Source organism: Cavia porcellus, unplaced genomic scaffold, assembly GCF_034190915.1.
Source record: "Cavia porcellus strain 051 isolate PalLab524CR breed Dunkin Hartley unplaced genomic scaffold, mCavPor4.1 scaffold_12, whole genome shotgun sequence".
In the NCBI taxonomy this organism is placed as follows: domain Eukaryota; kingdom Metazoa; phylum Chordata; class Mammalia; order Rodentia; family Caviidae; genus Cavia; species Cavia porcellus.
The window spans coordinates 61,394,241-61,506,720 of record NW_026947495.1 but is presented as its reverse complement, the minus strand read 5'-3'; the positions used below and the strand labels follow the sequence as shown (position 1 = coordinate 61,506,720).

The 112,480-nt window shown below is 39.8% G+C and overlaps 1 protein-coding gene and 2 long non-coding RNA genes across 4 annotated transcripts; 2 read left to right on the top strand and 1 right to left on the bottom strand.

Moving 5' to 3' along the window:
- Positions 1-9,382: 9,382 nt before the first annotated feature.
- Positions 9,383-20,920, bottom strand: LOC134478309 (uncharacterized). The gene is made up of 4 exons (XR_010050869.1): positions 20,832-20,920; positions 13,435-14,702; positions 11,290-11,389; positions 9,383-11,146 (listed from the first exon to the last, which is right to left on the bottom strand). It is a non-coding gene; the product is annotated as an uncharacterized LOC134478309 (long non-coding RNA).
- On the top strand, positions 19,502-77,400 carry Sp3 (Sp3 transcription factor). Of its 2 annotated transcripts, XM_063259309.1 has the most exons (7): positions 19,502-19,685; positions 20,256-20,404; positions 20,794-20,931; positions 29,585-30,944; positions 67,342-67,534; positions 72,968-73,164; positions 75,675-77,400. In XM_063259309.1, exons 1-7 carry the CDS (start codon positions 19,679-19,681, stop codon positions 75,989-75,991), a joined length of 2,361 nt encoding a protein of 786 aa, XP_063115379.1. In that variant the 5' UTR covers positions 19,502-19,678; the 3' UTR covers positions 75,992-77,400. The 2 variants fall into 2 exon arrangements, with proteins under 2 accessions (XP_063115379.1, XP_063115380.1); XM_063259310.1 differs by lacking the exon at positions 20,794-20,931 and having other exon boundaries at positions 19,503-19,685.
- Positions 77,401-97,528: 20,128 nt separating this feature from the next.
- LOC134478210 (uncharacterized) lies at positions 97,529-103,824 on the top strand. The gene is made up of 3 exons (XR_010050696.1): positions 97,529-97,823; positions 99,121-99,381; positions 99,638-103,824. It is a non-coding gene; the product is annotated as an uncharacterized LOC134478210 (long non-coding RNA).
- The last annotated feature ends 8,656 nt before the right edge of the window (positions 103,825-112,480 follow it).

The window sequence follows — 112,480 nt, the reverse complement described above, 5'->3', positions numbered from 1 at the left end:
ATTCCCAGTGTTCAGATATTCGGTCCTCTCTTATTATTCCAAGTGTGAGCACTTTCTGACCAAGTGGCTCTTCATTCTCTGGTTCTTTGGGCCTGTTGGATTCCACAGGGGGTGCCATTTGGTGGTTTGGTTTTGTGGGAAAAGAGTATAAGATAGAAAGGTGCTAGGCTGGCTGACAGGGCCAAAGTACACATGCAGACCCTTCCATGACAGTGGCAAGTCCATTGCTTTTCTGATCTGATTTTCCTCTTTGGGAGTAATGGATTGAGCTGGACCTGCACATACTTTCCCTCCTCTGCCCTGAGTCTCTGTGACCAGAGCTTGGAAAGCTGAGGCTAAAGAGAATGGTGCTGTCTCTAACAGTGGTGGTACATATACAAAGGCTTGGTATGGGTCTGGGGCCCACAAATGCGGATTCTCCAAAGACCCAGCGGTCTGAGAATATACCTTCTGACCCAAAGGTGTAAACACCAGGGACAAACAAGACTGATAACTTAAAAGAATGCAAACCTATAGAAAAGATGCAGAATTACTGCCAGGGCTGACAGATGACACACAGATGGGACTCTTTTTCTGTTAGGATGTAAACTTCCCAGGGTGGGATCTTTGTTCTGTGTCATGATGGATCCCACACGTAGGCACTCCATGTGAACTTGATGAATGGAACACTTTAAACTTGTGATAAGATAAATGAGCAGTGTGAGATTAATTTCTCTAAAACTGCATTCACTCTAAAATTACATCTGGGTTTTAGTGGTGCATTTAGAATCATTAGCTAAACTACTGCATGCAGCCATCAAATGGCTTAACCTTAATTTCTTCTTGTTGTTGTTTTTTTTTTTTTTTTTTTTTTCAAGACAAGACCTTACTATGTAGTTTAGGCTGATCTCAACTTGTGGAAGTCCTTCTGCTTCAGCCTCCCAAGTGCTGGCATTAATCTTAACTTCAGCAACTTTCACTCTCCCTACTGTGAGCCAGGCCTGTGGGACTGTTAAATCTCACACTGACACTCTACCTGTTAACAGTTAATCAATATCCCTAGATCATTCTTTAATGCATTTCAGTCATTAGGGTGTCATGGGCACTTACTTCAAGATAACACAATCAGATGGTGACTCGATTGTCCGGTTAACATGTGAGTGGATGTGTAAATAAGTAAAAACAGTATCCAACTGAGAAGACCGGAGAAAAAGTGGAGGAAGTCGCCAGGTCTCCAAGGTGCCCCTCTGTGACAATCAGGAATGTGCTCAGATCTGTTCACAAATACCCTGCCTGCGTTCTACTTTGAAAATGGACTATTGAAATCAATTTCATCAACATCGTTTTACATATAATAACTGCAGTCAGGGGTTTTTGAACACAGGAAGAGCCTGACACAAAAGTGGAACAGACCAAATACAAAAAAATGGGCAGCTCTTGCATGGTTTGCACTGGCCTGCTCCGGAGCTCTGAATGGTTCCGTTGGGCACGGCCTGGCTTTGCAGCCAGGCTGCCTTCTTGCCTCTATGGACAGGTTCAGGCGTCTCCCTTTCTGGCTCATCGCCTCTTTAGAATCTAATTCCATAACCTGATGATTTGACTCCTTTGCTTAATTCCTAATTTAAGAGCTGCTTTTCTTTTATTTCCCACTTCTACCGGCATCCAGGCTGTCTGTGCCTGTGTCTCATGAAATGTGTTTCCTGGCCTGTCTGTACTGCTGGGATCCACCGGACAGATGGATGTGCTGGAGGGCCCGGGACCCTTCCCGAGGGGCTTGGAGGGTTACATAAGTTGGGTTTGTAAGTGATCTTTGCCTCTGAGCAGTCTGATGAGACCAAGCAAACTGATGAGGCAGGCAAATGTTGGATAACTAAGTAAATCAAATGCCTGGACAATATAAGTTATGAGGAACATACTTAAAATGCAAACTGGGTTAGCAGAGAGGGTAAAAAAAGGTCTAGGAGATATAACGGACTTATGATTTGCTCATTCCCTCATCCAGTGGTAACTAAGGACATGGGCTGTGTTGGACACTGGGATGGGAGGAGGTGGAAGAGGGGTTGTGTGTGCATCTGAATACCAGGCACAGAGCGGCCGTTGCAGAAGAGGCAGCCGCAGTGCAGGTGGGGACTGTGGCCTTGGCTGGGGACAAGCTGGACTCGAGCGAGATGGGCTTGAGGCCTGGGTAGGACATTGATTCCACACAACCAGGGTTTGGCCAGGTCATTGATGCCTCAAGGTAAAATTAAGTCACATCAACTGAGAAAAAGAAAAACAAACAAAAGGGCTACATTTCCCTGGCTGGTACTTGGCGTAGCAGCGCTTCCACAATCTTACACAATCTGTTCCCACTCCAGTGTTTAGTTGGCAGTTACTCAGGACATTGCTCTTAACCTTTTGAGGATCACATCCTCTCTCGAGAACCTGATGAAACAGAACCTCTTTCCAGAAAAATCAACACATACTCTCTGTGAGTTGTGTGCACCTTCTGGGAGTACAAGAACTCTTTACCTATGGTTGGACTCCCAGGAGGCTGCAGCCCCTAGGCGAAGGGTTCCTAGTGGAGGGCTGTGGAGCTCACCAAAATCCTAGCACTTGGGAGGCTGAAACAATAGAACTGCTACAATTTGAGGCCAGCTTGGGCTACATAGTGCGTTCAACTCCAGCCTGAACTGCATAAGCAAGAACCTCTTGCAAAATCATCAGAGATGGGGGAGGGGGAGAATTCCTGATGTGGGCGGTCTCTGAAGTACAGAAACTGCTGGTGTTCAGAGCTACCTAGCAGGGTCGCAGAGGCAGAGCCCTGGGCAATGGGAAGCAGAAGTCATCTTGTTTTCTACAGTACAGTTGTGGGCTGATCTGCAGTGCTGTAAGGGCCAGCTTTTGTACTAATGCAGTGCATCTTGTGTTGTGCACTTGCATTTGCACACGCATATATACACACATGCATACACACATGCACAAACACAACCAGAGTGGTATATTTGTGCGGGGAGCCCATAGTTTTCAAATTTTTGCCAGTGACTTGCTGCCTGTGACTTGTCCCCGCTCCCAGTGCCTCCTGATGTCTTTTTCCCGAGTGCCCTTCGTCCTTCATGCAGAGATTCCTGCAGGCCCACTGGACGCGCCCAGACGGATCCATGGGCTGGCTGGGCGCCCAGCTTCAGTGCAAGCCAGGACAGCCCTGCCACTCCCCTGCACGCTGTGGCGATATCAAGACTGGCGTGCAGAACAGTTGCCCACAAGGGAACTCTAGAAAGCAGGCAGTGAGAGGTGCTGAAGGAAACATTTGCGGAGCACAGCTTCTCCAAGCCGAGTCAGAGCTGTGGCCTTGGCCCCGACTGAGTGGAGGATCGTTCTGGTGTTTGTGAGTGTTGGGTGGTTCTGATGTGTAGCTTTAGAAGTGGAGCAGCTTCTCGGCATAGTGACTGGGGTGGTAGGAAAACCAGTTCTCTCACTAGTTTTGACAGCTTTGAGCATCAAGAAGGCCTCTCCCTGAGGACCAAAGCTGGGTGACCAGGAGACACACTGAGCACAGCCCCTCTCTCAGCAGCTCCCACTTTACTCGAGGCCACTCAGGGTCCTTTTCCCAAGCAGCATGCTTTGCTCACCTCAAAGGCAGTTGGGCGGATCTGAAAATAGTCCTGCAAGGCTGAAGGAGAATCTGCATGTCAGACTCAGCACCAAGCCCCAGTTCACCAACCTCAGGACCTCCCAGACAGCACCTGACTGCTGACAGTTCCTTACTTTCTTTGTCTGGGTACTGGGTTAGGCACTTAGAAATAAACTGTGAAGTTGGGCAAGGTGGCACATTTGTGTAATCCCAGCACTCGGGAGGCTGAGGCAGGAGGATCATTGCAAGTTCAAGACCAGCCTGGACTGCAAAGTGAGCCCAAGGCCAGCCTGAAGTGCATAACGAGACCATGTCTCAAAAAGACAAACAAATAAAAAATAAAACAAAGGAAAAAAGAAATAAATCATGAATGGTGAGTTTGTGACAGAAATATCCCAGGGAATATCTTGGGAGGGGAGCCTCCCGATTCCCTTGATTCACTATACAAAATCAAATTATGCATATATCTGTTAAGATGGCTGTTATCAAAGAGATGGAAGACATGTCGGTGAGGATGTGCAGAAAAGAGAAGGCTGCTACACTATTGGTGGGATTGTAGATTAGTACAGCCCTTTTGGAAAAACGGTAGAGAGGATCCTTAGAAAATTAAAAATAGACCTGGGGATGGTGACAAATGCCTGTAATCCCAGAAGTCTGGAAGGCTGAGGCAGGAAGGTTGAAAGTTGGAACCCATTCTGGGCAATTTAGCAACCTAGTAAGACCCTGTCTCACAATAAAAAGTAAAAAGAGGGGCTGGGGATATAGTGAATTACGAAGGCCTTGGGTTCCATCTCCAGTACTGCAAAGAAACAAATAAAAAACTACCATGTTGCTTCTTGGGGGCATTTCCTGCTACTAAAATACAATACCAATACTACAGGCTGGATATTTTATAAATAATAAAGGTTTATTTGGTTTACAGTTCTGGAAGCTGGGAATTTCAAGATAATGGCATCAGCATCTACAGAGGTAAGAACTTTTTTTTGGTATTAGGAATCAAACTCATGATCTCATGCTTGCCAGGCAGGTGCTGTACCACTGAGTTACATTTCTGGCCTGAGAACTTTTTTTTTTTTTTGAGGCAGGGTCTGACTATGTGTTTTGGGCTGGTCTTGAACTGGTGACAATTCTCCTGCCTTAGCCTCCTGAATCCTGGGATTACAGCGAGATGCCACCACAGCTACGGTAGTGAGGACCTTCTTGTTATGTCATATCATGGCAGATGGATACCAAACCCTCAAGGATGGAGAAAATTAGGCCAAACTCACCCTTTGAATCAGAAACCCACTTTGGCGATAATAAATCTACTCCCACAGTAATGGCGTTAATCCCGATCACCTCTTAATCCCATTGCAATGGTAAATAATTTCCAACATGAGGTGACATTTGGGCCACAGCACATGAGATTCAGCAGTCTCACTATGGGGTGCACAGCCAGTGGTGGTGAAGCCAGTGTCAAAGAGACCCCAGCACTTCTGTGTTCACGCCAGCCAAGATACTGAAGCAACTTCAGTGTCCATGATCAAAGAAGGCGTAAAAAAAAGATGGTACATACATACATGATGGAAAGGCACTCAGCCTTAAATCACTTACCATACTTAGGACGTCACTGGGTATGGTGGTGCACACCAGCATTCAGGAGGCTGAGGCAGGAGGATCACTGCAAATTTGAGGCCAGTCTAAACTACAGAGTGATACCCTACCTCAAAAATCAAAACCAAACCAAACCAAACCAATCTTGGGCCTGAGGGTATAGCTCAGTAGGACAGCACTTGCCTATCAGGCATAACACCCTAGATTTGATCCTTAGCAATGTGCACAACAAAAGCACACCATACATCTGTATATACAATTTTGGTCAATTTAAAAAAGAAGCCAACTATGACTACCAAGAATGAACAAGGCCCAGCCAACCTCATGCCTCAAGCTCTCCTTTTTTATTTACTTACTTTTTTCTTCAATGTAAAGTCTTGTTGTCTAGTTAACTATGAAAATAGTTAATTTTCATTTAAAAAGCAAAGTGAGCTGGCATGGTGGTGCACACCTGTAATCCTAGCACTTGGGAAACTGAGGCAAGAGGATTAACATGAATTCAAGGCCAGCCTGGGCTACACAGTGAGACCCTGGCTCCAAAACACACACACACACACACACACACACACACACACACCAGAGATACTGAATATATAAAATAATATTAATGATGTAATGATTTCATTTATGAAAATAGTATATAATAGTAGTCCAATATCTACCAAAAAACATATATAGAGAAAAAACACTAAAGTCTCATGGCTGCAAAGGTACTTGGGCATGAGTGAGCTCTGTCATCTTTCAAGTTCAAAAAAAATTTTTTTTGGTCTTTTTCTTTTTTATCAGTACCAGGGATCGAATTCATGGCCGCACACTTGCAAGGCAGGCGCTTATGCCGCTGAGCTAAATCCCCAGCCCCCCAAGTTCAAAATTTTTTAAAAAAAATTTTGAAGCAATCGTGATTCTTTAAAATTTATTTTTTTGAGACAGAGTCTTATTATGTAGCCCAGGCTGGCCCTGAACTCCTGATGCTCCTGCTTCAGCCTGCAGAGGGCCTGGATTACAGGCATGCACTACTACGCTTGCCTTGCAATTTTGATTTTGACCTTTTTTTTTTCTTGTCACTGTCATAGCTACATCATCCACTTTTGACCTTTTTGCAACAGTAATGTGAGAACTACATTTAGAATCAGAAAATTCACTCTGACCTATAGTATGGTCTTGGTTGCATGATTTAATTTAGTCCCTTTTCTTAAATGATCTTCTGTGGAATTTGAAATCCATCATGGTGAATGTGACCATGAAAATAAGCACTGACATTTGGAGAGTTTAAAAATAAATTAGGGCCCCGAAGCCCATGATACAGTCTAAATATGAGGAAAACACCAAATGGACCCAAACTGCGGCACATTCCACAGAATACCAGAACTCCTAACAGAAGGAAGGGTGTGAGAAACGAGGAAAAGGGAGAAATAGACTGGAGAGCCCTAAGACATGAGGCCTAAACACAGTGAATGTGGGGTCCTCGGTGCGGCCCTGGAACAGAAAAATAACAGCCATGGAAAAACGGGCAAAACCTAGAGGAAGTCTGGAGTTTAGCAGAAATGCGCTGTTCGTTTTTTAGCTTCGACAAATGCGCCGGGCTAGTGGATGATGCTAACGGTGCAGGGTGACTGGCCATAAGAGCTGCCGTGGAGAGGGGTTCCTTTGGAAATGGGCCTTGCAGTGCTAAAATCAGGATGGTCCTGGCAAACTAATGAGTCCACACTGGAGGAACCTGGGTTAAATGTATATGGGAACTCTGTGTTGTCTTTCTTCTTACCATTTTAGGTTCTGGGAATTGAACCCAGGGCTTTTGTACTGAGCTACAGCCCAGTCCTTTTTCATTCCTTGTTTTGAGACAGGGTCTCACTAAGTTGCAGAATTTCCCAGGCTGACTTCCAACTTATCCTCCTGCCTCAGCCTTTCCAGAGTACTGGAGTTTTTAATCCATAATATCTTTGTTTTGTTTTGCTGTACTAGGGGTTGACTCTAGGACTTCAGCCATCAGCTTTACTGCTGAACTGCATCCCTAGATCCTATTTTTTTTTTTTTTTTAATTTTGAGACAAGATCTTGTTAAATTGCCTGGGCTTGGCCTTGAATTTTGTCTTGCCTCAGCCTCCTGAGTAGCTGAGATTGTAATTTTTTACAATTGCTGGATTTTTCGTAATTTTTTTCATAAATCTAAAACTATTCCAAAATAACAAAATTTATTAAAAATAAAATAAATAAATCTAAGACACAACAGAAAACAGGTTAGGAACAACTGATTAATAATAGGATAATAGGTTAAATAAAAGTTAAAGATAAGAGGTTAAGTATCTGGGGCTGGAGATTTAGCTCAGCGGCATAAGCGCCTGCCTTGCAAGCAGGCAGTCGTGCGTTCAATCCCTGGTACCGATAAAAAGGAAAAAGAAAAAGAAAAAAAAAAAAGAAGTTAAATATCTGTCAAATCAATAAATTCATTGAAGTTCTACTACCTGCAAAGTTTTCTGCTGCTTCTGGTTTTCAAGTGACCACATGGATGCATACAAATCCACCATGTTTATGCATCTTCTTGCAATTATATTGTCCTTCTATTTCCAGAGACACACTTGCGTGTTTGTGGGGAGTTCTGTAGGTTTATTGACTTGACCACTTCATGCATTTTCTTTTAGTAGACAGTAAATAAACTTTAAAAAGTGTGTACCTTTTTCCATTCCTCTGCTTTATCCAGGGTTTTACCTACTTTCAAACACTTACCTCTAGGCCCATGGTCTTATATTTTGTCTCCTCCTAAAAAAATTCCCACAATTAAAAGGTCAGTGTTAAAAGCCTTCAAACCAGGCATGGCTGCTCACACCCAACTCTCACTTTTGGGAGGTTGAGGCAGGAGAGCTAACCTGAGACCCTGTCTCATAAAACCAAAAATGAATAAATAAATAAAACCTTTAGAGACAGGATCTGCAGCATATCTTGGGACATTCTCATAGAATGTTCTACTGGGCTTTTTACGTGGAGAATATCTTTGTTTACTTCTTTCTCCCATTAAAAAAAGTTAAGGTGTAATTTATATATATAAAGCTCACCCATTTTGGGGGTACAGTTCTATGAATTTTGACCATGAGATTTTTCACTATTGCAATTAAAATTTTTTTCTTTCCATCCCACTCACAGCCTAGGACTGAATCCAAGGCCTTGGCACTGACCCCTTTCTGATATTTTTAATTTTGAAACAGGCTCTCACTAAGTTGCTAGATTGTCTAGGCTGGGCTCAAGCTTATGATCTTCTTGCCTCAGCCTCCCAGAATTCTGGGATTACAGGTATCTGGTATCATTTTATTCCTTTTTAAAATTTTATTTTATTTTTGACACAGCATCTATCTATGTACTTCAGGCTGGCCTTGAATTCTCTATGTGGCCTGGACTGGCTTCAAACTCATGATGATCCCCCTGCTTCAGCCTCCCACGTGTTGGGATTTTTTTGGTTAAAAACATAATGTTATAGTTTAATTGGCAGTTGTTTTACTTCTTAGTGGGTTATAAATTATAAACATATCATTTGATAATAATGCCTTAGATTCACGGATGCATGATATGGAGTGTTAGTTTAATTTAAATGGGATGACTTTTGACCTCGTGGAAATGTTATGAAAGTATGTTCGAGTCATGTTTAATTATATATTCTATTAAGGGCTACTTTTAAAGAAGAATTAAAATTATGACTTTTATTCAAATATAAAATGAATTAGTATCGCTTGACTCTTAATAAACATTTGGATTCATTGATAAAGACAAAGGAAATTTAAAATACTTTTATCTTTTACTGTGAGTTACAGAAAATAAAACCCTCATTGAGTTATTGTTCAGTCTATAAATATCCCTTTTCTCTTAAGCTCATGATTCAGAAATATCAAGTTTAACTTCTGTAGAGAAGATATTGGTAGGTTTTGTAGGAAATCAATGATTAGAAAAGGAGTCAGCATGAATTCTCATCCGCCTCACTGATGCGAAATAACTTCTGGATCTAATAAGAAATACCAGCTGAGGGAAGAATGAACCAATTACTTGGGTGCTGGGATAAAGGGCCATGAAAAGATGCTATACAGACAATGATTCCAGAAGTTAGGTTCCTATGACGTAGGGATGAACTGCTTAAGTCAATTAAACATCGATTTTGATATCAAAGTGTGGGATACTTTGGAATGGACAGGTTATAAAGCTCAAGTAATCAATATTAGGACCAATTTTATTCATTTTATATGTCAGTGACTTGGAAGAAGGAACATGCAGTAAGCTTGTTATACAGAACTAGAGGGAGTGTCAGTCGATACAAAGAAGGAACGAAATGACTTGAGTAGACTAGAAACATCAGCACATAAGTGGCTTATTCAGTTCAACGTGGAGGAAATATGAAGTAGAAAGATTATCTCCTGGGACTGTGAAGTGAGAGCATTCAAAATAAAGAAGGAAAAATTTAAGAGATGAGTAAATAAGCATGCTGGAAACAAGATCATTCAAATAAGTCAGGCAAAAATTCTGACTATAGAATTTAAATAAATTTATATACTAATGAACGAAAACAATTCACTGAAGTATATATAATTAGAGCCAAACTAAGCACACTTATTTTATTGGTTTTGGTACTGGGGATTGAACTCATGACCTCATACTTGCCCCCTGGTTCTTGTGCTGCTGAGCTACATCCCCCGCCCAAAGCATACTTGTTTTAAAGGGTAATAGAATACTTCAGTTATGGGTAATCTATCAATAAAAGAAATCTCTTAAACTTGGTGATTTATTATTTATTATGTTTTATAATTTACATATAGACCACACACTATATATATATATCTGAAATGGTAGGTAATAAGAATACTTAAAGATTGTCTTGTAAGTTTTTAAAAATTTGTTCAACTGTTGACCATTAGTTTTGTGGCCACTTTATAACCAATAGGTCATTAACTATTTCTCCATGAAAATAAGTAATCTGAAATTTCTCCATTAGAAGTCTGAAGAACAAATCGGGGTTTACTGAAATCAATGACTTGTTCAGTGGGTATTTGTTAACTATCTTCTATTTGATCATCACTAAAGAACTGTTTCCCAATCTTTCATTAAACAACGTTTCCTTTGATAAGGTAGTAAAACCTCCTACATTTTCCTCTAGTATTTGAAATTCAAGTGAATTAAAAGTCATAAATTTAAAAAAACGTGCCCCATGTGCCACAAAGATCTGTTTTGTTTTCAAAGTATACTTCTTTTTTTCTTTGAAAATCGTGGCTTGCAAACCACAAAAGGGTATGATGTTTGGCTGTGCACAAAGTGCTCGTGATCAAGCTGTGGATGTATCATGAATTCAGTGCACAACTGAGAGGTGCTCTGAGTGTAAGGGAAACTTAGGGCCCGGTCCTGCATGGACAGTGGGATGCAAGTGGGTGACAGGGGAGAAGGCGGGACTTGGAGGAAGCTGAAAGTCTTGTTGGGACTGGCAAGAGGGAAGGAGCAGGAAGGCAAATACTGGGTCTGCAGGAGCAATCAGCCCTCAGAGGTGAGAGATTAACAGGGAGGAGCTGGGAGATGCCCTTGTGTGGGAATCACTAACCATTTTTGAGCCAGAGGAAAGAACATGAATATGGTGGCAAACGTACTACACGAAGGGGCAGGGAGGTCTGGGGTCCCACCAGGGCTACAGAAGCCCACCCAGGACAGCTCCCTCCGCTGTGACCCAAAACATTTCTGAATGGGACTGGGGGATTTCTCTGGCAATAAACCCATTATTCCTATTATTTGAGTTTAGAACCGCTTCTGTTCTGTCTTTAATGGGGACTGCCGTCTTGAGAGTAGGAGCCAGAGTGTCCAGCTGAGTGGGATTTGATCAATTTTGTAGCTTCAGGCCACTGGTTGTAGTGGTGCACACCTGTAATCTCAGCTTCTTGGGAGGTGGAGACAGGAGGATCACAAAGTCGAGGCCAGTCTGGGTGACTTAGTGAGCTGCTTGCTGTCTCAAGAAAAAAAAATTATTTTTAAAAAAGTGCTGGGGATATAGCTCAGTGTGAGACCTTGGGTTCCATCCTCCATACCAAAGAAAGAAAAGAGCCCCCCCCCCCAAAAAACAAAACAAAACAAAACAAAAATACACACCAGATTTTGTAGTTCCAAGGAAGTGAACAAGTTTCTTTTGGTCATCTCAGGGTGTCCTTTGAGATTATGCAGAAAAACTTGCCAGCAGGTCATGGGCTGCCTAAGGGAGAGGTAGGGAGTGAGGGGTCAAAGGTGCCTTCAGGGCTGGCTTCTACAGCAGGGTGCTGTCGCCACCAGCCTCAGCAGGAGGTGGAGCTGGTTCAGCCGGGCAGGGCTGGGTCTAAGTGCAGCCGTGCACATCTGGAGTTGGCTGTGGAGTGAGACACTCTGGAAGAATGTAAGTTGCCTGAGGGTGAAGAACAGAACCCAGATAAGGCTGAGGCCTGAATTTAGAGGAGAGGGCTGGGGCTGCAGGCCTGTCAGGGCTCCACAAGAGCTCCGGAGGGGAGGCCCAGGAGTCAAAATCTAGTCTGGAGTCATTTTCATATTCAGGTGCTAGAGGGAGAAAAAGAGATTCTGAAGACTGCACTGTCCAACATAAAACTCCCTGCTCGCAGGTGGCGGTTTCAATTTACATTTATTAAACTTAAATAAAAATTTCAGTTCCTCAGCCCTTCTAGCCACACTGCAAGTGCCTAGGGGCCACCCAGGGTTAGCGGCAACTGTCATGGTCAGGAACAACAAAAGGTTTCCATTGCCACAGCTTTGCAAAGATACAGAGAAATACTGAGTGGAGAGAAAACCAGAAAGCAAATGATGATGAAGGCAGGAGAGTATTTCAAGGAGGAGGCCTTCATGGTGTCACAAGCTGAAATCCCATGAGGAATTAAATTATGAAGCCAGGGGGACCAGGATGCATTCTGGGGACTTTGGACAAGAAAAAGAGGAGAAGAAAACAAGTAGCAGAAGCAGCTGCAGAAGGGGGAGGATTTTTTAAAGACTTGATTGTGCTTAATGATAAAGTGACACAGGCCTGTAGGGATGGCGAGGGCCCCTGGTCTACACTTCAATCTTGCTTCTCTTATAGCTGTAGGTTCTTGGTTGGTCATCTCAGGGTGTCCCCGAAGCACCTCTGATGCAACACATCTAAAGCCACTCTTCTGATTGTCCACCTGTCCCCATCCCCAGTCTGTGTTCCCCATTTCAGTTCATCTTTTCATGTATGAAAGCTGGAACGCTTGGTCACACTGAATCGTTCTCTCCCTCAAGGGCCGACCAGCTGGTGGGGCACACTTGCTTCACTGAGCCCATCACTCATTTGGTCACTTGGCTGTTTACCAGTTGGTACTGGGGATTGAGCCCAGGGAGTACTGAGCTACATCCTCAGATATCTGCTGTCCCTGCCTTTAAATATACTTTTATTTTACTTTGAGATTGGGTCCTTCTAAGTTACCCAGGCTGTCCTTGAATTTGTGGTCCTCCTGCTTCAGTCTCCTAAATCGCTGGTATTATAGGCCTGTGTCACCAAGGTCAATTTTTTAAGAAAAATCTGTAATGTTTCAAAGAAGCAGTATTGAGAAGATGATTGTAAGAATAACATGACCATACTGGTTTAAGTGAAACTCACAGAGTTTCAGAGAAACCTACTAAAACATCATTGAGCCAAGCGCAGTGGCATATATTTGAAATACTAGAACTTGGGAGGCTGAAGCAAGATGATCACTGTGAATTCGAGTTTGAGCCTGAACTACATGGTGAGATCTTTAAAAAACATTTTTTTTTTTTTAAAGACAACCCTCTCCCTCAAAACACCATTCTGCTCTGTATATCAAGGGTATTCATTTATTTATGTTTGCAGTACTCATCATGAACTTCACACTGAAATCACCAGTCCATTTTTTATTTTGAGACAGGGTCTTACTAAATCACCAAACTGTCCAGGCATGTGCCATCGAGCTGGGCTTGATAATAGCCGTTTTATTTATTTATTTTTGAGATAGGGCTGTGGTAAATTAACTACGGTCAACTTGTAACATGCAGCTGACCTGACTCAGCGTGGTGCTGGGTGTGAAGGCCCACCTGAGGACTGTTGCCAACAGCATAAAAGGAGAACCTGGAGGGGAAGGTGGTGTGCTGTTGATTCTCCTGGAGAAGCTTGTCACACTGGCTTTCCTGATATGGACTCAGTTGTTCTTATCAGAGGAGCTCAGATCCTCTCTCACTGAGGATGGTTGTGATTGTTTTCTGGGGAGCTCTGGTCCTTACCTTGAGCATTGCTGCCTGGCTCCAGTGCAGATCCCTGTCTGTGGGCAAAGATCCTTCATCCTACTGGTGCACTTTCTATCGTCCACTACTGACTTTTGGGCCTTCCCAGTGCAGATCCTTGATGCAGACTTGCATGAGACATTGTCATGGCTCTAGGCCTCTAGCTGGACTTGTGCAGGACATTGCCATGGGATCCAGGCCCTCAGCTGGATTCTTTGGGTCTCTAGTGTACGGACAGGTCTTCTATACTCTTGCATTTGATCCTTTGGGTGAATATTTTTAAATAATCCTATAAATTGTATGTCCTGTATTAAATCTTTTCCTTTGTGAATCCTGACTAAAACAAGGTCTCACTGTATAATTCAGGCTGGCCTTGAACTCACTATGGAGCCCAGATGACTTTGGACTCACAGTGATCTTGCTTCAGTCTCCTGAGTGCTGGAATCATAGGCATGGGCCACCATGCAGGGCCCATCATGGCCATTTTAAATTTAGCATTTATCATTCTCTGGCAAGATACTGTAGTGTTACTATACACACTTGTATCCATATTTGGTGTGTGTTACCACTTCTGACGTGTGTATGTGTTTGGTTTGGATGTAGCTTGAGTGTTCCACAGTCACATGCGAGATGCATGATTTCCAGTATGGCGATGATGACGGGAACTTTTAAGGGGCAGGGTCCAGAGGGAGAGGATTAGGTCGGAGCATCACCCTTGGGTGAGATGAATCAGTTATTCAGGGACCCATTTAGTTTTCCTTAATGGCAACTATCACACAAAGTAGAGGCTGGACCTGAATCCGGCTTCTTGTCTTCCTACGTGTCCCTTGGGCAGCAGCTGATTCCTGCTGGTCTGCCAGGCTGTGGTGCAGCAGGGTAGAGTCCCTGGAGGAAAAGAGGAGGATGCCCAGTGCTGGCCTTCAGTCTCCCAAACTGTGAGCTACGTATACCTCTCTTTACAAAGCATCCGCTTCAGGAATATTATTGCACAACACAAAATCGACAGAGATATACGTGTGTGTAGAACTGTACTTCTTTAGTTCCTAGGTTGAAATAAGAGTGAAGAGACCATGTAGCATTGTAGCAATCTTAGAAGTTAGAGAAATTCTATTCCTTCAAAGCAGGTAAAAAAATGTCTTCAGTATTCTCGAAACTTTATCCGATCTCCCTGCCACCTCATTCTTTACTTACTGCTCCCCACAGTTCTCGGTGAGACTGGGCATGGCTGACTCTTTGGGGGCTTAGTTGAGGTACTGCCTGGTTTATGACTAGAGGAAAGAAGAAATTCTTTATAAATAACAGAGACTATAATTCTTTATAAATAACAGAGACTAACTCGTAAAATTGTGTGAATACACTGGAAGCTGAGGGGCGCTGGCCATCACATTTCAGTTAGTTTATTGTTATTTAAGTAAACCCATCTCTCAAATTTGCTAACTTACAAACCAAAGTGTTTTGTTTTTTGTTTTTTTTTTTGCTACCAGGAATCATACTGAGGACCTTGTGCTTGCCAGGCATGTGCTATGCAACTGGTCTATATCCTTGGTCCAAACAGAAGAGTTTCTAACCTTCTGTGTTCTTCTAAGACAGTTAATAACAAGGTAAAACTACATAAACTTTCCTCAGAAAATTGTCCTTAACTTACAAATCTAATGTCAGTGGGCTACACTACCAGGACTGACAGGGAGTTGACTTTAGGAGTGTTGCTGACGTTTAGAAATTTTAGAACACTAAGGAATCTCAATTGCCTGGGTAATTTTTCTCCCCAGTATAGCGGTTGAATCTAGGACCTAACCACTGAGCTTCATTCCAAGCCCTTTTTATTTTGAAACAGAATCTTGTCAAGCTGTCCTGGCCAGGTTTGAACTTGCTATGCTTTTGCCTCAGTCTCCCAATGCTGGAACTACAGGTACGCACCACAGCTGAGTGCTTTTTTGTTGTTGTTTGAGACAGCTTGCTCTGTAGCCAAGACTGGCCTCAAACTCGAGATCGTGCTTCTGTCTCAGCTGCCTGAATGCTGGCATTACAGAATATCACCATATCTTGTGATTTTAATTATAGTTTTTATTAGTACATAATGGGAGATTTCTTAAGGATATTAGTCCCTTTTGTAGGATAGTAATATTCTTGGTGTGGAGCTTGAATGAAAATTAGGGCCTAACTCATTCAGGGATCTTGATCTTGAAAGAGGTGAACTATTATAAGGTCAAATAAATTTTACCAGACACTATTCAGTTAAATTTTTTACTCATCACTCACTTTCCCACAAAATATATGTCTTAAAATCTAATATTAAACACTGACAACATTTAGACATGTTTAAAGCATTCAAGATACATGACCTCTGGCACCAGACACTCACATTCTAAGGAAGATCTGCTTTATGAATGATTTTGTTAACCTACTGTGCCCTTTTTTGGGTCCTGTGGTTTGAACTCAGGGCCTCACAAGTGCTAAGCTCTTGCTCTCCTACCCAGCTGCACTCCAAGCCCCTATTGTATCTTCCTTATCTTGTGTTTATTTTTCAAATAATGGCTGGGTGAATCATTTAAACTGATTGCTGGAGAAGCCTTGATGTTGACTGGTGTCTTGAAACTGACAGAAGAGGTTGAGGAAGCTGGGACTCTGAAGCGAAGGGCAGAGTCCTTCAGGTGTGGCTCAGTTACTCTGTACAACCCGCTTTTTAATACAGAAGGACCAGGCTCTCACAGAGGTTGAGTTTAGTGGCCATGTCTCTTGGGAGAGTATGCAGTTAGATTCAAGTCAGTTGGTGCCTACGTAACTTTAAGGACTTTCAAAGTTTATCAGATGTCCATAGCATTAAGAAAACTTACCAAAATATTAAAAAGGGTACTGAGGGAAAGGAAAAATAGTGGCACCCGATCTCTGTATGTGGGCTCCTTCAAATCATCTGGGAAAGGAGGAATATCAACAATACTCGGCACAGTGCCTCTTTGTTAACCACCCTGGAGATTCCTACAGAAATACAGAAGTATGTGCCATTGAGAGACAGCCTTCTACTAAGACAATAAGTATCTTACAGCTAAACTATATTTTATGATTTGACTACAGTATTGCAATAATTAAGGTTTTTCAAAAAACTACCTTCATTTCCAGCCATTTTAAGATACTCAATGGCAATAACTCTTTTGAGTGAGGTTTGGGAAGGTGTAATTTCCTCTTTTCTAGAAGGATTAGAAGTGGTTTGTTGTTTTTTGAGACAGGGTCTCACTTTGGGTTTAGGCTGAATTCATTATGTAGCCCAGACTGACCTCAAACTCAAGCGATTCTCCTGCTTCAGCCTCCCAAGTGCCCAAGTGCTGGGATTACAGGTGTACACCACTGTACCTGGACAATTTTTTTTTTTTATTGGTACCAGGGATCGAACTCACGAGCACACACTTGCAAGGCAGGTGCTTATGCCACTGAGCTAAATCCCAAGCCCCACCTCCCCCCCTTTTTTTTTCTTTTTTGAGACAGGGTCTCGCTATGCAGCTCAGGCTGGCCTTGAGCTCACTTTGTAGCCCAGGCTGGTCTCGAACTTGCAACAATCCTCCCACCTCAGCCTCCAGAGTGCTGGGACTATAGGTATGAGCCACCACGCCTGGCTCCAGAAGTGTTTTTGTATGTCAGTATTTGTGCATATTAGAAAGGTCTATAAAAAAAAAAGAAAATCTCGTCATTTTTCAATTGATATCAAAGAAGATGAATTCAATTCTTGTGGCTAAGTACTTTGCTCTTTATGGTGGTTAGACTAACCCTTTGCAAAAGGCACATAACAGTGTCTCACACCCATACAACATAACTTGCTCCTGGAAAACCACCTGAAATACCCTCTTTAGGGTAAAAGCTATCCTGTACCTAACACATTCAGGTAAACATAAAGAGTGACAACACTGAGTCTCTCTCTTCCCCTTGCTTTCATCTTTGCCCTGCTCTGGAGGACACCCATCCTTCTCTGTTCCACCCTAAGCTTGTCCTATGACTTTTATTTTCTCTTAAAAATGTGTCAGGTGTGGTGGTGTACACCCATAACCCCAGCACTTGGGAGGCTAAACAGGAGGATCACTGTTGAGTTCAAGGCCAGTTTATACTACATGATGAGACTCTTCAAAAAAAGAAAAAGTGTAAAACAGCACATCATTTGTACTATGCAAACTTTTAAGTGATTGTTCTAAATATGAGACCTACAGGAGTATTACATAAATTCTGGGGCTGGGGATTTAGCTCAGCGGCATAAGCGCCTGCCTTGCAAGTAGGCAGTCGTGAGTTCGATCCCTGGTACTGATAAAAAAACGAAAAAGAAAAAAAAAATTAAAAAAAAAAAGGAAGTTGAATTTCATTTTATTGGTAATTTTAGATATACAGTTGTAACACTCATTATAGGGATTTTGTACCTGTATATGATTATTATCTTGTTTTTCTCCCATTTCCCTCCTCTCACTTCAGCCCCTCTTTTGTATATGCACGGAATGTGGATTTTAAGTTAATTCTCTGGTAATCTGATCTTTCACACAAATAGGAGGCAAGCATACCCATGTGTTTCTCATTCTATAAGCATCAGTGGCAAATATATATTTATATATATATATATATATATATATTTTTTTTTTTTTTTTTTTCTTTGAAACAAGGTCTCAGTATGTAGTTCAGGCTTGCCTCAAACTTGTGGAGATCCTCCTACCTCAGCTTCATAGGTGTGTGCCAACATACCTGGCAAAGTGTAAGTGTTTTGAAACTGAGGTGCAAAAGAAAATCTTAAAGTTAGTGCACACAAAATCTAGTTCAAGTGCTTGGACTCCACAACCTCATTCTCCCAGCACAACCTCATTTATTACACAAAAGAATCATGACAATAATTGGACACTGATTTTCGAGGACACTGTTTCCATTTCCTGAATTTAACCTCTTCCTGGCAACCACACTTACAGGTAATACGAGATGTCTGGCATGGTACACACAAAAAAACCTAAGGATTTTCTCCCAGGATGACAAGAAGGTATCAAGGAAACCAAGGAGGAAAGGACCGTTAACCTAATGCAATGTTAAAAAAAAAATTAAATTTAGAACATAACTAAAAGTGGTTCAAGGATGGAGGGAACTTCAGTGTGATTCAGTTTGGAAATGGTGGTAACTGTTAATACCATTTTTTAGATGTAACACCTGATTTGATATTAAGATGATGAAGCAGGAAACAATGTGTAACAGCAAACTGACTTTTTAAATGAAGGGATTGTCTTTAACATGTCCCCACCACATATAAAATAAAACATATTTTAAGTCTCTGTCTTGGTGTCACTTTCCAGAACTAAAGGTCTCCTGCCATATGTAAGGTGATTAGTTTCTTTTTTAGGCTTTAAAATGCCTGCCTCCTGGGTAGGTGAAAGTGGGAGACGATGGAAACCCGGGGCTTAATAAGAGGGATGGGAACGAGATGGCTTCACAGAGAATCCGAGAGCCGAATGTGTTAGAGAAAACCTCCTCCAGCCTCGGAGGGGGTGTCTCCCCCAATACCAGCGCCCTCCCCTCGGGCCTGTGGGGCGGATCTGCTTTGCTCAGTAGCTGCAGCGGCCGTGGCAGAATCCCGGGGCTGAGCGGCGGCGGCCTCTTGGCAGCTCCGGGCAGCGGCGGCTCGGAACGCCCGAGGCCCTGGGGACAACCCGCCGAGGCTGCGCCGCGATGGAAGAACGTGGAGTGGCGCCGCAGCCACTGGGGACGGATTTCGTCCCCAGCTCAGCTCTTTTACAGCTTGGCGGGGCCTACTCCGAGTGTCAGCGAGGCGAAAGGGGTCTGCACCTAGGGTCTGGCATCGGCAGCCGACAAACGAGGCGGGCACAGCGGGGTAACGGACTAGCCCTAGCAGCTCTTCGGGAGCCTACGCCGTCTCGGATGCTCATTGTCTCTTCCCTTCCACCCGGGGGGCAAACAGGAAGCGAGCCGCCTGGCGAAGCGACAGACGGGAGCCCGGACCAATGAGCACAGCTGGCGGAGAGCTCGGCGGCGAATGAGAGCCAAGAAGAGGGGCGGGACTTCCGGGCAGGCTGTCACCCTCTTCCCCCCTTTTGGGCTGGAGGCTCCACCTTTTGTGTTTCCCGCACAGTCAATCAAAATAGGAAAAAAAATCCCCGGACCGCTCCGGCCGTGTCCGCCGCCGCTTCCCGCATCCTCTCTCGCCGCCGCCGCCTTCGCTCCTCACCATGTGTAAGGCGGCGGGGAGCCCCGCCTGAGGTGTCCTAAACACACTATGACCGGTACGTAAAGCCGAGAGAGAGAGCAACCCTTGCTGCTGCCGCCGACCACAGCCCGCCTGGGGCCGCTGCTGCCAGCCCCCGGCCCCGAGTGTGCGACCGAGTGTCTGTGAGAGGCAGAAAGCCGCATTCCCCTCCGCCTCCCCTCCCTCCCCGCCAGCCACCGTGCAGCTTCCCAGCCCCAGCCACGCCGTCTTTCCGCCGGGCCCGGGGCGGGCGGCCCGGCCCGCCGGGAGCACGTCCCCCTGTGTGCGGGCGCGGGTGTGTGAGTGACTGACGGTGCGAGAGGAGCGAGCGCGAGTGCGAGCGAGCGGCGCGAAGGGAAAGGGGAGGAGAGGAGAGGGGGCAGGGGCAGCGCGGGGAGGAGGAGGAGGGAGGAGGAGGAGGAGGGTTACAGCCGCGGCGGGCGGGGGCAGCAGCAGGAGGGAGGAGGGAGCCGCGCGCGCCACCGCCGCCGCCGCCGCCGGGGGGCGGGTGGGGGAGGGGAAGGGGCCAGGGCGGCGCGGGTGAGGCCGCCGGGCCCCCTCCCTCTCCCCACCCGCCGGCCTCCCCACCCCCGCGCTGTGCCCGCAGCTCCCGAAAAGCCCGTGAAGCAAGAGGAAATGGCTGCCTTGGACGTGGACAGCGGCGGCAGCGGCGGCGGCGGCCACGGAGAGTATCTGCAGCAGCAGCAACAGCAACAGCAGCAGCAGCAGCAGCACGGAAACGGCGCGGCGGCCCAGGTGAGGCGCGGCCGAGCCCGCCGGCTCCCCCCGCGCGCCGCTCTCTCCTCCCCTCGCCTCCCCTCCTCCGCCTCCCCTCCCCCCGCCCGGGAGCTGCCCGCCCGAGGCGCCAACGCTAGACCCCGCCCGCCTCCCTCGCCCGCGCTCCCGCCGCCGCGCCGCCGCCGCCGCCGCCTTTTTGTGCGTGTGCGAGTGCGAGGGGGCGCGCCCTCCCGCCAGGTTCCGGGCGGAAGGCGAGGCCGGCGCAGCCCTGCCAGCCGCGGACCGGAGAGCGGGAGAGCGGGAGGACCGGAGGCCGCGCGGGACCCGCCGCACTTCCGGTGCGCGCCGCCCGCCCTAACCGCCGCCCCCTCCCCTGTCTCCTCTCTGAACCCGCCCCTCGGGGGTAGGACACTCAGCCGTCACCGCTCGCTCTGCTGGCCGCTACCTGCAGCAAGATAGGGCCGCCATCGCCGGGCGACGACGACGAGGAGGCGGCCGCCGCCGCCGGGGCTCCCGCCGCCGCCGCCGCCGCGGCCGCCGGAGCGGTAAGTCTCGCGCGCGCCCTCCCGCCCGCCGCCCGCGACACGGCCCGGAGGCCTCCGCGCGCGGGCCGCCGGGGCCTGGGCCTCGCGTCCCCGCGTGGAGCCCCAGCCGGCCCGGGCTTTCTCGGAATTGTCACCGCGGGTCCGAGCTCCGAAAAGCTCTACAAAATGAAGTCGGGGGTGGGGGTGGGGGGTGCAGGGCTCCAAAATGGATGTTTGAGCAGTTCCAAGCCGAGCCGAGAACTCCTAGGCTGAACGCTACAGTTTTAAGCACAGCCTGTCGGCCATAGATAGGATCAACTGCAGGGCAGTGGCTTTAGCTTTCAGAATATCTGAATCTGGAGTTTTTTTCTGCAGGAAGTTAGTAGATCTTACTCGTGGGCTTGCGCTTGATGTCTTTGTGGGCAGGAATCAACGTTGGTAAGAGCTTTTTAAGTTCAGAATGTTGGATTTTACTTTTTGCGGACTCCTACAAATTTGCACTAGTTTTTCCATACAGTGCAAAAGTGAAACGTTTAATCACTGACCGTTAAAATTAGAGTTCAGTATTTAACCATTGAGATAGAGTATATCTGTTACAAACAAAAATACCTGTAAGGAATTTTATTTACATACATATTAATACGTCTCATAATTACAGTTGAATTTGGTTGCCAAAACTTTTAGTATGGCTGCTAGTCTGATAGGATGTGGAGGAATTCTTTTGGAAGTGTTTTTAGTGTAGGGGGAGGAGCTGCCAGTGGGTTATGAGAGCTTAATAGGAAATTAGTTAAGAACAGATTGCTGGCTATTATGCATTTTACACTTGTTTTGATCATTGCTGGTGCTTCAGTTTAACATGTAAATATGTTCACGTATTAAAGTTACTGAAATTATACTCAGGTCTAATTTTTTTGAGGGCTTAATGGGAATTGATTTTTGTGTGGTGATATTTTTAATAGTTACAGTGACCAAAAACTTTGGTATAGCGAATACATAGTATGCCCAGGCATGTAAGTTAAGCTAATGGTTACTTCTTGGTATGTTTGTAATTTAGTGCTTTATACTGTGGGGGATGTGAATAGTTTTTAATGTTTTAAGTTGTGCTTTTGTGAGCAGAGTAAGGTATAAAAACATAAATTTATGTTTGTGAGAGCGTTGTTAGAAATTTATAACTTTTATGTAAACTATAGTTTTCCAGTCCCAAAGTGCCAAAACAGATGGGATGTTTATCATAATAAACCATAGCAGGAGTTAAATTGAAAAACAGAGTTCTTCTAGAATTTTACATTTCAAATAGAACAAAAACTAATTTACAGGGTTTAGATATCAGTTTACATGTGGGGGAGGGGAAAGTGAAGAAAGCATTGGGTAAAAATGTGGTGGACTCAAACTCAGGATTGGAGTACAGTCTCTAGTTTAACCAACTGTGGGCCCTACACTGCTGTGGCCTTGTTTACATGTGTCTTTAGACCCTTTTTTAATTTAGCAAATCACTACTGACAACACGTTTCCCGCCAGGTGAATGTGAACTAGAGTCAGTCTCAGAAATCTGAGATTTATCAGCCAGATACCTCATAATTTGGCAGTTTTAATAAAATGAATATGTAATTTTTGAAGGAAAACTACAAAGTACAGGGATTTTTGGGTATATTTGGCACCTGCGCATAAAATTTTTCACTTTGATTAAAGTTGGCAAGACTCCCTTGTATGTCTTGGCTATAGGAATCAGAAAATGGAAGGCAATTTAGATGAGTTCATGAGCATTTTTCCCCCATTTAAAGATTTTAGATAATTTTAGTTGCTCAAATCATGAGAGATCAATAGAGCTTTTTTTTGTACTTGTGTTTTTAAAAAATGTCTTTTAGATAACCCAGTTTCTTGTCCCCTTCCAGCTCTCAGGAGCTCTCAATAAATTTTCCTACTCTTAAAAGTATTGTGGAATAATTTTAGATTTATAAGAAAGTTGAAGGTAACAACTGAAAGTTACCTTATACTCTTCATCCAGCTTTCCCTAATGTTAACATAGTTGTAATATGTTAGTTAAACTAGGAAATTATCATGACTGTGTTACTAACTAAAGTAACCACAAATTTACTGGGATTTGGCTAGTTTACCCACTAATGTCCATTTTCTGCTCCAGGATCCAGTGTACAGTATACATGTATATAGTGTTTAAAATCAAGTGGAAATAACGCATGTACAATTAGACTTTATGCCAGTTTAGCTTGATGTTTCAAGAGTAAAAGGACCTTGAACAGTCAGTCAGCTCTGCTAAAGATTTGCTTCAAGTAATATTGTGGATTTGGAAATTTTTACAAAAGAGGATCCTAATTAAGATCCTTTAAGATCGGTTAACCTTAGTAGTGCCTTGTTTAGGAATTTGATCACAGAGCAGTCTCACCTATAGTGTGCTACAACGTGGACCCCTGAAATGGTGTTATAGCAAGGCTCTTTTGGATTTTATTACTAAAAGTTGTGTGATTAACTTTAGTAATAAACTAGGAAATAGAAAAAAGAGACCTTTATGCAGGTATTAATTTGTTGAGATAGCATTTGTGTGAATTTGAGGTTTATTTGTTCTGGATTTGTGCTCCAGTGAAGCTGAACAAGTAAATATTATGAAAGTCATTGCCTGATCTTTGGTTTATGTTATAGTGTTTATTAGTTTACCACATACATGTTGGTAACTAAAAAAATGAGTAATAACTTTAAAGAAAAGTTTTTCTAGTATTGAAATAAAATCGATAGTGTTGTAACTCATTTATTGAAGACTGAGTTCTATTAATGTTCCTTAATGATTTTATGAAACTTAAGTACAGTTTGCTTTAAAATTATTCTTGGTGTGATCATTGCATGTTAGCTTCACACTTGTTTTCAGTTAACTTCTGGCTTTTACAAAGCCCCTTGTTGGGACTGAGAAGTTCATTATCCTTTCAAAGTGCAGTAGATGGTATGGATTTTTTCCTTCCTTTGCCACAGGTATCATCTAAGGAGGATATCTTGCTTCTCTCTCAGCCCCACCTCCTTCATTTTTTATGCCTAGGTGCAAAATACAGCCTTGTAGTGAATTGCTATAGCAACATCATGGTGCCACCCCATGGTGCCAACTCCTAGGGCTACTGTAGTTTGTGATCCTTTTTAATCTTGTGGTACTTTTTTTTTTTATCAGTACCGGGGATTGAACTCACGACCACCTGCTTTCATGGCAGCTAAATCCCCAGCCCCAAAGCACCAGGTTTTTAGTCTTTTTCTTTTTTTGGTAGCACCAGGGACCGAACTCACAACCTCGCACTTGCCAGGCAGGCGCTTAGGCTGCTGAGCTAAGTCCCTGGCCCTGCTTGTGGTATTTTTTACAATAATGCCAATTTTCATGTTAGATAATGTTTTGTTTTTATATTGTCCAATAAGAATATTAGAGTTGGTGAAAAAACACTGGTGAATTTTTCTATTAGTTTGTAATACTACTCCTTGATTGGATTGTGTTTTGATGTCTCCTTTTGTTTCTATAGTTTCCAGATACTCTTAGCATCCAACATTTTTATACCTTTTTTGGTGTCAAATGACTGTCTAGTTTATCCTTCCATTTGGTATTTTTTGTACTGTGATGCTGATGCAGGTTTTTTTTTTTAAACTAATGAATGGGCTTAGAAGGCTTTATATAGTTTTGAAATACATATATTTTGGGCTTATTTATTGTGGGGTTATGGAAATAGGCTTAAAGTTGGTTCATAGTTTTTTCTTTTAAAGAAGGCTCTAATGTTTCTAAGTCAGTTTTATCAATCCATTTCTAGCATTCTCTTTGCAGTGATTTTAAAATAAAATACTTTTATTCATTCAATAAATTATATATCCATGGCTGTGCCAGGAATTGTGCTAGTTAGTTATGGATGTTTTTAAAAGTCTGTTCTCATAACTTTAGTGATTATAAAGATACCTTGAAATTGTATAATTTTTTTTTGTCTTTTTCGTTTTTATTGGTACCAGGGTGTAATGTTTTATAGCTTAAAAATTTAAGACTTGATTCTTTTGTGCCTCCCTGGAAGGTAGTTATTATTTTTTGCATTGTTAACATGAGGAAATCTGGTGTTGTTCAAAATTATACAATTCTGTAATTCTGGTTAGGACTAGAACTGTTAGGAGTTTAAATCATTAAAAGTCTGATTTGGTCTGTATGTTTTCTATTCCATTCTATTGAAAGATTTTTACAGATTTTTTTTAAAGCTGCAGGGTTTTTTGTACTGCTGGGGATAGAACCCAGAACCTCATATGTACTAGGTGAGTGCTCCTCTATGGAGCTTCAGCCCCCACCCACAGCTGCAAATTTGTTACATAAAAAAATTGTCTTTCTTGCCTGTTTTTTGCCGCAATCCATCCATTGACTCCTGCCCCTCCATCTTTGAGGTTCATGACCTATTTTTTATATCTATCTTTCACTCTTGGTTTATTCATAGAAGTTCGGAAAATGTCATTTTGTCTTAGATTGAGATTTTTTTTTTCATTTAATGACTGTTATGGCTTGTGTACAGGTGTCCTCTTAAAGCCTCATGCAGTCATAGGTGAGGGTTTTTCACAGGTGGTTGAATCTAGAGTGCATGATTGATTTATAGTGCAATGCTAGAATTCAGGGTGCTAGGATGAAGGGTAATTACTAATTCAGTATACTGACTGATTTGGCACACCACCCCAATCCCAGTAGGTTGGTTATAATATACGGGACAGAAAGAGGTATATCTTGACCTTTGCTTGCTTTGCTACCTTCTGCCTGCCATGAATTGTTTCTCTTTTGCAATGCCTATCTGCCGTGTGCCACTCTGCCTTGTGGAGCCTGCTGATTATGGTCTAAAACCTCTACAAACTGCGAGCCAAATAAACTGCTTCCCCTTTAACTTCAGGTGTCCGGTGTTTGTCTCAGCAGTGAGAAAAAAGTAATTAAAGCAGTGGCCCTTATTACTTGGGAAAGTGGTCACTACAGTTTTATTTTTATTTAGCTCTGGAAAGGGAGTGACTTGGGCAATATTTACTTAGACTTGTCATTTGAATTAGTTGTATTTTCAGGGAATTTCTTGACTAGAAAGCTGTTTACTGATAGTTAATATCTGCCATTATAAGGTATGTACTGTGGTGTTGTAAGTTTGATTTTTTTTTTTAAAGGAAGGAAAAGGGATAAAACACCAGTATTGTAAATTTAAATTTACTGTGATATACAGTATTCTTTTACAAAAGGTTAAGATTTTAATGCTGGCCAGAAAAAGATTCTCCAGTTGAACTGTAGCTCAGTAGTGGAGTGCTTGCCTAACATGTGAGGCCCAAAGTTTGAGCCTTAACACTACAAAAGAAAAACAAGAATAAAGATTGCCCAGATACAGTGGCACACATCTGTAATCTTATCCCTGGGAGGTTGAGGCAGGAGAATTTTTAGTTTGAACCTGGCTTGGTGATTCAGCTATTGTGAAACTGTCTCAAAAAATAAAAAAGGGAGGCCGAGTGTGGTGGCACACACCGGTAATCCCAGCTCTTAGGAGGCTAAGGTAGGAGGATCTCTGTGAGTTCAAGGCCAGCCTGTACTACATAGTGAGACCAGTCTCAACCACTGAAAAACAAAAAATAAAAAAAAGGAGAGCCAGGTGTGGTTGCATATGACTGTAATTTTAGCACTTTGGGGGCTGAGATGGCAGGACTTCAGGCCAGCCTGGCCTACCTTGTGAGTTAAAGGCCAGGTATAACAAGTAAGACCGTTGGGGAACTATAGTTCAGTGTGAAGGTCCTGCATTCAATCCCTAGATCCTCGTACCTATACCCTGCTCCCAACATAAGATAAAGGTTGATTTTGTTGTTTTTGGAGATGGCACCTTGCTTTGTAGTTGAACAGTGAACTCACAGCGCAGTCTAAGCTAGCCTTGTACCTCTCATTCTCCTGCCTCAGCCTTCCAAGTGCTGGAATCACAGGTGTCTGTCACCATACTTGGTTTAGATTGAGCTTTAAACATAATGCATTCAATGTACTTAAGATGCCACAAAGACTGAAATGCAAAGTAAATTGTTACGGTAACGTAAAGAAAGGTGACATAAGCCTGTAGTACCCTTACCAAATTGAACAATCACCAGTGACTTTTAAGATTTGTTGCTTCATTTTAAAATTTAAGATTAGTAAGTTTCATTTAAATGCTTATATTTAAATGATCACCCTTTAAGCATAGAGCTTTGTACTTGGTCCAGTTTTCCCTCCCTCCCTTTCTTCTGGCATTCTTTGTCTTTTTCTCTGCCTTAGTTTTATTTTTTTAAAATACAGATATGATTGCACCATTTACTGGCTTGTAAGCCTTTTATAGCTTTTACTGTCTGCAGGGTAAAGTCCAAACAATTTAGTAAGCTTTGTGAGGCCATTTACAGACCTTGATAAAACTGTCTGGTCCTCTTTTCCATTACTTTTGTTTGTAGTAAGAGTTTTCTGGGTCCTCTTGAACTCTAAAAAGCGTATTATTTAGTGCTTTGTCGATAATTACTTCTGTAGTTTTATTAATGCTTCTATTACTAACTGACCACAGTGAAATCTTCTGTTTTAACATTACGTGGTCTTTTTTTTTCCTCCCCTGGACTCCTAGTTCTCACATACTGTTTGATTATATGCCATTTTTCATATTGTATGGTAATAGCATGTATATGTATGCTTGCTTGGACAGAGTATGAACCATTTGAAGGTAGAGATTATATTCAGTATCCTTATTTCATCTTGGAAGGTATGTTCAAATGTTTGATTGAGTCATTAAATGGTAGTATATCCTTTGAAATGTACATTTCACAACTAAATGAAAACTATGTAGTAAGTTTCCTTAAATATAAGATGCTTTGGTTTAATTTTCGCACTAAATTTTACAGAATGACTTAAATTAGGTGAACAATATTTGCTCTTTTTTTTATGATCACAGATTATCTGAGAATATAATGAAACTAAGATGATCTCCCTTCTACCCCAAATTGCTTTCTCAAAAGTTAATAAGCTGTTTTAGAGGATTTGAAGATCCCTTGAAGCTATCATGAATCCTATGTTGACAATCCTGGGTTAGGTATATTATACTTTTGTGCTTACTTCTACCTAGATGTAAGTGATACATGGTTGCCTTTTTTTTTTTAAACTGGGAATTGCATTCACAACCTCGAACATGCCAGGGAGGTGCTATGCCACTAAGCTGTATCATACCTGGCCCAGGGCTGGCTTTATTTTCGCAGTGAGTAAATCATACAAGGTCTTATTCCCAGTGTCTTTACCCTTGATCTTAGTGGAAGGCAAGCATGGCATACTACTTAAAGGGCCTGGTTCTAGAGCTAGGCTTAGCCTGGTTTTAAATCCTGTCTTGGCCATTTGATAACTATGTGACTTTGTTCTCAATTTTCTCACCTGTGAAATAGGGATAATAACTACTCCAGTGGGGTTGTTTTAAGGATACGTGATAATCTTACAAGCTTTATTATAGTACTTGGCATAGAAAAGAAAAGCCTACGTGTTGTATATTATGTCAGATGTGGTAGTGCAACCCTGTAATTCTAGTACTTGGGAGGCTGAGGCAGGAGAATCATAGGTTTGAGGCCAGTCTGAGTTACGTAGTGAGTTGAAGGGCAGCCTGGACTACATAGCAATACCTTGTCTCTTCCCCTTCCCCATATGTGTATATATATATATAAATTTTTTAAACAGTTAGCTATTAGTGTTATTAATCCCTTCAAAATAAACTACCATGTGACATTGATGTGTAGGATTGTACTGTTTTCTGCTTTCCTACCTTGGAATTTTTCCATTCTTGCCCAATCTATAAATCGAGATGATACCTGAGTTTCCAGAAATGTACAAAATATAAGACATTCATGCCTGCTATTCCGTTACAGTTTGTAGGTAAAATCACTATATATTCCAGCTTTTAAATTCTTTAAAAACTTTTCATGCTAAGTGATTTTACTAAGTAGTGCCTGTAATGATCTTTCTTCATTTTTTTTTTTTTAAAAGATCTCTTAGTTGCTTAGACAATAAAGAGTGGTGACTTGCTAATGGAATGAGCTAGCTATGAATTTATTGTAGAGTATATTTAATGCATACCATGAAAGAATAACCTTGTTTAAAGTTTATAGTAAGAGTATCCAACTCAAATGACTTGCTAACTGCACTGACATTTCTGTTCACAAATGCAATATGTCTGATTTAGTCATGTGTTTTTAGTGGATTCTGTATCTTATAAACTCTCCAATAGTTAAGGTAATGTTAGTTTCTTGTAGCTACTTCTATCTTTCAAAAAACTATACAACATTGCAACTGAGGAAACAATTTGTGTAGCCAGAGTCAGTGACACATAGCTATATACCCAGTTACTCAGGAGTCTTAAGGTGACAGTCTTAAGGTAGAACACACATGTTTAAGACCAGCCTGGGCATAGAGAGACACTCTCCAAAAGAAATAAAATGAAGAAAATTCTAGAATGTTCTGGTTAATATCCCCCTCCATTTAAATAGAACAGGCTGTCTTTGCAATAATTAACAAAATTAGAAAACCTAATTAAGAATTCAGTGTATTATTTAAAAATGACTTTCATTTTCATGTAGTAGAATTTGTACTAGAGAGTTTTTTTGAGTTATTGGCTTAAACATACTACAAATATATTACAACATTTTTGTTTTTTTCATCCAGACAGGTGATTTGGCTTCTGCACAGTTAGGAGGAGCACCAAACCGATGGGAGGTCTTGTCAGCCACACCTACAACTATAAAAGACGAAGCTGGTAATCTAGTACAGATTCCAAGTGCTGCTACTTCGAGTGGGCAGTATGTCCTTCCCCTTCAGAATTTGCAGAATCAACAAATATTTTCAGTTGCTCCAGGATCAGATTCATCAAATGGTACAGTGTCCAGTGTTCAATATCAAGTAATACCGCAAATTCAGTCAACAGATGGTCAGCAGGTTCAGATTGGTTTCACAGGCTCTTCAGATAATGGGGGTTTAAATCAAGAAAGCAGTCAAATTCAAATTATTCCTGGCTCTAATCAAACCTTACTTGCCTCTGGAACACCTCCTGCTAATATCCAGAATCTCATGCCACAGACTGGTCAAGTCCAGGTTCAGGGAGTTGCAATTGGTGGTTCATCTTTCCCTGGCCAAACCCAGGTAGTTGCTAATGTGCCTCTTGGTCTGCCAGGAAATATTACCTTTGTACCAATCAATAGTGTCGATCTAGATTCTTTGGGACTTTCGGGCAGTTCTCAGACAATGACTGCAGGCATTAATGCCGATGGACATTTGATAAACACAGGACAAGCGATGGATAGTTCAGACAATTCTGAAAGGACTGGTGAGAGGGTTTCTCCTGATATTAATGAAACTAATACTGATACAGATTTATTTGTGCCAACATCCTCGTCATCACAGTTGCCTGTTACAATAGACAGTACAGGTATACTACAGCAAAACACAAATAGCTTGACTACTTCTAGTGGGCAAGTTCATTCTTCAGATCTTCAGGGAAATTATATCCAGTCGCCTGTTTCTGAAGAGACACAGGCTCAGAATATTCAGGTTTCTACAGCACAGCCTGTTGTACAACATCTACAACTTCAAGAGTCTCAGCAGCCAACCAGTCAAGCCCAAATTGTGCAAGGTATTACACCACAGACAATCCATGGTGTGCAAGCTAGTGGTCAAAATATATCACAACAGGCTTTGCAAAATCTTCAGTTGCAGCTGAATCCGGGAACCTTTTTAATTCAGGCACAGACAGTGACCCCTTCTGGACAGATAACTTGGCAAACATTTCAAGTACAAGGGGTCCAGAACTTGCAGAATTTGCAAATACAGAACACTGCTGCCCAACAAATAACTTTGACGCCTGTTCAGACACTCACGCTTGGTCAAGTCGCTGCAGGTGGAGCCTTGACGTCAACTCCAGTTAGTCTAAGCACTGGTCAGTTGCCAAATCTACAGACAGTTACTGTAAACTCTATAGATTCTACTGGTATACAGCTACACCCAGGAGAGAATGCTGACAGTCCTGCAGGTGAGTCTTACATGATATGCTACGAAAAGTGCACTGATAATATATGGAAAAATTTTTAACTTTCGATGTTTATCAACACAGACTCCTTAAAAGTGATACATACCCCTGTATTTGTATGTGAAAGCAGATATTAAAGTATCTTTCAATTTGTTCCTTATTGAAAGTTCAGTTTTCGAAGTTAAGGACTCATTTTTCTAATATATCAGTTCACAATATTTTCTCACAACAGTTTAACGCTTGTTTTGAAATTGTATTGGTATTTTGAAGCATTACAGAATTTTTATTTGGTAGGTAGTATGTCATGGTATCTGATTTGGGTTGAGTATTTTATGTATTATATTTGGTTGGGCAGTCAAGTTGGCACAGTGAAAATCCAGCATTGGGAGTAAAGTGTACTTAGGTAGCTGTCTCATCTACTAGCTAGTATTTTTCTCCCACAAACTCAGGGTCCTAAGAAAATGAGGTATTGGAGTAGGTAACTATACCTAGGGTACCTTTTAGACTAAAAATTCTTTGAATCTGTGTTAGTGGGCATTATCACATTCCCAACAAAGGTAATTCATGTCGTTGCTGAGTGGCTCTGATTTGAATGCATTTTTCTCCCTGGCTTGAACCATGAGTGATACATGTACGACTTTCCCATTGATTGGCTTTTACTGTTTCTCATGGGATTTTTAATTACAATAATGCAAAAAAAAGTTGATTTAGTGGAACAGGTGTCCTAATATTACAATTCTTTCCAAAGGAAAACATCAAAAGGATATAAAAATAGTAATGCAAGTAATTTGTGGTACAGCAATGTTAAATGTACAATTACGTACATTAGCAGTGGGGTACTTGTTAAGAGTCCTATGTTAAAGTTTAGAGGATTAATTACTGATAAACTTCGTAAACATAATTTAAATTAGTATGAATAGTATTTATATTTAGGCAATAATTCTGAGTCAAGCAACTAACTAGATTTGGTTCATTTATAGGCTTATTTTTATTAGTAAAAAGATGATAAAAGTGATTAGATCCATTTGTACCACCAGTATCAAAGCCACCAGATAGGACAGTCATGCACATACCACTGGTGGTTCAAGCTGATGGAAAGGTGTTAAATTCTGCTATGCTAGAAATATTAGTGTTCTTTGGTTCTGTGATAGTGGGCATTAAATTTAGATGTGCTTAACTGGATGAGATGGCACAGGCCTGTAATCCTAGCATTTGAGAGACTGAGTCAGTAGGATCACCATGACTTTGAGGCCAGCCTGGGGTATATAGTTTGAGTCTGTCTTTAAAAAAACAAAACAAAACAAAAAACTACATTAGATTTGCTAGAAATAGCTATTGATAAGTATGGGCAGAAGTTTCTTAAATCTATTCTTTGAATATTATACAAGAATTAAAGTTTAAAAAAGATAGCATCCTTGTTACTCTGTTAATGTGAATTTTATTATTTAACTCCTTTTGTTTGGATTGCTGTAGAGATTATACTACCATAGTGTACTTTTCCACTAGGTAAGTGATTCCAAACTCAGTAGGGGAATTTGAATTAAATGGAAGTAGTAACTTCCATCCTCCATTTGATGATTTATCTTTCTTATTTTCTTCAAAGAATTTTTTGATATATGCGTAGAAAATTGAAATTGTTCTGAATTCTCAGATCTGTATTTGGAAATCCCTTTAATTGCATTTGAATCTTCTAAAGCTGGGTTTAGAGCAGCGGTGCTCATTGTGATCTGTGGATCCAGTTCTTCATGTTAAAGCATTTGTCATAGTAATGCTCAGGAGTTGCTTATTCCACTGTGTCTATTCACACTTTCACTGATGGTGGCTTCAAATGTACTATTAGTTGCTATATTCATGATCATATACTTGTAGCAAAATTCAGTTTTACCAAAGAAAGATCCATAATAGCCAATAAAAATGAATATTTTTACTAAATATTGGCCCTTAATTACTGTGTATCTTTTTTAAAAAAAGCTTTTGGGGGACATAATTCACATAGTATAAAATTTACCCTGTAAGGCATACAATTCAGTAGTTTTAAGTTATAGTCACTGATTTACACAACCATCATCACTAATTTGAGAACATTTTCAAAACCCTCAAAGAAACCTGTAACTATTAGCAGTCATTCATGATTCTCTCCCTTCAGCTCCCGACAATGTCTCATCTTTCTCTCTTGAATTTGCCTGCTGGTTCATATTAGTAGAATCATATAATATGAGACCTTTTGTGTTTGCCTTCTTTTTATGTATCATATTTTCAAGGTTCATCCATGTTGTAGCATATGTCAGTACTTCATTTCCTTTTATGACCAGTAATATTCCGTTGTATACTAATATTTATGTTTTTGTTGATAAACATTTGGATTGTTTCTACCTTTTGGCTGTTAGGACAAATATGAGATGAACATTTTTTTGTATCTTTTTTTGGGGAGGGTGGAGATATTATATAATTTCTTGAATGTACACCTAAAGATGGAATGTTTGGTTTTATGGTAATTCTGTGTTTTAAGTTTTTGAGGAACTGCCAAATATTTTTTGCTAAGACACTGCACCATTTTACGTTTTCACCAGCAGTATATAAGGGTTCCAGTTTCTTTCTTTTTTTTTTGTTCCAGTTTCTTGATATCCCCATCAATGTGTATTACGGACTTTTTTTTGGCTTTTGATGGTATTGAGGGTTGAACCTAGAGCACATTACTTAAGTACTCTACCACTGGGCTACATTTGATCCTTGACCGTTTTTAATTTATTAATTTTTATTTTATTATTCTGTTTTGTTTTGAGACAAGGTCTTACCATGTAATCCAGGCTGACCTTGAACTCACAGTGTAGCCCATGTTGACCTTGAGCTTGCAGTGGTCCTCCTGTCTCAACCTCCTGAATGTTGGGATTACAGATGTGCACCACCAGGCCTGGCATCTGACCATTTTTTAATAGCCATTCTAGTGGGTATGAAGTGGTGTCTCCTCATTTGATTTTGTGATACTAGAGATTGAACTCAGGGCCTCATGCATGCTAAGCAAACACTGTACCACTGAGCTACTGTACCCCTCGCTGTGGTTTTGATTTGCACTTCACACTGCATGTTTTTGTAATTTCTTTGTGACATCTTTTATGTGTTTTCCATACTGGGAACTGTACCACTAAGCTACATCCCTTTTTAAAATTTAATTTTAGTTTTTATTTTTGTGTTTGGTACCAGGGATCAAACTCACAACCTTGCACTTGTCAGACATGCTCTTATGCCACTGAGCTAAATCCCTGGCCTGCTGCATCCTTTTTTGAGACAGGGTCTTGCTAAATTGCCTGGGCTGGTGTCCTGCTTCTGCCTCTCAAATAGATGAGATTATAGGAATGTGTCAGCAGGGAAGTATAAAGCATTTGCTGCATACCAAAAGAAGATAATTGGCTTTGAAGAAAAGTACTATTTCCCATTTGTGAGTTGCAGGCTGAACTAGACTATTTTCATGAAACATTTTTATTTGAAAGACCAGCTGACAAAACTATGGTTTTGATATTTAAACCAAAAGCATGAGCTTGTCACTTAAATCTGTTTCTTGCCAGTATAAAAAATGGCCTTTCTAGTGAAAATTAAAGCGGGGATTCAGCGGCACAGGTGCCTGCTGATCAAGTGTGAGGTCATGAATTTGATCCCTGGTACCAAAAAAAAAGAAAGAAAAATTACCCCCCCCCCCCTTTGGAGATAGGGTCTCGTGTAGTTCAGGCTGACCTCTAAACTCACTGCATAGCCCAGGCTAGTGTGGAAATCAGGGAGGTCTTCCTGCCTTGTCTCCTGAACGCTGCAGCACTCGGGAAATTACTCCTCCCTTTTTCAGCTACATGTATTTGTGAGGATATAAAAGGTGATTTTTTTTTTTTGGTTTCATTAAATTTTTTTGTTGTTTGGCGCATAATTTTTCTTAAAATTAGCACGTAATGGACTTTTTTGGTGCTGAGGATCAAACAGTACTCCATTGTTTGTTTATTTTTTGGTACTGGGGATTGAACTCATGACCTGGCAGGCACTTAAGCCACTGAGCTAAATCCCCAGCTCTACTGTTTATTTTTAAATAAATTTTTAAAATTTCCTTATTTTTAATATGGTAAAATATTTATGTGTTCATCTGTACATACACATGCATTTTTTATCTATCCTATGTGAACAAAAGTTTTTTTGAGACCTTTAATATTATTTTTGAGTTTAAAAATGATCCCTGAGCTAGCAATGTAACTTAATGATAGTGTACATGCTAACATGAGTGGGGCTATTAATTTTAGCATTCAACATACACAAAACACAGTGTCCTGAGATAAAAAGGTGGAAGACTATGGGTAAGGTGATAGAATTGTTTTTTTGTGGATTTTTTTTTTTTTTTTTTTTTTGTACCAGGAATCAAACTCAGGACCTTGTACTTGCCAGGCAAGCACTTATGCCATTAAGCTATATCCCTAGCCTTGGTTTTTGTTTTTTGAAACAGTGTTCCACTGTGTAGTCACTGACTTTGAACTGTGTAGCCCAGCCTGGTTGGAACTTACAGGTATCCTCCTGTGCTGGTATCACAGATTTGTGCCACTAAGCCCAAACTAAGCTAAGTAAGGTTGACAGATTTCTAATGACACAGTCTAAAATATTTGAAAGTTCTTAAACATTCTTAAAACATTTGAAAATAATTTTTAGAAAACAGTTTTAAATGATTTATATAAAGTTGTTATGGAGCTTGATATGTTAAACATTTGTAGAAAATTTGTGATTTTTGAATTTTGTTTCAACACTGAAGAGATGGGGAAAGATCTTGAGAAAATAAAATAAAGCAAATAATGATTAAAATGCCAAATTGGAGTGCAGTGTATTCAGTGTAAACTTTCATTTGGAGAATATGAGGTGTTAGGAGAACTTTTGGTGTATTGTGCTTTTTTGACAAGAAGGGAACATAGCAATTGGGAAGCTTAGTGGTTTTGTGGTCTTAAATGCACAAGACTCAGGGTTCAATCCCTGGTACCCATCCCCACGCAAAGAGGTAATTTTCGGCTTCTTTTGGCTCTTTTTTTTTAAGATGGAGTAATATACCTGAGAAGAAAACATTTAAAATTTTGACATCCTTAGCTTGCATTTTTGATAAGTATGAAATTAATGTAACAATTTTCTGAAATACAGTAGTACCCCAGTTCACAAACTCAATTCTTTTCATTGATTCTGGTCGAAAACTAAATTGAATGAGAACCAAATCTGATTCAGTGGTTAGGGTCAGTGTTACCCTTATGGGTAATCAGTTCTTTGTGCAAGTCCATTTATGATGGAAAGAATTAAGTTCATGAACTAAGGTACAAGGAGAAAGCTACTCCTCCACCCCCACAACTTCTTACCCTGTAAAACCCCACAGAATTCTAGAATTTGCCCTTTTTTTAAAAAACAGCTTTCCTGTAACAAAAAATAATTTCTGTTCTGGCCTTTAAAGAGGAGTAAATCTGATTTTGGTTTCCTCTTTGAGATGCTTTCACTGCCTCTTATCCCTTAGGAGCAGATTCCTGCAGTGGAATAAGGACAAGACTGACCAAATAACATGGGCAAAAGAAGATAGTAACTTTGGCAAGGCCAATAGTAAGGAAGATTGGAGAAAGGTGGAGTAGGAAAGAGGAAGTTTTGGCTTTGTTAAATTTAAAGTTTTTATTAGATTGACAAGATAGATGGTTTAACTAAATAGTTGGAGATTAGAATCTGGAGTTTAAGTTGGGCTGGTGATAAGATGTGGGGGTGTCATTATGGATGTAGATGTAATTAGATGAAATTATTTAGGTCATGGCTTCTTAACCTTTTGTTACATGGTAGATTCTCTTGGAATTGTAAAAAAGAAAAAATGGCAGCAGTTTGTGTTTATCTTTTTCCCAATTCCAAATCAGTTCCTCTGCTTGGGTCTAGGAAGGAAGTCTCCAAGGGATTTTGAAGTATAGTTTTTTTTTTAAATTACCTAACTTAGTGGAGAAGTAGTATAACAGAGAAGTTGGAAAATAGTATCATTCCATGCCTGAAATTATTTTCCACAGTTTTCAAATGTAATGTTTAAAACAGAATAGAAGGTGCTATTCATGGTGAGGACATGAGAATACCATGAGAAAGAACTGATGAATAATAGAAATAGGCCATTGGAACTAAAATTATCAAACACGGTAAAATTATCAAACATAGTATGGTCCAGTCAGTGGTGGTGAACTTATGGCACATGTGCCACAGTGAGCTGTTTTTATCATTGAATGCTCTGTTACTATGTTTTTCTTTTAATGTATGAGTTTTTTCTAAACTAAAACCTCAGTATTCAGGTTTAATTGCAGTGTTGGTGCTTTGTGATAATACAGTATGTGGGTTACAGTTTGGGAACTCAGTTTCTAAAAGGTTTGCCACTACTGATCTAGGAGATAAAAGAGTCAAACTCGAAAATTTTAAGAGTTGCAGGTAGTAACAGAAGTAACACTGTAGATTTGTAGAACCAAGTAGAAATTTAGGAATATAGAGCCAGGCTTGTCATCCCAGCACTCGAGAGGCTGAGGCACAAGAATTGCTATGAGCCTGGGTTAAGGCCAGCCTGCATTACAGAGGGAGACACTGTCTCAAAACAAAACAAAACCAAAAAAATACCAGGTAGGAATTCAGGAAATGTAAAAGGTCCAAAACTAAATATTTTTGAGGCTATGTTCTGAGGCATCAGGCAATATTTAAGAGGGTACAGAATGATGGTCTTAGAGTACCTGGGGACCAAGTAAACTAAGATGAAGGGAATACTTTTTACATACACAGGAAGGGTAGATAGAATACTAGAGAATGGAAGATAAACGCAAGATAGTAGTTGCAGGTGACCCTTACTAACAAGTGGTTTCAGTGGAGTATGGTGGAATTAAAACTGAGCTGAACAGAATGACTTAAAAAGAAGCATGGGGGTAGTGTCAGTAATTATACACAAATATTTTACAGGCTTTCTGTTAGGAAAAACTTTGAAATAGAAGATGGTAGCTGCAGATGGAGTTGGTTGAGAGAGGTTCTCTTCTTGGAATATCTCCTGAGGAGTGGGAAATTGATGCCAGAAAGAAGGTACAATGGAGAAAAGATTGTAGGTGAGCAAGATGAAACACGTATAGAACACACAGGTAAAGGGGTTGGGTGTAGAAGTGGATATTGTCGTGTTGTAACCGGGGAAGGGTATAGATATAGCTTGCAGATGCAGATAAGTTGATGAGAAGCAATCCTGTCAAGAAGTATCTTCTAATTTCTTATTATAATAAGCGTAGATGAGTAAGGGGAACAGATATTAGAAATTTGAGAAGGAAGAGTATGTAAAATGGTCATCTGAGAAAATTGGAAATTGAAATGTGAAACAATTGCAGTGGTTCTGAGTGTCCACTTGAATAATTTGCATAGTCATGTTTGTTTCTCCAGTTATCTATAGCAGTTTGCTAGGGTATAGGTTCAGGGTTACTTCTTCTATACTCCCTAGCAGAAAGTTCCAGGTTTGAGATGGTCTCTTATCATATTTTTAAGAACTGTTCTTCCTCTCTATTCTCATTTTGTTAGTCTGGCGCTTACTCTGGTAGGCTGTTATTATGGTATTTAATTTGTTTTCCATGTCTTTAATCTTTCCACTTTCCACTGCATTTAATTATTTTTTAAATTCATTTTTGAATAGGCAACCACCTACACAGGGCTGGAATTCAAAAGAGAGAAAGACAAATCAATAAAGTCTTTCTTTCTTTTTTTTGGTAGTGGTGGTACTGGGGACTTAAATCATTTAATCTAGGTCTTTCTCATTGTGATACTTTCTCACTGGCCTACATCTCCAGTCCTTTTGAAATACTTATTTTGGGCCAGGGTTTCACTAATTGTTAAATAGCCCAGGCTGGGCTCAGATCTGCCCTTCTGCTTCAGTCTCTTGGAGTACTGAGGTTATCAGTGTGTACACCACCCTGTCTTTCATTATTTTAATCCCTTACTTCTTTTTTGTAGTGGTTTAAAATGTAGACTATCTGATGAATTATGTGTGCATGTAATCTTAAATACTCTGAAAGGCTGAGGCAGGAGAATCACAAGTTTGAGTTCAGCCTGGGCAGATTAACGATTTAGTGAGCTCTTGTCTCAAAGACTGCGGGGCTGGGGATTTAGTTCAGTGATATAAGCACCTGCCTGGCATGTGCAAGGTCGCCTGTTGGATCCCCAGTACCAAAAAAATAAAAATAAAAAAAAAAAATAAAAGAGGCTGGGGTTATAGCACAGCACAAAGATGCTTGGTTCAGTCCCCAGTATGGAGAAAGAAAATTATACCTGGTGGAGGGATATATTTACACAAACATTGCCATCGCTGTATATTCTCTGTCGTTCCTTAAAAATGAATATTCATTTTTCCGAATCTAAAATTTTTTTATTTTATCCCTTTTAATATTACATGTATAGATCTGTATCATTGCATAGAAATTACAATAACAGTATTGAGCCAGAGAATGTATAATTTATTTAATAAGAATTCTTACACGGATGTGTTGACACATGCGTCTAATCCTAGCACTCAAGAGGCTGAGGCCACCACAGTTTGAGGTCAGCCTGGGCTGCATAGTGAGTTCATGGCTAGTTTACTGAACTCCATACTGAGGTCCTGTCTCAAACAAACAAAAACAACAGCAGCTCAACTTGCTGATGGGTATTTTCAGTTTCATTTTAAATAGTGAATGTCTTTGTACAATTGTATATTTTCCCTTTTATGTATCTCTGAAGCATATAATTTCTGGGAGTAGAAGTTGGTTGTGGGTTTTTTTTTTGTCCTTTTGAGATAGTCTCACTATGCATTTCAAACTGGCTTTGAACTCTGGCTGGCCTTGGAGCAGTCATCCTGCCTCAACTTCCTGGGAGTTGGGATTAACAGGTGTGTGCTAGCGTGTCCAGTTGTGTCATTCATGTTACTTAAATACAGATCATGTACCATTAGCCCCTGTTTAGGTCTACAAAGTATGTGTGGAGCCACTGTGTGCTACACACTGATAAGAAGATGCTCTTGCATGAAAGTAACATAATTTTTTAAGTTAGACCATCATTTCTCAACCTCTGCTTTATTGATATTTTGGGTCTGATTCACTGATTCGCATTGTAGAATGTTGTATAGCATTGCCATAGAATCTTATAAAACCCTTTGCCTGTTAGACAATGGAAAAGTGGCAGCAGACAGTGCCAAATGTTCCATGGAAGGCAGAAATGCCTCTCCCTCTCTTGAGAGCCACTGGGTGATGCAAAACTTTAGATGACTCACGTATTATTTTAATAAGTGGTACGTTCATATTGTAAGTGCTTTAGGGTGACCTCCAGCTGGACATCTTTAAAGGCCTGCCTCAGATACTACTTCATCCTGCAGTATACCTGTTACCATTAGCATAACTTGTTTTTTTGAGATTTAGTGATCATTTCTTAATTCCTTTTAAGAATGGAAAAACGAACAGATGTTATTAGTGGTACAGAATGAGCTTAAATTTGTGTGGTAACTATGTCTGATTCTGATACAATTCTTTGTTCACATGTGTGAGATGCATGCGGTATTTATACTACTGTGGATTGGGTAATAGTGTTAAAACAGCTTTTCTTTTTTTTGTAATGTGGGACTCGAATTCAGAACCTCATACATGCTAGGCAAGTGCTTTTCCACTTGAGCTGTACTCCCAGCTCTAACATTATAGTTTTTTTTATTTTTATTTTTTTTTAAGAAAACTGGCTGGGCAGGGTGATGCACACCTGCAATCCCAGTAGTGAGAGGCTGAGGCAGGAAGATACTTTTGAGGTCAGCCAGGGCTGCATAAGTAAGTTCAAGGACAGTCTGAACTATGCCTTGTCTCAAAAAAAATGTGTTGTTTCAATAATGTGGGAATGTGGGTAGGTAAAAAAGCAAAAGTTGTAAGGAAGTAGTTTGTAGGAAGTACTTTGGAGAATCAGTGACTGGCCTCAAAATCCTTTTTAGTACTGCAGTCATACCTTGGTACACGACTGCGTTGAAATTGGTCAGTTTTTTTTTTTTAACAACCAGTAAACATTTTATTATTATTTTTTAAATCCATTTATTCAAACATAAAAAGAAGAAAAAGACAACAAAAATTTTAAGTACATCAATTGGAGTAACAATAGTACATACATTGCACATTGTCATCCCCAGTTCATTTACCCAGCGTACAAGACATCTGCCTTCGATTGACCGGTCAATACCAGTACAAGTCTTCTCTCTTCAGCGAACTCGGAGAAATCATTAGTATAGCTGATTAAGTACAAGTGCTTATGCCACTGAGCTAAATCCCCAGCCCCATCAACTTCTTTCTTTCTTTTTTTTTTTTTTTTTTTGGTGGTGTTAGAGTTCTAAGTATAACTTAACTATTTTTATATACATATACATACACATATATGTGTTTTATTTTGTCACACTAATGAAACAGTACGATGTTTGCATCTGTGTCTTATTTCACTAATGGGTATGTTCTCAAGGTGCATCGGTTTTACCTATAAAAATGTCCAGTGTATTATTCTTTGTGGCTTAGTAGTACTCCATTGTATAAAAATATCACATCTTTTTTATCCATTTCTCAGTCGATGGGCATTTAGGTTTCCAAGATGTGGCTATTAAAAACTGTGCTGCTATAAACATGGGTGCACATACATCACTATGGCATGATGTTTTTAATTGTTTTGGGAAGATACCCAGAAGGAAGTAGTTGGGTTGAATGGGACCTCCAATCCTAGGTTTTTGAGGAATCCCACATTGTTTTCCACAATGGTTGCACCAATCTGCACTCTCACCATCAGTGGAGAAGGGTTCCTTTTCCCCCACAGCTTCTCCAGCATTTGTTATTGGTTGATTTCTTGATACTAGCCATTCTTTCCATGGCAAGGTAGAATCTCAGTGTTTTAATTTGCATCTGTCGAATGGAAATTGGTCAGTTTTGATAACTCAATACATTTTGACATGAATATTTTGTATTGGGTATTTGTGTAAGCTAGAACTACTGGTGTGGATTGCCTGCCAACTCACTGCCTTTCCAGTCAAAACAGTTTGTTTGCCATCTCCTGGAGACATTTTTAATCATGAGTACCAAGCCATCATGGTAGATTTCATGTATTTTAAGTGTAACATAATGTAAGATTTTTTTTTAACAAAATATTTTAAAAATGTACTTTCTTTATAATCTTGCAGGTAAAATGTATTGAATGTATATTGAGGATAAAATGTTATATCTGGAATTAAAACATATGGGGCTAGGGATGTAGCTCAGGAGCACAGCACCTGCCTGGCAAGTGCGAGGCCCAAGTTCAATTCTGGTTTGTCCCCCCAAAGTAATAAAAAATTTTATTTAAAAATGGAGGCTGTTTGAATAGGTGAAACAGGGAGATCCGGCCATGGAGGGACTCAGGCAGCTTATTCACCCGCCCTCTTGGTAAGCACCTGCAGCGTGGGCCTGGAGGAGAACCATTACCTGTGAACCTAGTGCCATGCGGGCTGAAAATCAAGCACCCTTCCCCCGCCTGCCCCTTCCCTCCATAGCTACTGGGGATAGATGTCTCAGCATCTCTTGGGAGGATGACCGTATGCAGTATAGCAAAACTGAGGATTTCCTTCTATCTTCTGTTCGAAGACATAGGTGGTTTTCACTGTTTTGTTATGTTTCTTTTGCTCTATTCAGTACTCTCAATTGGTTTTATAATGTTCTGTTTTTGGTTTGATTTTGTTACCTAATTGACTGGACAACTATTGTGAAGTTAAAGAGATAAACCATAGTACATATTACTACTATCCCAGTAACCTACTGTGAAATCCTGTACCAATTTCACTGCATTGTCTCGATTGGCTTTTTCTTTCTTGTCCTGCTGCATTTTTACTACTTTCAAAAAAAAGAATAGGTGAAACAGAATTGACCCACAGTTTGTTAAAGCTGGGTACATTGGGGTGTTGTGGTGGTGGTAGTAGTTGTTTTCTTAAATTTTTTTGTTAATAGTCTTAACTATGTAGTCCAGATTGGCCTCAAACTTGGTGTGAGCCTCAGCCTCCTGAGTGCTGGGATTATAGGCGTGCACAGTCATGCGCAATCAGGGTTTGTTATATATACTACTCCACTTTGGCACATATTGAGGTTTTATATGATAAACAACTTTTTTTTTTTTTTTTTTTACCGGTACCAGGGATCGAACTCACGATCACGTGCTTATAAGGCAGGCGCTTATGCCACTGAGCTAAATCCCCAGTCCTATCAACTTCTTTCTTTCTTTTTTTTTTTTTTTTTTGGTGGTGTGAGGGATTGAACTCAACTTTCTTACTGAGCTACATCCCCAGCACCCTCTTATTTTTTATTTATGACAGTAAAAAGCTTTTGAGAACATTTTGTTTTCTCATGTTTTTAATGAATGGAAATTTTGAATTACAAATTTTATAAGGAAATAACAACATGCTACTAAGATTGGACTTTACTTTTGGTGTCCAAAATTCCCTGTGATATTTGTGTTACTGACCCTTGTTCATACTAAAGCGTGGGCAAGATGTGACCTTAATTTTTCTCACACAAGGGAGGATGATTTTGTTTCTGTGAAAGTCTAGAAGAAGGTAATTTTTGACTCCAGATTGTTTTACTGCTTTATCTCTCATATTAGGAAGCTAGTAGTTGATACATTTCAGGGAGTGGCCACTCACATTAACCTGTAATGAAGTGTTTTTGGTTTTTCTTGCACATGAGGAAAAAGCCACTTTTTTTTTTTTTTTTTTTTTTTTTTTTTGAGACAGGCTCTCTCATGTAGTTCAAGTAGGTCTTGAACTCAGTACATAGCCAAAGCTGGCCTCCTATTTATGATGATCCTCCTGCCTCAGCCTCCTGAGTGCTGAAGTTACTGGTATGCTCCACCACACTTGTCTCTCTAGTCCTCTATTATTTGATTCAGGGCCTTACTAATTTGTGATCCTTCTGCTTGGGATCCTCCCAGAGTACTAGCATTACAGATGTGCACCACCACACCCAATTGAAAGCCACTGTTTTTAAAATAAAAGTTAGTGCTACCTTTTGTCTGACTTGTTTGGGGAAAGACAAAGACTCAAGAACTTATAGAAACAGAGGCTGTGAACAAGTTTCTTAGAATGGAACTATACTGTGTTATGTGAGTACTATCTTCACATTGGGTAGTGTAAAAGAATATGTATATGTTCATATTCTCAAGAAGCTTACTGATTTAAGGTATTTAGGCCAGACATGGGTCAATAATCAGTAATATAAATTATCACTGACAATAAAAATGTACAAAGTTACTAATTGTATAATGCAAGAAATGGTAAAAGTACTATACTGAGAAGATCAAAGAGCATCAGTGTTGGGAGACAAAAGAGAACTTGAACTATAGAGAGGGGGAGTCTGGGTTTATGTATAGGTGGAGAAGTGAGGGGAAGATGTGATTAATCAACAAGGTAAAGCAGTGAGTGAGACTAGAAGCAGCCTATACACGGGACGATAGTTTAACAGCTTAACATGTCCCTCAAAGTAGTTTAGACTTTAGATTATACGTCTGTAGAGGTGATTTGCATGTCACTGAATTACTTATGAGAACTACTGTACTTTGGGAAATAAATAGCAATCTGGACTATTTGATAGTAGTGGCTAATAGGATGTGTTGAGTAAGTAGGAAGGAGAATAGGTCACCAGCTCCTAGTGATGAAAGTTTTACTATTTTCAGCTGACTTAAAGAGTAAGTGAAAGTTTCTGAAGGCAAGTAACATGTGTTTGGGAGACATATTTAAGGAATAGGTTGGAATGGGAAAAAACTAGCACTCAAGTACATGTAAGCCGCTTTCATTATTCAGGGATTAAATAAAGATGCTAGACATTTCATAGAAATTTGTAGATTGGTGATTAAATAAGATGAATCCATTGTTTTTTAATTTTTTTTTTGTCTTTTTCATTTTTATCGGTACCAGGGATCAAACTCACGACTGCCTGCTTGCAAGGCAGGCGCTTATGCCTCTGAGCTAAATCCCCAGCCCCATATCCATTGTTTTAAGAAAGGTCTTTAACAGTTAAAGGAGCAACTGATCTGAGGGTTGCAAATTGTTATGTTTTAATTGGTTGAATATGTGTTGGTAGGTTGAAATGATACTTAATAGAAGAGACTGAACTCAGGATATAGGACTAGAATTATGTAGAGACTAGACATTTTTCTTTCCAATGTTGAGGGTTGAATCTGGGTAGCACTGAGTTGTTTCAGCCCTAGTTTTGTTAATTAGGTGATTTGTTTTGTTTTTTGACAGTCTTGCAGAGTTCCCAAGTAGCTAGGGTTACTGGTGTGCACCACCATGCCTATTAGATACTGACATAGGTAGATTAGATAAACTGAAGCAACAGAGTTAATAAAGGTAGATGTTTCAGGAAATTTTGAGGGTTGAGTGGAGATACAAATTAACCACGGTATCAGCATCAGTAAGATAGTCTTTCATTTTTAAGATATCATTTTAAGGTAGTCTTTTAGTACAATTAAAGTTTTATTAGCAGATAATAAATTTCTTGGGCTCATAGGATTTCTCTTTCCTGACATATTTCTCTTTAGAAAGTTTACTTAGGAATCAGTCAGTTTTAGTTTTGGTTTTGTCATCTTATTTTCCTTCAGAAAAATACCTGTACAGATTGTCCCAGCAGTTCTAGATAATATCTACCTCTTTTAAAGGCTTATTTTATCGTAGATTGGTCATTAGTAAGTTAGACCATCCAACTTAAGTAGGTCTTTTGTGTTTGTTTTTGCAGTACTGGGGCCTCAAATGTGCAAGTGCTTTCTCCTACGTTGTATTCCTAACCCCATGGCACCAACCTTAAAACAAAGATTTTACAGGGAAGCATTAGCTACTGTCTACATGTATACCAGTACATTTTTACCCCTAAGTAACAGTTGTTATATTTATGTAAGTCCTTTCTTGTGATGCTTTTATATTGCTTACCACTTAAAACTACTTAATTCCTAATATTTTATGTAATTCAGTCATTATGATGGTCCCCAAGTATACCATGATTCTTTCTTGAATGCTTAAGTAAAGATGGAGTAAGGTGTAAACATTTATTTATAGGAGAAAGGAATTTCAGCCTTAGACTTGTGAAACCAATATTTAGCTGTGGTTCTTATTTCTTGGATAAAAAAACAGGTATTTGTTCTAGTTTTAAATGGTAGGAAATTAACTTGTAAAGGTTATGAGGAAATCTTTCTGAAAACTGGTAAAAATGTCTTTAGTTTTGATTAATGTTCCCTTTTAACTCACTAATTAGTTAAATTTATTTTGAAACCGTGTCATGTAGGCTGGTGTTAAGTTCACTATATAGCCCAGGCTGGACTTGAACTGAGGGCAGTCCTCCTTTCTTGGGCTCCCCTGTTTATTTTCTTTTGTTGCACTTTTGAGGAATAAATGTGGTCTTTCTCTCCCACCGGATCTCCTTCATCCTGCTCTCATTTCAGCAGCAATAATCAGAAATTCTTTGCAAGAGAAGTCTTTAAATGGGTTTGAAGTACTCATTTACCAAAAGTGAAACAAATAGCATTTTAGCTCTGTTTACATCTTTTCCATGGCTCTTACCAAGTCTTTAGAAACCTGGTAGAAAGGAAATTTTAAAGAAATTTTATTTGTCCTACATTTATGTAGTCACTTGTAACTGTCAACTTTGTGTGTGTGTGTAGTGCCTCCGGGGGTCAAATTCAGGGCCTGCAACATGTCAGGTGTGCACTCTACTGCTGAACTACATTTCTAGCCCTTTTTCCTGTTTTTTTTTTCCCCCTCTGGTGATACGGGTTGTTCTCAGGTTGGTCTAGTCTGAATTTCTGAATTCAGGGAATCTTCTGCCTTAGCCTAGCTTCCCAAGTAGGACCACATGTGTGTGCTACTAAACTTGGCTCCTTAGATGCATTTTTTGAAATAGGATCTTGCTTTGTAGCTTGCCTTGAGCTCACTAGGTAAGCCCAGGGACCTTGAACTCACAGTGATCCTGCTGCTTCAGCCTCCTGAGTGCTGGGATTACAGGTATATGCCACCACGCCTGGCTTCCTTGTTTTTTTAGAGAAGGTTTGTATTGAAGAAAGGGGTGAAAATTAAAAAAGAATTCCTTGAAAACAGTTTGAAAGTCTTAGATAGTTATTTTAAAAAATGAGTATAGTAGTCACAAGTGCTGTCTACCTGATACTTCTGATTATTTTCATGGACACACCAGAGTTGGGTGTAGCCCTGTAGTTTATTTTAGTTAGTGAATTATGTTGCAGTGACTGCTCTGGTACTGTTGATTGAGGACAGCATGTAATACACTCCAGCCAACCTATGAAGGACATAAATAAAAAATAAACTGGCCTGTAAAGCTATTGCAATTTCAGAGGTCATTCCTACAATTTAATTTTGCCCTAGACAGTCTTACTTGGTAACCACCAGCTTTTGTGATGCCCTTAAGTACTTGGAATGTAGCTGGACTGGATTCAGGTGTGCTGAAAGTATATAATACAAACCACTTGGAAGGGTTAGCATAAAAAACACAATGTAAAATGTCTCAGTAATTTTTGTATTGATTGTGATTGAAATGTAATTATTTTGTACATAAGATCAAATAAAACAAAATTAGTGGTGTTAACTTTGTGACTTAATTTATTTCTGTTGGAAAATGCTTCTAGTGTACTAAAATCAGAGTAGTATACTCTGACCAGAAATCTTAACTGTAGTTTGTTAAGTGATCAAGTGACAGAAATATTAGAGATTTAGAAGATGGGATTGAGAGAACATTTGGTAAAAGTTGCCTGTGTAACTTGAAAGGCAAATTATGTACCCAAAGTGTTTGTAGCTTTAGGGAAAGAGATTGTAGAACAAACTGTATTTTAGCTAGCACTGGTTGTATTCAATAAGACATTATAATTGAAGAAATTAGAAGATAATTGAAGAAGAATCTAGAAATTTGTTGAATTAGAAGAAGCAACTGCTTTTCAACTCTAGAATCTCAGAAGGCTTTTTAAGCAAATCAATAAAACTCAGTCTTTTGGCATTCAAGGTTATGACCCTTAACTCCTTTGTGGAAGGACTTGAGGTATCACAAAAGGATTAAGGTGACTGGAGTAGGGGTGGGGGAGATTTACTTGGGATAGAAAAGAAGAGAGAGAAAAGGTGTGGATTTTCTATTAAAGCTAGGTAAGCCCAAGGTACTCACAAGTAGAGAAAAAAAAGACATGCAGTCTTATGTGGCAAAAATGCAAACAAATATAAACCTAAGAGGCGTATGTTAGGAAGAAAGCTGGTTCTAGATACTGGTACATGGAACTGGATAGGATCAAATAAATGAGTCCTTCTGTAAGTTTTTAGGAAGTCACATAGGCAAAGGAACTACAGGAAAGGAAGGACAAAAGTTTGGAAAAAGAGTAACTGGGAGAGTTAATGATCTTTCTGCTCCATCCCTCCCTACCTTCTACTTGAGTGCTTCAAATTCTGCTCAGCTTGATGCTCACACCTGATGTTTGCTCCACTCTTAGTGGTGGATGGTAATAGGTGAGGAAAAACTTCCCAGAAGAGGCACAGGAAACAGTGGACTGAGAAATTCCTTCCAAGGATTGGTCAGTGTATTCCCATCTGTCCAAAGGAGAGAGCCTTTGTACTATCTGTTCAGTTGGATTTATGATTTGCTGTGAACCAGCGAATGTTTGTCTTTTGAATAGGATTGTGTTATGATTTGTGTCTGGATGTCCCCCCAAGGCCTCGTGCAATCATGGGGGGGGGCAGGTTTCCAGAATTTGTGATTGATTATGAGTGTGAGTGCCAAACCTGCCCTGGGAGGCAGTCTGCATACCATGTAAGGGAGGGAAAGAAGCTCCCACTCCTCCCTTTTTGCTTTTGCTCTCTTCACCACCATGAACCATGCTCCTGTGCCATGCCACCCTGCCTTGGAGCAAGCTGATGAAACTTCCACAACTTGTGAGCTAAATAAACCTTTCTTTTGCTAATTTTGAGCATTAGGTATTTTCTGTCAGCAGTGCAAGAAACGTAACTAAGGACTGTTTTTATGATTACTCTTCAACTTGTTCTGTCATTTTGTACTATAAGTATGCACGTGTATGTGTGTGTAAGTAGGTAGATAATTCTACCACATTTAAATTGATACTGAAGTCGTGAATCACCTATAGTCCTGATCTTCCAACTTAATACTGTGACTAGATGAGATTTTTGAGTTATCTTTATCTTAGTGGGAGAGAATAGGTGTATTTCACATTTGGAAAAAAGTAAATTGAGTGTTTGAGTGGCAGAGGGACTTGGTAGTCATGATTTTTAATGAACAGTCGAGTTCTCTTTAAATGTATGGTAGAATTGCCTCTTCCTTGGTTTATGAACTCAGTTCTTTCCGTGGTGCTTGCAAACTGAATTGGTTGAGAACAGAATTAGATTCATTGGTTAGGTTCAGTGTTGACTTTATGGGGAAGTTTGATTCAGTTCTTGTCCGGTTGCGTTTGCCACCAGAATCATGGAAAGAATTGTTGGGAACTAAAGTACCACTTTAAATCATTCTTTCTTTTCTTTTTTCTTGGTCTTTTTGAGACAGGGTCTTTGTAGTTCAGGCTGGCCTTGAACTCACTTTGGAGCCCAGACTTGCCTTGAACTTGCACGGATCCCTCTGCTTCAGCCTCCCCAAGTGCTGAGATTATGGTGTATTTTAATTCTTAAAGTGAAGCATGGTCACATGCATTTCTTTTAACCAGTAAAATGTGAGTGAAAATTTTAAGAGTAGGATGTGATTTGCCACAAATTCCTCCTTTCTCTTCCTTGGTAAGGGAATCTTCGAGTTCTCAAGTGGAACCTAGATTCCTGGAGGGACTGTTGGGAGCAAGTTTCCTGTCAACCAGAATTGGACATGTCAATTATTGACAAATCTTTTTTTTGTGTAAAAAGCTGCTGAGATTTGCAGGTTGTTTACTATGGCAAACCTACTAGTCCTGACTGATGATTCAGAATATAATTTTGGGCACTTCATCAGTGTTTGAGTTTAAATACATTGAAATTTGAGGGCAAAAGAAAAATGTGCAACTTACAAAACTGGCTAGATTGAACTTTTTGGCTCATGCTCCTTCAAGTAGCTGACCCACACTGTTAACTTAAGTGCTTTGTTACCTAAAGAATATGGCAAGGGAAGTAGGTGAGAAAAATAAAGGCAGCAACACTTATAACTAAAGTAATTATCCATAGTGATGTGTAGGTGGGCTTAGTGGATTGTTAAACCATCATTTTCTGTTTCTGCTGATTCCAACCCAAATTAGAATTGTTTTCAATCTATAGAAAGTATTGTAAATAATCCTTAGAAAATTAATATGGTTTTCTAACACAAGATTGAGGAAAAGGGGTCATTTTGTTTTGTTTTGTTTTAAAGGAAGTATTTTTTTTAATGAAGGAGAAAGACTGTAACTGGCCCCTGTTTTTGGGTGTCTGGGATCAAACTTGCTAAGGCAGGCACTTACGCCACTGAGCTAAATCCCCAGCCCTCTCCTCTCCTTTTTTAAAGCTACAGCAGCAGTGGCAGCAATGTAATCTTAGTACTGTTTTGTCAAATGAAGCCTTAGGTTCATCTTCAGCATATAAAACTGGTATTAAATGGGCTGCTCTGATTTCTAGGAGGACTGACTCTGTCTGTTCATCTCTACTATCCATCTTTTTTGTCTTTTTTTCATTTCATTTTTGTCGGTACTGGGGATCGAACTCACGACTGTCTGCTTGCAAGGCAGGTACTTGCCGCTGAGCTAAATTCCCAGCCCCTTCTACTATCCATCTTTTAAGGAAACAGTTTAAAAGTCTGTTGGAGCCATTGTGGGCAGCTTCATTTGGATGGAGAGTTTGTGTTTCTCAGGAGTAACCTCAGATCCTTTATTTAGGCCTAATTTATCTAATAGTTTTAACAGTCCTGACTTCTACCTGTAAAGCTGATTTTGGTAGATGCAGATTGGAAGGATGATATGGTGATTTTTTTTTTTTTAAGCACAAGAGCAATATTGTGTCTCCCAATTTTCTTATTTTACCTTGTTAATAATATGACTTCAAATCATCTTTAGTTACCCCCCCTCAAAAATTTTTTTTTGTGGCGTTGGGAATCAAATCAGAGCTTCATGTATGCTAGGCAAATGCTTTGCCATGAAGATGCATCCTTAATCCTTAAAAAAGTCAATCATTGATTTACTCGTTCAGTGGTACGGGTTTAAACAGGGATCTTTGCACTGTGTTATGTCCTCAGCCTTTTTATATTTTTATAGACAGGGTCTTGCTACATTGCTTGGGTAGAACTTCAATTTATGAGCCTCCTGAATGGTTAGAATTAGTAATGTGTGCCACTTTGACTTGCTTCAAATCACTTTCTTGGAAATCAGTTAGGAATTTATTGGTGACTAGCGTTTTTATCTTAAACTTTCGTCGTCTTTTCTTTTTAATTTGAAGGAGCCAGGAAAAGTAGTCTAAAAGTTAAGAAGTAGAATAAATAAAACCTATGAAAGTATGTTAACTGCAAATCTGAAATAAATTATTATCATAACCTATAATAATATTATATACATTCTTTATAATTATTTTGAATCTTTGAAGATTTTTATCTGTGATAGTCCTCTGTAAAGTGGGAAGCAGTGGAGGAGGGCCAGTCCCTGTGGAGTTTCTCAGTTGTGGTTTAAAAAAGAACAAAACACATACTTTACCATCATAACCATTTTTTTAAAATTCCTGACTTTTTTGGGGGGCAGGTACTGGGGATTGAATTCACAGCCTTGCACTTGCCAGGCAGGTGCTTAGGCTGCTGAGCTGAATCCCCAGCCCCTCAGTCATAACCATTTTTTAGTGTTCAGTGGTATTATGTATATTCCCATTGTTGTACAGCTGATCTTTAGAACTTTTTAGAACTTAAAGCTGAAATTCTGTATCTATTTCATAACAGCTCCAGGTGCTCTACTCCTTAGTTTTGGCAACTTTCTTTCTACTTAGTTTTCATGATTTTGACTACTTCAGATGGTTTAGATATTTATGGACCCATACAGCATTTGTCCTTTTGTGCATGGTTTATTTCAATTAGCTTAATGTCCTTGAGACTTATTATGTTGCAGCGTGTGAAAAAAATTTCTTTTTTTAAGGTTGGATAATACCCATTATGATATGGTATATACTTAAAATTTCTTGGTCCTTCGTAAATTTTAAAGTGACATTAATCTTTGATCAAACTACAGTTAAAATCATGTATAGTATGTAGTGAATGCTAACTTAATGCTGCCTTTTCTGTGATTGGCCCTGGTAAAAAATGGATCTTCAGTAACAGAAGTACTGTGGTTTTGTATCATTTTTTTGTTTAATGTCCCAGCCACATCCATTTTAAGTGTGTGTCTTTAGGTAAACTAACCTCTTTGTTTTATCATCTCTAGGGAAATAACAATCTCCAGGGAATTGGGAGCATGTATGAGATAATATAAATGTTTACAAGAGTACCTGACAAGTAGTAAACCTTAATGTGTTGGCTGTCACCATCATCACCATCATCTGATAAGAGTTGCACTGTTCTCTTTATTTATGTAGTACTTTAGTAGATTACACAGGCAAAGCAGATAATTCATTGTTCAGTGTATTAGTTGCAGGCCATATGGCTTTTTCTCACTTTTCTAGTAAGACATAAAATGAGGTCTTCTAGGCATTCCAAAAAACCAGTTATTTCCAGGTATGTTTGTGTGCATGTATGTGTATCTTCTAATAAGGTTGTATTCTCTCAATAGGAATAGTGATCCTGTTAATGTGTAATATCCAAAGGGTTAGAAAAGATTTTTTAATAGCCAGTTCCTCAGCTAATCTGGAAAGGAGCTATGAAAAGCAGAAGATCAAAAAAAAAAAATCAGTAAAAGAATAATCTTAATTTCAGGGAAAGAAGCAGTCATAATAAGAGTAGTGATTCCCATGTAAGTAGATAGGGTTTGTGGAAAGAGATTGCTTAATTTCAAAACAGAGATAACATGGTGTATTTATATTTTAGTAAGGAAGTAAAATTTGGTTTTAAAATTTGGCTCCTAAAATGTTAATGTTTTTAGATTACACTAATGAAGTTAAGCTTTTAGGAACCCATGTTTATAATTAATATTATCCCCTTAAAAGCTGAAGAAAAAAAGTAAAAGACCTTCTGGTACCTTTGAAGCAAATCCATACGAATTTGAGTATTTATGAAAACATGAACAATGTATGAGATCTTACAGGACTGTGCTGAATTCTATTTAGGTAGTTTCTATAGCAGGTGACACTGATTAAAAGGAAAATGTAAATAAACTTAGAATCCAATGAAGTAATTTCATCAGTGCTTTAAAGAATTGAAGGCAAAGATTTAATGAAAGACTTTTAATAACAACAAACTCCTAATGATATACTATTGATAAAGAAGAATGTCTCATTTTATCAATAGCACTCTAATTCGTATTTATTTAGTGTTAGCTGTTTAAATTAAAAATACCTTCCAGACTTGGTAAGCCACTTAAGAATTTTCCTTAAATATTCTGTTAGCTGTATTGATAAATAATTAGCAACTAGTTGTAGGAACAGGTATTTAGGATTTTTTTCTGGTAATATTTTTAATGGAAATACAGACATATCCTGAGTTACTAATACTTTTTTTTAAAATGAGACTGGGGTCCTGCTGTATATAGTTCAGGTTGACCTGGAACTCGCAGGAATCTTCCTGCCTCAGCCTCCTGAGTACTGGAATTATAGGCATGCATTATTACTTAACTAATACTGAAAGTTTTATTTCTGTAGCTATATAATATCCTTGTGTTATGTGTGTTTTATCCTACTTGAATGTGCCACCTCATCCAGCAAACATTTTGAGATGGAGAATAAACATAAAAAACCCCCAGTACTGTTCGTTTGTAAAGTTCTTAAATACGATATTTAAATTTGTCATTTAAGCTCATTCACTTCTTTTTACTGCTAATATTTCAGGCCATTTCAATATTTCAGGTACTCGTTATGTGTTAACTCTACTGAGGAAATTTACTGTCATTTTTTATTGCTTGCTGGGTTAACTTAGCCACTGTTATATAGCAAATACTTGAGATAGCCGACTTACGTAAACAAAAAAAGGTTTATCTTGGCTCACAGCTTTGAAGGTTCCAGTCTTGTGATCAGTGGGCTTGTTGCTTTGAGGGAAGCAGTGCGTTATTGGGGCAGTGTGTGGGGAAACTGTGAGTAACACTTCATGGCTTAGAACTAAAAAGAAAAAGGAAGAGCTGGGTTCTCATTAGCTCCACCTCTTAAAAGAGTCCTCCACTTTTCAGGAGTGCCGCCCTGGAGAATGAGCTTTTCTAACTACCAACTTGCTTTTACAGCAAGACTCTTTGGAGAAAGTTGAATATACTTGTCTTTCCATTTTCTTTTAATTTACTGTTCTTACTTCAAGTGTAACAGCTCTTGTCCAGATTAAGAGTAGGAGGGACCAGGGAGAGATGGAAAGGGAAGGGAATAAAAAAATTCAGATGCGTTATGAATATGTACAGACTCTCCACGATACTCTCCACAGTAATCATTATTACTGCAAACATGCTAGTAAGAAATTAAGACAAAAATTACCATTATCAACATTGTTAACATCTGCAAATTATTTTTTATTTTACTTATCAGGCATTTGACATGGTAATGTTCTCAAAGTGATTTCTTCATTTGACTTCTGAGTACTAGTTTCCTTCTTCGTCACCTACTCTGTCTTCTCTGTGTGTTCATATTGAGGAGCCTCAGGGTTTCTGTCTTACCTGCATTGTGTTCTGTGTTCCTTTCAGTATCAGCTATATATGCTAGTGATACCCACATTTATATTGATAGCAGTCTTTTCCTTCAACTCTAGGCCTATGCCTTGTCTGATCAGTATCTTAAACTGGATATTTAAAACGCATCTCAGAGCTGTCATATATAAAAAACAGGCTCCTGATTGCCCCCCTCAAACTTTCTTTTTTATTTTAAATAGTACCATGCATGTTTACAGTACATAATGATTACTCATAGGAAGTTTGTACATATATATAGCGCATCTTAATTCCTTTTTGTCTCTTCCCATCCTTTTCTGAACTCTCCTAACTCTTTTGTTCTGTTTGTTTTTTGAGACAAGGTCTTGCTATGTAGTAGTGCAGTCTGGCCTTAAATGTACCATGTAACCCAGGCTGTCCTCAAACTTGTGAACTCCCCTGCTTCAGCCTCTCAAGTTCTAGGATTACTGGCGAGTGTCACCATGACCAGCCTACAACTCTTGATCCCTTTCACGTATTTCTTCGTTTTTTCTTTTTTTGAGACAAGGTCTTGCTTTGCAGTTTGACTGGCCTTGGGCTCACCTCGTAGCCCAGGCTGATCTTCAACTTGCAATGCTTCTCTACTGCCTCAGCCTCTGAGTGCTGGGAATACAGGAATATTCCACCATGTCCAGCCCTCTTTTTAATTTTTTTATTCTTTAAAATTATTTTCCCTTACTTACCCACCTCTTTTTTTTGTTCCTTTGCCTGTTTGAAGATCTCTTTACTTTCTGTTATCTGTTCTTTATTTTTGCTTTTTATTTTCCTTATATTTTGGGTTTCTCATCTGAGAAACACCGTGTAATATTTAGACTTGTGTGCTTAATTTATTTCATTTAATATCATGGTCTCAGGATAAATCCATTTATCTAAACAAACCTCAAGTTTATCCTTTGTGGCAGTGTAGTAGTCTTTCATGTATAAAATACATTTTCTTTAGCCATTTATCTGTTGATGGGTATTTTGGCTTTTTGCAAGATGCAGCTATTATGAATTATACTACTATAAATATGGGTACACATGTATCACTGTAACATGAATTTAAATCTTCTGGGAAGATTCCTAGAAGGGAAATAACTGGGTCAAAGGAATTTGAGGAATCTCCATAGTGGTTATACTAGTTTACATTGCCACCAGCAATGTAGGGGCACTCCCCTTCAAGCCTCACCAGCATTTGTTGTTTGTTGCTTAGTGATAGCCATTCTTTCCAGAGTAAGATGGCAGCTCATTGTTCTTTTAATTTGCATTTCTCTAAGGACCAGCCATACCGAACATTTTTTTATGTATTTATTGGCTGTTTTCTGAGAAGTGTCTGTTCATTTCACATGCTCTTTTTTTTTTTTTTTTTAAGTACCAGGGATCAATTCCTGACCTTGTGTTTGTCAGGCAGGCGCTTAAGCCACTGAGTTAAATCCCCGGTCCCACATACTCATTTTTGATTGGGTCGAAATAGGTCTAAGTTTTTTAGCTCTTTCTAGTATTAGTCCTTTTTCTGAGGAAAAGCTGGCAGAATTTTCCCCATTCTGTAAATTCTCTCTTAACTGTTGGTTGTTTCCTTTGATGTGTGGGAGCTTTTTAATTTGATACTGATAGGATTATTTCCAAAAGATGAAAAATATTTCCAAAAGATGAGAAGTATAAAACAAAAAGTGACCTTTATTCAGAGAACACGGAGAGAGATGACCGGCACCCTCCACCGCTGGCATCCAGCGATCTCTCTGTCCGTCCAGCGTGGGGGTATGTAAGTAGCCTCGGTTTGGGGTAGAACCTAAGGAGGGCATTAGGGATGCACAGGTAACCCATTGGTTCTAGGTTTGGCACCATAGGTAAATTCCTAGGGGCGGGGGAGATAGGGGCTCCCTGCTTCTGGTTGAGGTTTTCCTGGCTACAGTGTCCTGTCTGGGCCGAAACCCTTTCATATCCCATCTTATGATTATTATTATGAAAAGGGATGAAGATTTCTCTCTTTAACTACTTCCTGCTGGCAGAGGGTGCTGTACTGGAGCCTAGGGGAGTAGACGGGATGACGGTTGATGCCCAGGTAGAAGCTGGTGCCAGGTATTTTAGCCAGGACAACTTCACTGGTGAATGCACCTATGTTAGACTGGAAAAACAAAGAGACAAGATGTGATGAGGAGGCATGGCACTGTCATATTTAAGGACCCAGGTGAGATAGAGGGAAAGGTGCCTTTGATTTAGACATGTCATTCTATCAGGACCATGTTGAGGTAGAAACATTTAGAGTTTTGATCCATTTTGATTTTAGTTTAGTATGTGGTGAGATAATGGGTCTAGGATTAATCTTCTGCATGTGAATGTCCAGTTTGCTCAGTACCACTTGGTAAAGGAGGATATCTTTCCGCTAGTATGTGATTTTGGCCTCTTTGTCAAAGATCGAATAGTTGAATGTGTATGGGATTGTTTCTCTATTCTGTTCCATTGATCCATGTGTCTTTTTGTTCTAGTACCATACTGTTTTTATCATTGTAGCTTTGTAATATAACTTCAAATGTGCTAGTCCAATACTTCCTACTTTGCTATTGTTACCTAGATTTGATTTTGCTATTTTGGATCTCTTTTGGTTCAACTCAACTTTTTGGATTGTTTGCTCTAGATCTGTGAGGTTAAATCTGTATTATAATTTGGGAAGTATAGCTATTTTTAGTATATCGGTTCTGCCCATCCAGGAACATGAGATATTTTTCCATATTCTGATGTCCTCTTTGATTTCCTTTTTCAAAATACTGTAGTTTTCATCATAGAGGTCTTTTACTTCCTTGCTTAGGTTAATTTCCAAGTATTTAATTTTTCTTGATGCTGTTGCAAATAGTGTTGTTTTCCTGATTTCTTTGTCAGTAAGTTCCTTATTATGTATAGGAATGCTGTTGATTTTGAATCTTGCTACTTTGCTGAATTTGGTTATTAATTATTCTAGGAATCTTAGTAGAGTTTTGGGGTCTTGTTAAGTAGAGGATCATGTCATGTGCAAATAATACTTTGATTTCTTTCTTTTTTATATGTACCCGCTACCCCCCTTTTTTTGGTGTTTTGTGACAGGATCTTGCTGCTTAGTTTCAGGCTGTCTGACCTTGAGCTCGCAGTGATCATCCTGCCTCACCTTCTCAAGTGTTGGAATTACATGGGTGTGCTGCCATGCTCAATTTCATTTTTTAAAAAATTTTATTTAAAGAAAGACTAAACAACAGAAAATGGGTAGAAATGATACATACTTTCAAAGAAAAACAGTAAGAAATCACTGGTTGATGTTTACATATTGTCCTCTTACAAATAGTTGTTCAAGATACAGAAGTGGAACATATAAAGTGGGGATTTAAACAGCAAGACTGCAAACAGTACTGTTCAACTATCTGACAAAAATTTAGTAATATGATTATCAATCGTATACACTTAAACATACATGCAGTTATCCATATCTTCATTTATGTTGAGATTAAACAAATCAAAGCAAGCTAAAATCACTCTGAACAAAGAATAAATAGTTTTGCTGGATTTTACATCATGACACTGGGATCAGCACTGGGTACTGTAGTGGCCCAATTTCATACATGTACCCTTTTTATTTCTCATGCATGATTGCTCTGGCTAATGTTTTGTTTGAGACTGTGTTAAACAGGAATGGTAATAATGGTCATCTTTGTCTTGTTCCAGATTTTAGAGGGAGAGCCATCAATTTGCACCCACTTAATATGATGTTGTAGGTTTGTCATAAATAGCTTTTATTAGACTGGATATTGGATTTTGTCAAAGGTTTTTTCTGCGTTTATTGAAATCATATGGGTTTTGTCCTATTTATGTGATGAATTACATTTATTTATTTGCGTATGTTGAACTATTCTTGCATCTCTGGAGTGAGGCATACTTGGTCATGGTATGTGTTTTTTTTTGATAATTGGTTACATGTTTGGCAGTATCTTACTGGATTTTTGTAGTGTGTTTATTAGAGATTAGCCTGTAGTTCTCTTTTTCAGTTGGATCCTTGATTGGTGTTGGAATCAGTATTTTAAGCTTGTAGGAATGACTTCGGGACTTCTCTTTTAGTTTCGTTAAAGAGTTTGAGGAATATTGGCATCTTAGTTCTTCCCTGATGGTCTTATAGAATTTGGCTGCGAATCTATCAGGTCTGGGCTTTTTTTTTTTAATTGCTTCAATGTTTTTTGCCTGTTACTAGATTATTCAGGAATTTTACATCTTCGTTTTACAATCAGTTTTGGTAATTCACTAAGTATCTAGAAATTACTCCATTTCTTCTAGGTTCTCCAATTCATTGGTGTATAGATTTGTGAAGTAGCTGGTAATAATATGGAGTTTGACAGTGTCTGTTGTCACTTCACTTTTTTCATTTCTAATTGCATTGATTTTTTTTCTGATAAGGATTAGCTAAAGGTTTGTCAAATTTATCTTTTAAAGAATCAGGTCTTTCATTCATTGATTCTTTGTATTGTTTCAGACTCCATTTTACTGATTTCTGCTCTGCTCTTCATAATTTCTTTGCTTGTCCTACCTCTGGAGTTGGACTCTTGTTTCTGTAGGCATTCACAACTATCAACTTGCCTTTGAGGATGGCTTTCATTATGTCTGCTAAGTTCTAGTATGTTGTACTAGAATTATTTAATTCTAGGAACTGTATTTTTTTAAAATTTCTTTTGTGACTCACTGATTATTCAAAAGTGGTGCTTTTGACTTCTGTGGTTCATTTTACCATTGATTGCTAGTTTCCATTGCACTGTGATCTGATAGTATACATGGTAAAATTTCAGGTCTTTTGTTTGATTTGCTAGCATATGATCTTTTGGAGAAAGTTTCATGTGCTGCCAAGAAAAATGTGTATTCTGTTGCTGGAACACTATTAGATCCATTTGTTTAAAAATTTGATTCAACTGAGTGTGGTAGTCCGGGCCTGTAATCTCAGTACTTGGAAAGATGAGGCGGGGGATCACTATGAATTGAAGGCTAACTGGGTTATACGATGAGACCCTGTATCAAAAAGGAAAGTTCAACTCTGATATTTCTTGTTGATTGTTTTTGTTTGGTTGATCTATTTGTGATAGTGGGCTATTGGAGTCACTCCTATAATTAGAGTTATTTGATCTTTTAGGTTGAGGAGTGTTTGGTTAATGAAGTTTGGTATACCAGTTTTGGATGCCTGTATGTTTATAATTGCTGTCTCTTCCTGTTGGATGATTCTCTGATTTGTATGTAGTGACTTTCTTTGCCTCTTCTGATCATTTTGGCTTAAAGCTCAGTTTGTCTGAAAATAGAGTACCGACTCTTGCTTATTTTCAGGCAACTGTTGCATAGAATATCATTTTTCACTCTTTGACTTTCAGCCTATGGATTTCTTTTTGGGTTAAGTGTGGTTTTTGTACACAGCATATTATGTTGTTGGGATTTGATCTGTTGTGCTCATTTATATATATCTTTGGTACATTGAGACCATTCACATTGATGTTTATAACTTATTAGATACTCACTTATTCCTATCCTTGTATTGTACTGCTGATTCCCTTTTTCCCTTGTACTTAATTGCTTGTCTTGCCTGGTGTATTGATTCCTTTTGGCACTGTCTCTACAATTTTCTAGCTACAATGTACTCTTAGGTTAATGGCAACTCATCTTTCGGGTTGCTTAGGGAAGAAACCTTCAAAGCGTCTTTAGTTCTTTTTTGTTCTCACATTTCATGCAGTAACCTGTTATCAAATCTGTTAACAGCTATCTTTGGTTCTACTTTCAGAATGTTTTCTGAGTGCTTTAGTTGTACTACTGCCTTGTCAAAATCCTGGTTTAAGGTTGCAATCATTTTTTGCTTTAATGATTTACAGTAGCCTCCTAAGATGGTCTCCCTACTTTTGCCCTTGCCTCTTTACACTGTACAGCATCTGAAGTGATCCCGGATTTATTTCAGTAAAATGCAAGTCAAATTATATTATTGTTTTCAATCTTTCTTGACTTTCCACAGGGGGAAAAAGTATAAAGTGGCCTATAATTCCTTGTATAATGTGACTCCTTGCCCCATTTTTACCTCTGTGATCTTTATACTGCCCTCCCTCTACATTCATTCTACTCTAGTGACTTAGGCTTCCTTACTTAGATGCCCAGAACATAGCAAGCATATATCCAGCTTTCTTTTTCCTTTGTCTGGACTTGCCCTATTGCTTTCCTTAGGTTCAGTGTCATCTCATTAGTAGAAGCTTTTCCTGTCCATGCTGTTTTAGTAGCAGGTGTTGGTTTTCAGTTCAGTGTGGTGGTACCAGTTTAGAATCCAGGCTCCGTAAGAGCTGGACGCACGAGACTCCTGAGTTTGAGACTAAAGGCTGCTACTCATTTCAATTCAGCTTCTATCTCTCCTTATCCTTCTTTTTCTTTAAATATCATCTCAAGTACTGGGTGTTTGTTCTGCTTTCTCAGTTAAAGGTAAGCTCCATAAAGACACAAACTACACTGTTAACTATTTTCTCCTTAGAACTTAGCGTGATTGGCATTTACCACTTACCTGTTTGTTCAAAGAATGAAATTACACTCTAAACATCAAATTTTGATTTTGATGTTTAACGTATACTATTTTTAAGTTTTTAGACTTGTCCATAAACAGAGAAAGGAACAGAAAGTTACATGGAAATTAGAGGTAAAACTACGACAAAAGAAATTGTCTTCAACAATTGTTAAGAAATTCCTGTAGTTTTTGTTTTTGTTTTTGTTTTTGTTTTTGTTAGAACAGGGTTTGCTTATATAGGATAAACTGTCACCCAGATCAAGAAGGTGGATTCTATCAGCAACCCAGAAATCTTCCTCTACCGGATACTGTCCCTCTCAGAAATAGTCACTGTTTTTTTTAGTTTTTTTAAGAGAGGATCTTACTATGTAGTCTGGGCTGGTCTTGAACTATATAGCCTAGACTTGAACTCATGGCACCCCGCCTACCATAGCTTCTGAATATTGAGATTACAGATGCACCAATGCACCTGGCAAAAGTAGTTACTGTTCTTACGTCTTTTCTTTCTGGTTTTGTTTGGTTTCGTTTTGTTTTTTTTTTTTTTTTTTGGTACCAGGAATAGCGCTCAGACTTTGCGATTGCTAGGCAGGTGCTGTGCCACTGAACTGTATCCCTGGCCCCTTTGTCTTTTTGTTTAGTTTTTTCAGACAAGGTCTCACTATAGTTCAGGCTGACTTGGATCAATATGTAAACCAGGCTGGCCTTGAATCCGCAGGAGGCTCCTGCCGCAGCCTCCAAAGTGCTGAGATTGTAAGTATGTGCCACTATACCTGGCTTTTCCCTTTTAAAGACTTAGAGCAGTTGAGTTTCTCAGAAATAAAAGGAAGGTACAGAAGTGTCCTGTTCTGCTTCCACAATGTCATAGCCTCCTTTGTTGTCAGTACCCACTCTTAGAGTGGTTTATGTGTTGTGCGTCATCCCTCAGAGCTCATGCTTTACATTAGGGTTCCCACTTGCTGTTGTATATTTTATGAATTTAGATAAATATATGACATGCATCTATCATTATAAGAGTATTTTCACTCCCTTGAGATTCCTGTGTGCCCTGCTTATTCATTTCTCCCTTCCCTCAAACCCTAGAAACCACTGATCTTTTTTACTGTCTCAATATTTGCCTTTTTGAGAGTGTCATAGAGTTGGAGTCAGAATTTGTCGATTTGAGGTATTATAACTGAATTACATTAAAAATCGTGGTCCTATTCCTAGTATATATGGAGGGAAATACTTATGTTGACGTTCAAAATTAAAGAGATTCACTCCTGATCATTGCATGTAAATTGTTAGTTTTTATTGCTTTAATATGTTCCATTGTGTAAAAGAATATTTTCTAATTCCATATTAGTGGGTATGTGGATGGTTTTGTTATTTAGATGGTTAAAATAATATTGCTGTGAATTTTGTGCATTTTTTTGGTGAATGTGTGAATTTTTAAAATGTGAAAGATGTAGTGCCATTAATACCCCCCAAAACCACTCCCCTTATCTTTGAACACACTTGCCCTGTTGCTTTTACCACTTTCTGTAGCATTTAATGGAAGTTTTATTTTGTGACTATCTTTATGAGGTATGATCAACATTACAGTGAATGCTGGTGTCAAGTGTTATCAGCGGATAATCAGGCTTATAAAAACATAATGTGTCCTCCTCTACCTCATTCACTGGATCTGGCATTGTGGTGCAACTTCTGACTCTTCCCCCCAAATTAAAATACCCATGAAAGGTAAACATTTTAATAGATTCAAGACACTAAAGCAGCTACACAGAGCAACTGTAGACACTCAAAAAAAGGACTTCTAGAACTGCTTCAGAAAGTGGCAAGAATGATAAATGTGTTCAGATTGACTGACAGTATTTTGAGGGTTATTAATGGCAATGTATCTTGCACTGTAGTACATTTCTTATATTTAAACATTCACCATAGCTTTTGGCCACATCTTGTTACTGTTAAATATATACCTAGGAGTGAATGGGCCTTATGATATAGATGGACTCAAGTTTAGTTGATACGGGTTATGCCTGAAACATCTTCCAAAGTGGTTCTATACAATTAAAGACCCATCAGAAGTGTAGGATTGTTAGTAGTTCTACTGTTTGCCAATATTTGAGTCTATTTAAAAATTTTCAGTCATTCTAGTGGATATGAAAACTTACTGTGAATTAAATTTATTCCCTTTATGTCTAGTATTTAGTGTCTTTATATACATTGTGGGTCATTTTAATGCATTATTACTTGTCTTTTTCCCCAGCCTTAGAAACAGACTTCTGAGAATACTTAGGTATCATGTCAGGCACTAACACAGTGCAGTAAAAAAAAATATTTTTCTGTTAAGTACAAGGAAAAAGATAAACTTGAAAAGATAAATTTGACTGACTTATTGAAAACTTACTTTTAAGGTACAGATTGAAAATCCCTTATCAAAAATGCTTGGGTATTTCAGATTTTGGAGTTTTAAAAAATTTGGTAATATTTGGCATAAACTTTACCAGTGAAGCATCGCAAGTCTGAAACACTTTAAAATCTTAAGCTTTCTGGATTTTTGGATTAGGGATGCTCATCCTGTATCTATGTTTAATTGATACGAATTTGGCAGAGGGAAATTTGTAAAGACAAGGTAGATTAATTTTATGACTAGGATTCTAAAATATAATCAATGCATACGAGTAAGTGCAATTATTTAAAACTGAGTATGGTACTTGCATGGCAATAATTTATTATCTTTAGTGGGAGCACTTTGTGATTTTTTTCTATATAAACAGACAATCTTATAAAAACTTCCTCTATTATTTGCACATAGAGAAGTAGAAGACCAAGTTTCCTCTTGTAGATTATAACCTGTATTGGAAGTTTTTCCTAAAGGGATATTGGTTCATTTGGTCAATATGTTCTGAGTACCTTCAAGCAAAACATTCATTATGTAGGATATAATGAGCAAATAAATATAGTAAACTACCATAAGCATATATAAAAGAGATGACTTTTAGACTAGTCTTGAAGAATAGCTAGATGTTAGTTGAATAACAAAAAGAGCTAAAGGAGAAATTCGCAAGAGGGATAGCCCTCGGAAAGGTATGTTACATTGAGAAAGGATATGTGTTCTAAAAATGATGAGAATTTTAGTCTTTTAATATTAACAGTTGAAAGAGCAGGGGAGAGCCAGATTGAATACCTGGTTAATGAGTTGAACTTTATGCTGTAGAAAAGAGCATTAGTGCAGGTATTGAGTTAAGAAAGTGATGCAATTATATTTTTATTAGAAGAACAGTTTGGAAGCAGAGTAGAAGATGAATTAGAGATGAGAGTCTGAGAATGGACTAGTAGAGCTTAAGTGAAGATGATAATTTGAGTACTTAGATTGATTATAGCTAAAGTAATGTAAGAGTTTTTGAGTGGACAAAATACTTTCAGTTAAATTGTGCATGCTTATGGTTTACCCAAATGTAGTAAGGATAAAATCTAGCCAATTTTACTTTTTGTTTGTTCGTTTGTTTGTAATTGTTTTGGGAATTGAACCCAGGGAGCAGTGAGCTATAACTCCAGCGTTTTTTATTTTGAGGTAGAATCTTGTTGAGTTGTCTAGGCGCACTCTTCCTGTTTTAAATTCCCAAGTAGCAGGGATTACAGGCATGCCCCACTGCACCTAGCTAGCTAGTCGTTATTCTTTGAGGTCCATCTGGATGACATCATCCATTTTTGCTATTAGTATTTTGCCCTCGCTTTTCCCCCATCATATCATAGATTGAATTTAAATTCAATGGATGGAAATTCAATGAATGGAAATTAAATTGAAATGAGCTTAAAAATATGTAGTAAACCTTTTCATTTTATAGACTTAAAACTTAAATACGTGTATGTGATATCTATGTACTGCTTTTTATTCATTTTGTAAAAACTGCAATATTTGTTCAGTGTTTTGATTAGAATGATACACATTTGAGTACCTGATTATAAAGGAACAGAGGTTAAGACTTACTTGGTGTCTGGGAAGATTTACTTATTTATTTAGTTTTTGAGACAAGAATTTTGTATGTAGTTCAGGCTGGCATTGAACTCACTTTGTAGCGTAGGTTGACCTCGAACTCTCAGTGATCTTTCTGCCCCAACCTCTGGAGTGCTGGGATTATAGGTGTGTGCCCCTCATCCAGCTGGGAAGATTTTATTTATGCTTTACTCTCACTTCATCTCTTCAGTGAGACTATAGAAACAACAGATTGAATATTCTTCACTTTCTCCTTAATTTACACCTATCAAATGAAATTCACTGCATTTGGGCAGATAGTAGATATTTATGAATCTGTTATGAATGTGCTCTTTATCTTTTCTCCATGTTCTACCTGGAAAGGGTGGTTGTGCTCCATCAGCTAAACCTGTAATTGCTCCAGATTATCATCTTTTTCTGACTTTTAGGAAATTCAGTTGGCCTTGTAGTGGAAGTTTTCTCATAAACATTTAAACAGGTTTATCTTTTTTTTTTTTGGTTTTTTTTTCCCTTTTTATCGGTACCAGGGATCGAACTCATGACTGCCTGCTTGCAAGGCAGGAGCTTATGCCGCTGAGCTAAATCCCCAACCCTAAACATGTTTATCTTACCTTTCACAATAGAACACTTTCTTTCCCTTTACATTCTCCTTAGTGTATGCTGCTGTGTGCTGGTCTCTCAGCTCAACTTGATAAAGTTGTCTATACCTGTTGTTAGTACTTTCTCATTTTTTTACTCAGTTTCTTTCTTGATTTTTCCTGCAGCACTTGATGTTGACAACTTCCTTTCTTGAAGCGTATTCTTTTCCACTGTAGCACATTTTCTTGCCTGCTGTCTTTTCCCGGGTCTTAAATGTTTTTATTCCTCATAGGCCACCTTTTCATCTCACAGTCTGTGAGTGATACAACTTGTTTAGCCAGGGCTCTTCACTGTGTACATACTGATAATTCTTAGCTTTGTTTTTAGCAGACGTGTCTTTTTCTGGATACTCCAGACCTGTAGGTGTAGTGTTTTTTTTTTTTTTTTTTTTTTTAACTTTTGTGTCTTACAGATGGTTGAAACTGTCATGTTCAAGCATGTACTCATTAACTGACCTCCTTTTCCACCTAGACCATTCATTTTCAGGAGTTTTTCATTGGATGGCCATCTACCTCTTATGCAAGCCAGAATCTTCTTTTTTCTTTTATCCCCCTTTGATTCTTAATGTAGTTTTGAGACAGTTTTCTTGATTCTTGATTATGCATTCTAGTTTTCATTATTGATGGCAAATACAGAAGTTACTAGATACGTTTGGTTTTTCTATTTTACCTGCGGTGATACAGATTAAACCTGTGGCCTCATACATACTAAGCACACTTCATGTACCACAACACTATACCCTAGCTCAGCACACTGGATTTTTAAGCTCATTTTTGCCGTAAGTATTACAGATCTAAAATAAGAATTTTAGTTTACCTGCAGTGAAGAAAAATTTGGAGGAATTTGTGTTTCACCAAAGACAGTTTTATATTAAGTATTTTTTCTGAAATAGGGTCCCCCCCCCCTTAATCAGCTTTTTGAGATTAAAAAACCCCATCAGTTCATTGGTTCTTAGACTTAGATTATGGTGTTGTATTATTACCAGTGCATAGATAGAGATGTTTTTCTCTGTTGAGCAAACATGTTACTCTTGCAAAATACACTATTTTTCACCAATGCATGCTCACTTTATCTCTGTCTGGTTTATAATAAAAACCCTCAAGAATAAAAATTATAGTTCTGAATATCCTCTATAGTCATGTTGTGGACCTTATAAATCTCTTAATAATGATTAACTTTTAAGCTTAAATTTGTGAATTTGTGCTTAGCAGTTACAAATTAACATTTAGCAGTTACCAATGAATGTTTCTTTTGTGTTCTGTAAAGTGAAATGGATGCAAATTGTGAAAGATTAAGGACATTAGAATTTGTTCTGGTCTGAAATGATTATTGGGTTTGTTGACTGAGCAACTAATTAAAGTTTACTTTCTTATTGAATTTATTATCTCTGATATTTAGTAGATTGGTTGGTAAGGAATAAGCTATGAGGAGCAAAGATTTCTCATCTGTGTTTTTTTCTTTAGATATTAGGATCAAGGAAGAAGAACCTGATCCTGAAGAGTGGCAGCTCAGTGGTGATTCTACACTGAATACCAATGACCTAACACACTTAAGAGTTCAGGTGGTAGATGAAGAAGGGGACCAACAACATCAAGAAGGAAAACGACTTCGGAGGGTAGCTTGTACCTGTCCCAATTGTAAAGAAGGTGGTGGGAGGTATGCAAACATAAACCATACTCTGTGGTGTTTTTTGTTGTTGTTTTCTTTGTTCGTTCGTTTGTTTTAAAGTGTGAATATCATCACCCTAATTTTAAAAAAACACTACATGCTGTGTCACTTAATTTTTTAAAAGTTTTTAGAGACAGGGTCTCACTGGGTAGTCCAGGCAGGTCTTGAACTTATGGCAGTCCTCCTACCTCAGCCTGCCAAGTGCAGGGATTGAAGTGTTAAGTTTTTTAAACAGTGTGTCAGATACAGGTTTATAGGCTAATATCAGAAATTAACCTGTTTGTGCACTAGCAATGAATTTTGCTTAAGTAAAAATTTGAAAAGTTGATTCTTGGCTTGAGAATTGCAGTTACATAAAAAATAAATTACAAATAGTTTGATAACCGTAAAACATTTCTGTTTTCAACAGAAATGGGAAAAAAAAGCCTTAATATTTAAAGATGTCATTGTAGTATTTCAATTCAGTGTTTTTAAAAATAAACATGAAAGATAAAATAATGACAATAAACTCAAAGATGAATTAAGAGATTGAGACTCACTATTTTTTAAAAACTCATAAAATCTATACTGATAATTTTATAAAGAACACCTTAAATATTTGACACAGTGATGGTGAGAGATGAATCAAGAAAGATTAGGCAAATAAATGTTGAGAAAAAGAAAACTTGGATAGTAATGTGAATATTAGGTTGGGGGATTAAAGTAGAAAACATGTAATAAACAGATAAGGGTGTATTTCTTGTTAATAAAGCTTTACTAGTCTTGGTACTTTTTTCACAGCTTTAGAGTAGAGTAAAATCTGATAGAACTCCAAAGCCACATCAGCCAAATCTTCAAGCCATAACAAAAAGTCTTAGCTTTTATGCACTGTGCAGATAGATGACAGCACAGTATAATTAGGATGTAAATATGTAGTTTACAAAGTTACTGTCTTTCTGCCACTTTGGATTAATCTTAGTAGATGATTTATATGTTGGCCAACCCATTTGCAGTAATACTAATAATCATGTCTAACAATCGCTGACACTGAGAACTTGCTTTGTTCTGGACAGTCTTATAAGTGAGACAGTCTTAAGTGACTTCTAAGAGCATAGACACCTGAGATTTAGACCCAGTTACTTACTCCAAAGCCTCAACGATTATACTTTACAGCCTCTGATCTTTAAATGTGTGTATTTATTGTAACTCAGTTGTTTAAAATCATTAGTTTATTCCAGTGTGGAACCCTGGCTAGGCAGTATCTTTTGTAAAATTTACTCTTATTTTAATGAGACTCTTTAGGATATAATTATTTATGTAAGTCAGATCTACTGGGAGGCCAAGTCTGGCCAATGTTTTACTTATTCTTTAAAATAAAAATCTTCTAGTTAATTTATGTTAATTAACACTTGGTCCAAAAAATTCACAGGTAATCAGTATTTTAAAAAGCACCCAAATTCCACCCATTTCAAGATGACCATTGTAAACATTTTCTTCTAGACATTAGATGTAAATTAGCATCATTTTCTTTTCATAGTTTTACATGTCTCTTCTTTTGATAATTTTTGTGATCATAGTTCCAAGTCTGCATCATTTTTTGTGACTGTATAGTATTCTTACTGTATGAATGTATAATAATTTTAACATCTTTTGTTGGGCAGGCTTTTTGTCATAATCTTCACACATGTCTTTACACATTTGTCTGATTATCTAAGTATAAGTTCACAGAAGGGGAATTGCCAGGTCAAAAGAAATTGTCTGCTAGAAAGACTGTAGCAGGTTCTGTCTCTACCAGCAGTGAATTAGAGTATCTGCTTCCCTATATGCTGACCAGCAATGGATTTTCATTGTGTTTTTTAACCTTTTGAAGTTTGATAGGTGAAAATAATTCCTCACATATTGTTTTGCTTGCTGTTTTATTTAATGACTTGGTGGTGCTGCACATTTTTTGTTGTGTTATTTTACCATCTTAAAATTTATTTTGTGAACTTTTTTTTTAACTGTTTGTGTATTAATTGTATGTGCAAATTGTATGTTTTGTGATTTTTACATTACCTTCAACTATGTTCGTCAGTGGCCTACAAATTGCAATATAGACGAAGGAGTTGTATCACTTAAGAGTTTTTAAACTTTTTATCACAAAACTTTAAGTTGGTTGATCTTTTATTAAATGCCTCATCACTGTACTGTTAAAAACTGTACTTATCCCAGGAAGTATAAAAATCTTTGGGGCTTTTTTTTTTTAAGCTTTTAATTCTTATTATTCATTTTTGAGACAGGGTCTCACTGTGTAGTCTAAGCTGGCCTTATATTTGCTATCTAGCTGAGGCTGGCCTTGAACTCATGGTAATGGAGTTACCTTCTGCTTCAGCCTCTGAAGTGCTGGGATTACAAGCCTGAAACACCAGAGTGGGCTTTCTTTTTTAATAGCCTTCTCTAAGCAAAAAAAATTAAGATTCTTAAGGAAAAAACTACATTGTTTCTTAGAGTTCATTTAGTATATACACAGGCACACTTGTATGTACTGTTGCGTTGTTCTTGTGTTTGTTTTTTGAGGTAGGGTCTCACCATGTAATTGAAGCTGTTCTCAGACTCACTATTTAGTTCAGTCCTGCTCCACCCAGCCTCTCAAGTGCTCGGATCCTCTTGCTCCACCCCGGCTCTCAAGTGCCAGGCATGCACCACTGTGCTGGGATATATACAGTTGTTTTATTTGATGAATAGAAATATATTGAATCCAAAACAAAGATGAGTTAGGTGGCACTGAAGGTTTTTTAAAAAATGGATTTTTGACCTTTTCTTCTCATTTAAAAAAGGAATATGGACAAGATGGCATTTTTAGAGAACTCATTTCATGCATTCATTTTTAGAGAGTGAATGCTCACACCTTTTTTAAAAAGATAGAAAGTAAAATACTGAAAAATTACAATCATTTAGCGAGTTTTTATTGAGCAGAGCCAAACTTCAGGGACTAGTAGGAGAGACAGTTGGAATAAATAAAATTCTAAAGGCATTGTTGTGTAGGTTTTGTATGGATTAATCATCAATCCATATAAAATGATTTTGCAAAATCTTGTTTTCTTTGTCAGCATTTCAGCTTATGTCTTGTTTCTCCTATCCTAAGCAAGACTGAATGTTTTCTTAACTCCTCCACCCAGAGTTTACCTATTTTATTCTATTTCACTATATTGTTAAATTATTGGGAACAAGTTTATGCATTTAGAAATACAAATTTAACATTGCTAATATTTTCAGACCATGTAATAAATATTAGTAGTATGATCATGTGTTATCAAAAACTAAGCATGATTAAACATGATTCCTTTGAAGTCTGTTGGGAAATTCACTTCACTTCTTTTCTTCATAGGACAGGCCATTAATTTATATATCTAGCATTTGGAGATCTTAAATCAGATTTTCTATTTAGGGAGAAACTTTGTTCTTACTGCTGAGCGTTTTCCTTAAAAAATTACAAGCAGTTAAATTACGTGTAACTCTGCCCTCATTTTTTTCCTTAGATGTGTGTTCTATTTTCAAACGATGAATATTTCTTTGTGCTTATAATTTAATTGAAAATACCTTTCTGTACTGTTTCTTAGACCTTTGAGAACCTTGTTGTTATTAATTTGTTTAGTTTTTGTGTGCTTATTATTAGAGTTCCCAAACTAAATTTTGTTGTTTGTGAAGTAGCATTTTTGAGTATATAGAGAAACACTTTGCTTTAAGATGGTCTTAGAGGAGAGGCAAGAAGTTGTGAGTTGATGAGTGAACTGAATTGGGTTCTCTGTGAAGTTGCTATGATGCATACCAGTATGTAAAATTGTTTGTACCCTCTAGCCACAACCATTGCTCTTAGGAGGATTTAAGAATACACAAATTTTAAAAGGCTAAATTAACTGTAACCAGTAAGTCTCTAGCATTGCCAGTGAAATAGAAAACCTGTTTGAAGAGAGTTGTAGGAAGTGGGGGTGGACTGGAGCAGAAACTAGAATTGTGTTAGATGATGACATCCTTGCCCGTGAGACAACAGCATGACTCCTCCTTGTCTTTACTTATGCTGTCCCTCTTCCCGGAATGCCTTCCCTCCTTTCTATCTAAATCCTATCCACCTCCACGAAGCCTTCTCTAACTACTGGAGCCCACATTGATGTCCCTGTTCAGAACACCTATGGCATCTAACAGCCAGCACTGCATCGTTTAGCACTGTTTGTCCTATGGCAATTTTCCATACTACTGAGTGTGAGTACATTAAAATATAAATGTGGTGAAATATGCATTTTCTAGTAAGATTTGAAAAACAACAGGTGTATTGTATGCAGGAGGATGTATAGGCTGTAGAAGGTTTAGAGGCTACACTTAGACTGAGATTAGGGGAAGAGGGAGGGAATTGGGGGATTTAAATGTACTTTTTTTCTTTTAATCTTAGATAAACATTATAAAGTTTATACGAAGTGATTTTGCTAACTGTAGTGTCTACAGTTGTGCTTTTTAAAACTTTATGTAGTAATGAACCTAATTTTTGTTTCCAGAAATAACATTTGTGTAGAATTTAATACTATTCAAATATCAGTTCTGGAATCAGGAGTTTACTTCTGGCTTAGGCTAAGATGCTTCGGTTCACTCATCTAAGCACATGTCTCTCAAATTCTGTTCTTGCTATCACATATGGAAATGTAGTGTCAGATTTTGTGATGTGGAGAAAGTTGTATTTGTTATAAGTCGTGTATAATTTTGAGTATCTTTGCATGGTTTATAGGAGATAAATTTTAACTGAAGATAATTTTGATTTACATTTGTTTTATTGAATGCTAAGGGAGTTAAGACAACAGCGTTTAGCTGCATTTTTTTTTTAAAACTCAGTATAATATTCAGGTTTGCCATTTGACTGAATAAATGTGCTTAAGTCATGTTAGTTTAATGCTAATTAAACTATCTGCATTTATTGTATCTGTGATCAATTATGTGTATATTCTTTGATTTATATATATTTTAAGTTACCTAATAACCATGACTTTTCAAATAAAGACTGGTTGCCCATGTTTTTCAAATAAAGACTAGTGAACTTATCGAATTGAGCCCATGAACAGTCTTTATGAGTGGTTCCGATGGGATATTAATTTTGCTGTATATCTTTATATTTGAAATGCCCTTTTAATATATGTGCTGCTGAAGTGAGCATTGAAATGTCCTTTTAATTACATAATTCTTGAGAACATTTATATTTTAACAGCAGTCATTAATTCTAGAGTAAAATTAATGTGTAAATTATATTTGAAATACATAAATTTCTTTTAAACAGATTTTAAATGGTCTTGGTTTCTGATTGACCTCATGGTGATAATGTCTTCTATTTGAAACCCAACATGAAAATATGAGATAATAAACAGTAATACCTATTTGAATGTTTTTATGAAAGTGTGTATTATTCTGTGTGTTTTTTAGAGGTACCAATCTTGGGAAAAAGAAACAACACATTTGTCACATACCAGGATGTGGTAAAGTCTATGGGAAGACCTCGCATCTGAGGGCACACCTGCGTTGGCATTCTGGAGAGCGCCCTTTTATTTGTAACTGGATGTTCTGTGGTAAAAGATTTACTCGAAGTGATGAGCTGCAGAGGCACAGAAGGACACACACAGGTTACTAGTATTTTTGTTGTTATTGTAGTAATTCAAACCCCTAGGCCTTGCAGATACTAATACTCTGCCCCTGAGCCATACCTCTCAGCCTTTCTAATAACTTGCTTTTAATAGACAGAAGTGAATTATAGGGTTATATGACTTCTTTGAAATTTTTTGTAGCATACCTTTTAGTTGCTTTTGCTCTTGGTCCATTTTCTATTTCTTCCTCCTTAATGCTGTAATAAGAATAATTCTGATAAATTTGTGTTTCATCTTTTTTATTTTGGTATTAGCAAAGTAAGGGAAAGGCCTTCATCAAAGAGTAGCCACAGCATTGTTGATGTTCATACTCATTTGTTTTTACATGGTATTATATGGTTATTGTGAGTTGGACTTAGGCCTGGCCCAAACTGTAGTCTGACTTAGTAGAATTTTCTCCTGCTACCATGGTAACAGTAAATGAACAGAGTATCCACCAACCTATGCTCAACACTAAAGAATTGAAAAATACATACCTGTATTTAAAATCATTGAGCACTTAGAAGGAAGAAGTGTGGTAAAATGGAAAATAGCAAGGATTTTGAAATCAACTCCATCTTCCAATCCAAGTTCTGTATTAGATCACGTAAATACACTGTCTCTGATAGTTCTTCACAATTAATTTGACCATAAAGATCATATAAAATGGTCAGGCATGATGGCGTATGCCTGTAATCCCAGCACTCATAAGGCTGAGGCAGGAGGATCGTTTTAAGTTCAAGACCAGCCTGAACTACATAGTGAGACCTTGTCTCAAAAACATTTTTAAAAAAATATTTTATTAATTATAAAATAACCCATGAAATATGTAACATAAATGCTCTCTGCTTGCATTCATTTTGAACTGTTACCAGGTAGCTAGCCAGATGAGGCTGACCTGTTAACCCGTGTACAGCTGCAATAAACAATACAATTAGATATAACAAAAAAGATTTTGTGTTGCAGTTTGTGCTATTGAATATGCTCAGAAGGAAAGAAAATTATTGCTTGTTATAAAAAGCTGTTCTTGCATAGTGAACTGACATAGTAGACCTTAAAAACGCCCATAACAGAATTTTCCTCAGTGGAATGTGATCATTAGGTTGTAAAAAGGAATCATGTAAATAAGGGGAAAGGTCTTGGATCAAATAAATGGGTTATTTGATCGCTCCCATAAGTACTGGGCTACAGAGAGTACCAAGTACCTGTGTATAAGGCAGTCCAGTACTTTCTTAGACTTTTAAATTTAAGCGTCTTTTTAAGTGGGAGAAGTATATAGCAGTTCCCAACATCGTTTGATTATTGTGCCATTTGGTATAGACTGATGGCCCAAGAGAAACTTCAGGAAGTAGAGGAGTATCACCTTGAAAAATGGTGATATGTTGACAAAAGCGAGAGGCCACTTGTGATGCTAATAGGTTATGTGACTTTTTATGTAACCTACTGGGGCATCTGAGCTGTACCTTCAAGTTACCCTTGCTTTTCCTTAGCACTTAGTACATAGAGTTGTGGTTTTTGAAGTCTATAAAGGTTGGTGTTTTAGGAAGAGAATCTGGCATGGATTTGTTGGATTGCAGGCCTCTGATTAGGATGATAGTTGGGCATGAAATGTATTATGAACCTACCGAGAATAAAAGTGCTGGAATGAGAAAGGAAAAACAAATTAAGGAAATACTTCCTAGATTTGAGTTATTTCTCTCTAGGTTGAGCTTTGCCTTTTCCATGTTCCTCTTTACACAGTAGATCTTTGATGTAATAGAAATTCAGCCTGCCTTTTATTTAAAGGTATTTTATTCATGCTGGAAAAATATGTTAGCAACTTTAATATTAATGCATTGGGTTAATACCATTAAGTTTGTTCTTGGTTATCCATCTGAAATCAAATCAGTCAACCAATTCCATTCTTAGAATTAATCTTATTGAACCTTGAGTTTACTTCTGTTTTGCAGTCAAGAAGTACTCTGTTATTTGGTTTTATATCTGTTGGAAGTTTAGTATCATGAACCATAACAGGTTAATATATTTATAGTTCAAAAGAATGCTTTTTATTTATTCACTTTTTTTTTTTTTGGTCTTTTTATTGGTACCAGGGATCGAACTCACGACTGCCTGCTTGCAAGGCAGGCACTTATGCCCTGAGCGAAATCCCCAGCCCCTATTTATTCAGACTTTAAAGAAGTCTATTATAAAAGATTATTTTTGCTTCTTTTAATAGCGGTATTTCAAATAGACTCTTAGAATAGTTGGGGAATTGAAGTCTTATTTGAATATGCAAACAATACATTTGAGGATTGCTTTTCATCAGAAAACTAAAAATAACATTTATTTTGGAGACAGACATTGTGTAAGAGAAATTTTAAACAAGGAACACTTGTGAAACGAATATAATGTTAACAGATTCCTGCTCTTTACCAACTCAGTTTAGTTTACTTGCTGTTTTAGGAGAGAGACTGATAGGGCCCGTACAGCTGAATTTTAAAAACTAAGTAACTGAATTTTTTTCTTAACAGGTGAGAAGAAGTTTGTTTGTCCAGAATGTTCAAAACGCTTTATGAGAAGTGACCACCTTGCCAAACATATTAAAACACATCAAAATAAAAAAGTTATTCACTCTAGCAGTGCAGTGCTAGCATCTGTGGAAGCTGGGCGAGATGATACTTTGATTACTGCAGGAGGAACGACACTTATCCTTGCAAATATTCAACAAGGTTCTGTTTCAGGGATAGGAACTGTTAATACTTCCGCCACCAGCAATCAAGATATCCTTACCAACACTGAAATACCTTTACAGCTTGTCACAGTTTCTGGAAATGAGACAATGGAGTAAATATTACACAAATACTTATTCCTTGTGGTTATTTTTATACAGTAGTGAGAAGAATATTGTTCCTAAGTTCTTAGATATCTTTTTATTGATGTGCAAAAATTTTTGGATTGACAGTAACTTGGTTATACATGACACTGAAATGCCTTACTTTGTATGATACTCCATAGTATATTAAAAATGGTAAAATTGCATGGGTTTTGTAGGTACTTTTGGAATCTAGAAGAAATGAAATTTTACCAAGTTATATAAAGAGAAAATTGAATTTAACAATGCGAATGGTAGTCTAACCAAATGCATCAATCCTGTGTGGTTTAGTGTAAAAATGAGAACATGTTGGTATTTATCTATTGTAAGATAAAAAAAAAAGTTGGTGGGTGAAAGAAATCATGTTATGATAAAAATTTTTGTAATTTTCTTGATGACTGGAATTTTTATTATGCATAACTGACAAATCAAGTTTCCAAGCAAATGTTACATAGTGTAGGCTTTACTTAGCTTATCAATTTGTCATTTTGAAGCTAATTATTTTAATTAGGTTAACTATGTACAATATTTTAAGCATTACTCTTGTAAGATTTTGAAAACTACATTTTAACATGGAACTCTAGGGATAGTCACCTTTTAAATCCTGTTGAAAAGCCATGTTTAAGATTTAATTTGCCAAAATAATGTCTTGTTAATATTCTTTCAGTAATGAAGCTGGGCAATATAACCATTGTTTAAAAAAGTTCAAATGTATAGGTTGAGGCATTTGGGTGGCAAGAAAATGTTATAGTGAATTATCCCTTTTCTTGAATATTGGAGGACCAAAAAAATAAGGTGTATTGCGTCTTAGCAGTGATTTTTATTGAATCTTGTTTCCAAAAACCGTATGTCTGCCAGGGCCTTAAAAGCCATTATGTAAATTACCAGTAAAGTATAACATATGCAAACATAACAAAATCACTTCCATAGTGACTGTACTCCAACCATATGGATATTAGTCATAGAAAAATAGAGGTTTTATGATATTTTTTTAAGTCTTTTTTTTGTCTAGGTAGTCAGTCTGCACTTAAATATCAACCATTTTCCTTTTTTGCTTCTTCCCTTAAAATTTATATGTATCCAATACACTTAATTGAGAAATGTATGTTTTTTATTATGCTGTATTTTCTTTTTATTTTTTAATTATTGTTTATATTTTCAATTAAAATGTACAAAATAAAGTTACATTGCTGGTCTTGTAAGAGCTATACAATTTTCTTAAATGTATACCTATACCTGCAGCAGTTCACCTATTTCAAAAATTTGGAATTCTGTTCATTTGTTACCTTTAAGACCACCTCAAATTTAAAGGCTACCTTATTGTACGTTTAAAGTGTATTATAACAGTGTGGTAGTTAATAAAACACTATTTTTTTTCCTTTTGAGTTTGTTGTGTTCCTCTGCATTTAAACTCTTGGATGGGGAGTAAGAAAATGTGTCATTTTTTTCTTTAATTTAGTTTTTTAATTTCAGATTCTTGATTTCAGATACTGTAATTGTAAACATACATTTATTTTTTTAAAAGCTGTATAGAGACACTTCATCTGAAAATTAACTTCTTTGGAAAAAAATTTGTTAACTTTTAGCTTACATGAATTCATATCAATTTTATCAATACCTTTTTTTGGGTGGTGGAATTTTTTGAGACCACACCTCTCCATGTAGGGCAGCCTGACCTTGAACTCACAGCAATACTCCTGCTTCAGCCTCCTGAGTGCTGAGATTACAAGTGTGCACCACCATGCCCGGTCATTTATCAATACCATTTTGAAAACCTTTGTGTTTCCTATTTTAAAGCAGTGCAAAGTATTTGGATTTACCAAAAACTGCAATTTACATAAATAATACTCAAAATGATAGCATTAAAAAAAAAAACTGCTACGAACACAGGAGCTGTTCAAAAATTATGATAAAGGCAGAGAAGTAAGTAAAAATCAGATTCCTTTCCACATACACAGTGATAGTGAAGGTTTTCATTGTCTTGCAGGTGCACTCTGACACTTCATTATTGAATATATAAGACAACTAAAACAAACATGGATAGGTTTTCTAATTGTGAGACTTGTGGTTTGGAAAAGGAAGTAGTGTGTAGTGTGTGGAATTATCACAATGATCCAGGGGAAGTTTCAAAGATAAGAATTTCAATCTTCAAACTCCTTTAGATTAATTTGCAGAATTTATTGTTTAAGACAAGATTATGTTGATGTTGCTCACTTGAACCAAACATCTATTGAATCAGGAGGGTGAACCTTTTTAGAGTGATAGCAGAGGCGTTTTTAAGTAGTAACTGAAATTTTTATCATGGGCTGATCGTGCACTCGGTTCAAGAATTTCTAAACTTTTAAGAGACTAAATGCAAGGAAGAAGAGTAAGTCTAGATTTTCTCAATAGTAGGAATATATTAGTGAAATTTAATCCTTTTCCTAACAGTATTCAGCTTTAAGCAGTTTTACATAGTTCTATTTTTCTATTTTTGAAATGAATACTTGGAAGCATTATTCTGAGATCCGGTTTTTATAGCTACAAAATCCAAATTAGCATATGAGAGTCTAACATGTAAATGTGTACTGTCATAAGGGCGTTCTCTGTCATTTACTTTGTTAGCCTATAGTTACTAGTATATTTAATATGTTTATGTAACAGGTAATTCCTATTGTAGCGTAGTCATCTAGTAGATTAGGTGTTTGTACCCTTTATGCCTCAAAGGAAATAATCACTTAAGTACATCTCATTTTCTAGATTGATGTTTAATGACTTTGAAAAGCTACTCAACTTGAGTGCATAAACCTTTCTAAGAGCTACACCTATTACAGTCAGGTGTCTTGTAATTCATTTGGCCCTTAAAATAGTGAAAATGTTTAAGATACTTAAAAATACATGTACAGATAAGCTGAAGGCATGCCAAACATTCAGTAGTAGAAAATAGTTTTTAACCAGTATTGTTAAAAAAAATGCTGGGGAGCATTTTTTAAAAGTGTGGAGCTTGGTGTGGTAACACTTGTAATCCCAGCACTTGAGAGGCTAAGGCAGAGGCCAGTCTGTACTACATAGAACTCAACAGAACAAAACTGCCGGTCTCATCCTTGACCTACCATGGTTTGCAACAGGTCCTCAAGTGGCTCTGATAAACAGTCTGTGTTAGGATTGCTTAAAATTAAGCAAGTGTTCCCTTACAATCTGAATTACATATAATTTAAATTCTAGTACTGCCTCTACAGGTTCCCTGGAGTTTCCTTTTGTTAAATTTGTTCAGTATTGTTTGAGATTTTGGATTATTGCATAAATTACTTGGTCATACTTGGTTTTAAAATTAGATTGACGTGTTAATCATACTACCTATTAAACTTCTTGGTTTTTCAGTTTAAATTATGTGAAGTTGGTAAAAATTGGCTTCAGTATAAAAGAATGCTTTGTTTCACCAGATACTATGTTTAAAGCTTACAGCCCTGCATGGATATTAAGTCTTTGTTATCTGACAGCACATATTAGTTGACTGATGTCTTTGGGATAGAATTTGATATTTTAGTGAAAGACACAGTTGGAAAAATTTTAGCTGACAGTTGTATATTGACGAATACTGGGAAGTGAGTATAAAAATTAAAATGACTTTAAACCACCTAGAAATGACCATTGTCTCAATTTTTTTTTCTTTTAAAATACATAACAATTGAAAATTCATTTTCATTTGTACTGTAAAATAAGCCTTTGTGGTATGTTTTTTGAAACACCGTATGGTGTACCTCAGTTTATGAACTTTGTTTTATGATTTGGGGAAAAATGGCTGATTCTGTGTTTGTGTGGAGAATATGGCCATGGTCGTATTTGTTACCTGAATCTGAGTTTGTGAACAGAAGCAAAATTTTGCTGAACATTTTTGTTTGCAAACTGAATTGTTTGCAAACAGAAGCTTTTTTTTTTTTTTTTTTTTTTTTTTTTGTCTTATTGAGACAGGGTCTTGCTATGCAGTTCAGGCTGGCCTTGAGCTCACTTTGTAGCTCAGGCTCCTCTCAAATTTGCAACAATCCTCCTGCCTCAGCCTCCAGAGTGCTGGGATTACAGGCATGAGCCACCACGTCCCACGAAACAAGCATTTGTGAACTGAGGTTTTACTGTATTTAAACACTGCATGCTGTGCTATCACTAAGATTTATGTGTTGTGTTAAGAGGTACTGGCAGGAAGTCTTGTCTCCTTCAGCCTATCCCATTGCCTACTTTTTATTTAAAAACAGCAAAGTTTCACATTTATTAAAGGTAGGAAAAAACGCTCTGCAGAGTGAGTTTGGCAAAGTAGAAGTAGGAAAAGGGCTGAAAAAGACTACACCCTACAAAGAGCCACCGCGGCTCCATTTCCTACTTGTATTAATACATGGTAAGCTACGTACTAGATGCGTTGGATAGTTTTCTTGTGTTCTTAAAACCCAGTTCTCAAAAAATACATCTAATGATGGTACTCCTAGGACAGTGGCAAGGATTAAAACGTAAGCCTTTAGCACAGTGCTGGGCTTACAGAGAGAACTCCATAGGATTCCACATGTCTACCACATTAACTCAAGTTGGCAGAGAGAGACCAATGTTCTGTGACCTTTATTGTTTTGACTCTGGTTCATCCTGAATTCTTGTTTCTAAAGCAAAATATGCAAAGGAAGCATTGAGTCTAGATGGATAGTGGGTGATAGCCTGGCATGTCTGCCTCTTCAGAAAGGATGGAAAAAGAGGTGAAGTGTCTTTTCTTGAATTTTTTTCCTGATAGAGAAATTATAGTATTTACAAGAGTCAGCCAAAGAACTTTTAGGTTCATTTTGATTGGAAGGTGAAATTTAGTGTTTAGTGGTTAAAGCTTGGAAAGAAATCTTTGAAATGTGCTTTATTTCTCAAGTGGCTACAATTGCAGAAAGTAGACGAAGGAGGTGCAGGAAGGGGGAGAGCAGATGCCTTCAGGCCATGTGTCCAGTGTGTGCACCTCTCCTCAGTATTACTTCCGTGGCCTTCAGAGTGGAACCGTGTATATTACTGGGCGAGTAATGGACATTTGGTGAAAGGTGAGCCATTGAAGTGCTTTATCTTAGCATGGGATGAGAAAGATGGTTATTTGGGAGACAATTTGGAAAAATGCATTGGAGGCAGGAGGATAGAGCAATGATGGCAGACCATCAGCCTTGGAAGAAAAAGAACCGTGGTTGCTTTGCTTTCTCAAAACTGCAGCTTTTATCCTCGTGTTTGTGCCTGTCTGCATTTTCTGCCTCTGGAATTCTAAACTGTTAAAACCTTACTGTGAAGCTGACTGAGCATGGTGGCAACAAGCCTGTAACCCCAGAATTCTGGGAAGCTGAGGCAGGAGGAGCACATGTTGAAGCCCAAGCTAGGCAGTTCAGCAATTTACAGAGCCCTGTCTGGTAAAACAACTTGGCATGAGACACCACTCAACTTTTTCTTAATGTTAAGGAGTTTGTTACTTGTTATCAAATAATGCCAGTGAGAATATCTGAGATATAGTGCATTCTGGCATAAAACATGATAGTTTGAAATAGTTGGCATCTTGGTCCTGTAGAAAATACCAACAGGAAGATGGTGCCAAGTAAGTCAGGGTTAGGTGGAGAGCAGCTTTAGAACTTGGAAGAGTCAGAAAGTGAGGACCCTGGAGGACCAATGTAGTGCTCACAAACACAGATTAAGAGACTTAGAAGTTCCTCTGGGTCTTGGGACACCCTCTTACTCAGATTGCTGGGGCTGTGTAGTCTTAGGAATGCTGACCTTACCAGTGTCAGCCTGACCTCAGACCACATGGTCCTCCCTGTAGGTTTTCAAACTCCAAATGAATTTGTGAATTTTAAATTTTTTATTTTTGGTGGTACTGGAGCTAGGTTTGTTCTACCACAGAGCTCACAATGCAGCCCATTTTAAAATTTTATTTTTTATATAGAGTTCACTAAGCAATTGAGACTGGCTTTGAAATCCTTTTGGAACCCAGGCTGACCTCAAACTCACAGTGATTCTCCTGCCTCAGCCTCTTGAGTACTGGGACTACAAGCATGTGCGACCACCTCCAGCTCTGTCTTTTATATTTTCAGTCTCGCTAAGTTGCCCAAGCTGACTTTGAATTTGAGATTCTCCTGCCTCAGCCTCCTGAGTAGTTGGGGTTACAGATGTGTATTACAGTGCCTGGCTGTCCCTCAATTTGGTTTATTTTATCCTAATTACTTAGTTCTCCTCATACCTTGATTCCTTAAAAATTCCTAGTTGTGTTAATTGTATCTTCCTCAGTTTTGGTAAATGTGAGATCCGTCCATGAAAGGTGAAGCCTTTGATAAAATAGGGTAGCAAGGAAGCCACAGGATCATACACACCTGGACTTGTGTCTGGCTCTGCAGCTTGGCTGTGTGACCTTGGAGTCTACCTTCCTACTCTGTGCCTCATTTTCTAATTTGTAGCAAGGCGATGATAGCCTCAGCTCCATGAGGCACTTATGCAGATAAATAATGTCGTGGTTAATGCACATTAACCACTTTGCACAGTGCCTACCATGTGTTATTATGAATGTTAGTCTTGGAGAAACCAATATGCTTCCTCCACTTAGAACTATCCTCGTGTTGGTGGGTTCATTCACTTTGATTCACCTGGTTACCAGCAAACATTAACAGAACTTCTAGTATTTGGTGACTTTTAAAACTGCATTATAAACATACTTGTGTTTTCATCATTCAGTTTTTACATTCATATCATTTTTACTCACATTTGCTTGTTTTGCTGAAAAATTGGTCAGAGTGCTTGCTTGGCAGCACATATTGCTAGTGCTGGATGTCAAATCTGTATAGCCCTGTCTCACCCCCTCTATCCATAGGTAACACTGCTATGAATTTGATGTTATTAAAATGATGTCATGAGTAGGTTACTATGTGGCATTGTTTTTCTGTTTTTGAAGCTGAGATGGTTCCCTTTCTGTAACTTTCTGCTGTCATCCCTTGTTTTTGTGATACTGCTTTGCTAGCTTCTCTGAATTATTCATTTATTGCTATCGTTCATTGAATGAGCATATCACAAATTGATCAATTTTCTTGTTGGTGGATGCGTCAGGTTTTCCCAGTGTCTCACTATGATAAACAACCCTCCAGTGCAGTATTTGGCGTGATTACCTGTGCACGTGTGTGGTAGTTTCTGAGGTTTATGTCTAGAAATTGAATCGGTGCCCTGTACAATGTTGCCAGATAATCACCACGTTATGCATAATCAGCTCTACTCCTACCAGTGGTTCTGGAGAGTTCACATTTTTCCTAGTCCTTGGTCTTGGCAAATACTTTTTTCCAGTGGAAAACAATACAATTTTAGTTTAGAATTTGGGAGACCATTTGAAGGGAATTTGGGAGGCATTTGACCAATATAGATTCATCTGGGAAAACAAGCAAGTATAACTAAGAATTTTAAAATGATTCCTCCACCTACCAGCTCTAAGCAAATATATATATATATATAAATAGATATCCTTAGGCATAACTAAACATTAGCTGAAGCAGAAACAGGACGTGATTTTCTCTCCAGCCCCACCTTTTGACTTGTTTAACCCCTGGCCAGGTACTCCTTCTCACTTGTTGGGGTCTCTACACAGTAAACAACATTTGGGGGTTGAATATTATAAGGGGGGACGTAAGTCCAGCCAGCTGTTTCCCATAGTGACCATTGAGATCCTTTGCCTATTTGCTCTTTTGCATTGATTTTTAAAAATACTGTTAATAAATTCTGCATACATACTATATTAGAGGTGATACTTTCAACTGTGGGATTTTGTGTGTTTTCGTCCTTTGTTACAAGGTCTCACTATATATTTCAGGCTGGCTTTAGGCTCACTAGGTAGCTCAGGCTGACCTTGAACTCAGTGATCCTCCTGCCTCAGCCTCCTGAGTGCCGGGATGATCGGTGTGTGCCACCGTGCCTGGCTGTTTTGCACTTTTATTGTATCTATGAATTGTGGCCTTTTTTCAGTTTTATTGTCTGTGTGAGCCAAAACTTGTCTTTCTTAAGAAATTCTCTACCTGATGTCTTTGTAGTTCCTTTCTTTAAAACCTTTTATTATTCTGCCTTTCAGTTTAGCTTATTAATCTACTTTGAAGCTACTTTTGTTCATGATGTAAAGCCTAATGTTTTTCACGTGGATAATCAGTTACCTTGTAGTTTACTGAATGGTCCTTCCTGTCCCCACTGATTGTAATGCCACCTCTGTCACTGATCAAGACTGCATTCACGTGTGCATCTGTTCGCCTCCCTTCGGGCTGGCCCTGAGACCGTACTCTCAGTGTCATGGCTTTAAAGTCTTGATATCTGATAAGGAAGACTTTTCCGCCTGCCCCTTTTTTTTGTCATTTGAAATAGTTCTGGCTGTCCTTAAGCCCTAGCTCTTTCTCTGGATTTTAGCACTAAATTATCAGGTCTGATCCATCACATTAATACTTTCATTAGAGCCACACTGCAATTCTTCATTAATTTAAGAGTAAGAACATTAAGTTCTTACCCATTTATTCAAGGCTTTGGTGGGGAGTCAGGCAGCAGTAATGGTGGTTCAAGGAATAGAACTCAAGGCCTTCACACTGAGCTTTATCTTCAGCCTGCCTGCCTGCCTGCCTGCCTGCCTGTCTGTCTGTCTGTATATATAGGGACAAGCTCATTTGTGGTACAGGTTGAACTTGAACTCACTGTGTAGCCTAGGCTGGTGGCAAACTCATAATGGTCTTCCTGTCTCAGCCATCAGAATGCTGGGATTGCAGGGGTGCACCATCACATGCAACTGCGAGTCTTCTTTTCATAAATTATTTTCACCTGGAAAGTCTGGCACTTCCTTTCTTATATTTATCCCTATACAGCTTATTTTGTTATTGCTATAGTGAACAGGCTTTTAAAATTACATGTTTAAGGCAGGGGATATAGCTCAGCAGCACGGTACCTGCCTGGCAAGTGCAAGGCTCTCAGTTCAATTCTCGGTACCAAAATAAAAAAATAAAATAAAATTACATGTGTAAACTGATTAGCAATGATGAACATAAAGGCTATTGGTTTTTGTCTGATGGACTTATATACTTCTTTGCTAGTTCTAGTCTGTAGCTTCTGTAAGATTTTCTTTGGAAACAGGTACAATGTTTTCTCAGATCAAACCTGTGTCCCTTCATTTCCAGTTCTTACACCTCTACTTTTTACAAGAAATACCTGATTGCATCGGCAGCTTGTTAGTGGGCCGCAGTGGTGGGGATGGGCTTCGCTGACCGGTTGCTGGCTTTCGTTCCCCTTGCTTTCCCACGTGTAACCTTTCTTGACCCCTTTACAACACTCGGAGAGCCTCATCTCCGCCTGTAGGTGAGGATCGGGTGGGTATCACAGTGCTGCTCTAGATTTTCTGACTTCAGATTCTGGGTGTTTATTCCAGGTACCACGTCTGTCTTACAGAATTTGTAGGTCTGTTTTTCATAATTTCTGTTTTGAAGGCCTGAGAGGCCGAGGACACAGCTACAGTCACTTTTCTGACTTTAAAAGTTCTCTACCTAGTTCCTCTAGTTTCCTGTGTGTTTCCCGTTACAGCAATATATTCCTTTTATTTAAAAGTTAGGGTTAGACTAGCTCCTCCCCCCAAATATGTTCCTCTAAGGGCTACCCGTTAACCCTGCTAAATGTCCACAGATGTGACCTCTGGAACCCACGCCCCGAGCATGTGAGAGCCTGAGCGTAGGCCTCTGGCTCTTGGCGTGGTCCTGCTCATGAGGGCACCTATTAAACCTTTTATGACACTCAGAACATAGAGCCTTAGTTGCCCGCAGTCTCGCACAAAACCTGCCGCTTGCTGCTGCTTCCTGCTGGTATAAAGTCTTAATTTTCTTCGAACCTGGCTTTCTGCGCTCTGATCCATTGAGCGCACACCTTTGTTCGTGAGGTGCTTCCTCATAAATTTCAGAGCTGTGAAGGAGCAAGGAGCTTAAATTTCTCTTTGGAATTTCTCTGTGCCAGAGTCCAGCAAACTATCCCTTTGCAAGCAGTCATAAAATAAACAGGGTCACGGCTTCTACCAAGTTGCTAGACTTCTGCCAAGTGGCATCCAGAAGGACACACATCATGCTCATCACTGCTTCCTAAGGATTAGGAGCACTGACTTGCTAGCTGCTTGGGTTTGGGGCAAGTTGCTTCTGCCCCTCTCTCCCTGTTGGCCCCGGGGCAGCCGCCACTGGTAAGCAAAGTAGAGACTTAGCTTGTCTCCTGGCACCTCCTCACTGGCCCCACAGCTCCCTGAAAGAGTTGCGCGCCCACTTTCCAGTTGCTCTTCTCCCACGCTTAGCGTACCCCCAGCTGGCTTCTGCTCTGTCACACCACTGACAGTGCTCCCGGAGAGATCTGCAGGGCCTCCTGTCCTGCTTGACCTCGGGATGTCCACATTAGGTGGCTGTTTGCCTCTTCTTGGAACAGTCTGTTCCCCTGACCTCCAGGGTCCACGTCAGGTTTCCTGCGATCTCTGTTCTCCAAGTGGGAGTTCTGGAGTGATCTTGAAAAATACCAGTTTCAGCTAAAAGTCATGGCAATCTCAGCATTCTGAGAGACTAAGCCAGGAGTATAGAAAGTTTGAGCCTAGCCAGGGCAATTTTGTGTGCCCCTATGTCATTGTAAAAAGAGAAAAAGGGTTAGAGATGTGTTTCAGTGCAAAGTCCCTGGGCCTAATTTTCTATCAAAAAAGAAAAAATCACCTCGAAACCTTGGGTTGGCACCTCACACAGTAAGTACCCCGAGTCTTTGGCATGGCCTGGCTGGGCCTCATGGTTTTTCTGGGCTCTCTCTGGTGAATCTCCTGCACTGACTGGGCTTCAGCTATGCTGCTGTACCCTGCCCTTAGATAGCTCGGGTTCCTTCTGGCTTACCTATGTGTACTGAAATATGGCTTTTGTGGGCTCTAGATACTTTTGCCTTATGGACTCCTTTATGCAATTTTTTTTAAAATTATGACTGTATTGGTTGGTATAAAACAAATACTGTCTTAGGGCTTTATTTCTTTTATTGAGATGAAGTTCACCTAGCATAAAAATAACCATCAGCTACTTAAAATATTTTTAATTGACATAAAGTGTGTGTATTTTTGAGTGGGAACCCCTAAAATCTACTCTTATCAATTTTCAAGTATATGAATACATTTTTATTAGTCATCACATTATACCATTAACCATTTTAAGGTAATATATTCATAATGTTATACAACCACCACCTCTATATAGTTACAAAATATGACTCCACAAGGAAACCTGTTAAGCAATCACTCCCTGTTGGCCTCTCTTTGTAGCCACCAAGAAACTTTTTCTTCATAACAGATCTTCCTGTTTGGGATATTTCACGTAGATGGAATCACATAGAATGTGGACTTTTGACTCTTTGATTTAGCATAATGTTTTGAGACTTGTCTATGTTATACTATGTGTCAGTATTCCATTTATTTATTTAAAAATTTTTTTTTTATTTTGAAGGTAGTAAAATACTACAGAACAAGACAGAACAAAGCCAATCAAGACAATGCAGTGAAATTGATACAGAACTTCACAGCAGGATACCGGAATAACAGTAATAGGTACCATAGGATAGCTCGTTATCATCACAAAAGATTGTCCATTCAATCAGGTATTATAGTAAAATCAAACCAAAACCAGAACATTATAAAACCCATCAAAACAGCATAATAGAGCAAAACAATCAGAATAAAGCAAAACAGTGAAAACAATATTTGCCTTAAAGAGAAGATAGAAGGGAATCCCCCTTATTTGCTATATTGCATGTGGTCATCCTCCCAAGAGATGCTCAGACCTCTGGCTCCCAGTTGCTAACGGGTGGAAGGTGATGGGGATAGGATGTTTGGTTCTCAGCCCGTGCACCGTAGGCTCACTGGAGATGCTGGCTGGTTCTCTTCCTGGCTTGCCCTCCGCTCACTCGAGCCACGGCTGCTTACCAGGAAGGCGGGCATGCTGCTTTCTTGCTCAGTGCCCTAAATTCTCCATTTATTTTTATGGCTGAATAATATCCCCGAGTAGGTATATACATTTGATTTATCCATTGGTCAGTTGTTGGACATTTGGTACTGTGATAACTTTTTGATACTGTCAATAGTGATGTTATGAATATTTGCATTAAGATGTTTATTTGAATGTTTTTTTTTCCAATTGTTTTCTGGTAGATATCTACAGATGGAATGCTGGATGCACTATTCTCCTGATTGATTGATTGATTGACTGAGACAAGGTCCTGCTTATGTAATTCAATCTGGTCTTGAACTCATTATTTAGCCTTGAATTTGTGGCAGTCCCCCTGCCTCAGCTTCCTAAATGCTGCAATTACAGGCATGTCCCACTATACTTAGCTAATTTTCCTGATTTTTATTTATTTATTTTTTTGTGTATGTGTATGGGCCATGACTTTGTAATTTTCCTGATTTTTAAAAAAATTTTTTTTCATGGGTTCCTACACGTATTGTGAGCCTGGGCCCTGCACCTGCTGTGTGTGGTATTCACACTGACCCTGCATTCTATTCCTTCTCAAACTGTTTCTAGTGTACCTCTGGTACACGAGGAGAGAGTCAACCCCAGCTGGAAAAGGGGCAGCCCAGCCAGGTCTTCTGGGGGAGATCTCAGTCAAATGCATGAGTGTGGAAGATCTGTCCAGACATTAGAGACCTAAAGAATCCAGCTGAGGGCCTGGATCCCATGGCAATGTCCTGCATAAGTCCAGCTAGAGGCCTAGAGCCATGACAATGTCTCATGCAAGTCTGCATCAAGGATCTGCACTGGGAAGGCCCAAAGGTCAGTGGTGGATGCTTAGAAAGACTGCACCAGCAGGAGGAAGGATCTGTGCCAGCAGGCTGAGGGATCTGCACTGGAGCCAGGCAGCAATGCTCAAGGTAAGGAGCAGAGCTCCCCCATAAAGAACCACTGAGCCATCCTCAGTGACAGCAAAAACTTAGAGTTCCTCCGCCAATGAGAACAGCTGAGTTTGTATCAGGAAAACCAGCACAGCAAATTTCTCTAAGAGAACCAACAGCACACCACCTTCCCCTCCAGGTTCTCCTTTTATGCTGTTGGCAATAGTCCTCAGGTGGCCCTCCACACCACGCTGAGTCAGGTCAGCTGCATGTTACAAGTTGACCATTAGATGTTAATGAAGCACAACCTGTTTGGTCCATCCGCACCATCAGCGCACTCTCTGGGTGCCCTGCTGTAGTGGGAGGACAGAGCACAAGCCTTATCCCAGCTCCCAGCTAGCTTGCAGGCAGCCAGCGTCCTCAGTTCACACACGCTCTCCCTTTCACCTGCTCTGCCTCCCGCTGGGAGCCTGACCTTAAAAAGAAACATAACTCACTCCTCTAGTCCTGAGTATGGTGTGGTGATGTTAGACGTTAGATAGTTAAATATAACTAAGTTATGCTGACCTTTTTTTTGTTTTAAAACCTTGGGCTTATATTCTTGTGCGAACTCAAGAGTCTCTAGTAAATCTTGAACTTTATGAAGAAAAAAATTCCAGTAGTAGAATAAATTATGGTAAAGGGCATGGAGATTTCCCTAGCACTCCTACCATATATCTCGCTGGTATTTCTGCAGTGACCCCAGGAAAGCAGAAAAGGGAAAGGATATTTTGCTTCCACATCATTATTTCTCTTTTTTATGGTTACGGCAAGTTTCTTTACTTTTCCCATCTTCTGTTATTTGGGTGTTACTTCTGCTGAAAGACCAACGTGGGGACGAGGGCAGGGTTTCATCGAAGGGATGAAGCACTGAGATTCTCTGGCTCCGTGTGCTGTCTCCGGTGTTTCTCACCGCACACCAGGAAGAGGGACGGTCTGGGCGGCTCTGCCATCGTTCATGCGCTTTGCATCAACGCTTCCCTGTGTCCACATCTGTGACAAGAGCAGGTGATAGCTGGGAAGTCCTTATCCACGTTGTTGGTTTTAGCAAAACCGACCTATTATCCATTCCCTCTTTAATTCCATTTTCTCTGTGGTTTGGGTAAGCAGAACACATTGCTTGCTGTCTAAATTATTTTCCAACTGCCAAATTGCTATGTCCCTGACAATGTCCCCAAATCATCTCCTACATGTTTTTAAGCAAGCTGTCTTTTATAACATTCTTCATGATGATATATAATCACGGCATCAATGTCAATACACCTTTTGTTATAAATACATGGTAATTATTTTTTTCCTGCTTCAAACTTATCAAAGCAGCTTTTACCCATTAAAGGGTACTGTGACTAGAGTAAGTATTGAATGAAAATTGGAAGAAGATACAAAAGAAGTAAGGTTTTTATGAAACAACCCAGCAGCTTTACAACTACCATGATCCTTTTTTTCAGACAGGTTCTCACTATGTAGTTCAGACAGGTGTTGAACTCAGTATGTAGGGCAGGCTGGCCTTGAACACCGTGATCCTCCTGCCTCAGCCTGCCGAGTGCTGGGATAAGTATGTACCACCACACCCAGCCTAATGCTTTTTAATATGTTTTTGGCAGTAGTTAGCGGGTTTTTCTACTTACTTTTGAATTATTTTGTGAAATCAAGTGGGTAGTTATAAAGTCTGGATCCTCAGTAATCTTATTTTATCTTGCCAAAATTAGTTCTCTTCAGTGTTTGTCTTTACTTAGCAAATATTTCACTATCCTGGAAAATTGCCTGTTTACTTTTATCAAGAGCATGAGATGATAATAAATACCACGATCATACAGAGTAGCTAAGGGATCTGGAAAACTTAAGGATATAGGCCAAGACTGATATGTTAAGGAAAAAAAGCCCACAAAAACCAAAAACCAAACTGAACAAACAAAGCAAGGGACAGATCTCTGTAAGAAAGACTGTCTGAGTCTAAGATACTGTGACTCACCTCCACCCCCAAAACTACCACGTTTTGTTTTATTTTTTGTCTTTTTGAGACAGGGTCTCTCTATGCAGTTCAGACTGGTCCTGAGCTCACTTTGTAGCCGAGGCTGGTTTCAAACTCGCAACGATCCTCCTGCCTCAGCCTCCCGAGTGCTGGGATTACAGACATGAGCTACCACACCCGGCCAAAACTACCATGTTTTATGAGAGAAACTAGATGGGAGGGTTTTTTTAAGTCTACTTGATAATTTTTCTCCCTTCTAGTTCACTTTGGTTTTACATCTTTCACTATGGTTTTTAGGTCTGGCTTTAATTTCACATTTTGAACATGAAACTTGGGCCCCTGCCAACCTTCATTCCCCATGATAGAATCTGCTTACTGAAATCATTCTGTCTGGTGGCCTGGGAGCACATGGGGAGACCTAAAAAGATGCATTATGAAGCTTAAGAAAGATAACAATATGCAACATATTAACTAGTGTTAATATCTTACTAATTTTTGAAATTCTGTACTATTTCTGTCCTTTTTTTCTGTTTTGCTTTAAAAAACAAAAAGAATGAAATTCGGCCATATCAGTCTGGCAGCAAAAAGAGCTCTAGGTGTTTGGCCATCGATACTAGAAAGCTGGGTGAAGAAGGTGTGTGACAGGGAGGACACTGGTCACGATCTACCTAATTATGATAATAAAGCAGAGCCTATCAAGGCCTTGGCAGAATTAATTAGCTTTCTCCATCACCTACGGTTTCATTACCCCCTAAGTTTCTTATAGAAAGTCTCGCAAGACGTGTTTTATGAACAAGTTATAACTATTTTATGGATTTTAGTGATTTAGACCAGATTCATGATCCACAACCACATTTACCATTATGAGTGATGTAGGCTTTATTTTTTTCCAGATTTTGTGCACTGAATATTAACGTTTCCCTTGAGTAGTATTTAAGAAGGATGATTTAAGAGTATTGTATACGGTCCTTTACAACAGAAATGAAAATGACGGAGATGTGGAGACGTGTAAGCTAATCTTTGTCCCCAGTGAAACCCTGGGCAAGAGGAGCTCCCTTTCCACGTGCAGGTGCCATGGGACACACACAGGAAGTCACAGAATTGAAGGGGGACCCCTTGAGCCAGAGCTGGGGATCGTCAGAAGTTTGGCTTCCAGAAGGAGCAACAAAATCGGAAGATGGGAAGGGAGCCGAGCAGATAAAAAGTCAGGGACTGCGTGTCTATTTTGCTCAGCGCTGTTCCTTCCAGCTTGAAAGAACCTACTGAGTTTAACAGGCAGGCAGGAAATACTTGTTCACATTAGCGTTGTCCTTCCAAAGCCACATGCTGCCTTGGTCTATGTGGAAGCAAATATTCGAGCAGCAGCCTGCTATTGGGAGGAGGCGCTTACGAGCAGGCTGCGCCTTAAGGTGTCTGAGTGGGCTTTTCTTCCGTTTTCTGCATCTGCATTCTGTCACTGGTTATGATATCGAAAGGAAAAAGGAGGTAGATGCTCATGAGGGTCATCGGAGTGGACGTGGGCTTCCCTTTGGTTCCACCAAGGGTGTGTGATGTGCCACGGAGCCGACACCAAGTCACCACTGGTCCAAATGAGGCTTGGCTATGACTGTAGATAGAGAAAAAGCTGCAGAAAAGAGTTTGGGAAAGTGAAATATTCCTTGATTTTGATGTTAGTTATTTCTGCAATCAATAGAAGACGGGACAAAGGTGGACTTTTGAGTTTTTACTCAAAAATAGGAGGACTTTTTCCTCCATTGTCCCTTACTTCTCACCTCCTCAGATGGTATATCACAAAAATGTCCGGTAGAATTTGTCTCCATGGCTCTGTCATCAAAGAGCATTGAGGTGCAAAGCTTTTTCCTGAGTGCCGGCCTCCTCCCATGCTCAGTCTCCGACGCTTCCAGGCTCAGGTGCATAGCTGGACAGGAAGGCAGCCAGGGGCAGAGGCACTATCAACACATCCTCTATGGGAACAAAAGCCTTGCGATGTGAACCGCTGGGACAGTTAGACAAGATGTCACCTTGTGCTGGGACAGGTCCTTCCAGGATGCAGGGCTTGGCTGTCTGTATTCTTGGCTGGGAAAAGCCTGCATATCTGTGTGGTGGCCTGGATCTGCTGTGCTCCTCTCACCGTGCTCATGTTGTTACTGGGAACAACATGTTGTTACTGGGAACAGCTCCTATCCCTGGCGGCTCTGCCCTCAGCACTGGGCAGTTCTGCGTTTCCCTCTGCTCCTCTCTCTGGCTTCTCTGCTTTTGGTTCCTTTAAACTGGATCCCAAAGATACTATCCAGTCTTCACCTTTTCAGATCTTCCTCACTCATATCCTTCACTAAGTTTCTTGTCCTTTTTTTTTTTAATCGGTACCAGGGGTCGAACTCACAACTGCCTGCTTGCAAGGCAGGTGCTTATGCCACTGAGCTAAATCCCCAGCCCCCCAGTTTCTTGTCTTACACACCATTGCTCCAAGACCCTATCCCGTGGGGCAGAAGTGAGTCCAGTTTATAAACTGATGCTAAGTTGCTACTGGTTAATGATATATCCAGGACATAGTCTCCCCGTAGTGTTTACACTTTGGTAGAAATCTTTAAGGCCTTACCCCGAAAGGAGATGATGTGCCTTTTATGTTCACTGGCATGGCCAGTGGAAAGATGTAGAGCTGAGCCTTTTATTTCTCAAGCACACTATTGATGCAGGCACTCTGCTTATGGAAAAAGCAAAATCAGTTGATAATCAATGTGGCATTCAAAAGTTTTGGGCCAACCGAGGAGTCAGGCTTACAAACATTTCAGAGGCTGGTTAAAAACACAACTAATGACATGATTTTCATGTTTCATGTTTTCCTTGATGAGCTCCTTCCTCCCTTCTTTATTTTTAATAGCTTGTGACTGTATATACTTAGCCAAATTTAGTATATCATTAGGGTTGGATTACTTGCACCTTTATTCAGCGAGAACCCTGAAGTCCTGGAGTAAATTAGCTTCCCTCCTAGTTCAGGCCAGGAGCTTAAACAGTATCATCAAGCCCTGCTCTCTCTTTCTATCTGCTCTATTGCCTTTAATTTTCAGTGCCTTTCTATTTTGCCATCTCCATTAAAAGTATTTTTGAAATAATTTGAACTGAATGGGGAAGTTACAAAACAATACAGAAAATTTTTGTATACCTTTCGCTTGGCATCCCCTAACACGGACATCTTGCCTGATGATACAGTGCCAAAACCAAGAAATTAACATGGTGCAGCAGAACTAAGCCAAATGCTTTATTTAAATTGCGCCAATTTTCCCACTAAAGTTTGTTCCAGAATCCAATCAAGGGTCTCCAGGTGTCCCATCACCTTAGTTCTTTCCATTCTGTGACGTTTCCTTTTTTGTTCTGTATTTTTGTCTTTATGACTTGATTGACACTTTAAAGAACATGGGCCAGTTATTTTGAAGCATGTCTTTTAATTTGTGCTTATCTAATGTTTTTCATGATTAAACTGAAATTATTAATTTACAATTAATTTCTCAGAAACACACCTTCTTAAATCCAGGCATTCAGCAGGCTGCGCAAAAGGTTTGCTGGGCGTCTTTTCATGCCCTTTGATATGTTTCTGACCTTTTCGGAGCCCTTCCCTACTTTCTAGTACCATGAGATACTACAGACTCATCCTGGGTTTTCCTACTCCAGCCTGAGAATCATTCACTTCTCCAAGGAACCCGGGTGCTACTGTTGGAGGATGGTATTTAGATCCCCAGGTGTGGGCGTTAGGACACTCACTGCTCCTGGGTATCACTGCATCAAAATCTCAGCAGGCACGCTGGGAAGCGTGTGTACTCACCCATGTATATACACCTCTATATTTCTGCCTTATCTATCTGGGTATGAATTGAAAACTGTTATAAACTCATATAGTACCCGCAATTCCAATCCCAAGATCTCAAGGTTCATTCTAGCCTTTCCTCTTCCTATTTTATAAACTTCTTCATTGGGAACCTGGCTGACTTTACCTGCACTATATTTGATCAACCTTCATGTAAACACAGTTACTGAATTGCTAGCCTGTGCCTCTACCCCTCCGCCCCTTCTCTCATGGAAGCCTGTCTCTTGGTCAGGCTCTCTGCACAAGGTGTCCCAGCATCCCCAAGCTTACTTTCCCCCTGCTCCCTACAGCGCTTGAAGAAGGAGCACGTTATTCCTTTTGCCCAGCCAGGAGTTCAAGAGAAACTTCTGAAGTGGACTCTCATCAGACTGACTCGGTTCTGTCCTCAGCCCGAATTCATTTACAGCACTTAGGTTGCATGAAATTCCCTGACTGGTTACATGTGTGCTCTGGAGCCTGGCAGGTGGTGACTGTCCCATCTGAACTGGAGCATGGTGTGGCTGAGAAGTGCTTATCTGAAGGAACATTAGAGTCGCGGGGTCAGCAGAGAGGGAGCTTAATCTGTGCAGGTGAGACCTACAAGTACCTGTGATGTCAGCAGGCCAAGGGTGTGAGGGAGGAACACCTTGTACATGCGACTACCACAAAAGCATGGATCAAAAATGTGTGTATAGTTGATACAAAGAAGAATGTTTCCCTTGCTTCACAAAACTTATTGCCAGGCTTGATAGTGTGACTTAATTTAAGAGAAATGAAAGAGATGCTTGATGACTTGAATGTTTTTTTGTCCACACTCATGCCATGACTTGTCATCTCTGTTTAGTTGCAACAGGGGCCTCTGCACATGATTTGGGCAGCTGCCACCTTTGTATCCAGCACTGCCTGGGCACAGGAGGGACCACTTTGGCCTTCTTGAGTTGCTGGCAGCAGTTGTCCAAAATTGCCTTTTCCTGTGACTAATGAAGTAGCTGTAGCTTACACTAGGAAAATCTTCAGAGTTCAATCTGTTTTTCCAAAAAAGCCACACTACAAGGGCTGGGAAGGGGCTGGGGATTTAGCGCAGTGCCATAAGTGCCTGCCTGGCAAGCTGAGGTCGTGAGTTTGATCCCTGATACCAAAACAAACAAACAAACAAGCAAAAAATGAACTGGGTTGCAAGGACACACCTCTGCAGTCTCAACTATTCAGGATGAAGCAGGAGGGTCTCTTGAGCTCAGGAATTTGAGACCTGCCTGGACAACATAGCAGCCCTATTTAAAAAAAAAAAAGCCATAAGACTCATACATATTAAAGGATATATTTTAAACGTTTTAAATGTAGTATGGATACAATTGTTTAAATCTTTGATTTTTTTTTTAAAGACATAATATTGACAAAAGCTATCTTGTTTGGGGCTATGAATTTATTCTAAATTCTATCTTCAGAGGGAAATCCTTTTTGGGATTTTACTTGTTCTGGTTTCTAGCCCTAAAAAGAAATCAGCTGTATCTACTTGTAGCTATCCACTATGGACACTTGTCCTGAGATTGATAGGGCTCCAGTGACAAAACTGGGTCCCTATCAGCCTCATTCTTGGCATTACTAGTGTTTTCCTTGGCATGCTTAGTAGCTTTGCTGCTGACTGTCACTTCCTCCTAATTAATAATTTATCTACATAAAAAGAAATTTCTTTATTTTATTTTTTGAGGGTATACTGGGGATTGAACTCATGACCTCGAGCTTATCAGGCAAGCGCTTGAGCCACTGAGCTAAATCTTTAGCCCCAAGAAATTTCTGTAAACGTTGAATTTCATTAACCTACAATTCTGCTCAAAGTCATTTTTCAACAAGAACTTTGAACCTCCCAACCTCTTTCCCAAGTCATCTGTGCCTGTGAGCCAGGGCTGGCCTTTTTCCTCTTCTGCGATGTTAGAATGGATCTGTAATAGAATACAACAGTTTTTATGCAGCTACCCAGTGGCTTAATCACAATGCAAACCCAACATTGCTAATCTGAGCAATCTACATGGATGACAACTCAGTGAAATAACTATCAATTAACAACGTAATTGTCAGTTATAAGTTGCCAAGATTAAAATAGGCAATTGTTGTTTCTATGAGGCTTTTGTGTTTTTCCCCCCCTTCTTCTTCATGGGGTGTGGAGACAGAGCAGAGGCCTGGGTTGCAGAGTTTGAACTGATGACCACGTTAATTGTTGTTTTAATCAATCGATCGTCTGTCTTATGGGAGTTCTGAATTGAAAATGGTAGTGCTAATCATAAAATGCCCCTGCGGGCTTGCCAGGTCAACCTTGCCTAGGTTTTGCAGTTCCTATGGTACTGAACGCAACACCAGGTTTGCATTCTCTTTAATCAGGTCTGTTGTAGAAGTGCATGGCATTGGCTTCTCTCTCCTATTTTGTTTGGTCAAGATCATGTCAAAAAGCAAAAACAAAGATAGCGTGTATATGAAGGCAGGGTTAACTTTTGCTAAAACAACTGGGAAAAAAATGAAATCCATTATTATTATCATTAGGATCATGATTTCCGTATCTCTGCACTATTTCAGTATAAGAAGACCCTTCCTTGGGCCTTGTAGCTCAATATAGGAAGCCCACTGCCTGCAAGCCACTGTGGATGAGTGGGCAAAAAAGAGCATAAGGAAAAGAACTGAAATTTGGTAGTGAAAGGGCGCCATGAAAATCAAAAGTACAGTGACCATCTTTCCTGTTTACAAATCTCTTACTTGGCAGACAGGTGTCAAGGTACAAGCAGATTCTTGGTCCTACAGGGTCACTTTCAGGAAGAACTTCTAAAAGACAGGACTCTTGTGCTTGGGAACAGAATGCTTCATGTTCCAATAGCCAAGAGCTTGAGCCGGCCAAACTAGAGACTCTGACATGAGGGCAACCAGCTGGGTTGCGTAAGGTCCCTGATCCACCGGGCCCCAGGTGGCACTGCTTTACTAAAGACCAAGTCAGCCTTGGAACTTGTGACCAACAGCTGCCTCCCTCCTTGGGGCACCGGGATGGAGTGGAGGTTGTGTGTCACTGTCAGAATGTGGCCGAGTCCACTCTTGGATCTTTAACCTCTTGAAGGTGAAGGGAATAATTTCATTTTTCAAGGTCGTTTAGAAGATTACGTGAGTTGCCACATGTAAAGTGCTGGTACATTGTTGGATAATTGAAAACCTTGTTCTTTGGCATCTAAAAATTTCCTGCCCACCTGTCCTAAGCAGATGAGCATAAAAAGTAGAGTCATGACTTCTCCAAGTGTGGTATTTACAAGTAGCTAATCATGATTCATTTAATCACTTACCAGTCCAATGATTTAAATACAGTGTGACTGAAAATGCACATTAAAAAATTTTTATAACAGTAAGTATAAAAATGACAATAGTTTATTTAATGTGAGAATTGACTGGTTGAAATGACCCCAGTCCAAGAGATGCTCAGGATAATCAGTGTGTAAATCACTGCCTGAGTGATGCTGGGATAAACTACTAAGTGGTTAATGAGAGAAAAGTAAAGACACTCACTGATCTAAAATATTTTTAATGAAATAATTTTATCTATTTGGTCTTATGAAAGGAAATTTAAAAAATTTTTAAATATCATCAGTGAGTGTTTTTTCATTTTAAAGTTCACTTTTATTTATTTATTTATTTTTTTTTTTTTACTTTTTATCGGTACCAGGGATCGAACTCATGACTGCCTGCTTGTAAGGCAGCTGCTTATGCCGCTGAGCTAAATCCCCAGCCCTTATTTATTTATTTATTTATTTATTTATTTAATTTTTGTCTTCTTCATTTTTATCGGTACCAGGGATTGAACTCACGACCGCCTGCTTGCAAAGGCAGGTATAAAGTTCACTTTTAAAGGCTGGGCATGGTGGCTCATGTTTGTAATCCCAGTACCTGAGAGGCTGAGGCAGGAGGATCACCACAAGGTAAAGACCGCCTAAACTGCATAGAGAGATCCTGTCTCTGAAGGAAAAAAAAAAATCACTTTTGAAAATCAGGAAGCTATTATTGTTGTTTCTAGGGAAATAACCTTATTAGCCATCATCCCTTGAATCAAGCTTTTCTGGTTTCATGAGAACAAGTTTTACAAATAGACCATTATGTGGACAGGTGGCGTTTAACACAGTATAGCACGTGTGCCCTCCCCCCACAGTCACGTCATTTGATTGTGTGTGGTGTAGTCAGTGTTCCACAGGGAGTAAGAACTCTATTACCGTGGCTTACACAATCATACCACACTTGGAGAAGTCATGACTGCTTTTTATGCTCATCCGTTAGGATGGGTGGGTAGGAACCTTTTAGGTGCCAAAGAACAAGGTTTCTAATTATCTAATGTTTTGCATATTTTCCTGTTTAAATGCTTCCCTTGGCAGACTCTTGTGCTAGTCCTGTCTCCTCTGGTACGGCTACACATCTGTATGCCTCTCCAGCTGTGCGGGGGCTGCGCTTCACCCTGTGGCTCAGCCCTTCGGAGGTTCCGTTTGCTGCACCAAACAGTTGACTGCCGATAGGGAACGTCTCACTGCACCCTTTTCCCCGCCATCTGTCTGACCTGGACCCAGTCCAAGCACGGCAGCTCTGCTGGCAAAATGGTCTTCCTGCTACAGAAGTTTTGTAATCTGCTAATTGACAGGGTAAGGGAAATTTATATTTGGGTTACAGCTGAAAAGTTGGATGTTTCTTTGATGGGGCTTTAAATAATGACATATGCTGTGCTGGGTTTCGATTTTAGATGTCCCTGTTTATGCATGATCACACGCTCTCCCCCGTGTTCTCTGCCTCATTGAGAAAATAGCATCCTTTGGAGAAGAAAACCAATATGATCTACCAGGGAATTATCTTCTACTTAGTTTACTCATTAAGCAATGATTTTATTATTATCTCTTTCAGTAAGAGACAGATGGCAAAGAAGGAGTTTGCGTTATTGAACAAGATACAGAACAGGGCCCGGCAGTCTCACTGACGGGCTAACATCTTCGGCAGTCATTCTGTCTAATAGCATCTTCGCTTTCGTACAGGGCCTGCTCCCACACTTAGTTCTTCATTTAAGTGCAAAGCTGTTATCAATTTTCTTTTTGCCTGTGGGCTGAGGGCAGAAGAATCCTAGAGAAACAAGTATCATCGAAATCGTGCCGTTGTGGTTGACATTTATGGTTGTCCTCGTGTTGGAATTGTGCTTTAAAAGTCAGTGTGAGCAGCCCCCGCTTCAGGAGTGTGGCTGTGTCTGGCAATCCGGATGCTGTTGCTGAAGCACAGTCCTCTGCTTGAAACCCCACTGCAGGTAGTGCAGGAGTGCGGTGGAATACTGCGGCTCTGGACCCCTTGGGGCCCCCTCACCGCTGCAGGCCCCCAACCTGCACCTGAACAATGATCAGCAGAAGGAAAGATGAGAATGGGAGAGGATTTCTTCCATACCTTTGAAAACTTCAAAGTTGCTCCCAATCTGGTTCTGATGATCCATGTCTTAGTGCAAAGCAAACATAAAGGTCTGAAATCTGCACACTGATCGGAAATAGTTGTTGGAAAGTCAGATTTAATCCCATGAGCTAACTGATCACTACCAACAGCGATCAGGGAAAAAACCAAAGTCCACAGCAAATTTTAATTTGGCAAATGCATAAAAGGTTCAAAAGAGCAGAGGTCTCATTTACATTCCTCCCTCTTATATGGGATTTTCTTCTATATTAGTAATTAAAGGGTGCAGGCTATAGAGCGCAACTATATCACATAATAGCCATCGGGAACACACTAACAACTTCCTTGAAGTAACGCACACTAGGGTGTTTATGGTTCAGTGTCACATAGATTCTCTTTGATCTAAATTAGGATTCATTGGCAAACTCACAATAGGCTCCACATGTACCCCTCTCAACCTCTTTCTTTTAATCATGGAAATTAGAGATGGAAAATATCCATTAAGTCACTTAGTCCATTTCCCTGCCAGGGTGAAATTGTTGCCTGTGATAGGAGGGTAGTGCTTGGTCCAGCTTAAATATACGTGTCTCAGGGGATGTGCAGGCTCCTGATTTTATAATTTTCTTCTTTTCCTTAAAATTCATAAGGGGAAAAACATGAAAGAGAGATAAAAGTTCCCTCCTCTCCTCGTTGGATTGGCGGTCATGGTGATGGGGTGGGCAAATGGCCTCACGTGGTGTCAGCTTTGAAAACCCCACCTCTTGGGGTGGCAGTTCTATTCCCCGCAAGGTACTCTGATAAATGTAAGCCCTGCCCCAAGCTTTCCTCTTCAGCTCAGTGGAACTCTCTAGAGCCTAAAGTACTCTGCGACCTAAGCCAGCAAGTGCTCTCAGTTTATTGGGGGACAGCGAGGCCTGGGAGATGAGAAGCTGCTTGTTTCCTGGTCCCTTGGTGACTGGTTATAGACTGCAAAGTCCCTCACTGGACTAGGTGCTCCCAAAAGTAGGGAGGGCTCACTATTGGGTCACAGCCTGTCTCATTTCGTGAGGGGCTTCTTGCAGTATTTGGACATTTGGCCCCCACAAGATAAGAAATGTGTGTCACAGCACAGTGAATTCTCTCCCTGGCTCCTTTTTAGTCACAGGAGGATGATTGTCCCTCAACATCTGCCCATGGCTCCAGCTGTGGGCCTCAGATCTGCAGGGAAGCAGCAAAACCCACTGACCAGTGGGCTCTTAGGGGGTGGCAGAGATGAGATTTCAAAGGAGGAATAATGACCCAGGGTGAGGTTTGCATTTTGAGTTTGTTTCAGAGGTCTTTTTCAGTCTGCTAAAATCACCCATGAGATGATTTTGGAAAAACCTGATACATGAACATTTCCAATTCTGATCTAGATGTATAGTGTGCAATTATTCGCATTGTAAGATGGGAGTCTTCCCTCCAGGATTCACTGTGGTTTCATTAAATAGCTGACTTCCCTCAAGCATTTGAAGGAGGATCAGGTTTGCGAAAGCTTATGTCTTTATTGAGGAGGCTACCATCATATCAAGCCGTGGCAGGTTTCCATTAGACACAGAAAGTTTGCCTTTCCGTATGTCCAAACACATGGCTAATATTAACTGTGCATTCGCTGAGATATTTTCCAGGGCTTCTGTTTTATACAGTATATCCCCAAGATAATTCTTAAATACCCCCAGGTGGTGACAGAGAATGGCTCTGTGAGGGACCAAACACTAACACAAAATTTTAAAAAAACAACCAAAACTCGACATTCTGGAATGTACTTCTAATGTCAGATTCTGTACTTTGCTAATGAAACTCTCAATTTTGAAAAGCAGATGTGGCAGAGTCTTCTCACTGGCTCCCTGAGTTTATTTTTTTATTTTTAAAATTTTTTTATTGGTACCAGGGATTGAACTCACGACTGCCTGCTTGCAAGGCAGGCGCTTATGCTGCTGAGCTAAATCCCCAGCCCCCTAAAATCTCAATTTTGAAAAGCAGATGTGGTAGTGCCTGCTCACTGTGCTCCCTGAGTTTTAGGGCCTGCCTTTCCCACCCACCTATATGTGGCTCACTGTATGTTGGCCGATGAGATGTAGGGGAAGTGGTAGGAACATTCCTGTGGGGTGTCCTTAAGGGCCACCACCCCATTCCCTTCTGCCGTTGGCCTGGCAAAGGCACATGCGGTGCGTGCAGCTGTCATCTTAGACCACAGGCTGATGCGCCTATCGGAGGAGGGATTGGAAAGTTCTTGAGCTCCATGGGGTTTTGCAAGGCATCCATATTAACCTTGAAGAATCTAGAAATTTTTTTTTCCTAGCAAAGAATATTTTTTCTACATATAAGAATGAGACCAACACTAGTACCCGGGAGGCTGAGACAGAAGGATGGTGAATGTGAGTCCAGCCTGGCATACGTAGGGAGTTCAGGACTAGTCTGGATTGTATAGTGTTTCAACAAACAAACTGGAATAAAATCTAGAGTGAGAGTTTTGTCATCAATTTTTGTTTTAGAGTGGGGTTCTGCTATGTTCATTGCCCAGGCTGGCTTCTAACTCCTGAGCATAAACAATCCTCGTACCTCAGCCTGCTAAGTGCGTAGCTGGGACGATAGCCCATGTGCCACAGTGCCAGGCTTCTGTCACCAATCTTCACCTGCTTTGGTAAACAATTAACATCTTGTTAAAGTCTCTTTCAATTTCACTTGCTAACCAATGCTAGCTCCTCTTTATTCTGAGTGTAACCTTGAATACAGATGCCAGTATAGGTGCCTGACAGGACCAAGTGCACCAATTTCTAAACGTCTGTCTGGCGAAGACAACAAGATGGTCATTGAAAGCCCTTGTTCAGTTTCTGGGATCCATTCTGTTCTTAGCGCATAAGCGTGTGTGCTCTCATTCTGTAAAGATTTGCTGAGAGCCCAGGCAAGACTACTGGTGAGTAAAAATTTAAAGGACGCGAGGGAAGAGGGACAACAGAGGTAAAGAGAAAAAGATAAAGGCAGACAAGGGCCCCAACAGTGCACATGTGTGTAACAACTTGCGGTGTGGAAAGAAAAAATATCTATATTACAACTTTAATTCCTTTTAGTCATTTTTTTCCTCAAGAGAGGCATCAGGGGATTTAATAATATTTAACATGCAGATTATTACACTGTTGGCCCATGACATAGAAGCCACCGAGCCCCAAGGTGCTGGGGGCCAGCGTCTGCACACCTCGGCTGGTGGAGCAGCCTCACTGGTCTAGTTGCCTTCTGCAGGCAGAGGCATCTTGCAGCCATGTGTAATGAGTGTGCTCGGCTGTGTGGCTTTCTACTGTGCATCATGCATGTTCAAGAACATCCTCAAGAAGCGGGGTAGCAGCTTCCTGCAAAGAAACTGCTGGCTTTGCCCGTCATGCTAGCGTTACCTTCAGACCAACTTGTAAATGGCCGGGCTGGTGCTTCTGCCACTCAGACCAACCTTTGTCCACCTCGTTCAAAGTGAACTTAATGACAGAGCAAGGTGCTGTGTCTGGAGGAAGAAGCTGAAATGACTTGAGAATTATTAGAAGGCCCCTTTCAATGATCAACATCCCCGTCACTAACAGTGAGCCTTGGCCTCATGATTTACACTATCAGGGGATGATAGAGGCCCATGGATATAATGTACAAGTAAATAAATAATTGCATGTCTCTCATAAAGTGTTCTCAAATTTTTCCCAATGGGGACGACAAGATCTAAAAAAACAAAAGTGGTTTTGAGATCTCCTGGTATAAATTATAAAGCCCTGACATACATTTGCATTTGTAGTTTGCTCTGTCCTTTCTAACAGCTTTAAGAAATGATAGGAAGATAGAAAGAGAGGGACAATTAGGATCTAATTCTCATATTCAGAAATGATAAAACAAACTGTTTCTAGAAAGGAAGGAAAAGGAAGAAAAATATTTCTGATGAGATCTGCCCTGGTTTGACCTGGGCAGTATCTTCAACTTTTCCCTGCAGCAGATGCTATAGGAGTTTTCTTTGACTGCTTCACGAAAGACTTTTGAGTAGTGTGTGAGTGTAGAGTACCCATGGGCCTCTAGGGGCGGGAGAGCTACCTCTTCAGGGGTTCAGCTCAATGCGCTTGTGCCTGCGGCTCAGTTAAGGCATCTGGGACCTCATTAAGGTAAGTTAGGGAGATGCCAAAGGGCTCTGAAAAACTGAAGTGTCCTAAACCATAAAACTCTTATGCTGTACATCAGTTCCAGGTTAAACCAGGGCTGTCTAAATGGGGACTTCCTCTGTCCTTGCTGGTAGGTGGCTCCCGCCCTGCCCAGCCCCCTGCTCCAGACTCTGTGGGAAACCCCTTCCTCCAGTGGACCCAGACACACACCTGCATTGGTCCAGCTCCACTTCCGTGTATCTGACCCAGCGGCTCCCATCAGTCTCTCCATCTCTCTCTCCTGTTCTCTGGAGCCCTGCATCCATCCTGAGCCTTCCAGTCCTGATGGATGAATACCTTAGGCCCTCCTAGGTATGACCCGAGCTGTGCACCTGTCCTGGTCTCAGCTCCCTCCCTGCTGAGTTGGTGGAGTTGCTCTGTGAGGTTAAACAGGAGATGACTGAGGCCCCGAGGCCAGTCTGGGGACTTACCTAGGTTGGTTTTTCTTCTCCCCTCGCCTCTGGCTTTCTCATCCCCATTTCCGGGCTCTGTGGCAGATGTTAGTGAAAGTGCGCTCCCATTCCCCTGGTTCAGAGAGGGTCCAGGCAGGAAGGATTACCCACTCCTGCACTTCTGCTCTAACCTTCTTGGGTCTCTGGAATCCAGCAGGAGAATGTGGGTGTGCTCAGAGCTCTCTAGTGATGGCCTGGCTCCTCTCCCAGGTGCCCTTGATCCTAAACACTTCTTTTGAAGCCCTGGATAAATGAAAAAAATTCCGAGTGGGCCCCCTTTAGACTCTGTTAATCCCTCACTCACCTATGTTTAGTAATTGTTATCTTTGGTGAGGGCTTTGATAGGTGCTGCTGCTGTGATTTATAGACTTTGCACCCTGGAGTCACCCAAGCGCTTTAAACCTTTCTTAGTGCCTGGCCCCACACTGAGAGCTGGATTCTGAGGTGCTTCTTGGGCTGCCAGAGCTTACAAGGCTCCACCAGAGATTCACCTGAAGCAGAGCCCAGGAGCTCTGTCTCTGCATCCCGCAGCATGGGGAGCAGAGATGCTGCACAGATTCTTGCTGGCTTCAGAGGTGTGTGGGGCTGTGCATTGGTGAGTGGCATTTAGGTCTGCTAAGAAACTTTTGTTGACTGCTTGATTATCATTTCCAGAAGGCAGTGGTGGAGCCTGGGAATTTGCATTTGTAATAACTTCTTGAGACTGCTGGTCCAGGGACCACACAGTGAGAATCACTGCTTTAAAAGCCAGGTAACAGAAGACTGGAGATGTGGTTCAGTGGTAGAGCTCTTACCTTGCCTGCATGAGGCCCTGGATTCAATCCCTGGGGCCATCAAAGAGAGAGAGAGAGAGAGAGAGAGAGAGAGAGAGAGAGAGAGAGAGAGAGAGAGAGAGAAAAGAAAAGCCATGTAACATGGATGTAATCCTACTTCTCTAGGAGGCTGAGACAGGAGGATTACAAATTCAAGCCCAACTTGGGCAGTTTAGCAACCTTGTGAGGCCCTGTTTCAAAAAGTAAAACTGGGCTGGAGAGGTAGCTCAGGGTGAAGGCCCTGAGTTCAATCCTCAGCATGGCCAAAACCAAAACAAAACAAAACAAAAAAAAAAAACAAAAAACAAAAAAAAAAACCCTTCCCTGAAAAAAACCCCCAAAGATCCCTGAGTCCCACTCTAATTAAGTCTCTCAGGTGGCAAAGCCTGAACTGAGTTTTGCCAACAGACGTCTCTTATCCTCAGGATATTTTGAGACATTATCTTAAGCTAACACCCAGTAAAGCATCAGACCCATGAATTTATGTTAGAATAACAAATATTTAAATTTAGACTTTGGAATTGCTTGTGGTTTAGGGTAATGAAAGAAAGAGAACAAAGGAAAGAAAAAAAAAAATAAAGAGAGACAGAGAGAGAGAGAGAGAGAGAGAGAGAGAGAGAGAGAGAGAGAAATATGTTCTTTCCATACATCGCAGGGCTTTCCTCATTTTTGTAGACTCAGCTTGACCATAAGTACTGGATGTTCTAGTAGACAGTGTGAAATAAAAGTTTAAACATCTTAAATGACTTTATTTGAAATTCTAGGATCTAACAACATGTTATTCTATAAAGTAAAATGAGCTGGCTCAACAAAGCAAAATCTAAGAACAAAGAGTGGATCAGTGATTTCTGTTATTTTCCTTCTATGATGGTGATAACAAAGATAAGACAGAAAAATAGACAGATGATGGGTTAACTCTGGAGATTTCAGGTTATTTTTGGCAAGGGTTAAGATCCAGGGAACTTTATTATCATACAGAACAAACTGGCCTGTTTTGCTTTTGGATATTTGGCTGTTAGATACGGGAGGCCAGGGAATGACTCAGCTTCAGTTTGGGGATGTGGAGCCCAGCACGAGCGACTCCATTTTGATGTTTAGTCTAGTTGGGGCCCGGGGCATAGGAGTGTAGTCCCCAAATGGTGGCTTTCTATAGTACTGTAGGGCTTTCTCTTTTATAAAATACAGCTGAGCTCAACTTATTTTTTAATCTCATTCAGTAGATGAATTGGAAACTGAGGAAGAATTTAATTTTATTTTGAAAGTAGTAAAAATACAACAGAACATGACAGAACAAAGCCAATCAAGGCAGTGCAGTGAAATTGGTACAGAACTTCACAGCAGGTTACTGGGATAACAGTAATAGGTACCATACGATAGCTCGTTATCTTCACAATAGTTGTCCAGTCAATTAGGTATAGTGAAATCAAACCAAAGCCAGAACATTATAAAACCAAGTGAAAGAGAATATTGAATAGAGCAAAATAAACATAACAAAACAAAACAAGCTTTGCCTTCAAACAGAAGATAGAAGGAAATCCCTCATACTTGCTATATTGCATATGGTCATCCTCCCAAGAGATGCTGAGACATCTGTCCCCAGTAGCTACGGTGGGGGGTGGATGTTAATTCTCAGCCCCAGTGCCGGGAGGCTCACAGGAGCTGCTGGTTCTCCTCCTGGCCCACGCCAGGGGCAATCACCAAGAGGTCGGGCGAATAAGCTGCCTAAGTTCTGAGGAAGAATTTAAATTTGAAAACTAAAGATGGGTAACCCAGTATTTCTGACTTAAAGCAGTGCAGGCTTTTATTGATTAGGAGTTTCTCTCTCTTTCCCTTCTTCATTAAACTGGTTTCTAACAAAGTAGGATGCCTGGGTGTCCAGGATATCTAGGAAGAGGGGACAGCTGGTCCTTAATTCTAAGGGTCATTTTTCAGTGGTCTTATGGCCTGTCCACCTCATCACGATTATCCCACTAGCTCTGAGAACTGCAAGCAAGTTTTCTTTTGGGGTGGGAAGTTTTGGGCTAGGTTAGGTTCACAATGGCCCCATGGCATAGAAACTTAGATCTTCAAATGGATGCCTCCGATTCCTGCTGGAATTTGTTCTGCAGATGAAGAGGTAGAATCTGGTTAGGAAGATCAGGTGACTTCCCAGAACCTGCTTTGTGTGTTTGAGCAAGGACAGAAGGCAGGTTAATCAATTTTTGGGCCAGATCTGGGATGACTTGTTCATTTCCCACATCCTATATCTGGACCCAGCCGAATGCCACCCCTTAATGACACTCTGTTTCACTCTGTCTTCATATGTGATCATAGCTTTTCCAGATCCATGAAACAATTGGGTATAAAAGTGATGGACAGTTTCACCCAAAATTTGCTGTTTTAAGCCTGAAATCTGACACACAGCTTTGTCCCCAAAGACAAAAGATGCTGTCGCATGCAGACAGGTTTCTACCTCTCATTCATCCAGGCCTACATTGGAGGCACCCGTACGATGCATTAGCATCGTGTTAGGCATTGCGTGGGTACTGATGAAAAAATATTCAGATGCAGGCTGAAAAAAAAATTAAATCACAGCTCCAAGCAGCCTTTCTTTAAGACCAAAGTGCTAATGCCTCAAGTAAGAGCTGGAGGAGAACATGTCCGTGTACAGGGCTGAGGCTCCCTGGAGGATGCGAGGATTAGAGCCGGGATCTGGCCTGAGTCAACACTCCGTGCATGGACCGAACCTGAGAAATCATGAGACCGACCTTCTAAGACCGCACAGCACAGGCCTCGCTGCCGTGGGCAGCCCACGCGTGTTAGGGGAAGTGGAAACCCAGGGCAGGTGGATCCAGTGAGTTGTTAGACATCATGGTCATTTACAAACCGGAGGAGCAGACGTGATGGGAAGTACTGAAGAGAAAGACAAAGAACAAGGAGGAGGGTGGAGCTTGATTCTGGTCCACCATTAAGATATCACATTTCCTATTATTTTATCAAAAACAGATGTTGGTGTGAATCAAACCGACTCAGTATAAACACCAAGTCCTAGGTACGCTGAAGTCTTAAAGCTTTGGGAAAACTGGAGATTTTACCATCTATGGATTTTGTGCTCCAGAGGTGCAGTAATCTTACCTAAGAGATATTTAATATGAAGTCTATTTTTCCTCTCATAAAACTTAAAGATGAGATGTATGAGGGAAGACAACACGGGGCCCATTCTGTGGAAGTGGCGGTAAATCCAGTTATCCTGCTGCACAGCTGGGAGGGTTCCTTGGCCGGACTCCAAACGGTCATAAAGGGAACCGCAGGGAACGCAGCTTGTGCTCCTCAGACTTCATCAAAATCCAAATCTTTTACAATACTTTTATATTGGCCCTAAAATGTTACTTGACTGAAATAATCTTCCCCTTGATAGTGAAAGATGTCTTACCAGCTACAGATTAATTGATCAGCCTGACATTCCAGGTTCCCAATAGCCGGTGTTGGCCCCCCTTTTCCTAGAACACAGATCTTGTGGGTGATTTATGGGCAGCGATGATTTAAGGTTCAATTACCCTCCTTTTAACAATTCCTGTAGCGCCTCTTACTCTGAATTGTACACTATCTCCCCTCCAGTTCCCTGCGCTTCAAGTAATTTCCCTCTCTATTTTAACATGCTGACTTCTTCCTTGACTTTAAGATTCACCTTGGAAGAAAAAGTAACATTTTTTGATGCCTCATATATAGCAGATACTACGCCAGCCTACAACATTGGTTATCCGTGTAGAGTGACCAGCAGCTGTTTGTCATTGTTGCCTCCGCTCAGTAGCCTTTTCTTTTTACAATGAAGAAACCAACACTTGGAGAAGTGAAGGTCTTTGTCCATCGTCACCAGAGGTGGCAGATGTGAGGTACGGTATGGGGAGGGCTCAGTGGTTTCTTTTCAATAGCCAGGGCTAGGAGTAAGTCCCTAGCTTTTATCGGACCACTGAGTCATTACTTGGGGGATTTGCAGATGAAATTAGAGAAAGGGAGCCAATCCTATCCTTGTTAGGCTGGAAATAATGACAAACTCATGGTGGACATGGCCAGTGTAGAAGAAAGAAGGTGGGTCAGGGAGAGATGCAGAGGGAGACACACACACACACACACACACACACACACACACACACAGAGACAGAGACAGAGAGAGATTCCATGTGCAGGGGCTTGTGAGTCTCTCTGATCTGGTGTTCGGCACCCTTCCTCTATTTCCAGATGAAATATCAGCTTTCTGATGTTTCCCTTTTTGGTTTGGAGATATGGTCTTGTTATGTGGTTCAGGGTGGATTTGAATTACTATTCAGCCCAGGCTGGTCCTGAACTCTAGGACTACTGGGACCACTACACCTGGCTTAAGTTTCTCTCTTTGGTCCTGTTAGTTTGAGTTGTGTTTCTGTCTTTTGCAATTAAGAGTTGTCATCTTCCTACTTTCCCACTTCTGACCCCATCCTATATCTGGACAGTGAGCAGGGCAGAGGTTCTAGAAAATATTCTTTTCCTGACGTGGATTTTTTTTTCTTTAAACACTGGAGATGACACCTTTAGCCTTTAAACATGTTTTTGTTTTGTTTTGTTTTGTCTGAGACATACATAGTTAGAGGGCCAGGGCAGGGTGGGGTAGAGGACTGGGTAAGCAGTACCTCAGTAAGTTACCAGGCTGGGCTCAAATTTATGATCCTCGTGGTCTCGAGACATGAATTTGTCCTCGTTGGAACTTTCCTGGTTAATTATCTCCAGTTGGCTCACTGGTCACTCACTTCCATGGACTTCTTATATTAGAACAAGGAAGGAAGGTAACAGTCCGACTGCACAAATCTGAGTTACATGCTATGACCAACAACTAGAGCTATGCTCCAGTTCTTAAGAGTGAGCTTCCTGGGAACAGAGCCCAGGACTTTTGAATTCTTACAGGGGAGTTGGAAATCACCTTATCTGTAAACCCATTTAAGAATGTGACTTTGAAAACTGAATCTAAAGCATGTCTTGTACAAAATTGTAGAATTAGACTTTTTGAGCCAACAAACAGGCAGGCGACCAAACCTTCTAAGCTCAGAGAGTATGCTGCTGGCTAAATTGGTGGGGAGAAGGAAAAACAAACAGAAAGTGGTTGGAAAGGAGGTTAACAACATCGAGACTGTAAAGAAGGATGAGTGTAGGCAACGCAGGAGTCCTCAAGTGAAAGAGTCCTCATTTATTTGAATATCAGAGCAGCTGGGGTCCCGGATTCAGCAGACAGGCTCAGTGTGTAGAAAGAGACTCCAGCAAGAGTTTGGAGATCTCTGTTGCCTTGTGACCTCCTTTGCCCCTGTGCACCTCTCTGAGAGCATGAAGATAATCCTAGACGTTTCCTTTCAGCTCTGAACTACTGTTGTTCTGTTCAGATGAATGGTGTGGCAAGAATGGCTGTTTTCTAGCGAGGCCCTGTGGTCCCGTAGATAATGCGTGTCTTCTAGAGAAAGCAGAGCGCCTTGGTGAGCACGCTTGCTGTTCTGCGTGGTTGTGGCTAATGGAGGAAATGCTCTGATGGGAGCGACAGACAGTTGGACTCCTGTTATTTTCCATGACTGAGTTGTCTGTGTCATCTGCTTTTAATTAAAAAAGAAAAAAATCATTTTTTTCCCTTCCGTCCCTACCCCAATTCCCCACTGCCGGCCTTTTACAAGCAATAAAGTCAAATCTAAAAATAACAGGAGGGGGCGGGCTTAAACTGAAGACAAGCAAAGCCTGGTGAGCCTGAGTTGGAGCTGGAATCATTTGCCCAGCAACTGACCCTCTAACACACAAGATCATCCTTGTCACCCTGGAACTGCATTGCAGGTCCTTGCTTCTCGCTCTTCATGGAAAGTGGCTGAGCTCTTCCACAGCTGGGGAGAGGAAAGGCAGACATGCACTGCTGGAGGGAGCAGCATCTCCAGTGGATTAGGAGAGGGGCCAGTATTTGTCTGAATTTTGGGAAATAGGTGGGGAATTGAATCCAGCAGGGGCTGGAGAGGAGTAGAGTAGGGGCAGCTGGGGACAGGATATGCCTAGAGGGAGCTGGTGCCTGGGCCTGAGCTTCCTGGAAACCTGGAGAGAGGGGCCTGGCAGTGAGTCCTGGCTGCAAGCACTTGTCAGCGATGGTCTTTCCGACTGCATGGAGGTGTTTGCAAGGAGCAGGACTGGAGAGTCGAGGTGGCCCGAAGAGAATGTTTTTTTGATGGGGTGGCCACCTCTCTGAGGAGTTCTGAGTCTGCCGGCAGGCTTGCTGGGACATGAGGAAAGCATTTTGGGGAACTGCTGGACTCACTCAGGTGGCAGCTGAAGTGTTAGACATTCCCTGGAGGCATCAGGGAGCTGCTCCATGCTCTGGAAACCCAGTGCCACAGGGCGCCTTCTTGTCGCTAAGCCACTGGGGTGTTGTCCACGTTGCCTTGGATGCTGTCGTGTGGGCTTCTTCTCTACCCTCGTCTTGGAAATGATGGCTCTGCACAGACATCATCCTGGCCTACCGTGAGGGTCTGAGGCCAGAAATCTTAGATAGCGAGGCTGTACGTGCCCAGCAGCATCTGGTCGCTGACAGTGCTGGAGGGTGACTAATAAAGGACAGTTATGTGTGGCCTCTGACAGTGCAGAAGATTTGGAGTGGCGATGAGTCACCGAATCCACGTGCAGTGTGCTCATCCCAGAAGTGGGATAAGTCAGGGGTGTGTGTGTGTGTACATATGAGTGTGTATTGGTTATTCAATGTGTAAAGAAAGACAAAAGCTTTTTAAAAGAAGAGCATGGTGTTCAAGCTATGTGAAGTTAATACTGCGTGCATATCCATATATATCCTCCTCACTCCTCGGAGAAGGAAGTAAACCAAGAATTTAATATAAGAGCAGACAT

Coding starts and splice junctions, on each gene's coding strand:
- Sp3 (XM_063259309.1), top strand. Junction 20,932..29,584: donor CCGCCGCGGCCGCCGGAGCG/GTAAGTCTCGCG, acceptor TTTTTCATCCAG/ACAGGTGATTTGGCTTCTGC. Junction 30,945..67,341: donor GAATGCTGACAGTCCTGCAG/GTGAGTCTTACA, acceptor TTTTTTCTTTAG/ATATTAGGATCAAGGAAGAA.